Below are 144,179 nucleotides of genomic sequence, written 5' to 3'. Positions count from 1 at the left end.
TTCCAATTTCAGTTTCATCTTGCTGGCAGAAAAATAACTAGGGGATTTACAAAAGATCAGAAAACTGGTAGGGAGGTTAAAAGTCATGATTTAATCAGAAAGATGTTTAAAAAACCACCCAAACATGAAATTGTTACTGATTATCCTAATTAGCAACCTCTGGAGGAGTGGCGTGGAGTTAGTAAACTCCCTAAGGTTTGTATCCCAAGGTTTGACATGTGCTTGCAGTTTCAGGGACTAAAATTGTCAGCAGAAGAAGGGAATATCGATCATGTTATTGCAGTTCCAGGTTATCCCATTCCCAAAACTTGCCACATACTTCTACATGCCACATGCTTCTGCTGCTTTAAATATTCCAGACTGATGTACAATTGAAATATATAAGCTAAGCAAGCCTTACTGCATCAGGAAGGGATCTAGAGGGAACTCATTAAACAAAATGAAAGGATTTATATGAAATTTTAAAATACAAGATTCAGGCTAATTATTAGCAAACATTTAGTTACTGATGTCTACATGGCAGCATAAAGCATTCCTTTGAACATCTAAACTAGATAGGAAGAGACATGGAAAAATCAGTGATTAATTTTGTATTGGTTGAGTGTATTAGGATGACTAATAGAATCAGGCTTTAATATCTAAAATCTGTACTTCATCCTTCTGAAACTGCATATACAGGCATGCAAGGCATAGAGGAATTTGACCCTGTAACTGGTAAAATCCAATGACTTCAATTTGTCAAGACAACCCCAAAGCACTCTCTGCTGCATGAGAATGAAGACTATAAATAAGTAATGTATTTATTTTTAAATAAATGGGAATGAGTAAATTTCCCCATATACCTAAATGCTCATAAATCATTGTGATTTACTCTGTCAGTCTCTTCAGTTCTGCCATCTATTTCAGTTCACTTTAAAGACTGTACATATGGGGAGATTGTCTACAAGATTTTCAATCTCTGGAAATCCAAATCTGCCAGAAAAAAAATGTCTGGAGGCCGAGCTTACCCCTTTACCTCCGGGAGGAAGTGGCAGCACTTTTATTCAGTCACTGTTCCCAATCAGAGGCACATTCTGTTTGTTCCCCCAGGGCCTGTGGGATGCTGCCCTGCCTGTGTATAAAGATGTGTGTTGAGGATTTACTGGAAGGAAGGTAAATAACAGGGCTCAGTAGAAACATTTGGGGGTTTTGATGCTGCGGACGTGGTAGCTCAGTTGGCGCAGCTGCAAGAAGTGCTCAAGCAGGACATCAGTCAGTGCTCCTGCTGACCAGAGTGCTGGGAGTGACCAGGGACACTGGAGCAGAACTTCTGCCTGCTGTTCCCAGATGGCCAAGGAGGCCAAGGGCACCTGGCCTGTGTCACCAGTGGTGTGGCCAGCAGGACCAGGGCAGTGATTGCCCTCTGCTCAGAGCACTGGAGAGGCCACACGTCAAATCCTGGGGGTCCAGTTCTGGGCCCCTCAGTTCAGGAAGGACATTGAGGTGCTGGAGCATGTCCAGAGAATGGGACTAGAGCTGGAAAAGGGCCTGAAGCACAAGAAAAGGAGGCTCAGGGGGGACTTTATCGCTCTCTACAACTCCCTGACAACAGGGTGTAGCCAGGTGGGGCTTGGTCTCTTCTGGGCAAACAGCAACAGGATGAGAGGATACAGTCTAAAGCTGTGCCAGGGGAGGTTTAGGCTGGACATAAGGAGGAATTTTTTTCACAGAAAGGCTGATTACACATCAGAGTGGGCTGCCCAGGGAGGCAGCGGAGTCACCACCCCTGGAGGTGCTCAAGGAAAACTGGACGTGGCACTCAGTGCCATGGTCTGGGTGACACGGTGGTGATCGGTCACAGGCTGGACTCCATGATCTCAGAGGTCTTTTACAACCTAATTGATTCTGTGATTCTGATTCAGCTTTACAGAGTGTTTTCTATAAAAAGCTCCTTTTGATGTCTCAGTTTCATTCTGCTCATTTTTCACATCAAAGCCAAAACTTTCTTTCCCAGCAACTCTTTCATTTCACATCAGTTTGCAGCACAGTGAATTAACTCTTCCAAACCAGGAGTCGATAACGTCTTGCTTCAGGAGGTGCCTAATCATTGTGATGAATTATCCTAAAAAAATGAGAGACCTTTACAGATGACATTTTCATTTGCAGTGAATTGAAGATGGATTTAGCAAACAGCTGCTTTCCACAACAGCCAGGATTTGTCATCTTACCCTTACATCAAGCATAAAGTAGTTATTTTATATAGGGAATTATGAAAGAGACAAGTAATTCTGGATTATTGATCTATTCATCTGCTGGGAGGTTATGAGTGAAAAATCTTTTGCTCTGTTGTTTTTAATTCAAATGTCATTAGAATAGAGCTTGCTCTAGGATCACTATGAAAGAAATTGATATAATGCCCAGAGTGCTGCAGAATATGTTTCTTTCCCAAATTAAAAAAAAAATGGAAGTTAACAAAAAAAAACCTCAAAACCAAAACAACAATAACGACAAAAAGGGTGTGGTAGCTTAGAAACCAGAATGTTACAGTAGCAAGAGCAATCAAATGCTGGCCTAAGACATTGAAGAATTGTACTTAATACTTTAGACATAAACAGCCTAACTAGAGTGTAAATATTAATTATTACCCCTGCCTTCCAAAGGATCTATTTGCACTTATTTTCTTTGACTCTCATCATAAAAACACTCAGTTTTATGTGTAGTATAAATATACTTTTTTTGATTTCACAGTAGTTGCCTGTGGCCATTTAATATTTTGCTGTGATTGAGACCTTTCCTCATTTGCACTTCCAAAGTCCTATTGACTCAATGGAACAGTAGCATGTTGTGTAACTGTGAAAATTAGCACAGGGTCTGATGCTGTAAATAGCATTTGCACTGAAAAGTGGAACATGACTTGCTTTATTTATACCCAAGTAATCGAGGGCGCTTTGTAGTAATTTCTACTGTATGTTTTTCTGTATTTAGATAAACAACTCCATGTCTCTTATAATAATGAGTAAGAAACTGTAGAGCAGGTGCTTTCAGGTTTTTGCCTCTCTGCTGATTTACAGGGTGCCAGTGTGGTCAGAGGCTGAGTCCCCTTCCAGCACCCACCATCCCCAGGTACCCAGCTGAAGCCCTTGGGTGCTCCTGCCTCCCTGGATCACATCACATTCCCATTCCATCCCCTTTCCTGTTCCTCTACTGGACTTTGCCGCCTGCTTTAATTTTTTTCATCTGAAGAGCAGGAACATTTCAGCTTTCTAATTTCACTACTTTCTTAAATAATTCCTTCTTTTCCTCTTTATGGTTGAGTTGTTCTTAATGTCTATTTCAACCCAGGCTAGATGATATTTTGGCCTGATCAGAGGAGCTGGATGTAGGGTCAAGTTCAAAGGAGAATTCCCATTCATTCTTCCAGTATTGTTATTCCTTTAACAACTTTAATCACTGCCAAGTGCTAGACACAGACACTGTCCAGGAATCTCAGTGTAAGTAAAGAATTTAAGGAAGCTCTATGAAATGTTATTCTGATTCTTCTAATGTCAGCATACATTACTATGCAGAAGTGAAAATGGTGGTATTATGTGTTAAACGGAGTTTGTACAAGGAAGCCCTTTAGTGAACACAGCTACTCAGAGCAAACTGTGGCCACTCTATGTGCAAGGTAAGGCCCCAGAGGACTTTTTTGTGGACTTAGCTGGAAAGAAATAAAAATCCATATATAATTGTTTCTTTATTCAGCAGAAGATGCAATTTACTTTGTAAACAGAAAGCAGCTGTTTGCAGCACTAGACACTGAACTAGGAACACTGTTAACTAAGAGTGTTTAATAAATTCACAGTGTGAGTGCTAATGAATGAGTTGATTTTAATACATATCATATTTCACTGCAGAAACCTCCTTATGTTTTATCTACCCACAGTTTCATTTTATCCTCACTTGACATTCCCAGTAGGCAAGACCAAAAGCAAACTGGGCTATCCAGTAGTACCGATACAGATAAATTAAAAAAAAAAAAAAAAGAGAAGCCTGGGATAAATCTGAACCAACTGAAAGGACAGAGAGGGCCCTGAACCCAAAGCAGGACTCCCCAGCAGGTGAGGATGAAGCCTCCTGGGCTTCCTGTACCCCACCCCAAAAGCATGACAGAGTGGCAAGGCAGGGACTCACTGGAAACAAGCAAGAGTGAATTTCAGGCTTAAAAAGGGAAATGTGGGAGTGAAAAACAAGAATGGAGAATAAGGATCAGTTTTTCATCAGATTGTCTGGCCTCTTGCATTTGCCAGTCCTCATCCTTGCCAAGATGGGAAGTCCCCTGTTCCCTGCTTCTTTATGCTCGTTCCCAGCCTGGCTTTGTGTGGTGAGGCAGTGACGTTGTTCACTGAGGGACAAATTTGAATTCTTTGATCTTACTATGCTAACTTCACATTTTCTGGGTAATTAAAAACAGACCAACATGCATGCACACGTTAAAATACAGCAATGTATTTGTAAGTATAATTGAGCTGTGATTAATTCCTCACATTTCATTACAAACCAATAAAATCCCATTAATTGGCAATGAATGAATCCTGCCAGGAGCAGGCCCATATTCCCTCTGTTCTGTGTAATCCGTAGCCACACACAATTTCGCAAAGCACGGGCAAATGCTCCCAGGACAATGTGGCAATATTTCATATTTGTGTTGCAAATGTGAAAGTGACAGTGCAAGCTGTGAGAACATTCAGCATCAGAAGACCAGCAGACCTTTCAGCTCGTGTGTACACCCCTGCCTCTATAGATGATAATGGCATTTCTTCTGTTCCCAAGACAAAGAGGAACTTGATTTTCTCTTCTTTCCTTCATAACAGACACTACAGGAACAGAGGGATGTTATCTCCCTGCCAGTGGCATGAAGGCAACATCTCAGATATGGATTAGCTCCGAATTATCCCTCTTGACAAATTGGTTGCGAAACCATCACTCTGTCTCTTGGCAGTCCCAGCCCTGCCTTTGCCCAGGAGCCCTGAGCAGCTGCTGCCTTCTCACTGCCACTGGACAGATTTCCCTTTGTCACCCCTTCATTTCAGGGCTTTAGTCCACCTGAGGCACAGACTGCACCTGCACAGAGCAGGCACAGTCAGAGGGTTCCCTCTGCCACGTGTTCGGTGGGCTCAGTTAAAACTCAGGAGCACCTGTCAGCTCTTCCACCCCAGCCACAAGCCATCTGCAAGGAACTCTAGCTAAGAAGTTCTTCAAAAACAACCCTCCTGTGCTAAATATACTGATTCCCTGATGGCGTCTTGCACCATTTGCTCCTGCCTCCAAATTTGTGCAATAGTAGCATCCAGTTTTCCTCCTCTAACATCTGGGGAGGCAGGGAAAGGCACAAGGAGGGAAGAAAAATGTAATTTGAGTTCCTTTTATTGCCTTTCAGCATGATCGCTTTCTGGTTTCAAAGGAAATGTAACTGAAACCCAATGTGGTTTTGGAATAAGGAAAATGTTAGATAAAAATTAGCATTTTAAATCAGGGAAATTATTTGTGAATTAAAATACTTGCTTCTTGTGGCTTTGCAGAATCACCTTCCCTTTGCCTTCAGGGTAGCCAGAACAATTTTCAGGCCAAACCAACATTTGAATTCCTGTCCTTCCCAAAGAAAACTGGTGGGTGGGTTTCTGTCTAGGAGCTAAAACAGAAGTTGGCCCTAGGGTTTGGCTGCAACTCAGTTTTGGGGAAGCCACTATTCCATCCATCTTGTTAGCTTCCACCCACAGTGGGGACGTGGAGCCAGACAGCAAACTCAGGGGTAGCGTTATATCAAAGTTGCTGCAATACTGCTTTCCCACTGGTTGTGGTACAAACACAGCAAATAGAAAATAGTATTTTCCTTTATGGAAACGCTCTATTTTCATAAGGAATGATCCACTGCTTTAGATTAACAACGCTCAGCAGTGTCCCAAGTTGGCTGGTCTGGCTACTCAGCCCCAAAGAAAACACAAGGAATATTCAACAAGAAAATCTGCAATGAGCTCAATATTGGTTTTTTTTCTCTTCAGTGTTGCTTGTCTTTGTGCTATGGCACAGCCAATTAGGGAGAGGTTTCTGCTCTTTGGTTTCTTTAACAAATATGAGTAACACTGTTAGAGCTGGCAGCTAGAAATGCCAGTGTACCCCATACCAAGGTGAGCAACGAAGGGGTTTAAGATATGCCTGGTGGGAAAAAAAAAAAAAAGAGAAAAACCTAGTTCTCAGTCCTCCTCTCAATCTCCTGTGCTGTGTCTGTCCGTGTGCTTGTAACCTACAGTCTCCATAACGGCATTTATTCCCATAACTTCAGGGTAAGTTTGAGTTAATCCATTTTTCATTGAACTCTAAAAAAGGGAATAATTTTTACCAGAATTTCCAAAGCAAAATAATAATTCTGAATTGAACCATCCCACACTGTGAACAATGTGAACCAGGGAAAATATGCTGGAAGAGTCCAGGCTGTGAGTGTGTTGGTTGTAGCCCATGTGCAGAGGCAGTGTTGGGCTGTCCTTGCTCACGCCACTGGCTGAGGGGTCTGAGAAATTCCAGAAACTGCAAATCTAAGGCACAGGAATGGGTCTGTGTCTTTTCCTGTTGTGTTTCCCTGCACTACAGAGGGTTTGAGGGCAGAATGGATTTTAGCTAGCAGAGTGGCAATGCAAGAGGCAGCTCTGACACGAGGAAGTGGCAGGAGGTTCCAGAGAAGTGTTGGAAGCAAGTGGCTGCTCCAGAGGTTCAGGCACCACATAGGGTGCACCTCAATGAGGCTGAACCCATCCCCCTGGCAGCACAGAGACCTGTGGCTCTGCTGCTCTGGAGATTTTTCCATCAGATGTCTGCAGTGGCCTCAGGTGATGAGAGAATGCCCCGACGTGGCCTGATTCATTTCTTAAAGGCTGCTGCACTTTACCATGATGAACTTGGATCAAAAGCAAAGAAAGGCCAGCAACACAACTTCCTACTCTTCAGTAAAGAACTGTGACAGAGTTTTCATTCACATCACCTTCCAGACCCCCAGGATCTCCTGATCATGTTATACTAAAAGTCAATGATCAGCACAAGATATTTCTGGAGGCTAAGAAACGTGGAACAGGAATTTCCGTAAAGGAATCCTTCACAAAAAATTACCAATTACTATTTTCATAAAACTATAGAATGTTCTGGGTCAAAAGGGACCTTAAAAACCATCTAATTCTAACCCTCTGCCAGTTAGTCCATCTAAGATATCCAGCTAGCCCTGATCACTATGGATTTGAGGTTAAATATTACTTACCCTCTAAAACAATGGGTCTAAGCATGTAAGTCATAAAAACCCCACCTAAGACAATGTAGAAAGTCTGAGACAAAATAACACCTGAACAGCTTTGACCACTGGGCCAACTTCCTCTGTAATTTTGCTGAATAATGGAGAAAAATAAACAGTTCATTTCACCAATAATATCTAATAATACAGATTTTACATTAGATTTAGATACAGATATAGATGATATACACAGATATATATAGACAGACAAAAAATTGAAGTTCATTTATTTCAGGTAATATTTATAATCTAATGGCATTTATATTATAATACATGCATGTTTTATGTAACATTTAAGTTTCATATACACAGATATGTTTTCAAAGTGCATTAGCATGACACTTAGCAAAGTATATTGTCCCTCACTGCAGACTTAGTACTTCCTACTTTCCTCCCTTGTTAGTTTTTCCTTGCAACCCACAAGAAATCAGCTTCATCAGTAACTGATTTTGGCTGCTGTGCACCTATAACTGAGTAGCATTTATTTGCCACATTGCTTCTCTCAAAACGTGGCCACACGACTGTGCTGCTTTGTTTAAAGTTCTCCTCTAAAAGGTTCTCTGCAAGGGCTGTGTAGGAGGCTCTGCAGCAGGGAGGTTTGATATTGTTTTTTTGAAAACTGTTTGAAGAGTCTGTCCTTTTCAAAGTCTTGACCAGCTGCACAGCTATTTTCATATCTTAATTTTCTTTATTCCTGCAGCACTGAATAACAGTTGCTATTTAATATTTTAGATATAAAATTTATGGGTGAATCTCTATCATACACTTCCCTCTTTTGCAGTCTGTACTGGCCACTGAAGCACTTCCAGAGATTCTCCTTCTGCCAGGATGAGTCCCTTACAGACCAGCCAATTTAGGGATAATTTTTACTGCAATTACACTCATGGTGCATTCCTTGTACTTTATGGAGTCCCCTAGGTGTCAGTGGGAATCTCATATTTGTGGAGAAGACTGACACCACCCATGTCAGGACCTTGTGTTCTGCTCATCAGTGACACTGAACAGTCTCACAAGGTGTTTCCAGGAGCACTGACCAGATGGCATCAGCACAGGCACCAGTCTCCCAGCAGAAAATTCCCTCCACTTTTGATCACAGTAATGAAAAGGGTAACCCAACCCCCAGCACTGGATATGATGGGGCACAATAAATTTCACATCAAGACACAGGCAGCCTTAAAGTTTTTTACATACATTGAGATGTACATGAAAAATTGGATACTTTCCCTTGCTCCAAGGGACTATGAACAATAAAGAACTTCCAGAAATATAACTTTCTTAGTATGTTAAAAAGTTCAGACTGTGGAAAGGAGACATTTCTGAGAAACAGATTTTAGTCTTTGAAATAATTAGACTGAGCTGAACAGATTTTTGGCATTATTTGTAAGCCAGTCATTGTTCAGCCTTTGTACTTAGAAGAGCAATTATGACTCCTTTGGAAACATCCTTAGCTGAACTCTTAAAATAATAAAAACACTCCCCCATAAGACCACATCAACATATGGTTTTCGTAATGACAGCACAAACAAATCACCCACTCATCAAACATTTAGGAAGAAGACAGGAACAAATAGAACAAACAAATTTTCTAAAGGTTACTTACTGGTCCTGATCAATCAGAAGAGAAAAAAAAGCTGAACTGAATGCAGAAATTGCCTATGGGATATAGAATGCACATAAAATATGCAAAATATAAATAAGCAAAACCATAAAACAAACACTGCAAAACAAAGTTTATAGACAATGTGCTGTGCAGTTGTATTTCACAAATATTGAGCTGCTGATGCCCAGCTTTATGATCCTCTCACTAGTTTACTTTTTAACTTCAGTGATATGTCATGAGTAAGCAAGAAAGAGATAAAGTACATCTACACTAGTGATCATTATCAGAACATCTTTCCTGGTTTCACCACCTTCCTGGTAACTCCAGGGTGAGGCCCCTGTGGATCACAGAATCAATGAGATTGGAAAACACCTCTGAGATCATTGACTCCAACCTTTGACCAATCACCACCTTGGCACCCATTCCAGAGCACTGGCAGCCACATCCAGTTGTTTCTTGAACACCTGCAGGGATGGGAACTCTACCACCTCCCTGGCTGGCCCTTTCAGAGAAGAAATTCTTCCTGTTTCCTTGATGTTCATCTCTGCTGCAGTTCCCTCTGAAGGATGTTGTGAGTGGTGATTACACGAGTGTGAACAACTTTGAGATTCAGGGACCACTGTTCCTTTCTTGGCACAGCTCTGTGGTCACACTGATGAGTTAGCACCACCTCAGAGAGGCAGAGACCCAAAGCACACCTGTCTAGGCCTCTGGAGCTTAATGCTGATACAGAAAATACCCTGGCAACAAAAGCATCCATGCTTTCTCATCATGAAAGCTTTCTAACCTGAAAGCATCCATGTCTTTAGAAATGGCAAAGTTGAGGTAAATGGACACAGAAAGGTTTGGAGTTGTGTCACTCCTGATCTTACCCCACATAACGTATAGGAATGTATATAAACAGAAGGACTCCCCTTCTCCTTTGGATCAGGATGTCACTGTCTCTGCTTCCTACATCTTTTTATGCAGGTGCTGGAGACTGTGTCTAAGAACTACTTCATAACCCCCTCCCCTGCCAGGCGACCGCAGGTCAGTCCTCCTGCATGACCTGTGCCTGTTCAGCTCACGTGTGGCTGAGCACTGGAAGCTGTCGGCAGCTGGCTGTCAGCAGCTGCCGGTACAGCCTCCACACAACTCCCTGGAAAACACCAGGCAAACCTTGGCGTACTATAAAAAGGGAGCAGACAAGTTCCATGTTCAAAATGGGGCTTGCCATACAATCACAGAATGGTTTGGGTTCGAAGAGACCTTAAAGATCACCCAGTTCCAAACCACTGCCATGGGCAGGGACACCTTCCACTAGACCAGGTTGCTCAGAGCTCCATCCATCAGCTTCATCAGAGCTGTCCTTGAGCACTCCCAGGGATGAGGCATCCACAACTTCTCTGAGCAACCTGTACCAGTGCCCCATCAGCCTCATAGTAAAGAATTTATTCTGCATATCTAACCCAAATTTTGTCTGTTTCAACTTGAACCCGTTACTCCTTGTCCTATCACTACATTTTCTGATGTTCCATCTGAGAAATACCCAGAAAGAGCTCTCAGTATGAACCAATTTAAAAAATGAACATGGAGAGATTCCTCTGAAAAGTCATGATGGCTGTACTTAGGTCTGTTGGTTTTTCTTGCCCTCTCGTGAGTGAATCTGTGGTTTGTGGCTACAAGAGCAGACTAGAGAACTCTTAGTGCTTGTGTAGATTCCAGCTGGACACTGGACCAATCCTACACTTCTCCTCTGAGGAATTCTGGATGAGACTCAATGAGAACACCAATGGCTGGACTGGAGCCACTGCTACATTTCTGTCACTGCAGCCTGTGGGATTGGGCATATGGTGTCAGTGCCAGGATATGTATGGCACAAAAACTTCTGTACATACAGCCCGTATGTCTTGCTCATTGAATTAATGACAGGGACACAAAATAGAGTTATCCTCTAATCCCTACCCATACAATTTTCAGATTCAATCAGAGTCAAGATTGCTGCTTCTACAGATGTTTAACTCCAAACTATGTCCCAAACAGCTTCAGTAGATGGCACAGCCTCAGTCTTGCTGTATGCTGAAAGCTCTGCAGAGCAGGGCTTGGTCTTTAGGGGAGTGCAGCTCTCACTCTGCAAAAATCCTTATCGAGTCCTTGTAGAGACTGTAAGTGCTGAAGGTGGTCAGTGGCAATGAGTCACGGAGGGTACAATATTTCCACAGAAACAAATATTGGAGAAAACCAGGAGTGAACATCTGTCCTCGAACAGTGTTATCAGGGGCGATGGCTGCCTTCAGTTTTTGTCAAACTGCATCAGTATTTTATTTAAAACCTGGAAAAATTAACAGTGCTACTGGAAACAATGCTATGATACAGTTATTTCATTATTATTGAGCTTTGAAAAGTAACTGAATGAGAGTCTGATTCTTTGGGCAATCTTTCAAGCCAAGCTTTGTTATAAAGAAATTATTTAACTTTTACTTGGCATTGCTTTGTAAAGTTAGGGAAAGTCTTGGTGATGAAGTACAGTTACTGCACACAAATACAATAAGGAATGCCTCTCTAGCTTGTCAGGCTGTCTCCCAGTTGCCAGGGGCCGCAATCTTTGCAGGAGAATTACCTTGGAAACAAATCCAGTTCCCCTGATCTCAAGGTCACAAAAGCAAGCCAGTCCTTTGGCCAGAGAGATGTTATTTCAAGATCTCCATCTAGGAAGGGGATACAGCTGCTGGGAACGGGGCAGTTGGAGGCAGCCCTGTACGCTGGGAGTCTCATGTTTGACTGTCTTGGCAAGTTTTCAGTTATCCAGGGGAAATGTGTTGAGTTTTATTCCAGCCAAAACCAGGCAGCACGGAAGAAGAAGCTGTAGGAGGGCTCTTCATTAGCTTGAGGTGACCTGAGAGCAGCCAGGTGTTTCAGTGAAGGCTACCTGTGACCAGCACAGCAGCATCTGATCAAAGGTTTTCCTTGGCAGCAGCGATGACTCACAGTAATTATCCTTTCTCTTTGTGTACTGTCTAGTGTTTACTCATTATGGTTCTGTATTGGTTTTTGTCTCTTGCAAGAAAATGAAAAACATTATTACCATGTTTCCCTTCAGTTTAGGATTTTTAACGTTTTCTTGGTGCAGGGCTTCAGGAACAGAAAAATCTGAAATTCTTTGGGCTCTTCACCTCTTAGATGGTATTTCTGGAGGGTCTTCAACTTTTTCAGTGTGGATTTTTTCTAAATCTGCCCTGCCCATTTATTACCCTGTTACCCTTAACATTGTAAAAAGCCACGCAAAGAAGTTTTATTTTTCTCTTCATTGTTTACGTGCACTTATGCTACAGAAAATAGGAACATCTGTTAGCTGTGGAAGTGGTGTGTATGATTGATTCGTCCTCTCCTCTAAAAAGTAATTCCTTACATTTGCTTGGCAAGACAGACTGCCAGACTGTCAGTCTGTTCTCACTCTCTCCGTTGGTTTGTCCGAGTACTTGAGTGACAGTAGCAGGGAACTCCAGAATACCTACAGGATTTACCAAGGGAATTGGATATTTATCTCTGAAGGACAACTTAAAACCAAAATACGTCATTACATTTATGATCTCAGCTAAAAGATGTTTCAAGAACTTCTCAAAAATAATGCAGTACTGCAGTCAGCACACTTTTCTGAAATTTTTTAATATGGATCTACAGTAAACAAAAGGTCACTTCCAGGTAATTAAAAATTTTTTATGTTTTACTTACAAGAAAACAGAAAATTAGAAACAAAAATTTGGCAGACCCCTTTCATTAGGAAAAAAAAAAGGCATTTTGCATGTGAGAAAAGTTTTAAACAAGAATATAACAACAGAGAGAGAGAGACTGAAGACAACCTTCCAGAGCCTTGAAGACTTTCCAAGATTCAGTTCCTTTCGCTGCCCTTTATTTGCCTGGACAATACAAGAAGCCTCAAATTTAGCTGAACACTCCAGTTTTTATTAAGCATTTTGACTGTGCAAGATGAACCTTCATGAGTCACTGCAGTCACCTCCTCCTGCATTCTGCACCCACCGCTGAAGCCCTGGCTGCCTCCAGGGGAGATCCTAAAGAAATGATGAGCTCACCTCCACTCCATACAGAAGTGTTCTGCTGTGGCTCCCCTGGCTCCCCTCTGGCCATGATCCCAGCGATTTTCCACAGGCACGGCACACAGACATCCCAGCGCATGCATGGGATACGTGCAATAGCAGGAGGTCACAGTCAGAGCTCTGTGCTGCAGTCCAAGCCTGGTAACTCATCAGAGCTGAGATCAAAAGATTAATGGATAATCAGCTTGCATTATTAACAATATGGTAAACAAAACGAACAGGAAAGATCAATTCCCCCCTTAACTTTTTATTTCCTTACTTTTCCAGGCTAGGGTCATGGGAAGGTGTCCTGCTGCAGCCTGACCTGACACTAATCATCAGTTTTGTTTAATAAGTAAAGCACAGGAGCTGTGGATCCAGTGCATCTTACTTGGGTGATGTCTTTGGTTGTTACCTGTTTAAACACCCTACACAGCACACTAAACTTGTTTTTTCTTTTTGTATCAGCTGAATTCTTCAAGAGACAATTTAAACTCCTGTTAGTTAATGGAGACAACAGACATATCTTTCTCTGCCCCTTTCTCCTCCACCCATAGATGGATTGTGGTGGGGATTTATAGCTTAAATTTCATTAGGACAAATGAATTAAGATTTATGGTTGGGCTTGATCATGTTAAAGCTCTCTTCCAACCAAAATTATTGTGTGATTCTAAGATAAAGGAGGCTGTTATCAAGTTAGAGTACTACAAAACTGAAAAGCAGAATTTAATAATGTTCACAAACAAGAAAAAAAATTCTCATAGTTAAATTCTGTTAAACCTCACAATAAACATTGTACAAAGAAAACTGACAAAGGAAGGTTGAAGACAAGTAATACAAGCAAGCCATCCAAAAATCTCACATGGAGATGTCAGGAGACACAAGGATGTGTATTGGTTAACATCATAATTACAGGGAGGATTATCTTCATTTTAACATGATATATGGAATATCCTGAGTTGGAAGGGGACCCACAAGGATCATCCAGGTCCAGCTCCTGGCCCATCCACAAGAATCCAACCATGTACCTGAGAATGTTGTTCAAACGCTCCTTGAACTCTGTCAGGCTGGTGCTGTGAGCCCTGCCCTGGGGAGCTTGTGCCAGTGCCCAAACACCCTCTGGGGGAAGAACCTTTTCCTGAGATCCAAATTAAATCTCCCCTGACACAACTTCATGGCATTCCCTCAGGTCCTGTCATTGTCTCCACAGAGCAGAGATCAGTGCCTGCTCCTGCACTGCTCTTTTTCAGGAAGTCCTGGAACTTCCTACTGTATTAACAGTTCAGGTTATGGCCCCACAACAGCCCTTGCCCAGGATCTTGATAGACTTAGAACCCAAATTCCTTCCCAGACATTTCTCTGTCATTTTCTAGCCAACTGAGCTTTGAATAACAGCTTGTCCAGTCAGGTTTTAAAAAAAGAATCATCCATTCAGTCCAATACCTTTATTGCAGGTTATTCCCACTGCATTTACTAGGTTAAACCTGTGGAGAAGATAAGTTTCACTCACAAGTAAGGACTAGTGGAGATGGCTGGCAATGTGTTGTTGCCTTCAGTTTTCATAATTAATTATGCAAGATGGTAAAACATTAAAGGATGTGTGTCCCAGTTTGGAATTCTGGTCAGCAGCACAAAGAAGCTGCTAGGATTAGAGTCACACAGGCATTTGAAGATTGGGATGCTCTTTTCTGCTTTTTGGGGTTTGGGGGCTTTTTGGTTGCTTATTGTGGCGTTTTTTAGTATTTGTAAGGTACGTGTGTGCAATGTATGCTCCCCTGCAAGTTGTGACAGCCAACCTGCTTGTCACAGGTACAAGGACAGAGGGTGGCTGCACAGCCTGAACTTGTAGGCAGGGCTTCTAGAGCAAAGACAGTAAGTTTTCTGTGCAGTCCTCCTGATGTTACAGGAAAATATTTTGTTCCTGAAGAACCTTTAACGGTGAAGCCAAAACGTGGCCTGAGTTTAAATTGCCTACACTTCCTTGGAAAATTTGTCAGAATCTGCCATGAATAGCTTGAAGGAGGCATCAGTGTGCATGATATTTGAATGGGCTTGGGAAATTTTATACATCACAATGGGGCTGGTAAAAGCTCTCCCAGTTATTCTTGGTCTCCAGAACCATGAGGTTTGCTGTCTCTGCACAGGATATGGATTTTGCTGAAAGCAAGAACAATCCTGATGCCATTTTCTATGCAGGCTTTGAGCCAGTCCCCCAGGCAGTCCCTGCAGATCCTGGGCAGACACTGGGCTCATTCACAGCACCCAGGGCTGAGCACCACAGCTGGGAGCACCACTGCATCCTACACAACTGCAACCCACTGGGAAATGTCTTGTGTTGGGCAAGAGGTGCATCCTGATCCCAGAACAAACCACAAGCCCAAAACCTGCCAAAAGGGCTTTCCCTGGGTCTTTTCTAAACTCCCTCCTTGCACTTCTCACACCGCCCTGACTTGGCAGGAGGGATGCAAAAGGAAGCAAACAGAAGTTGCATGTAGAACACAATGCAGCTTCTAATGTTAATCTTTTAGAAGTGCTAATTATATAAACCTCCCTGTTCTGAAAGGAAACTAATATAATTTTTTTACAGACACGGGAAAAGTCATCTGAGAAGTGCTGCCATTTTAAACTGATCATAGTTAAAAATAGGGAAGTCAAATATTAAGATTTCGAGCAACAAAAGGTACAAAACCAGCCAGGCTCACACAGCCTGAGCAAAATTTTCTGGTCACCTCCCTTACCTTACTGGCACAGGACTGGGAAAAGTCAACACTTTGTTACTGATTGGAAAGTGAATACCAAACCCACCAATTTTACGCTTAAACAAGAAAACTCCCAAGAAGCACAGAGACAAATATGTGTTCCATACAGGAATGTATCTGTTGAAAATCTTAAAGAAAGCAATATATTCCTAGTTCTGTCTGGCATGCTGTCACCTGCTTATCACTATGGCAAATGCTTGTAATAAAAATCCTTTAATAAGCAAACAACCACTTTATACATTAACTTCTAGTTTTATATGCTAATTTCAGTTTCAGAGCGGATTAAAGAAGGACCTTCTTGTGGAATATTGTTCTCCCCTTTTTTGTATGTCTGTAAAGGCTGGTGTAATTAAGGGGTTTAATTAAAATCCTAAATGCTTTTTCCATAAAAATAGCTTTATGACATGGAGAAAAGTGGATTTTTTTTCCCATTAATTACCTGTCTTGTGTATTGGCAGTGTAAGAGTCCAAGTGAGAGGCTGTAAGCAGTTTTAAATAATTTGTTTTCAATTTTATTATTTAAAAATTATGTTCATTGATGCTTTCTTGATTCATATTGTGACAACACTCCTGAAGTTGCACTTACTGTGTCAGCCACCTTTATGTTATGGTTGCACACAATTAAAAAAAAGAGTAATAAAATACAATTATGTGTCTTTTAGCCCATTGAAACCCCACCAATGCGTTGAAGGAGGGAACACACCAGGGGTCAAATTTAATTTTTGCCAATGTTTCACAGCTCACGTTGGCTTTAACCTTTGTACTTGGAGGGGCCTTGTGTTTGTTTTTTTCTGGTTATTAATTTTTATGGGGCTCATGCCATGTAGCAGCTATCCAGCCATGCCTGCAGCCACTGCTCTGTTCCTCATGCACAGCTGGAGATACTGGGAAGGCTTTGAGGTTCTTACCCCCATCACTGGGGTCAATGAGCCCCTCACGGCACAGGCTTCAGTACTGTGTGCAGCTCTAGGCAGCACAATACAAGAGCGATATCGAACTATTGGAGAGAGACCAAAGGGAGGCAACGAGGATGGAGAAGGGCCTTGAGGGGAAGCCGTGTGAGGAGGGGCTGAGGGCACTTGGTCTGTTCAGCCTGGAGGAGACTGAGGGGAGAGCTCAGCGCAGCCACAACTTCCTCGTGAGGGGAACAGGAGGGACAGGCACTGATCTCTGCTCTGTGGGGACAGTGACAGGACCGAGGGAATGGCCTGGAGCTGTGTCAGGGGAGGTTTAGGTTGGGTATTAGGAAAAGGTTCTTCCCCCAGAGGGTGGCTGGGCATTCAACAGACTCCCCATGGCAGGGGTCACAGCACCAGCCTGAAAGAACTCAAGAAGCGTTTGGAAAACTCTTAGGCACATGGTGGGATTCCTGCGGTATCCTGCGCAGGGCAGGGATCTGCATTCGACGATCCTTGCGGGTCCCTTCCAGGCCGGGATATTCCGCGTTTCCCAAAGGCGGAGCCCGCGCCCCGTCCCCTCACGTCTCTCCTCAGGGACACACAGGGAACTGGGGGGGGGGGGGGGGGGGGGAAGCGGAAGGCGCATGCGCGGAGCGGCCGCGAGGGGGCGGCACCGTGGCGGGGCGGGGCGGGGCGCGAGCGGGGCCGCGCGCCGCCTCAGCACCGGCCAACATGGCGGCGCGGCGGCCCCGCTCCGCCTCAGGTCAGTGCTGGCCCCTTCCTGACGGCAGCGGGGAGGAGGCGGCGCGGCGGGCGTCCTTCCTCCTCTCGGGGGCGGTGGGCAGCCCTCTCCCGCTGCCCGCGCTGCGTCCCGGGGTCGGGGAGGGATGGCCCGGGCTCTGCGCCTCCCCAATCCGGTCGTGTACCCCCTGCACCGCGCGGCCCGGCGCACCGGCCCCGGCATCCCCAGCATCACCCGGGCTAAAGCTCCTTCCCGGGCCGCGACCACCGAAACCCCTTCTAGGCAGGCCCGCCGACAGAATGAGTGCTGGCCTAGCCCTCACGGAGCAGCCGGGGTGCCGGGGGGATGCGGGACGGGAGCCAGGAGCCTCCAGCCCCCATGGCCGCCGCATCTTTCACCGTTGGGGGCTCTCAGGGCATCGCTGTGGCCTCGTCGTGCGGCGCCTTTCGGCACTGGAACAGTTCGATGTGCTTGGCTTGGGGAATGTCCAGAACATCATTTGCCGCATGCAGGGATTATTTTTCATCAGTAGAAAACGCTCTGGTGGTGTTGTTTGCCACAAAATGTGTTATACTTGTGTTCACGCGTTTTGGTTTAAATAATAATAGTTTAAGGGCAGAATTAGCATAACTGTTCATGACAGTGTTTTAATAGTCTCCATCTAAAGAAGTTAAACAGATTGTCCTCGATACCTCAAAGAAAGAACATTCAGTAGCAGCTTTTTAGCATTATGGATCTTGCTATTTATTTTTTCGTACTTCAGAACACTTATGTGGTAATAAAGGGAAATAAGGCACATCTACATGTGTACTTATTGCATCTTTGAAGTTTTTACCCCTGCTAGTGCAAGTTAAAAAGCTGTCAAAATTCTAATAAAATGTTTTCATCTACAGTCTCGATAATAATTCTAGGTAATAATTTAACTGCTGCCCTTTTCTGGAATGTCCCACCTGTTTTGCTGAATTTAGATTTAACCTCAAATATATTTAAACAAAAGTGTACTTCAGTTCATGTGTGTACATCACAGAATGTGATACACTTTTAAAATATTTTTCATTACAAATCTAGACCCATCTCTTTCCTCTGATGTTCAGCTATACATGGTGTTGAGGATCTCCTAATTTGAAGTAATAGGATGCCTGTTTCAAAAGCATTGACAAAACTGTCCTGCAAACATGGAACTTAACTGAAGTCCCAGCATCATCTGTTTCATATGTTGTGGAAAAGGAACAGAAGTCACTTCCTGGCTTTGGGGCAAATGCTGATGTCTGGTCCTCTGAGGAGAGCACTGGGCCAGAAGTTCCTAATCTTTCCTAGTGTTGGTCTATCCCTTTGGTTTTTGTTCGTGTTAGTTTTTTTTCTTGTTTGTGTTGAATGAGGTAGCTGGTAATTTCATCTGATGCCTCTTGGTTCCTATACTTGAACAGGTAGGGTATTCTTGTTCACCTTTGTAGTGGCAGTCATGGATTTTATAGATTATACCACCTCTATAGCCTTCTACACCTTACCTTAATGATGGCATAGAGTCCCAAAATCTTTTGTTCTGAGAGCTGCTGGGCCATTGGTAGCTTGTACGCTACAATTTAAACTATTGCATTGCCCAGTGAATGCCCAAACTGGGTCTGGAGTTTTCACATAAATTTTTAATTTATAACTGAGAAAATAAATTTTTTAAAATTGCTTTTTCTTTTCCAGACCACGACAGTGATGATGATTCCTACGAAGTGCTGGATTTAACAGAATATGCTCGACGTCACCACTGGTGGAATCGCGTCTTTGGCCGGAATTCAGGACCAATTGTTGAAAAATACTCTGTAGCCACACAGATTGTGATGGGAGGTGTGACTGGCTGGTGAGGGAGCTTCCCTTTCCATAACTGACCTAGACCTTTTACTCTGTTAGAAGAAGATAAATATATCTTTAATGGGATTTCCTTTAGTGTTGATCAAGATTATTCATGTGTGAACTATTTTAGCTTGTTACTCTGACTCATCATAATGAAGTGTTTTTTAATATTGGTCAAACACCAATTATCCAAGGGAACTTGCTCTAGTTACTGTGGGAAGGATTTGGGAAAATGTCAGAGCTCCAAAATTACAATAAATAAATGGAAAATTACTGCATATAGCTTTTCTTTTGTATGGAAAAGCTTATTTCCTTACTAGTCTAGTTTTAGAAACTTAGTTATATTATGGCTGAGAGATATTTTTCAGGTAAAAGAAATGAAGGGGAAAAAAAGGATCGAAAAATACACTTTTAATGAAGAGCCCCATTTCATAGAGACCCATCCTTTCCTCTAAATTGAGCTGCAGCCATTTTGAGCAAATTTACAGTTTGCTCTGATGTTATCTAAAGGGAGATACCATAGCCTAATTATACTGGAATAATTCATGGTGAAAGCTAGACAGTAAAGATGAGAACTTAAATTGTAAAATGTAGTCACAGCCTGAGCAGCTGTTGTCAAGGTATTTGTTACTTCTCAGAAGTATTTGAATGGTATTTGTCTATTCCAGTGCACAAAAAACCTGTAAATTCATTGAAAAACACCATTATGGTAGTACAGTGACTTTTGAAGAGGGATTGTGCAAGAATTGGAAGATGAAATAGACTAAAAATGAAATAGTTGTACGCAGTACAGCTTTGTGGAGTGGGTTTGGCTTTCAGTCTGAATTTTGTATTTGCTTCTGTAGCCTTAAAATTATTTTTAAAAGTTACATGTGTACATGTAAACTCAGAAGTTTCTAGGGAATAGTTCATCTGGCATCCATAAAAACTGGCTTATGGAATGATCTGGAAAATTCACATTTCAGTGTCTGTAGATGCACATCTCTCTGGGTGCTTTCTGATGTTTATAAATAAGAATTCACTATTTATGCGCAGGGGGAAAAATTCCCCTCTGTGTGTGGGCCAGTGTTTAGACACACTGGAATTGCCCAGGGAAGCTGTGGAACCATCAGCCTTGGAAACTCTTGGCTGAGTCAGGGCACTTGGCAGCCTGATTGAGCTTTGAGATTGCAGAGGGCTCTGCAGCAGTTTTGGGAAGGTGACTGGCCCAGGTGACCTCCAGTGGCCCATTCCTTTCTTATCACTCCTCTGTAATATCAGTGTCTGTGCTGTTCTCCATTTTTGAGGGAGCATTTGGAGACTGAGAGCAAGGTAGTTTTCTGGTTGCCTTGATCCATTAAAAATATCCTGGCAGAGAGGCCTCACTGAGTTTAACTCTTGTGGTTGGGATGTGCTGCTTTTTACTGAGACCCTTCAGTTATGAGTTGTGTAGTTAATATAAATTATGGTATAATGCATTTACATCCCACTTGGGAACAGTTATAGTAGCACTGTTATATAATTATGTTGTGCTTTATTAAAATGCTGCATTTAATAGCAGTAAGATCTAGAGATCTCAAGCTTACTTTAAAGGAGCATCAGAGAGCCAGGAACAAGAAACCGTTAATCACATGGTCTTGTATTAGACACTGTTAATTTAATATTGCTTGCATTAAATAGCCTTGATTTTTAAATTTGTAACTATGAAATGATACATTTTCTTTTTTTAAATGAAATAATAGTAGTAGTTGCAGTCAGGAATTGTGTAGTGTGGCATTGTTCAGCAGAAAACTTCATTGGACTGGGTTTTTTTTGTTCTGTTTTGTTCCCCTAAGGTGTGCGGGATTTTTGTTCCAGAAAGTCGGAAAGCTTGCAGCAACTGCAGTAGGTGGTGGCTTTCTTCTGCTTCAAGTATGTAGCATTTCATGCTTTATGAGTTGGCAAATGTTATTTACTGAACAATAGGAAAAACACAGCTGTTGGGTAACATTTAATTAGGAAGGCTTCTTATCTACTTCATCTTTTTAGTCTTATCAGTCAAAACATTACATTTGAGGTGGAATATTGTGTACAAATGTACAAAAGAGACATTTCTAAAAATCATTGGTAAATCAGACTCTGCTCTGTCCTGTAAAATCATTTGTTGTAAGACAAGAGAACTTCTGTGCAAAAGCTGAGGTACTGTGCATCATTCAGTGTTGCCAGATGAGAGGAAGCCCTGTAAACGTATGGTTAGGGAGAATTTAAAATGTGTTTGTTTTACATTGGTTTGAGAATTTTATCAGAGCTTTAGACTGCTCTGACAGTTGCCTGCAAGGCTTCTTCTGGTCCCAGTATGAGCCATGTTTTTCTGTTTTCTCCCCTTGCCATGTTTTATCTATTGAACCTCTAAAGCCTGGGTGAATTTTGACAGCTTCATTGCATTCCTCTCTCTGCTATATTTGAGGTTCAGAAGTTTTTAATTATGTTATCTGGTATGATAATTTAAATTTTTCATCAGATACTGTGATTAGGGGAGGATATATTTCCAGAAAAACCTTTAAATTGGATGAAATTTTAGGTGAAGGAGAATTTCATGTAAGATGCCAGGATTTAACTGGCATTTTTCATGTCATAATACTTGTGAGCTTCTCATTTTTCCTCAAATTGTTCTAGGGGATAGAGATTGATGCCTATTTAGGCTCAATGATACACAGTTTCTTGAGAGGGGAGATTAAAGATCTATTTATTCTTTCCAGTATCACCCTAGAGGGTTTCTGAAAGGCATATCCTGCTTTTATTTCTTTTGATGGTAGTGGCTGGTGCAGTCAAGCACTGATCAGGAAGGGTGGGGTAGTAACTGCTGCTGTGTTATACATTGAAATATCGTTGTTGTGTGAAGTACACACACTTCATAATCGTGGTCCCTACTGGTTCAGGGGATAGTTTGTTTTTTTCCTCTTCCCATGTTTTGCATGCTATTGGTTTTAATTCTTTTAATGATAATTCTTTTATCAATGTGACTGAAGAGCTGCCAGAATGGAAGCACCCAAGGTGGAGGCAGTAGGTGCTGCAGGTGCCTTCTTCAGGGCTCCTGACTACAGGAAGCTGAAAAGTTAAAGCTGAGACCTGTAGGCAAAAGAGAATGGAAATTGAATAAAACACATCACTAGTGCAGGATTTTTGCTTGTTAAGCTGGGAAGTTTGAGGAGCTTTCCTGTACATGGAATGGATCTTCCACGTGGTTGAGTGTCTGATTTCTTGGTTGATCTCATTTACACTGAATCCAAAAAGGAATATTTTCCAAGAGGAAATAGGAGTTAAGTATTTTGATTGGATTGTCTCTATCTTAAGTAAGATCAGAGTCTCTTGAAAGGAAATGAAATAAATTCCTTGGTCTCTCTTTTAATTCAAAACATTTTGCATTTTAAGGCTGAGTCATAAATTCTATGGTGTAATTACATTTCTGTAGTCTTTAATTTTTCCATTTAAAGATCACACATCCTGATTCTATGAATATGTGTTCAGTGCTTCCCCTGAGTGGGCAGAAGAGTATTTTAGCACATTACTAGAAAGTTCCTTTTTATCTGTAAATTTCTCTGAAGTTGCAGATTTCATTTCAACTGCTGATTGCAATATTGACATTATAATTACATGCTAGAACAAGAATAATAACTACAGAAGGCAAGATTCTTGGCTAAAGCCCATTCAGTGAAACATTTCAGTCTTAAAATCAAAAAAACCTTTTTTTTTTCTTCAGTGGGTGATGACTTCATCTCAAGAAATGTAGTAGGAAACTGAAAACAATACATTTTTCAGTGTCAGTTTGTACAGGAAGCAAAAAAGATTTTTCATGTTTTTGTAGTTGATCTAGAACTTCAAACTTAATACAGATTATATGAAAAGTAATTGGAGAAAAAGAATGAAAATTATGTGAAATTTGCGTAGCTTTTCAAAATCATGATCTGTTATCACATTTTTGTGGTGAATGCTTCCACACCTTAATTTGATTAATTATTTGATTATTAAGTATGCTTTTTTTTTTGTGAAACAGATGTAGTTCTTCAAATATGCTGGTATAAGAGCAGTATCTAGGCACTATATTAAGGAAAATATAATTGCATTTCTCATAACAAGTAAGAGATTTTCCTTGTGGAACTTCTCATTTATACAGCACTGTTTGGTAAAATCCTGAAGAGTAAGGAAGTATGATTTCATGTACTCTTGGTTCTCCTGTAATGAATTGGTTAAAAACAATTGCTGTTAATGAGCACCTAACATCTCTTTATTTTTAAAATCCTATATCCTCAAGAGCAGTTTAATTGTTTTTTGCTCTGCAGTGAGCATACAAATTACAGGTTTTTCTATTTTGTGTTGCCTATTGTTTAATAATGAAATTGGATTTTTATTCAGTTATTTGTGCTTTCACTAATACATTTTTCCTCAGCCCATTAATGCACCATTGGTGAATTAAATTGAATTCTTCATTAAATTTTGTTCTAATTTAGGAAAGGTAAATATGTGAAAACAACACAAGAAACAAAAGCAGCTCCAAGATAACCTGGGCTTTATCTTGTACAGGGGTTTGTTGATGGTGCACTATGATGATCATGGAATCATGGCATGGGTTGGGGTGGAAGGGACCTTAAGGACCATGTAATGTCATCCCAGTGATGTTCCCAGGGAGGGACCAACCTGCTTCTGCTTGGGGCTGGGGGCTTCATGAGGAGTTGGATTCAGTTTTATGTTGAATATCCCACCTGACAGTTGATGTGTGCACACTTAGAGGGAATATTCAGTGGAACAGTCAAAGCAAGTTGGAGTTGGAAGTTGGCCTGATAAAGAAATGCCAAGTTTCTGGCAGGTTCTGGCATGAAGTGGGAGGGACAGAGCATCTGTGCCTCGGTAACCTGCAGTGGGGACAGCGGAGCTGTGCCTGCAGATGGTGGCTGAGGGTCCAACCTCTGCAGTTCAGCTCTTACACAAGGTGTTGTGGCATTTCTCAGTCAGTCCTTCCTTGTCAGTGTGTGCTGAGCTTAGAGACTTGTCAGATCTCCCAGAAACTGGGGGTTGTTCCCTTCCTGAGCAGCAGAAAATACCTCTAAGTGCCTCTGGGTTCTGTGCACTGCAGCTGAGCTCTCCTGTGCCCTCTGGCCTCGCTTGGGCTCTTTCACTGTGAGATTTTGCCTTAAGGAAATTAAACTCTCTGTCCCATCTTTCTGTACAGATTTTTTGCTCAGAAACATTTTTCTGCTTGTTATTTGTGATAATATTTCACAATAACAAAGTGTGTGTTAGTACTTTGATACTGCCTCTCCAGTATCACCCCCAAAATGAGCTCTGCCCTTGAGGATTCTCAGTTTTCCTTGATTAGTGTCGAGAAAGATAACACATTTTTGGTGTGTCTGCACTGATGCATTTGTTCAATTGCCTTTTTGAAAAAAAGTCTGTTATTTTTTTCAAGACTTTTGGAAGGTCTTGAACAAATGATGAGCTATGAGATACATAGATAATATTCCATTATCATATACAGAGAGATTCCTGTATAACCCAAAATCCATTCCCCACAGGTCTCTTTAATAATATATGCAATTAATATGTATAGAGCTATATGACACCTTAATATATCCAAGCATGGATATGATAATGGGATACTGTAATTTTACTTGGTTATCATAGGGCCTGAATTGAAAAATACTAGTAAATTTTGAGATTTTGCATTTATGTAAATTTACTATTATAAGCAAATAGTTTTTTTATGATATATTGGAGTGTCTAATGTTTTTTCAGCATTTGAGTTCAGGGGTATTTTTTCTGCACTTATATATTAAATTATGTAATTATTGGGGTTGCAGCCAAAGTACATATGACACAGACTCTGTCACTGCCAAATTACAGGGTTTTTTCTTCTCAGTTAAAAATTTTATATTCAAAACATTACTCTCTGTTGCCTATTTTATAAATATGCAAAAAGTAGAATTTGGAATCTCTTATTTCAGGGCTACAGAGTTCAGGGAGAAAAGATATCTGGTTTTGGTACAAGCGTAAGCTCTGAAGCAGTTACAAGCAGATCTTAATTAAAAACTCCTGCCTCATCTTTGTGCTGTCTGGATAACTGAGCTAATTAAAGTTGTCTTAATGAAATGTTTCTTCTAGGATCCATTTGCATATTACAAGCAAGCAGATGCATTAGCATTTCTTACATTGTGTTGGACTGAGAGATCAGTCACATTTAATTTTCAGTTGTATGAGTGAGAAGGCACCAGTTCAATGCTGGGGCCTTTTTGAAATTCTTGTGGTTATATTAGGTTCATAAAATAACAATTACCACAATGTTCAGCTATTTTTCTTTTCCTGGTATGTCATCCAGTGACTGGATGTGCAACCAGCACAGCTTTCAAACTGGTTTCCTTTTTTGATACTGTACAGACAGCTCTTAATGAGCTGTCCCTGCCTGGCACTAGTGCCCAAGTGGTCTTACAGTAGACAGGCAAAGTCAATTAATTTGTTATTAATTACATTCTGAGGCATGAAGTAAAAGAGAGTTTAAAATATAGAGTTTACAAAAGAGTTTAAAAAGTGAGTTCATTTTGCATTTGTTCAGTGAATTAGTTTTTTTAATTATGCAAAGATGGAAACTGAAGTTGACTTTCTTCGAGAGGTGATCTTCTAGAAGCTTTGTTTTGAATTCAGGAAAAATCTGTCTGACACTTGTTTCATTTTATTTTTCTTGGATTGTGAAGTCCTCAGTTTGTGGTGAAATAAGTTGCTTAGTTACTGTGGCAGTTGTAGAACCTAGATGGTCTAATTTCAGTTATTTGGTGTGGAAGATCCATGTGAAAGTCAGACTTCAGAGCCTGTAAGTAATGTGAAACTAAACCTAATAAATTGTGTATTTAGTCTACACCTAATAAATTGCATATTTAAATAGCAAAACTGTTCCACAACAGTTCAATATCTGTGATTTGTGTTTACCAGTTGGACAGTTTGCATGGAAGGCTGTTAGGTAAATTGGGTGAACTTCCCACCCACATATGACCTTAAGAAGTAGCTGAGAAATCTCACTCTTTACCAAGAATTTTTATATGACAATCATTTACATGTAAGTTTAGTGGTTTATATATATTTGTTTATATCTGTCTATATAGATATATCTATCTATAACCTAACAGTTAAAATAAGCAGTAATCCTTAATTTTGATTTTTTCTCTTTTTTTCCCCCCGAAATAAATGGTTGTTTAACTGTTCTCTAGAACATGCAGCAATCAAATATTAGTAATAGAAATAAGGCAAAGGTTTGGGATGATGGTTAGACTTGCTAAAAAACTTGGAAGTTTGTAAATTTGGAATTTGTAAATTGGTATGAACCGATCTCCTCAAACTTACTCATTTTTCTAATTTTACAGAACTTGTGCTGTTCTCACGCTGTGTTATTTTTCTGCTTAATGGTTTTGTTTTGTAAGAAGTGTGAGAATTCTCTTTTAATGAGTACTTTTTTTTTTTGTTGGACAGTTTAAATTGCGTAGGATAAAATAAAGAGTTTTCATTATTTCTAATGGTGCTTTGATTAGCCCTGGATGCTCTATCACAAATCAGAATTCTACAATTCTGAAAGAAGCTGAAACAAAAGAGTTTTTTCATTGTTGTCCTATCAATGCGTTTTCTTATAAGTAAAGTTTCAGTAAGTGCTGAAGGAAAAACATTGCAAAGCTTTTATAACTAAAAAGCAGAGAACTGGTAAAATGATCTAGAGTATACTGAACTTTGGTTGTTCTGATTTGAACTGCTTGCATTGAGGAAAGGTTTGAAGCAGAGAACCTACTGGAACAAAGTAAAAATAAGAAAAAACTATTTTATAGGCACCAAGACAATGTATTTTGACTTATGAAATGTGAATTGCAGCTGTACTAACTGCCTTTATTTCCCTAGATTGCCAGTCATAGTGGATATGTACAAGTTGACTGGAAGAGAGTTGAAAAAGATGTAAACAAAGCAAAAAAGCAGTTAAAAAAACGTGCAAATAAGGCAGCTCCTGAAATCAACACTCTAATTGAGGAGGTGAGTGTAAGGTGATAAACTCCTTTTTACCAGTCAGCTTTTCTTACCTTCCACTGCAGGTGATAATGAGTTGAAAAGGCAGATGCAAAACTGGAACGCGTAAAAAATAGTTTGGTTTAGTAATAGTGTATTTAAATAGTAATAATAATTTATGAAAAGTTAGCAGACTGTGCTGTCTTTTATTCATTCAGCTTTCTGGTTTGGCCGCTGTTAAAAATGACACACGAACTTGTTCTTGGCAGGTGACAAAGCCAATAAGGCCATGAGATGGTAAAAAGTTCAGGATGGTGTGGATAAAACATGGTAACTACAAAGACAAAACCCAAATCTTCATAGACTGCTGATAATAAAATTACTTGTCTTGACAAGAATGACATTTCTGCAGAAAAGCTGTAGCTGTTTTGTAACAGGAGTTGTGATTTTATCTCATTTTTATACATTTTGGAGAATATCTGTCTGCAGAATCTGCCACTTGTCTACTGTGTTGAGAAGAGGTAGCTGTGATGCTGATCAGTGTCACTGGGGCTATTTCACCCTGTTATTTGAAGACTTCCATTTAATCAATTTTGTGGTTGTTTGGGTTTTTTTAAAGCCTGTTCTTACATATTCTCACATTCCATACGTGCAATCTAAGTTTCATTCTGAGTAACTGAGAATCCTGATTTGGAATGTGCTGCAGACAGTGAAACAGCAGCCACACTGGTGTTCTGTAATTAATGAGTTTTGACATCTCAGGTTTAACATGTATGGAGTTGCATGTAGATTGATAAGAATTACCTTAAATTCTAATGTGAATATGAATTGAAAGTTCAGGACTTGCTTCTTCTGTACTTCAAATAGCTTAACCTCTCCTTCTCCATTGCCCTGTAGAAATGGGTGGGATAGGATGGGGTTTTTTGGTTTTCCTTTGTTTTTTTTACTGTCAGATTACGTGAATATCTTGTAACTGTGTGTTAGTTGCCAATCTGAAGTGTTTGAAGCAGGGGATTTATAAAATGGCACATTTGATAAAAGATGTTATACTCTGTGCTGCTACTTCATTAAATACTCCACACCCATGTCACCATACATAAGTGTTTTTTTCTAGGATTAAGTTGTTAGGAAACTGGCTCATAATGGAGTATATTTCTTTTCCAGTGATCTTCCAAAAAGCTGTATTTTTTTAAACAATTGTCATATGATTGCAATTAAAGTCATGGTGGTACTCATGCTTTTTTTTGACAAGGTAGTTTGTAAAACATCTGTCTTGTTTTAATCAAAACAAGAGTGGTATTGGCATGAAACTGTTACAACAGTTCCTCTGTATTTTGACTTTTAAAAGCTTCACTGTATTTTAAACAAATTGCTAAAGACAGCTGAGAGTCAGTTTGCACCACCTTGGTCCCACCTATTTTTATATGGTTTTAGACACATCACTTCCCCCTGCACCCTTTTCCACAAGTTTAGTGTCCTTGTTTCCAGGAAGTTGTGATAAGTATTAAATAATAAAGTCAGACACAATTAACTTTTTGAATATCATTTTTCTTTCCAGTCCACAGAATTTATCAAACAGAACATCGTGGTATCCAGTGGGTTTGTTGGAGGCTTTTTGTTGGGTCTGGCATCGTAAGGACCCGAACGTCTCTTCCTGATGGGATCCATGTTGGCCAAGATCAGAAGTGGTGACGCGCTGTCTGCAAGCAGTGTAGGTCACTGGGCCTGCCAGAGCAAGACAAGTGGACTAGCTAGACAACTTGGGAGCTTTTACATTTCAGGCTTTTGCCTCTTGAAGCTTGGCAAAACTAGGATTTGCTGAAAAACTGTGCAGTGTGCTCATTTTATAGCATTTCTGGGCAAAACTGGTTCATCCTCATCATGACCCTTTGTATCTCTGGCCTTTCAAGATCTAGCATTTTTTAAAATGTTATTCTTGGAATACAGCTATGTAACCATACTATAAGAATGAAAGCTCCATTTCTATGTTTTCAGTTAAATACTGTTTATTTAAAAAGTATTTTTCTTCATGCTGTAGTAGGTAGTATCAATGACTACATACTGTATATGATGTTGTAGTTTCAGCCTCATGGCTGTCCATCTTCTTTAAAAGTCACTGCAATAATCTGTAATACCTTTTTACAGAGTATTAAATAACAAAGAATCATGGGCTTATTAAAGGTGACAATTAACTTAGACTGGCCTTTGTGTACATAAAAAATAAGAAAGTCTCTCAATTATAACCTGCAGGGACCTGATGCCAGTGTTTGCCCAGACAGGTTTTTAAGGTGATTTTAGTGATTTGTTAGCAAGTTATTCTAAAGAAGCTGAGAATCCAAACAAACACTCAATGCATTTTTCTGCACTTCAAACTTGTGAACCTTTCAGAGATTTCTACACAAGGAAGAGTTTGCTCTGCCCTGATTTCTCTGGTTTTTACTGTAGCAGCAGATGAATGTGAACTGGAATCTCTCCCAACACGGTTCTCTTGGGTTCCTGTTCCTGTCTCTGAACAGCAGTAGTGGTTCAGTAGCATTAGATGAATGGATGGATGGGTGTGAGCTTGGAATGCACGGGACATGGGATATTACAAATATTTAGATTTGTGCATCCCTGGGCTCTGAAGGTTTGTATTACATGTTGACCTTATGTTTGTGGTGTGCTTGTGGCCAAGGTGAGTAAGGTATGAAGCATGTCCTGCATACCTCTGAGCTTTAAGGGTTGTCAAGCCTAGTTAAGACTTTGGAAAACAAATCTTAACACACACACACCCCCAGACCTGAAGTACATGAATGACCATGGATCCTAAATGTTTTAAAGTGAGTATCTGAAGTTATATAAGCACAGTTGCAGTTTATTGGAAATGGGAAGCCCAAGGAGGAATGTGTCTACTGGATTATCTGGGATTTAGAGTAAAACAAAGATGAAAGTGTTAAAATGTGAAAGCCTTTGCTGTGATGTTCAGCCCAAAGAATAATGGGAAGGTAACCAACCAGTCAGCTTTTTTCTGGTGGTGAAGCTCATGGGTTTTTGGCACATCCAAAGGGTACTGAGGCCAGCTGACATGAGTCATCCACCCTGACTGGAATGAGCTGGTATCCTGAAGGGGATTAAGTGACCACCTCAGTACCATGGACCTTAATGTGGAAATGTGCATTTTTAGTGTACTTTGTGAAAGGATTTCAAAGGAACATCCTTTGGTGAGCTTGTTAAAAAGGCTGCTCATGTGACCAAGGAATTTACTTCATTGTTAGAGTTAAAACCAAAAGTATTAGGGTGCAAGACTGATTTCTGCAGAGGAAAGTTGTTCTGCTATTCTGTTGCCACCATATGAGATTTTCAGTCAGTGGATCAAGAATTCATTGAAATACATTTGAGGCTTCTATAGGTTTTTTTGGTTTTTGGTTTGTTTTTTTTTTTTTTAATTTTTTTTTGTTTGTTTGTTTTTGTTAGGTTTTTTTTTGAGTTAGATTTTATTTTTTTAAGCCTTTTGAATAAGAGACATAATTTACATGTACAACTGCCTGGGGTACTAAAAAGGCAAGGAGAAATGGTGTTATTGAACAGGTGAACACTGGTGACTTGTACTGGGATTGGCTTCATGTCCTGGACTCTTGACTGGAAAAGGAGAATGGCTGCTGGCACAGCAGGAGTTGCTGATGCAGTTCCTTGGGCTGTTGAGGCAGAGGGGATGATGGCAGCAGCTCCAGGTACAGCTGGCAGGGTGAGGTGGTGATGGAATGGCAGCTGTGGTAAGGACCAAGTGCAGCTTTTCTTGCAAATACTGGGATTTTTGTATGTGCCAGCTCAGACCACTCACCTATCTGAGGGACTGCTCTGTAAAGGTACAGTCAAGAAAAGGGGTTGGGAACAGAATGGAATATTTGGTTTCTGGGGGTAAGGTCTTCTCTGGGACGATTTCAGAGTTACTGTTGCCCCTCTCTGACAAAAAATAATCCAGGCTAAGACAATTCAGAGGAGAAAGGCTGGTGACACCCTGGCACAGGTTGTCCAGAGAAGCTGTGGCTGCCCTGGATCCCTGAAAGTGTCCAAGGCCAGGTTGGACAGGGCTTGGAGCAGCCTGGGATAGTGGAAAGTTTCCCTGCTCATGGCAGGGCGGTTGGAGCTGGATGATCTTCAAGGTCTCTTCCAACCTAAATCATTCTATGATTCCATGATTTTAAAGAAAAAACATGGAATAAAAATATTTGAAGAGCATTTTTTTTTTTTGAGGAGGAGGAAAAAATCAGTTTTAGAAAGCTGATTAAGAAAGAAGATGTTAGAAATACTTAAATTGAAGAAAGGGTGACCCAGCATTTCTATGGTTTTTATTGTAAAGCTGAAGAACCTAAAAGGTGGAAAACATGGACCTGAAAGTGGGAAATGGTTTTCCATAATGCCCAGTGGGTCTGTGGAATTAATTTCTGCTGTGTGGTACTGAGACCAAGGAAGAACCCTTCATTCAGAGAAAGATGGGGCAACATTGCAAGAGTCAGTTATATCTAAAGGTGGGGGGAAAAAATCAACTTCAGGTTTGTCTGACCATAGTTAATATTGTTTGTTGCAGTTCATGATAAAATCCCAGCTGATCCTACCTTTTCCCTCTACAGGCTTGTGTAAATTTCTCCCCTCAAGTAGTTGTTAGCAGCTACTTTTCAAAGTTGAATGATAATATAATGATTGAGGAAGGCATAGCATATATCCCTCTAGTGAACAGCTTTTGAAAGCTTACTAGCTAGTGCATTTGGGGAAAGATTGCTAATAAATCATCTATTTGTCTTCTGTTATCTTAATGGGATAATCTATTTCCTGAAATTATTTCTTTCTAGTTAAAGAAGCATTGTGCAGTACATTTTAATTTAAAGTGATATGTCAGTGTGATCTTATTACTGAATTTTAAGAGGCCAGAATTTGGCTAAAACTTTGAAGGCTGTTTCTGCTTCAGCAGCCAGACTGAGAATTAAAATCTTGTAGTTGAAAGATAGAGCTGCCTGCCAGATTCAAATGCATTTGTCATGAGGGCTTAAGAAGGGGAGAGGCAAACAGTAAAATGTAGGAGTCAGGACTATAATTCAGTAATTCTGCCTGTGCAGACTCCATAAATTACAGTGAATTCAGTAATGTGAAAAAGCATCTGTAATACCTCCCCCTAACCTTTTGAAAATTGTTGGAAATCTCAAAGAATCGCTTTAAAAATCAAACTTTTATGGTATGCAGCTCCCTGGGGTCTATAGGTGATAATGGAAAAAGATAATGTTCACCCAAACTAGAACAACATGACATTTTGGAAGGGAAATTGGGCACTAAAAGAAAAGTTTTATTCACCCTAGGACTGGACATGGGCTGCGTGGGTGGTGGGGGAGAAAAAGAGTCAAATCTACCAGGAGAAGGAGGTGCCATCCTCCCTAGTTGGAATGGGTAGCAGGTCTGATGCAGTGTGGTGATGTCCCCATTCTGGGACATGTGGAAGAGCTGGCGTTTCTTATTTTGGGGCACTTTGGGAAGTGAGTCAGCTGACATTCATCAGGACTTGTAAGACTGGAAGCCAGTTTTAATTAAGATAATTGTGGAGTCAGTGTGCACAAAACATCTGGTGCTGATACAGCACAGCCTGCACCCTTGATGGTGTTTGGTCCCACATTCAAGCTTGGAGGCATCTAAATCTTGGAGTGCTGCGGGACGTGACACAGAGGTGTGATATGGGTTTTTGTGTTCACAGACTGGGCTGGACACAGCACAGCCAACTCCAGCACAACTGGTGCCAAGACTGGACTAGGAAATCTTGCTGGACCTAGGCTGACTCCAATTCATAGTTTGAGTAAACTAGTGCAGTGGTACAAATTTGCATAGTTCATGGATTCCACACTCAGAGGTTTTCTGCCTCCCTCACCTTCTCCCCTTTTCCCAGTTCCTTGGAGCAGTCTGTTCCTGCTTCCCTGCTGTAGTTTTGCCTGCCTTCTGTTTTTTTTTTTTCACAGCTCCCTGGAGCAGAGCACCACATCATACACAGAGCTGTGAAAAAGAGGAAATGCAGTGCTTCAGAATGAGGTGCAGTTGGGAATAAATCCCACAAGTCAGCTCAGCTGTGGGACTTCCTGACAACTAATGCCTCTGGCTTACCTCAGGGAAGCTGGAGGCCACATTCCATTACCTTTTCCTGGGAAACCTCTCCTGCTTCCTAGACCAGTGCCCCACCTTCCAATCCAGAAGGTATTTTGGCATGAGATAACCTTGGTCTCTGCTGCTGCCCCTTTCCAGGGCGTGGATGTATCTCAATGTTCATATGGAGCATGGACAGGAACTTGGGTCTGGTCACCTCAAAGTTTACCTGGAGTCATTTGTGAACAGTTGAATGAGCTGCTTGAGGTGGGAATGCTCCAACAGGAAGAAAGGAAAGCAGGTTGCACCCGGGATATTTTGCTGCCCATTTGGTAGGGTGCTTACCTGGGAACTGGAATATATTGTTATACATTCAGTCCTTGATAAAGCCTTTTTGGTTTCACTATCAAACCACACAAAATCAAGTCCTCATAGCACTAATCTGTAAAAAAAAATATTTCTGCACATGTGGACTGTATATTAAAAAACCCAAAAACTTAATAGAAGATGCTGATCCACAAAGATAATTGAGTATCAAGCTATATGATTCCCATTTAATATGGATAATTTGAACTTTTGTCACAACAAGAGGCTCTCAAACACTTGCCATACACACTCATGGGACCTGGAGAATTAGGACCAATATATATAGCATTATTTGTAGTTGAACATCTTATTTTCTTCAAGTATTAATGGTAAAGTAGAGGTTATTTTCTTATATTGTGTGCTTAACAGACACGAAATTCATACTGCAGCCAAATTACAGATTTTTATTTACAGATTTCAAATCCTCTCCAGTGAGGCAATCAAAATGCCTTGATAGCCTACATGTTGCTGAGACAGAAATCTAAGCCAAAATAAATCTGAATTAATCTGTAAATGTAAGAAAACCCTACAGATGTGTGAAAGAAATGTTTGAAAATCAAGAGTTGCCAAATATTTCAAAATCCATTTGGGCCAATAAAGAGGATGAAGGAAAATTAACAGCAATCAGGGAGTCTATATTCTTAATGCTCTTAGTGTATGATTGTTAAAAACATTTGAGAAAATGCCTTTCTACAATATTAATAATATTTTTTCTATTTATATGGAATATAAATGTATCATATGACATATGATATCTAGTTTTCAAACTTAAAAGCCGAATTGTATGCTGGCTTCTTTTGAAGATTTGTTTTGAGGCTACATGTGCAAGTACAGCCAAGCACGTGCTTCAGTGACTCAGGGTTTGCACCTGACAACAAAGGTAGAACAAACCAGGGAAAAGATGCACACGTTTTTCCTCTTTTTATGTTATTACAGTTATCTCTGATTTGGCTTTGAGACCCTACACAGAATCAGGAAACCAGGGAGTGCTCACTGTGGGGGATTTAAGGGTAAGGCACAAGAAGAGGAATTTGTCTGTCTGAACGTGGGTGTCAAATTGGGTGCCCTGTATGCTGCTTATCTCAATGTTCTGTGGCAAATCTGCCTTACTGGAAATCACAGACTCACAGAATGGTTTGGAGTGGAGGGGATCTTAAAGATCATCTTGTTCCAGCCTCCTGCCATGGGCAGGGACACCTTCCACCAAACCAGCTTGCTCAGAGCTCCATCCAACCTGGCTTTGAACACTTCCAGGGGTGGAACATCCGTAACTTCTCTGGGCAGCCTGTGCCAGGGCCTCACCACCCTCACAGGGAAGAATCCCCCTAACATCTGAACTAAACCTGCTCTCTGTCACTTTGAAGCCATTCCCTCTTGTCCTGCCACTCCATGCCCTTCCAGTCTCTCTCAAACTTTTCCATAGGCCTCTTTCAGGTACTAGGAGGCCACAATTAGGTCACCCCAAAGCCTTCTTTTTCTCAAGCTAAACAATCTCAATTTTTCCTCGGCCTTTTGCACCCCACAGGCAGAGGCTGCAGGAGTAGAAGCTCTGCTGAGGAAGGCCTGGGGGTTATGGTGGACCTTGAATTTGAAGGAACCCTGCAGTCACTGCACATGGCAGAAAACACAGGCTGAGGTGCCTTAGGAGGAAAGCAGTCAGCAATTATGGAACTTTGTTATCTGCATGTCTGTACTTGGCCCTAGGGGACCTCAACTGGAATACCAGGACTACTTTTGAGCCCTCCAGTTCAAGAGAGGTGTTGAGAAAGAGGAAAGGGTCCAGAGAAAAACACCTAAGCTGAGGAGTGGTCTAAAGCATCAGGGTGCCAGGGGAGCTGAGGTTGTTCAGCCTGGGGAAGAGAATGCTGAGGGGAACCTAAGGCAGCTACAGCCACCTGAAGGGGAGTCACAAAGGTGATGGAGCCAAACCCTTCCCAGCAAGGGGCAGCAGCCACAGGAGTTGTGGCTTGGGAAGGTCACACGGGACATTAGGGAAAGATCTTGCAGCAGGAGGGTGGTGCAGCAGTGGGACAGGTCACCTGGGGTGGCTGTAGGTGCTCCCTCCTCAGGAATTTACAGGATTTGGCTGAACAAACCTGACCTGACACAGCACTGGTTGCTGCCCAACCATCCTGCTGTGAGCAGCAAACTGCAGTGTTCCCCTTCTGTGAACATCAGGTGTTTTTATCCCACTCGGCCCCTCCATCCTTCTCCTGGGTTCAGCCTTGTGCTCCTTCATATCTGAACATGCAACAGAAATGCTTTCTGTGGCTGCTCTGTTCTTACTGTTCACACAGAGCAGGAAAAATAGATCTGGGGGGGGGGGGAGGGGGGTGTGGCATTGCAATTAATTCCAGTTTTTCACTTAAAAAAGAAAAAAAAGAAAATTTATTTAGCAGCATTGGAAAGGTTAGAGACCTGCCAGGTGGGTTTTTTTGTTGTTGTTGTTGTTTGTTTGTTTGTTTGTTTGATTGATTTGTTGGGGTTTTTTTGGTGGTGGTGGTGGGTTTTTTGATTTTTTTTGTGATATTAGATTTGCTTTTAGAAAATTAAGATCCTCTGGGAGCTGACATACAGGAATTTGTGTATGTGTGTGTGGTTTGCTTGGAGCTGTTGCAGCAAATTCTTAAATATGGAACAGCCGGAAAACACTCCTACACTAATTTAAAAATAGTAAACTGGGGCAAGGTAAGTATCAGAGAGCCTGATGTGAAAAAAAATACATTGATAGAAAATAAGGAATAGAATATGTGATGAAGATTGGCACTGTAAGTAAAAAAGGAAGAGGTGAAAAAAATAACACAGACTAGTGGAAGATGCAAAGTGATTAGGGAGCACCAAGAGACATGGGAATGGAAAGTTGGTGACAGATGAGGCTGAAAAGGCAAAGGGCCTAAAGGAATTCCTCGCCCCAGTAATCACAAAGGGAGCAGAAGGCAATATCCCAGGAACTGGGATTTGTTTTCCTCAGGGAAGGAAGGAAAATGTCAAAAGGTTTTACTCTCGCACTGGAGTGGATAATAAGGTAATTAGTACTATTAAAAAGTTTTCAGAGCACCCAGACTGGAGTAATAAATCACATCCTAGGATTGTAAAGGGAGTGGGAGATGCTGGAAAGCTTTTGTGGGACATTTGTGATAACTTACTAGAATAGGAATTACTGAGGACTGGTGAGTGTTTAATGAAGTTTGGGCATTTACAGATCTCTAAGCTTGACTGCACTTGACCTCAGGAGAAATGACACTGGTGAGTCATGGCTGTGTAGATTGTAAGTGGCAACATGAATATATTATCAAAAATACACAAATTTAACATACATGTCACAGGACAAGTATATGATACAAATTACTTGGAGTCCTCTGCACAAAAGATTTATGCAAATAATATCTATTAATAGGATTTCTCAATGCAGATCCTTTCTTGTCAATAGAAGAGCAATGGTATACTTATGATTTACTTTTGCAAAAGGTTTCTGATGTTTCTACAATTTCAAATGGTGTTTTTCCCTACATTAGGGGTATTAGAGAGGAAGTAACTGGTAACCTTTTGCAAAGCTCTGTAAATATGTGAACTATGAAGTTTCTCATCCACATGTTGAATAAAAAGGGAGAGGAATACAAATCCTTCATATGCTATACCTACACACACCTTCTTTTGGTCTCCACACCTTTGTATTGCTTGATGGATTTTAGAAAGAAACATGATTCCTTTACAATATGGTTTAACTGTTGCCAATTTAAAAAAAAATAATAATAAAAATTAAAATTAAAATAGCAGGCAAACTTCTCTGCTTGATATTGTGGGCTGGTTGAATCCTGTGTTGCGCAGAGGAGCAAGATCTTGTTATCCCCATCCATCCCAGGGATTGGAGCTGTGGTGGGGGTGACAGGGTATGGACTGACAGCCCAGGTTCATCCTACTCCCAGCCTGGAGCAGCCTGAGATGAAAAAGAGCTGAAGGAATGAGACCAGGCAGGGGAAGGTCACAAGCTGCAGAGGGTGTTTCATTTACCTTTTCCTACAGCTGCATTCAGTTCCTTCCTTGGGGAGCACTGCAAGGACCTCAGTTCAAGGGAAAAATAAGGAAATGGGATGGAAAAATCTGAACCTCTTGAGGGAAGCAGTCTCTGCAGAAAGCATTTGGATAAACCAGTCCCTCTCCAGCTGGCAGGAGGAGTCAGCTGCCAGAAGATGCCAACAAAAGGGTGGAAAAGATGCTTCCCAGAGTGCTTCCACAGTGCCCAGCACCAGCAGCACACCCCTGATGGGGCTGGCTGGAGGAAACCAGGACCTGTGGGAGCAACAGCCCATGTGGAATAATCACCACTGGGAAAATGAGAGGAGAGTTCGGGGACACAAAGGTCTTCTCCACTTATTAGTGGTTATTTTCTTCTTTCTTTCATATTCAGTCAGAGTTGGGATTGAAGCATGAGAGACGGATTTTTGTGTTCAGACTCAGTTGTTTGTTAATTCTTATCTATAGCACAGAGAGTGCTATAGCACTTCTAGCTAACGAGCTAAAAATGACAAAATGGAGCTGTATCTCTCTTGTTACAAGGTCTTTTAAGGTCTAACTATCCAATTAAAAACTAACATTTGTATTATTTATACTTTTGACTCAATGACCAAACACCTGTGACCCACAGTGCTTTCTATTTAACCAAAAACTACTACTCAAAACCAAGCAGAAGAAGGAACAAGAAGGAACAAGAAGGAAGAAAAGCCACCGCCCCAGAATGTCCATCTTGTCCCATACCTATTCCTATATTCTATAACTCTAAATTCAAAACCCTTCACCATGTGAAAGCACACACTTCTATTCAAACTACACACTAGTGGTCCCAACTCCATCACGCAATTTTGGAAGCCTTCTCCAAGACCTCAAGTCAAAAGCAGTGTTCTTTTGGGGGCCCGTGTCAGAAAGCTCAGAAAGTTCAAAACTCTCAGGCTTGTGGGTTCCAACACCCACCTACAGCAGCCACCCTGCCCAGAGCACTGACACAGCACCTGCCTGAGGGGCTTCTTCTCCAGGGCTTGTGCAGGCCCAGATCCCAGACAGGGGTCAGTGGGACATGAGCATCACTGCGGGGTGGCTGACAGACCCTCACAGATCCTGCAACTCTCCTGTGGTTCCAGCTCAACCTCTAACACAGCCTCTGCTCTGCTCGGCACCTGCTGTGCCAGTTTGGATGTCCAAGCTCATTTTCGGTTGAATTTTAGTGCTCAGGAAAAATAAAGGCACAGCTGAATCCAGCTGGAATTAACCTGCTGAGGGCCAGAAGGTCTGGCAGGGAGCCAGCAGTGGCTGTGTGTGCCCATGTGTGTGTCCAAGCAGGCACCACCCCCTGGGGTTTGTGCACTGTGACCCACCTGAGTCCTTGCTTCACCCCGAGGTGTCAAAGCTAATTCCTGCTTTTCCACGCCGTGGAACATGGGCAGGACACAGCCATACCCCTGATGTTCTGCAGCAGCTTCTCTCCATGTGTGGGACAAAATCCCTGAGGCTGGCAGGGACATCAGGAGCTCAAAGCAGCTTTACCTCAAGGGACAGCAGGCAACCCAAAAAAGCAGTTTATGCCTGTGCATAGAGTTTATGCCTGTACCCGGGAGGTAACATCAAAAACATGACCTGATCATCCCTAATTTCTAACCAGCCCCCAAACTGCCTTAGCTTTTTAATGTTGTTTTTGTTATTTTAAAGGATTCAATATGTTTCCCTGCAGGTGTTCTCCCTCTTGAATTCTTGAGCTCTACCCCAAACTGTTCTCAGCTTTCTCACCTGTGTCTGTAATTGTAATACCTCTCTAATCTGTGCAGAGACTTTCTGGGGGCTTCCTCAGAGCCTGACTCGAGGTTACACAGCTGTGCTGTGCCAGAGCTTGGCCTTGGGTCCTTGGTACACAGGCAGCTGATCTTCCTGGGGAGGCTGCAGAGCCTGGGAGAGCAGCACTGCACTGCCTGTGTTATGGTGAGATTGTGTTACATGTGTTATGGTGGGATTTTGGTAAAGACAACCAAGCCTATAAAACCATTCTTTTCTCCTCAGGTCACACAGATGGGCACTGCCTCAATTCTTATTGACTTGGGGGTGACAAGGCAATGCCCACAGCTGTTACCCATCATTTTTGCTGCTCCTGAGAAGCTATATGACATTCAAAACTGGTGTTTGCTGAGTGAAATTTGAGCATGAGTATTTCTTCAAAAGTGATAAGAGTGATACCATTCCTGTGCAACATGTATTATTCTCAGTTTTGAGGTTTTCCAGCCTGCTCAGCATCAGGAGGCACACACAGTCTTGTTTTCTCCTTGCTTCTACCCTGATCCTCTTCAAGACCAAGAGCAGTGATGGATTTGATCTCCCCAGAGCCATTATCTAAACTGGAATGGTGGCATGAGGCATCCACAGGTGTTGCATGGCTTTTCAAAGCCTGTCAGCATTTCTCAAGGATGAGTAGCAGTGATGACTGATTCTGGATTTCAGAGAGGGCTCCTGTTCCTTGAAAAACAGGCTCCATTTTTCGAAGAAGGCAAAAGGTGTTTTGTGCAAGAAGTTTCTTTCTGAAGAGAGAAGACACACCCAGAGCCAGACACAGACAGGTGAAGTGTCAGCATCAGTCCCATCCCAATGAGAATATGCTCCTGAGTGACTTCTAAAATCAGTGTGTTTTGGTTTTGTTGTATCTGCACCTCTTTGCCTAATTTCCAGCACTGGAAGAAGTAGGAAGTTTATTGTGCTGTTACCTAGATTACCTAATGTAGCTTTCCTTGGCTCAGCAGTGACTTAGGCCATTGCAAGTTCAATAGGAGATCAGAGGCACCCGCCAAAATCTTCAAACATTTTTGTTGGAACAAAATTGCAAACCTCACTAAAAGAATTTACAGATTGCACACCGCACTGGTAAATAAGTGTATCAATTTAATGTCTGACAGGTCACCACCCAAAGGACTAAACCTGTGGTGCAGAGGGATAGAGATGGTTTTCAAATAGTCATTCCTGCCTCTTTCTTTTACGAAAACTGCCTATTTTGTGGCCAAGTGGTACAAAAGCAAAATAATTTAGAAGAATTCTTTTACAGCTGAAATCAGCTTAATTTTTTTTCTCAGAAAATCTGTGTCCCACTCTTCCAGTAGGTACAAGGTTGTTATAAAGAGGATTAACATCACCTGCTCATCATGTCCATCAAAACAAGAACAAGAACAAATCAGCTTTGAAGTAAAGAAGATTTAGGATAGGGAATACAGAAAACTTCCTAATGATGGGAGTCACACTGTGCTGGAAGACATAACTCAGGAATGCCCTTATATACCTTATATGCCCTTATATGACTAAAATCTGAATTGTTGCACAGAGGGATTTAAATCACTAAATCACAATTACATAAGAACCTTTAATCCTGGCATCTGCTATATATGTAATTGGAATGTTTTTTCAGTTTGTTTTTGGTTTTTTGGTGTTTTTGTTGCTTTTTTGTTTGTTTGTTTGTTTTGATTTTTTTAGATCCTGTATTAATATGCCAGTGAATTGTATAAAACAATGAGTGGCATTTGCAGCATCTCACTGTGATCTAGAAGAGGTGGGGAATCAACATTTGAAGGTGACACAAAGTTATCTAGGTTAGGCTAAGTCAGTGGAGAGAAAAGAATTCCCAGAAGTTCTGTCCAGTCTGAGCATGAAGGCAGTGGGCCAATAAATCTGTGTTGGTTCTCATATATGCAAAATCATGTCCAGCAGATGGAGTGACCTGAAGCCCTGTGCACAGTGCTTGGTCCTAAATCACAGCCAGCAAAGTCAGGGAAAGACTGGGAAATTCACCTGGAAGCTTAATATAAAACCAGTGGTCAAATCACAAACAGGATATTGGGGGATATTTGGAGTGGAATAGAAAATAGGTTCAATATTATGACATTTCAGTGCCTTTAAGGTTTAGTGATTCCCCTGGAATACTGGATCTGGCTCTGGTCAGCCTAATGCTCTGCAGAGACCTGCTCAGAAGAGCTGATTTAGCTTAAGGAGCTTACTCAGATCTCTCTGCAGACAGGAATGAGCTCTGTCTCTCTCCTAGGAGATATTTCAAGGGTCTCATGGTAGGTGACTGTTCTGCAGCAGCCTTCAGAGCAACCAGGTTTTCTTCCTTAAAACAGAGGCAACCCTTTCTCTATCAAGACATAGAAATGTAAGGCATGATTAATGAAAATTGTGAGAGAAGTTGGGAAAAAAAAAACCAAACAAACAAAAAAAAAGAAAACTGAGGAAACTGATTTGCACAGGGAGCAATCAGAACAGTACAAGCTAGAAAACCAAGAGCAGGTAGACCTGGTCACTCCTGACTTTCTAAAAGTAAGACAGCAAAAGCCCCCAGTGACACAGAGAGGCAGGAGATAAGAGAGGAAGGCTGTTCCACACAATGAAGGGGTGAAGCTTCACTGCCTTGACAGCCTTGCAAGATTAAAGAAAATGTCATCCTCTCCTCAGCTGATGGGACAACCAGCAGCTGTGCTGGAAGGGCTAAAACACAAGCAGCCCCAGGGCTTGGGTTGCTGCATGTCAGATTGCAACTTCACTTAATGTTGAAGCTGGATTCTCTTATTTACCCTTCTTTCTCTAACAAGCAGTTTAATCACTGGTTACCCCCTCACACAGCTTCTGTGTTTCTTCCCAGCATGTCTGGCCCAGCTACCTTCAAAGACAAAATATCTCACCCTCTGGATCAGTCCCAGTGATCTCCTCAGCCATTTCTGAGTGAGAACACAGCTGCCAGATGTACAGAAGGAAAAGGGGCCACAGGGACAAGCCTGAAGGTACACCTTGGAGCAAATGATGAGCCAGATTGCCAGGAGGGAAAGGCCATTCATCCCCTCACCTTTCCAGGTTCCTGCCAGGCCATAACTGCAGAGACACACCAAGATATCCTGGGTGACAAACAGTGCACATACTCATTTGCAGCCTCCCACTGACCCTACTGTTTCTAATTCCCTGGCTTCACAATTCCCTGGTTTGGCTTTTAACAGAAGCACTTTATTTGTCCCCTTCTAGTCTTCTTTAAAACAGGCACTAAGCTTTCTGAGCTTCTCAGCATCATCTGCTGATTTTCCTACCCATGGAGTAATTTGTCCCTTGTTTTCCCTTTCTGTTACTAAAAAAATACCCTTAAAATGCCTTATTAGTATAAGCAAAGAGTAGGAAGAGTATTTTATTTTCTGCTTTAGACTTTCTGTTTTTGTCTCTGCATGGTCATGCTGAGCTTTTTTTTATATTCATTTTTAGATATTTGACCTAGTTTCTATGTTCTGTACTCTCCCTTCTTGCACTTGAGTTCATAGAGGAGCTTGTGATTTCAGATATCTCCTACTGCATTTCCTATCCTTTCTACTCACTGGGACATTTTGTGTTTCTGCTGCTACAGTCTTTTGTTTATTTATTTATTTATTTATTTATTTTTAATGAACCATCAACTTATTCTGGAACTCCTTTCTTCGTAGATTTGATTCCCAAAGGTATTTATCCTCTGTATTAAATCTGCTGCCTGCAAGTCGTTTGCCTTGAGGTTGGTGTTATCCTCCCCTCACTCCCTGAGGCTTACAAATCCTGTAACTCTCTCACCAGCACTGTCCTCCGCCTTCACATTCCCAAGTTATTCCTTTCCCGTGGTAGGAACTCCAGGATTCCCACCTGGGAAGCTGCTTTCTGTACTGCTGCCTGGCAAAATGCTGGTGACACTCACCAAGGGCTGTGCCCTACTTTATCATGTCTCTCAGAGCTATGAGGGTGTTAAAGACCCCCTCAAACCAATTAGCTCTGTTTCTTTGTTGAGGGTTTGTTTTTTTTTTTTATTTCCAAATGTCTCTGCTATATGCTCAAGAGTGAGTCTCCTCTCTCTGAATTTCTTAGTTAAGGGTAGGAGGCAGAATGCAATGGATGTGATTTTTTACTGCATTATTTCCTGCTATTATTTAGAGATCAGGTTTATCGCGCTCCACGCTCTCTGTCTGAGAAGGGATGTGTGTCTCTGCTTTTCCCTCACCACTTCCTATTTCTCCAGTTCAGTTCACTGCTTCCCATTTCTCTCTGCTGCCCACAGCCTCATGCAGACCCTGCAGAGCATCCTGGTGGGAGGGGAGGGCAGAGCCCCGGCAGCCCCTGACCCTCCCTTGCCTGAGAGTTGCACAGAGCAGTGTGTGCCTCTTCACAGGCAAGACCTCAAAGGGAGGTTACTTCACCCTTCCAAAAAGTCACATAAATTAGGCAGTAAATTTTTTCCCAAACCAGCAGCTATGACTCGACTATCAGGACCACTTTATTTCCCATTTCTTTAATAGGCAGCTTTTCTTCTTGAACACAGACAGCTTAAAATTTGATGCTGAGATCACTCAGTTCAGTCTGATTCGATCTTGTCATCTTCGCTATGAACTATCCCTACAATTTGAAACAGAAACATCACAGCTACATTAAATACCAATAAAATTATGTGCAAATACAAAGATTAACTCATTCTAACTTGATATTTCACAGCATGATCCTGTCCTCCTCATCCACATAAAAATTATTCAGCCGCAAAAGGCCCTTGAGCATAGCATGACATTTACAGCATCTCTGAGTGTTTCTTGTTTGTTTCTCATAAATTTCCTTTGGTAATAACTTAGTCACTCAGCAGCACTCTACAGTACACACATACATTACATGATTATCTCATATTTTATACAACACACGTTAAAGTAATTAATTTTCCCTGGCAAATGTCATACCAGTTAGTTCATCGTTAGGAGCCAAATATTTGTGCAACCGTTTGTTACAAATATATGCACAACCACAGAACACTTTAGCTCCCTGGTATTTATTAAATGAAATTTAAAGGGACACTGTCAAGGTTTTACAGTCTCGACTTTCATGGTAGTTTTTGTTCCAGTTGAAATTCTATTAAATGAAATTTATTTATTAAATGAAATTTAAAGGGACACTGTCAAGGTTTTACAGTCTCAACTTTCATGGTAGTTTTTGTTCCAGTTGAAGTTCCCTTAAATACTGAACCACATTTATTTATTTATTTGTTTGTGTACTAACCTTGCTACAGCATTTAGCACACAGAAATAAACATGGCCTTGCTGTGGTGTGGAATGTGCTAGTGGCCAGCAAATATCTGGCATGGCAGAAGGGTTTCTTCTCTCATGTAAACCTTCTTTATCCTTACATTGACAAGATCTGGAGTTTGCCCCATCTTGAAGGTAGAACCATAGCAAAATAGGTACCTTGTTAATAAAAAGAACTGATTTTAATCACAAGCTCAAAATGAACTCCAGGTGAAGACCTTGCTTTCTGTGCTATCACAGGTTCCCTCCAAACAAAGAGACAAAACCCCACCAGGACAGCAGCTCTGATTTCAGTGGATGGAAGCCAAGTTAGCCATGAAGCATCAGGATCAGTTGCCTTGAAAAATGTATTATAAGGCCATGAAACCACCTCTGACATATACTGAAGTCTGCTTCTCCCATCCCTGAAATTAGGTCTTACCCATACTCCTCACACACTGATACAAAAGCAAAGCCCTTCAAAGTGCATTTAGAGAGAGGAAGAGCAGCAGTGGAGCCGTGCAGAGAGAAATTGTGCTCAGAGACTCTGCAGGCTGAGCCAGACATCTCCATTCAAGCTAACAGCCCAATAATTCCTATTCCCTGTAGATCACTTATTCTTCAGCATGTTCAATCAACAGGTTTGGAACGGAGGACCCAACACTTATTTTGGCCTTCTATGAGAAAAGCAGCACTGAAGAAAAGAAGCAGAAAAGGTGGGAATGAGAAGGGCCAGGAGGAAGCACAAACCTAAGAAAGCAGGAAGGCAGGGGAAAGAAATATTGAAAAGAAATATTGAGAAGACATTGCAGAGGAAAGCAGAGATGAGAGTAACTGGAACAGTGCAGCACACTGGTGAGATAGAGTTATTTTAGGTTACTGTGCATTGCTGCTTTTTAGTCAAGGAAGATGCACTCAGACTGGAACAGGCAGAGAAAAAAGCAGAGCTGGAAGTTCAGGCGAAATACGAACTATCACATGGGCAGTGTGCCAAAAGTCTGGTTCAGTAAACCTGGCCCAAAGCTGAAAGGAGACGTGATTGCTATCTACAATTATGTAAAGAGAAGGCATTGGATCGCAAAAAAGATACATTATTCAAAGGACAATGCCAAAACAAGGATCAAAAGGATCTGTTTCCCAAGAGTGCCCTTAGGCTGGAAATTAGAAAAAAGTCCTAATCAGCAAAGGAATTAGGTTTGGGTAAACGTCAATTCCTAACCTATTCATAACTGACCAATGGCAGCCACTTTTGAGAAGCTGGTATTGACCAAGACTTTTGATCCATACAGATGACCCAGCTATCATTAAGAGAGAGCTTGACTAAGAAACGATTTCTGGTGTAGTGCCTGCAATTGCCAATGTCTTGGTCTCTGTGACAGAGGGAATTACTGTCACTCCTGTTCTGCTATTACCCTGGCAGGCTTCACCAATTTGAGACCACTTCTTGGAAACCTAAAATCCACTTGTTGCTTTGATAACTTATGCTGCCTTAATGTTTTTCCTATGGACGTTGCACTATCATATTTGAAGCAGAATAGATGAATTCTCAAAGCAGCTTTGATCTGTCCTAGATCCTCAAAGCAGCCTGCAAGAATAGCTTGAAAGCTTTTTATTTAATGTAAGTGTCATTTCCTTTCCTCTCATTTTGATTGAAGTAGATGATGAATGCAGGGCAAATTGTACTGTAAGCTTGATCATGAAAGCAAGTTTAATTCTAAACCAGCCTTGATCAATAGCAGTTTCTGGAAATTGACTGTAATCTATCTATCTATCTATCTATCTATCTATCTATCTATCTATCTATCTATCTATCTACTGCCATGGGAATTTAAAATATGGTTGGTGGGGGTTTTTGTTTTTCTATCCATCAGCTACAAAGCTTGAAAATGGAGGATGGGAGAAGAGGGAGGAATTTATCAGTCATGTAGCCTCATCTGATGGCATATCCTCATGGCAACTTGCAAGACTTGGGGAAATGCTGACAGAATTTTCCTAGGCAGAAGGGAGCAGACTGGTAAGTCTGGCTGAACAGAGCCAGGGCTGGGGTTTCTTAAGGGCTTGTAGTGCCTCCATGGCTGGATGAGAGAGCTTTGATAATGGCCATGGAGAGTCAGACTACTGGCAAGTTACACCTCTGGTGGAAAGGAGGGAAGGTGTATTAACACTTCTACTGAGCCATACCCCTCGTTTTTGTCAGTAAGGCAGCATGAGAGGAAAGTCAGGAAATGTCCAACCTGCATAAGTTCAGTCCCATTGACATCCCAAACAGGTCAGGAGTGAAGGAAGGAAAATAAGTACAATCAGGAGGGTAACTGCTGCCTCCCTCCTTTATTGTCCCCACGAGAGCAGCTCCCCATTTGTTCTGCAGTGTCTGACAGGGCTCTGGGTGCTGCACTGGAGTGACAGCAGCATTTCCCTGACTTTGATGGGACTGTCTGGGCTGTGAGAGTCACTCTGCCTCTCTGCCTCGGGGGCTTTGTGTTCCCAAGTGATTTGTCCTCACTCTAAAAGTGATGTTATCTGGAGGGAGGAAGGTGCTTGGCTCTTGCAGAGGTGACACACAACTGGGAGGCCTCAGCTGCACTTTGTGGTGTGGTTACATCGCTGCCAAGCTCCATGTTCATACTTCATTCCCACCACTGTTAGGTGTCTTACAAGTTTTTCCCAACTGTTCCCAGCAACTACTGCATGCTGTATTAAATGCATGTCTATAGCTTAATTGAGAAGAAAGAAATCTGCATTCTGCTCTGAATTAAATTAGAGGCTTTTCTGTCAGGTTCATTTTACCAGTGTGCCTGCATCTCAAATCAGCCCACATAAGGAGGGTGAAGAGGAACTGAACTGCTACTCCCTGATGCAGATCTCACTGAATATATGCAGCGGGGGCAAGTCAAAGTTATCTACCAGGCCCAGAATATTTCTCTTTTCATGTACTTTCAGAAGTGTGGGGGACTTAGGGAAGCGGCCCCTCATAGTCACCCTGACTTCCATGACACAGAAGTCAGGCTGATCGCAAATATCCCCTGAGAAGCTCACACCTTATGTAAAAGAGCTAGTATCAGATGAGCAGGAACTTCAAAACACTTCAAACAGGCACAGCAAAGTGAAACTTGCCCACCGAGCTTGTTCTGTGAGACAGAGCACTTCCTCCATCAAGTTTCCAGAGGCTGAGGAGTTTGTGGGATGGGGTGATGGGGTGGGGACACAAGGACAGGAAAACCATCCTGTTGCAGGGCCCCTCACCCACAGCCTGTGCCAGGCAGGCAGCACCTGTGGGGATGCTGTGCCTCCATCCCCCATCCCTGCCCAATAGCTCTGTCCCCAAAAGGCATGGCACATCTCATTGAGTGGCTCATGTGCAAATGTGCCTCGGTGGAGCGGGCTGAGCGTGAGCAATTGGCCATGGAAAGGTCATTCCAGCTAAGGAAACCTTCCAGTGAGACCCAAATGGCTGTAACTGTTTTTCTGTTCTCCTCTCCCCACTGGCATTGCCAGGAGGAAAAGGTTACAGGCCATGAGATGTGGAAATTCACTCTTTCCACTTTGTTTTCCTGGTGGGGCAGGAGGCAGCTGCAGGAATGATGCACCAAGTATCCATGTGGTACATGGCCAGCACAGACCCATGGCTACAAAGGTGCCAGATTTTCCTTGTTTTGGTTGTCTGGAGCACTCCACAGCTGCAGCCCAATACCTCAGCATTGTTTTCTGGCCACAGAAGAATTATCTTCGTGGGCTACATGATCAATGACTGGTAAAACCAAAATGAATGAGGTAATAAAAGACACAGGAAGACATAAGGAATCAATATTTCTAGGACTGTTCACCTAAGGTAGCAGCTGACCCACAGTGCACCACACTGAACAGCCACACTGGGGTTTGCCCTCCTTCCCCCAACATGAGCTGGCCACAGGCAAGGCTGTGTTTGATTTCCCTAATCCAATCCCCTCTGTGACTTCTGCAATATCTCTTACAGCATTCAATATTTCTCTAAGACAGGCCTAAGGAAGAGAGTATTAATAGGTAGTAATTTTCCATTCTTAATTCCTGGTACCTTATTAAGTGTATGCCACAGTTCAATTTTGGTTCAGGTTTTAGTGCGCTGCATGACGATCCATGTAGGGTCATGATTCACTTTAAACTGGGAAGCCTGGGAACAATCTGATTTTGGGCAGCCCAGCCTTAACATGGCCTGTAAAACCAGTCCCAGGAAGAGGATAAGTCACACATGTGACAGAAACAGAGACGTGTCTTCACAGATAAGAAACACTAAATTATGCTGATTTTAGTCAAACCTTCCTGGTCTCCTCTACTTTCTAAATTTTCCTATTCTAAACTGACAAAACTTGGTCAGACCTGGCCTTCCACTCAGACAGATGGATAAGCCTGGAGTCTGCAGCATTTGGTCAGAGTGAAAGGCAGGTGGGAATTTTTTTTGTTTGTTTGTTGTTGTTGTTGTTTTTGTTGTTGTTTTGTTTGTTTTTTAATTAGCCTCTTTGGAAAGTTTTGGGTGGCTCACTTTACAATTTGTACTTCCCTACTCATTTCAAGTTTGCCAGTAAAACTCAATCCCAACACAAAGAGATTAGAATAGCTGTCTTTTTATCACAAAAACAGCATTTCCCATGTTTTTCCAGCTTTAGCTTCCCTCCTGCTTTCTCCTTCCTTTGAACTGTACAACTAATGCAGTCCTATGTACATCCACCACTATCATCTGCAGAGTAGTCAGAACACACAGTTAATTTACTACTGCCAACTGCTTACTGTTGTTGTCATTAACAATCTTCATTTAATAAAAAGCTTTTATCAAAATTGGTTTTCCTGGAGTACTTTCATTTTTTCCCAGAAAAGGCATTAAAATTAATTTGTTTTCACTCAGTCTGTACTACTGAGTGAATACAGCAAGGAACAAAAAAGATAAACATGTGAGAGAAATCCCAAAGAGAAAGTAATGTAGAAAGAAGCAATTGTGTTCTAAAGTAGATTATACTTTTTTTTTTTTTTCATTTGGAAGAAAACAAAATGATTGAAGACTGGTGGAAAACATCAAATTGCACTGGTGGTTTGGTGAACAAAGAAGATGCTCCCCTTCTCCACAGCCCCCTGTAGCTTCTTTCCTGGGGGAGGCAGAGGTGCAGAAAATTTGACCTGAGGGTTTAGGGACAATTCACAGGATTTTCTGCTGGAAATGCACTGGACTCTAATGATACTCTGCATTTCGGTGACCTTCCTCCAGCAGGGCTGCTGTTTCCTTTGCATGTTTTTCACATGCAGCCTCTGCCTGTCCTGCCTGAAACCTTGGAGCAGCAGTTTATTATTGATGTCAGAGGGGATATTAAGATATTTCAACCACCCAATTATGCAATGAGCCACAAAAACGAAACAGGAGATACCAATTCCTTCCTTCCTTCCTTCCTTCCTTCCTTCCTTCCTTCCTTCCTTCCTTCCTTCCTTCCTTCCTTCCTTCCTTCCTTCCTTCTCAAACATCTGGCAAAAACAAAAACAAACAACCAACAAAACAAACCTCAAAATATTTTTCCCATAAATGACAGTTTTGGAAATTGAAACATTTTTGGCAAAATTCCAATTCAGAGAGTGAATTCTGCACAAATGCTCCCTGAGGACTGGACAGAGTCTCACCCAGGCTTGCTCAGACTGAACACATCTCCCATGCTGTTCCATGAGCCTCTGTTTGGGGGAGGAGGGATGACACATTATGGGAATTTCATGGTCTGATGCATCATAGAGTATGAAATATGGCAGGGGAGATCCTCTCCATCCATGAAAATAAGGACATTCAGCAGCTGAAGTACAGCTCCTCTGAGACAGGGTTATGGCAGATCAGAAGTGGAATATTTCGGTTTAAGCTATTTTATCCATAAACTAATTTTTCTGTAAAACGCAGTCAAATTTAAAAAAAACATGTTAATGAACAGCTTTACATAAAATGGAGGAACATAACATAGCATGATTGCTGTTCTCTGGAACTGGCTTTGGAAGTGATCTGGAATGAATCCTCCCTTATTAACAAGGAAAATGTTACTTCCATTAAAGAAAGAAACAACCCTTCCCCCCACCAGCCATCCGTGAGAAACTCTCACTGTATTTTCTGTTTGAAATTTAAATTTTTGCGTAATACCACCCACTGTACAAAATGAATGTGATTAAAATGATGGTTTCTCTAATTTTCAATTAAAATATATTTTAAATGTTTACCTTTCCACTCAGAATGCAAATGCAGATGTGTAGTACAGCGCTGGGAAACCAGAAGGTGGAAACCCACTGACCCAGTTTCCCCATCCCAGTGGACTAAATGCAAAAAAAAAAAAAAAAAAAAAAACAGACAAAAAGCTGTAAAAGCATCCCATCTTCCCCTCCCCCAAGCCTGATGGGGCCCCAGAGTAAAATGTGCTCTGTAAAAGTCACAAAACGAAAAACATTAAAAATTAATTGGTGCAGAAAATGGCAAACGCTGTGGGATTTGCCCCATCTGTGACTCCAGGTACAGAGGTATTTGGGGGGCACCATGTCCAGTGAGGTCAATGCTCCTCACCAGCGGGGAGAGAGCAAGGGCACAAGGCAAAGCTTTGGGCCTGAGGTAAATTTTCACGGAATCAGTGAGGTTGGAAAAGACCTCTGAGATCATTGACTCTGACTTCTGACCTAACACAACCGTGTCACCCAGACCATGGCACTCAGTGCCACATCCAGCCTGTCCTTAAACACCTCCAGGGACAGTGACTCCACCTCCCTGGGCAGCCATTCCAATGTCTTATCACCCTTCCTGTGAAAAAATTCCTTCTGATGTCCAGCCTAAACCTCCCCTGGCACTGCTTTAGACCATGTTCTCTCCTCCTGCCACGTGTTCCCTGGGAGAGGAGCCTGATCCCCACCTGGCCACAGCATCCTGTCAGGGAATTGTAGAGAGCCACCTCTTCTCCAAATTTTGAGAGATTCATGATGAAAATGGCCATTAATCCTGAAAAATGGAAGAAATTGATTTAGCATGTGCTAGTGTTGGATTTAATAGGTATTTAGCACTCAGTAAACAATGATCTGTAATAAATATTATATAAATATATTTATATATTTTTTCAATATATTATGATATATTTATATAGGTTTTTATATTAGAATAAAATGATATTAATTATATGCACATATCTAATTAAATATATTTCTATAATCATATATTGATTAATTATATATCTAAAAGTAAGGATGAATTTATTTCTACTTTGCTACTGCTGACTCTGGGATGGAGTGGTTTGGGATGGAGACTTTGGAATGGAGAGGTTCTGGATGGAGCAGTTCTGGATGAAGTGGTTCTGGATGGAGTGGATCTAGATGGAGCAGATCTAGATGGAGCGGTTCGGGATGGAGCTGTTTGGGACGGAGCTGTTCTGGATGGAGCTGTTCGGGATTGAGCAGTTCTGGATTGAGTGGTTCTGGATGGAGCGGTTCTGGATGAAGCGGTTCGGGATGGAGCTATTGATTTTGGGATTGAGCAGTTCGGGATGGAGCAGTTCTGGATGAAGCGGTTCTGGATGAAGCGGTTCGGGATGGAGCTGTTGATTTTGGGATTGAGCAGTTCTGGATTGAGCGGTTCTGGACGGAGCGGTTCTGGATGAAGCGGTTCGGGATGGAGCTGTTGATTTTGGGATTGAACAGTTCGGGATGGAGCGGTTCGGGATGGAGTGGTTCAGGATGGAGCGGTTCTGGATGGAGCGGTTCGGGATGGAGCGGTTCGGGGTGGAGCGGTTCGGGATGGAGCTGTTGATTTTGGGATTGAACAGTTCGGGATGGAGCGGTTCGGGATGGAGTGGTTCAGGATGGAGCGGTTCTGGATGGAGCGGTTCGGGATGGAGCGGTTCCGGGTGGAGCGGTTCGGGATGGAGCTGTTGATTTCGGGATTGAGCAGTTCGGGATGGAGCGGCTCTGGATGGAGCGGTTCGGGATTGAGCGGTTCTGGATGAAGCGGTTTGGGGTGGAGCAGTTCGGGATGGAGCAGTTCGGGATGGAGCGGTTCGGGATTGAGCGGTTCTGGATGAAGCGGTTTGGGGTGGAGCAGTTCGGGATGGAGCAGTTCGGGATGGAGCGGTTCGGGATTGAGCGGTTCTGGATGAAGCGGTTTGGGGTGGAGCAGTTCGGGATGGAGCAGTTCGGGATGGAGCGGTTCGGGATTGAGCGGTTCTGGATGAAGCGGTTTGGGGTGGAGCAGTTCGGGATGGAGCAGTTCGGGATGGAGCGGTTCGGGATTGAGCGGTTCTGGATGAAGCGGTTTGGGGTGGAGCAGTTCGGGATGGAACGGTTCGGGATGGAGCGGTTCTGGATTGAGCGGTTCTGGACGAGTCCCCGCGGTCCCCGCGCGCCTCTCCCCGCCCCGTGACGTCACGGCAGCATGACGTCACGCCGCGCGGTCTCCGGGCAGCAGCGGCAGTTGAGGGGCGGCCATGGCGCTGCCCGGCTTCTCCCGCCGCCGCAACGTGAGTGCCCGCCCGGGAGCCTCCTGCCCGCCCTCCTGCCCGCCCTCCTGCCCTGCCCCGGAGCTGCGGGGCCGCGCGGGCCGGGCCGGGGGCGGTCCCGGGCGGGGCGGGGCCGCTGTTAGGGCCCGGTGCCCCTGGGTGCGCTGAGCTCCCCCGGCCTCGGCCCCGGGGTGAACGGGCTGTGCGGCAGGACGGGAGGAGATGGGGATAAAGCTGCCCCAGGGGAGGTTTAGGCTGGACGCCAGGAGGAGTTCCTTCGCAGAAAGGCTGATTAGACATCGGAACGGGCTGCCCAGGGACGCGGTGCAGTCGCTGCTCCTCGAGGTGTTTAAGGAAAGGCTGGATGTGGCACGCAGTGCCACGGTCTGGGTGACACGGTGGTGATCGCTCACGGGTTGGACTCGATGAGCTCAGAGGTCTTTTCCAGCCTCACTGGTTCTGTGGTCTGGCAACTGCTTTGGGGCAGTTTGAGCTGTTGTTGCAGCTCTAACAGAGCAAAACAAGGATACAGATACGCCCTACATAAACCAAAAAGGCTTTGCCAGGAAAGGCAATGACAGGGATGCTGATGTGCTGTTTCAGGGTTTGCCAATACTATTAATGCAAGCTAAATAGACAAGATGGTAATTTTATCACAGCAAACAGAAGAGAAGACTGCCATCACTATTTCCAAAATTTTTATCAAGGATAGCTAGGAATTCGCTGAACACACTCTGTATTATGAAGCAGTGTGGGGGGGTAAGGCAGAATTGGTGCACAGCACTCTAGCTGATGCATTCAGAAGGCAAATGAAACAGTGCATTTTAACATCCTTAATGATGTTAATCTGGAAGAGAATCTGTCATTTTCACACTACAAACATGTTGTGTTCAAGGTTGCTCATAGAACATGTCAATACCTCATTGCTGGAAGTGTTCAAGGCTGGGTTGGGAGAAGCTCTCAGCAACCTGGTCTAGTGGAAAGTGTCTCTACCCATGAAAAGGGGGTTGGAACTGAATGATCTTTAAGGTCTCTTACAGCACAGGCCATTCTATGATTCTATGAGAGACACAAGACAGGTAGACACAAAGCTGCCCAGGTACAGGGAGCACGAAATTGTGTAGAAATATGTGGACTCCCAGCCTCACTCTGTGTCAGCACTGCTTAGGTGTGTGCAAAACACAGGACCTCTTCCAAGCCCAGCCTAGAGTGAGGATCTTTCAGCCATCTTATTCCCTGGAAACAGCTAGATGCTGTTGTTTTGGAAGGGGTAAAAAAAGCGGTCTGGTGGTGAATGCTCAGTCTCTTGCTGAATTGAGATTTGTTTTGTTAAGGATTGGTTATGTGTATAACACTGGAGGTGGCTGCTGAGTGGACGTATCAGCAGCACTGGAATAGGTGCATGCTGTTGGTACCTGCTGGGTGGAAGCAGAATAACTCAGCTCAGGGGTATCTGTGGCTTTATTGTTCTCCAAATTTTAATTGATTTAACTTAACTTCAAGTAGAGCTTGGGTAGAGTTACTGACAGAAAGTGTTGAACGCCTCATGCTGAAGTGCCTACAGTGAGTATGTTATGAGAATTGAAGGTGTGAAAGCTGTCACAAAGTGCCACAAGACATTATAAAACCATGGTTAGACCCTTGTCAGGGCTCCAGATTGCTCTTTTTGTCAGTCCTTGAGACAGTGGAGTTAATAATGACAACTCACCTCCACAAATGAGAGGCTGAGAATAGCATATTTAAAGGGAAAAAATGGTGTCACTGCTATAGATAAATTGAAAAGGAAGTGTTTCCACCTGTCAGGACTGTGAGCATCACCATCAACACCTCATATTGCACAGAAACAACAGTGGCAAAGCATTCCCTGAAGAACGATGCACAGGGGACAGGGGATTGTTGTTCCTATCAGCCCTTGGTTTATAATTATGGGTATTAATTCCACTCATTATTGTTCAAGCTCCTAGTGAAATTCTCTTGTCTCTGCTCCTGATACTTCCACCTGCCTCATCTGTAGACTCACTAAAGCCATGGAAGGGGAGTACATGTGTGTTCTGTCTACCTTGGATGTGTTTAATAAGGTGGCAGGGCTGCCTCCAGAAAATCAGTGCTTTAAGATAGTGTTGAAAATCAAAATTACAGTATTTTGTGTACACAGAAGTCCATTCATCCAAAATAAACCAACCAACCAAAAAAAAAAAAAAAACAATAACAACAACAAACCCCTTCACTCTTTTAAAACCGAAGTCCAAAGATCAGCTGCTTATTAACAGTTCTTGTGTTTTTTGTTTGTGGGTGAAGAGGAGATCTAACAATAGAGGTATTTTGAGCACGTGGTGGAAACACAGCATATAAAAGGTTTGCTCTATTACTGCAAGAAAAAGTTTGTGCATTTGGAGCCTGGACTGTGTCAGAGATGGCACTGGTTACAACACAATTTCTCCCTTTATTAGTATTCCTTGTCTGCCTCCTGTTCTCAAAATATTCTTCTGATATTGGATTGATGTCCTTGCCTATGTCAGCAGCTAAGGAGGAGGGTGAGAAACACGTATTCATATGGGTCAGATTTGCCAAATGCTGGCTGACCAATGTATTTTCTTGCCTGATGTTTAAAATCCCTCTCAGAAAATTCTGTGCAACAATTCTCCAATGGCATTTCTTAGGGAATAGGGTAATAAGTTTATAGATCTCAGAGGGGAACTACATCCTTGAAAAACTGCCAAAAATTCTGTTGCAAACTTTAGTGGCACAGCAGAAATTCCACACCTTCCTTGTTTATTGCAGAAGCTTGGAATTGCCCTCCGCTCTGCTACTGTGGCTGTCTCTGTGTTTCCTGCCTGAAATATTTTCTGCTGCTCTGTAACCCACAAAACAGGAAATTAGTTTCTCTTGACCAAGAACATTCACCAACCTCTTTATAAGTAAGTGTGCCTGTTGTCCTTTCTTCTTTCCCTGGCCATCTTTCTCTGAACTGCTTCCACTACCTCCTGCCCCTCAGCCCTGCTCTCCCAGATCTCTGCTCCAAAGCCCCAAACCTAAATCTTCCTGTAGCTGCCTCTTGTGGCTGCATTTTGGGGCCTTTTTTTCATCTGTTGTCTTCTCCCGGACAGTGAGAGCAAGCCAGAATCACAGAATGGTTTGGGCTGGAAGGGACCTTTGAAGGTCATCCAGGCCAATCCCCCTGCCATGAGCAGATCACCTTCTGCTAGATCAGGTTACTCAGGGCACCCTGACCTTGAATGTTTCCAGGAATGGGCATGCACCACCTCTCTGGGCAACCTGTCCCCATATTTCCTCATCTTCATTGTAAAAAATTTCCTCCTTACACCTAGCCTGCATCAGTTCTCTTTTCACTTAAAACTATAACCACTGTCCTGTCGCAACAGGCTCTGCTAAAACATCTGTCCCCATTATTCTTAAACTCCCCCCTTAAAGAAAGGCCACAACAAGGTCTCGCTGGATTCTCCTCTTCTCTTCTCTGGGCTGAATAACCCCAACTGTCTCAGCCTGTCTTTGTAGGAGAGGTGCTCCAGCCCCCTGCTAATTTTTCTGGCCCTCCTCTGGCCGGCTGCAGTAGATCCATGCCTTTCCTATACTGATCCACACTATTGGTGCTGATGTACCTTGCTTTGTGATGTTTTTAGAGTGGCATCAGAATTTCTGTCAGCAATGTCTTTGGTGTTTCACCTTTACCAAGACCACTTAACCCCTGAACATCCTGAGACCTCTGCAGCAAGCAGGGGGTGATAAAAAGTTGGAAATTGGTCACATGAATTTGATTGGCACAGTGTGTAGCGTTTGCATTTATTTCTATCACTTAGCTGAAGCAGCCAGGAGGCTTTATCAGCAGCCTAGAACAGTTCAGAAATGCCACAGTTCATCCTGATACAGGGTTTGAGCAGGAGATCCATGGTGCAGAGGCTGTTCTCAAGGTGGGAATTACAGATGGAAACTGGGTACAGAACTGTGCTGCCACTCCTGCCACAGCTCCCTGTAGGACTGACTTAAAAATGCGGCTTCTGAGAGCACACTGAGGGCTCTCCCATCACTCCAGCTGCTGGCCTGGGAGATTTCCAGCTGTTTATGGTTCAGCTGGAATGTGCAACTTCCTGGGGAGTTTGCTGTGACTCTCTATTACAAAGTAAGATGGAGTGAGCGTGGAGCAGCATTCCCCAAGGACTGCAGGGGCTGAGTTTGCAAAGCCAAGAGTTGCAGTCAGAGAACCCTGACCTTTGTATTAGTCACTACTGAGTGGATCCTCAATATTTTTCAGGCTCACCGCACAGAAAATGTCCAGCTTTGTTCAGCAGATCAGTTGAGCTGCATTAGCACAGCAGACACATGCAAGCTCCTTCCCTGCTCTCTAAAAAATTTCTATTAGAAATCATTCAATGTGGAGGTAGCATGATGTTCTGTCACTATTTTAGGCTGGATGTGGTCTGAATTCATTAGCTGAAGTTTCTCAAATGTGATTTTTCTCTTTTGTGATCCTCAATTATAGCTAATAATTTTCTTAAACTTTCTATTTTTGTTGTTGTTCTGGGTTTTTTTAATATCTTTTTTTTTTTTTTTAAGAAATAACTGTACAGATTTTGAGAAGAGATTTTTTGTCTGTGGATCTAGGTGCTTTTTGGAAGAAGGGTATATGTAATTATGTGATTAGGAATCTAAAATAGTCACTTTGTCAAACCCTAAAAAGTTACAGGAATGACACAAAAGATTCTTAACAGAATTGAAGCTGTTCTGTCGTGTATTTTTCATATCAAATTTTAAGGATGTTTTGATTTTAGCCCTAAATTCTGGAAATTCCAGTAGGGTCAGACCTGGATTACTTTGATGAACATTTTGCCATACTTTTGCTGCTAAACCCCAAAAACATATGAACAGCAAATGCTTCTAGAAGTTTTGAGGGCATGAAAAGCTTTCTTTTACTCAGGAAAACTGCCACCCTCCCTGTGCTTCACTAACTGTGCCTTTCTCCCTAACACATGCTTTGGTAATAGAGGGAAAATAATTAAATACTTACTGTGCCAGAAAGTGGATCTGTTCTGTAGCACCTTCAGTATAAATCAGATGTTTCTGCCTAGAAAATCCCCTTTTAAAATTCAGCTTGACTGTAGTTACTGTACATTTGAACTGATAAAGGCAGAAAGCTCTCTTCCTTTCTGACTTCTCCCCAGCTCTTTCTCAGCTTACAGAGGAACAAAATTATTTTAAAAAGAAATGAAGAAAGGGAAGTTCAGTAGCACCCAAAGGAGATAGAAGAAACCATCCCAAATGCAGATGTGTTGCAAAGGTGCCAGCCCCTGTCAGTGCTTGGCTGTTCCAGATTCCAGGAGAGCACCTGTCCTCACTTCTTGTGGGAGAGGTGGGATGACCACGTGAAGCTCTGCTCCTGATGCCTAAGTGTCAGTGCTCACACTGAAGCATGATATTTTATATCACAGCTAGCTCACAAAGCTGTGCTGATATGAAATATTTAATTTTGGGCATCATTCCTGCAAATGTGTCTGGTTAAATTCCTGGCTTGAGCAATGCTCTGTGATAGGAGGACCCATGAGCTCCTAGTCTGCATACAGACAAAAGCATTTCCTTTCATTTATTTTTTCTTTTATTCAGTAACTCTTGTTCTTGAGTTATATCTTGAGGAGTAATTTTCTGTTTCCTTTGTATTACTCTTTAAATTATGATACTTTCTGCATGCTCTTTTATCCACCCTTGTTCAAAATACTGCTTACCTTTAAAGTATCTGCTTTGGGAATGTGCTTCCATAGCTCTGATTGTTTCTGACCCCAGTATGTGAACCTTATTCCTTTGCAATAACTGTTTCAAAGGGTAATGGCTAGCTCAGCTTTTTTTTAACTTAAGCAAGGGTATAGCCATTGATTATCATGGCATTAAAAATAATGATTTGTAAAAAATAGTAAATATTGTTTTTCATACTGCTGTCCTTGCAAAAGTGGTGTGCAAAAGAATTTTAAGCAAGGTTAAGCTGAAGCAGTGATTGGGCTATTTGTATCAGCAGCTCTCTGTCTTGTGCCATTGGATTGGGAGCACCTGGAGGCAGGTAAACTGTTCAGACTGTGACCTCTGAAGTGCAGGAGTTCCTACAGACTGATGTTGATAGTTCTGTGCCATGAGGCTGGTTCCCTGCCTTCCAGAGTCCTGACTTTCATACTGGCAGAATGAAATAACTGCCTGAGTACTTCCAGGTGTTTCAGCTTCACTGCTTGCACTTGTTCCCAGAGCTGCTCTGCTGGGCATGTGTTATGTTATCTTGGAGCACTTGAATGTTGCCATCATGAAAAAGGATTATTTGTACCATTTTTTTGATTTATGATACCAACTTAAACCTGTCTACAGCTTTTGGGAGCGTAGTGACTTACACATATGCATGTGATAATCAGTGATGCCCAGTCTTACAAATGGAGTGGGGAGGCAATTTTGTCCCCTTGCTACTTTACTGACATCCTGTTGTAGTGCTGCTGTGAAAAATTTTGCTGTCCAGCCTTTTTCTCTACCTTTACTTTTCTCACCCATAACATCAGTTCCTCTCACTTCAGCCTCATCTTCCCTCATGTTCCCCTAGTCCTAGGTCAAGGGAGGACACAGCTCTGATGGCCTCTCTCCCCCTTAATGGGTGTGCCAGAGTGCAGTGGCCTCTCTGTTTTCCCAGATAAAATATTTTGAGGATTTGAGAGGGCAAGAAAGGGAAGAATAGCAGAGTGAGAGGAGCTAACAATTCAGAGTTGCTGCTCATGGAAGGAAGTCCAGTTTTCCATTGGCATTTCCTATTCCCCTGTCCTCTCCTATGGGACTGATGTGTGGGATCATTAGGGGATTGCTGCCCCAGCCCAGCTCACACCAGCTGCCTCCATTGGAGGGACATTGCCAGACACAGGAGTGATATTTCTGTGAGCCCAGAAGCTTTTCTGTGTCACTTGAAGACTGGCTTCAGCCCCAGCCAAGAAATTTGAGTGGGCTAGTTCGTTTCCTTTGCTGTTGGTTGTTCCTATATTTTTTAAGCACTCCATCTTTAATTGCCTGAAAAATTAGTAATCATATAGAGGAATCACTACAGAGACTTTATTTTGAAATACTCCCACATGGAATGAATGTCTGCCTTTTGATTCAGGTCCAGCCTCCCAAAATTCAAGTGTATTCAGTAGTACAGAGGAATTTTTCTTGCACTCAGGGATGCAAGTGTAAATAAGATCTTTGACATGAATAACTAGAGCAGGTTGTCCTCTGAGTGCTGCTCAACTGTTCCCATTTGTGCTCTGGAGAGCTGTAGGAAAGGCCTTTCCCCTTTACCTTTTATAACAGTTCTTGGGGTGATGATTCTTTCTCTACCACATACCTCAATTCTTATTGCAGGAAGGAGTGTGGGGACTGGTACTGTCCAGTCTCTCAGCCTAGGTAAATTACTGGAATATTATTCCATTTTTTGTCCATAAGACTGGCAAGCTGACCACTGAAAAATATCACTTCACTTGCAGCATTCCAGCTGTTGTAGGTTTTTAGAGTCTGTATTAAAAATAAATATAAAGACACATTTGCATGATTAATCCTCCTTGCCTGGATGGTCAGCTAGTATGGATTTAAAAACAAACATGCAGAAATTTTTTTTCTCTTTTCCTTCCACACTTTTGACAGACTGGAGAAGAGAAGTTCCACAGATCACAGATCTGCAGTTACTCAAATAATGTTCCTATGCTGTTTGATGATAAGCCTGGAATAGGAGGTGAAGTGCTGTCTGGTCAGACCCTGAAACCTACCAACAGTGTATTTCCTGAAGCAATAGGAAGTAGTCCTCCTTCTTGGATAGCTTTTGACAAGCAGGTATGTAGAAATTCTAGAATTTTTTTTTTTTTAATAAATAGCTGCAATATGACTGAATACAACAATGAAATTCCATTAGTCAGATATTTCAGAAGATTATTTTGTGCGTGCAAATACAAAAAAAGCTCCTAGATATACAAAAAGAGTGGTAGTGAGTATTTTTCTAATTATATTAATATATTGGACAATAAATATAAACATATGTCATGCCATACAACAATGTTTCTGTTTTGGGATGCATCTCCTACAGGATTTAGCAAAAATAAGGGAGTGGGCAGCATATTCCTGTTTAGTGAAAATTATGACAGTAAGGGAATTATTTGGTGACCTTGTAAGAATGAATGTGAGGTAAACCCCAGTCTGGGAGGAAGTGTGCATGGGCATTTGGGAGTCATTAAGCTCAGTGGAGTGCTACATGTTTGGGATTCACTCATGCCATCATACCTGTATGCTCTGTTGAGTTCTAGACTTCTGTACAATTTGTTATTGTGTAATTGAGTATGTCTGATACAGACACGGGAATTTAAAATTACGGTGGGTTTGTTTGGTTTTGCCTGTTTTTGTTTTTTGTTTGTTTGTGTTTTTTTGGTTTGGGGTTTTTTTTGCAAGAATGTAGTGACACCTGTAAAGTTAGAGAGTTACCAAATAACTGTAACCTGTGATGACAGGAATTTTGTAGCACATTGTTGTTACTTGCCATTTTTAAATGCACATTAAATTCTACTTAGAGATGTTTTATTTCTAAAGCAAAAAGCCTACAATCAGGGAGGGAAAATGATCCAGAAAAAGGAATCATTCAGCAGATCACAGAAATATTGCATGACTAAATGATTATGGTATTTAAATATTGGGAAGAAAGGCAAATCTCATAATTTTTGCTTGAAAAGAGAAGCCATGCAGGTAATTGGGGTATAATTACATATTCATCTTTGACAGAGCAGAACTACAACAAGAAAATGTAAGGTTTGAACAACTCATGTGTCCTTGGTTGGCTTTGCCTCAGCTCCCTGGTGTTGCTCACAGAGCAACATGCTCGGGTATGACCTGGCCCAGTGTGCGCAGGTGTTAAGGTTTCAGCCAGACCTGGACTTGCTTTTCCTACTCCCTTCCTAGAACAAGGAGGGATGTATTGCCTCCTCAGGCCTTGGATCCAAGTCTGTGGAATCAAAGGGTTCAGGAGGAGGCAGAGGAACCTTCCAGTGAACAGGTCCTGGCCTTGGCTGGTGAGAGGAGCTTGCTGGCCTTTGGCCATTCCTAATCTAATCCATGTGTGCATCCACAGGGCAGTCCAGGACAGGAGTTTGCAGGTTCAGAATTGGCCTCTGGAGGGCTCATGTGTTTGTATTAATGGCAGATTGTTACAGTACTTACTATCCAACTAATTTAGCCTCCCCAGTTAGGAGCCTTGAATGCAGCGCTGTCTGCCATTGCTGCAGTTTGGGACTCAGCAGAATGCACTTAATGAAAAATGGTTTGAGTAGGTGTTTATCTTTTGAAATGTAAGCTGCTTTCTTACCACTTTGGTTGCTAATTTTCCATAGTACTGTAGTAATTGGAAGAAGGACAGGCATAACACTTCATTATTAAGTAGGCTGAGAAATAATCTTTTTAATTTCACTTGCCTAATAGGAAGCAGGTGTAAATTTAAGTTCTTCTACGATTAAGTACACACACAAGGCCTCCTGGGCTCAAAATGTTGTTTATAATTTGACTGCCACAGGTGCCAGGGAAACTTTGTGGCACTTTGCAAAGTGCTACAGAGTTTATTCAATATTTTTCATTTTTGGTTTTTGTAGGTAACCTTTAATTTTTTAAGGAGTGGGGTGGGAACTTTGTATTCTGTACTGCAGATGAGACTCCTGTTAGGAAGTGTTACAGTTTGAGTATTTTTGAGACTAACTTTTCTCCAAAATGAAAAGTAAGTCATCTTCTTTTCTGTTCCTTCCCCTCCTCACACTTCCCAATCATCTCCTTTGATCTGCAAAATTATAGTTGGCTGCTGCATATATTTCAGTCACACACTAGCTTGTTGATAAGGGTATAAAGAGAATAAAGTGTGAGTGCAAAAAAAACCTGTACAACTCCTCAAATGGGATAAACCAGAAATAAAGAATAATATAAAATAATAAAATAAAATAAAGAAATAAATCCAATGTATTAAGGATGTGATTGAGCTTGGAGTTTTGTGCAGACTGCTTTGCCTGGCTGGTGTCTCATGAGACAACTGTTCTCAGACAAGATCACTGACAAAATTAAGAACAATTAGTAATGAAAGAGCTCTTGAACAGTATGTTCATCAAATGTTCCTATTCTAGGGGGACTGGCAGAACAGGGACAAGAGGGTGCAGAAATTTCCATGTTTCCAGTGATTTCATGGCTTATCAGCAGCTGGGCGAGGGATGAAATTCGGATCCTTGTCAGTTGAAGCCCAGAATTTTCAGACTGGGTTACAGTGGTTCCACCATAGTACCTTTGAAGTCCCTTGGAGGGTTAAAGAGATTTATACAGAGCTCCTGGTCATTGCAGAACAGTAGCTGGAGGCCAGGAAATATTGTTTGGTCACCAAAAATGGCTCTTTACACCAGTGTTTAGACAACTGGAAGGAGGAAGAGATGTTCACAGTTGATAGTTATGTTGTCTCAGTTGTATGTCAGGTGTTTGTCCAGTGTTTGTGTGTTTGATACATGAAACAGTTAAATCCACAGTTTAAAAAATGTGGACAAGTGTTAATTTCAAAATTTCTTTTCAAGTCTGTACACTGTTCAGAAACTTGCATGTTGCATTAATTAAATAAATTATAACTGAGTTTTCTGGATTCCTTTGTGTGAAGATCTGGTGACATTTGGTTTAACAGGTATTGGTTATGTCATTTTGTTATAATTTAAATTTTATTTCTCTAGTGGTGGAGGATCACAGTGCAGGAAAGTTGATGTGAAAAAATGTGTCTGTCATACTGTTCAATGGTTGCTGAAAATCAGTGGGATCTGACCCTTTGAAATATTTTCTGGAAACAGAATTATTCTCATCTTGCACTTAACCTGCCTGAGAGAAGGGAATGTGACTGAGAAGTCTGAGCAGGACACAGGGTGGCTGTTGTCCTCCTCGGCAAGCTGCTACTTCTCTCTTCCCAGATGTAGAAAAGGAGGTTGTTCTTTTCTATGAGGTGTTGTAAAGTCATCAGCACTCATGGAGGTACTCTGAGATTCCCAAAGGCACATGTAAGAGGAGTGCAGACTATTAACCAGAGTGTTCTGCCATGCAGGGAACTCAGCTTACTAGATTTCAAACATTTCCAACTCATGATGCTTGTTGAAACATAGGGATCAGCTAAATTGTCTTATTTTCAATGCTTCAGGTTGTCTGATGAATCATCAGTAAAGATTAAAAAAAATAATAATTGCATTTATTAAATATAACCAGTATGGAAAATAATGTATATATTAACACTGATTTGACCCAAATGTGTTGGGAGGACAGGATGGAAACCTGTATTAAATAATGTCTTCCTGCACACACTTACCAAAGCATGCATCCTGCTAGATAATGCATAGGAAGTAGATACTCTCTCACGTTCCCTTAACGTTAGTGTTGTTGGTTAAAAACTGATACCAAGAAGTGGAAAATTTGTGTAATGGTGTCTGAGTTTGAGCTGAGATCTCCAGATATGAGGGCCAGTGAGCACCCACCCTGTGAAGGCATTTTATTTTGTATTGTTGCTGTTACAAGAGACGGTGAAGAGAAGTTGCTACACTCTGTGAGATTTCTCACTGAACTGCAGAACCAGAGAAGTTTTGAAATGCCAATATTGCACAGCTGTAAGCGCCTCCTGAAAAATGTCATTTCTCTCTGATAGTCTTCAGTACCATTCATTTGAACACTTGCAGGATCTGCTTAAAAAGAAATCTTTCCACTTACCTTGATGGTAAAGCCATTGCTGTCATCATGCACTGTATTTTCTAGTAATTCATAGAATAGCAGTCTAAAATTTGCTTCAGTACCTAGGCAGCTCATTGTGTTATCAGAAGTGCTTTGTTTGGAAGATTTTCCAAGCAACCTGCTGATGGTTTTGTATTTGATTTATTTCTTTACTTTAGAGATCCATCTCTGCTTAGATGTTGTGAAAATAAAAATCCCAAGCAAAGAATGTTAAATTTATGTGCTTTAATGTGAATTTCTGTTCTTACCTTTCTGAGAAATAAATCTACCTCCTGAAATCCGTGCATTTAGTTACTTATAACCAATACAAGTTTGACATATTTTTCAAAAGTGTTGGGGATTTTGCTGCTTTATATTTATTGTTTTTAATAGGTGTTGAATTTTGATGCCTATTTTGAAGAAGAAGTGCCTGAAAAAAATCAAGAGCTGTATAGAATCAGACACTGTAAAATATATTTCTACCCTGAAGATGATACAATTCAAGTGACTGAGCCCATAGTGAAAAATAGTGGCTTAAATCAAGGTATCTGTTTTTATTGGCACCCTTTTTTCTCCCCTTTATATCTAATTACAGTACAGTCTTTGTCCATTCCAAAGGATATATAATGTGAGCTCTTATAGCTATAATGGGGTGTAAATGCATAGGTTTAATTGTCTTTTCTTGTTACAGATCACGATGTGAAGCTTTTTATTGTCTTGGTTTTTCAAGATGTGGATTTTGTAAGGCTGAATCCTCTCCCCTACTCAAACATACAAATTTTTCTCTAATATAGCAGTATGAAATCATATGGTGGTAAGGTCTTTGTCACTCCTGCTAAAACAATTTGTGTTCTAGATCTCCATTCCTGAGCCTGACTCCTCCCATCTTGGCACTGACAGGGTGTTCTGTGGCAGCAGTTCTGTAATTGTTCATGAACTACTGCAGTGTCTCTGCTATTGTTGACGACAAAAGTCTTTTGTGCCTCTGGCTTTTGGCTCTTTTATGACTAAAGTGCTCTTGGCACAGTAATTCTTCCTTGATGCCTCTTGAGAAGCTGCTTTGCCTCAGTGTCACATCCATGCACTGGGACCAGCCTGAGGACTTCAGGAGGAGGGTTTACTGTGCTGATTTACTGGGGTATTATTTGACTGGGTTTATATTAAGAAAATGTGATCTAGCAGTCAACATCCTGTTGCAGAGGGGGAACACAGCTGTTGCTTCTTGGTGTTTATGGGTCACTGCCAGAATTAAAAGTTTTCAAGGGATATCATCCAGAGAAGCAGGATGTCTTGGGATGACTGCATCTCCCAGTCCCCAAAGATGTTTTGTACATTTTATACATTCTTAGCCCAGCAATTTTAAAAAATAAGTTAACCATTTAAGTACCCTATTCTTTTCCCAGATCAGCAGATGCAATCAATTTCTCTCTCTACAGAGTAAGATAATATTTAAAGGTATTATGTGCATCATTACTGTTAGGACTGGGATAAAATTGCCTGCGAATCTCTTAAACTGCTACTTCAGGTGCTGCTGTCCCTGTGTTGAGTAGTTCTTGCCAGAAGTTTTGTAGGCTTATTAACAGGGACTGATTTTTAATGCAATGAAACCTCATCCTACTCCTAACTGGGCAAGTGGGTTTTTATGTGAAGAAAAGCATGTTGGGGCTCTTTCTCTTTCCCCCACCCTGCACCCACGTGTAAGACGTGGGAGACATCATCGGGTTTAGGTTTTCCTTGACTTGTGTGCTCCAAGAGTGGGAGCAGCTGCTTCTGGAGTTTGTGGCTTAGAGGAAATGTCCACTGAAAAGGGGAGTACAGAGAGTCAGAGGTGATGCCTTTGAGAGAGAAGGTGGAAGCCAGATTCTTTAGAGCATGATAAAGCAAATTCAAAGCTGATTCCTTTGAAGGAGTTATTTTCATTGTCTTTGTACTATGGGATGTGCAGGCTGCCTCTTCAGCCCTAATGTTCCTGGCAGTCTAGTCCTGCTCCTTTGGTGACAGGAAGGCTACAATTTCCTCTTTTTTCCTTGGTTGTATCTTATGTTAATGATTGCTGGAGTCGTCTCTGATACTGGACCTAAAATGAAGTGAATTGTATTAAAGAGAAACAAGAATTTTCTCAGTCTTCCATACAAAGATGTTTCGAAAGTGTTTATGAGATTGTCTGAGTACTTCATGTGGGATATATATATATATATATATATATATATATGCAACATATTTACATGGGCTGGTAAGGAAGCTCTGCGTATTGGTTGTGTTTAGGAAGAAAAACTGTAGATTGAAAGGCCCAAGGACTATTTGGAATGTGTTTGATCTTCACAGTTGATGCATAGATATGGGGCCTATACTTTATCATAAACATCTACATAAATAAATAGAAATAAATTAGAAATTTATTTACATTTAGAAATAAATGTGATGCAGAGTGACAGAGGTGATAGAGACACCCATCAGAGGATTCTCTACTCACATGCACTTGGAGTTTGACTTCATGCTCCATAACTGAAGACCATTGACAAAATTATTATGTTAAAGGCTCTAAGTATTTGCTGTTGAATACATGCAAAACAATGTTTCTTAAAAATATGTACTAAATCATTAACTACTAATCTTACCATTTTCAATAATGAATTGTCCCATTTCCTCTTATCTATCTATCTATCTATCTATCTATCTTACATTGTTCAAATTTTTTATCCTGACTGGGAATTTTTAAGCCCAAGAAAAACAGAGTTTAGCTGTCTGCATTGCGAAGCTGGTAAACTGAAGCACAAAGGAATAAAAATTTTAGCCGTGACCAGATAGAAAAGGTCATAACAGGGTGAAGAGCTGAACTGAACTGAAGTTCAGGATCTTGACCATTATGCTGCTCTCTGCACATCTGCTGAAATACCACTTCTCAGTTAATTAAAATTCCAGAGATTTGTAGAGGAGAGTTCAGCTGTAGGAGAATTTGGGCTGCTAAAAGGCAAATTACACTGAACAAAAGAGCACAGGTGCATGAAGAAAAAGGTGGGGAGACATCAGGAGGAGGATGGGCTCAGTCTGTGTGAAGAACTGAAGAGCTGCAGTGGCAAGAAAGGGGTTGTGTAAAGGAGGAACAGGAAAAACCAATGATGGATACAATAGAATTGAATTGTTGAAGGCAGAGGGTGCTGGTCACCTTAACTTGGATGTTTGCCCTGTCAAAAAAGATGTAAACCAAACATCTGGGATGGCTGTTTACAGGATGCTTCTTGGAGAGAAGGTAGAGCTGTTACAGGGTAGATCAAAGGTAGATCTTAGATCAAGATCGAGGCTTAGATCAAGGCTGGGTAATGCCTTGATGTTGTAGGGTTACCAGTGCTTGTGCCGTAACCCACAAATGAGACTCTGATGGTCTGAATGTGTGTCCAGGAATGGAGAGATTGGAAAAATGCAGTAGTTCCTCATTGTACTCTTGTAGTGCTTGTGATTTTGTGGAAAGAAATTTGGAGAGGCTTACAGGAAGATCTGGTGAAGGAACAGGGGTCAAAAAAGAAGAATTTCTAAGTTCAATTATGATTTTACAAAACTAAAGCAAATCGTCTTCAGAGAAAAAAAGCCCAAAAATGTGCTTTTACCATTGATGAAGATATAAAAACAATGAAGTAAATGATCTGTGGGAAATATTTCAGTGACTTTAAAAACTGCTCTATGAAACTGGTTGCTGTACTTGGACATGAATTTGGACTTACAAAGTGCTACTAAATAACTGAAATTTAAACATAATTTAATTTTGGGTACTGCCTTGGTATTTGGCAAATATTGGAAACATTAGAAGAAAGATGTACTGAGGAAGGAATGCAGAAGCGTTGAACTTGAGAAACTAGAATCAAAGCAAGAAACAGCAGGACAATCACAGTGCACAAAGCCTATGTTGAGATAAGGAGAAAAGGATGGTAAACTTGACCACGTAACAAACTCCAAATGCTGCTTCCACAGCCAGAATGATAATTATTCTTTCAGTAAAAAAAAATTTCTCCCATAGAGAGCCAGGCTAGATATGGCAGTTGCAAGTGTTTTGTACATGTAATTCCCAGTTAACCGGACTGTGACTTGCTGATACTGTCTTATCAAAAGGTCATTTCTGTTCCTGTGGGGTTGACTATAGCTTCCAGTGCAATCCAGACCCTGCAAGCCAGAGCAGAGTGGAGCAGCTGGCTGGTTTCCCCAAGGTCAGCCAGCTGAAAAATAGTGGAGCTGCTTCCTGGCTGGGTTCCCAAGGCTGGCTGGCTGAAGAGGAAAGTACAAGTGGGAAAGTGAAGTTGCATCAGCTCCTCCAATAAAACAGATTATCTAAGAGTTTAAGCCTTCCCCAAGGCCTTGAAGTAATTGTGATTTTGCCATATTTGATGGTGGCCAAATCATGACCTTGCTATGTTCTGGAAGGGTGAATAAGTGAATGTAAGAAGCCTCCTTGTTTATTGGGATGAACTCTCTGTGTTGCAGGAATAATAGTGGTAACTTCTCCTCCTTTCTGTGCAAGCAAAGCGTGTACAAACTCCAGGTATTACTCATTCCTCTCCTCTGTCTAATGCACTCTTGAGCTGCGCAGAGTCAGGGAGCTGTGCTGAGGAAGTCTGGATACCATTTAAATTTCTTCTGCAGAGAAGAGAAGCAGCAGAGACCGAATCATTTGCTGCCCAGCTTTGTTGTCAAAAGGCCTTCACTACTAGTGAGATCTCCTTAAGCAGCTGCTGGGATCACCAAATAATCCAAAGCCCCAAGAGAAAAGAAGATAGGCCACAAATTATGATGTGGGAGCTCAGTACCACCACCACTGTCAGAGAAAAGAAGTACCTCAACTCCCTTTCCAAGAGCACAGTAGAGCAGAGCTTTCATCTGACCAGATGCAAATATTTAAATCAATATTTAAATATTTAAATCAGTGCTTAGTAGTGCAGTAGAGCGTCCTGCTCAATAAACTGATGACTAAAGAACCTTCAGGAATAGCAATCCATCCTGGGCAACCTGCAAACTGCACATTCAGATGCTTCTTTAACAGCTTGCAACAAATTTCTAGATGAAATTTATTATTTTCCAGAAGGAAGAACAATTTTAAAATGATGAGACCTAACCCCAGCTGATCAGGTTTTATTAAATTTCAAATTAAACGTTATGAAATGTACCCTCTACATGTGTACATTGGGCACAGTGTTACCTAATAAAAGCGAAGGATTGCCAGAGATATTATCTTTACAAGACATTTTCCATTAGGAAAGAAATTCTTCTCTCTCAGAACAAAATGAGTATGTGTGTTTCACCCTTAAAAGTGATATGAAAAACAATCTGAGGCTTATTCACCAAATCTGAGATGAATATAATCTCCAAAACCACCTCATATTAGAAAATAATCAACCATTACATTTTAATTAAAATGATGATTGAACAGGATTTGCATGGTCTGACTTACCCCATTATCTGTTGATTGACCTAAGAATTAGCCAAAATCAGGTAAAATATTTTAAAGTATATGGTTTTGTTAAAGCTAATGCAATGCAGTTTTACATCCCATTACAATGTGCTACTTTCCATATTTTCTAACATCTTTCATGAGCATACATCCTAAATAGGTGTATAACATGCTTAAGCAGATAGAGGTTAAAGTTTCTTTTACAGTCAAAGGTCAGAATCCAGAATGTTTGATTTGGTACATGTGCAATATCAGGATGATTAATGGGTCTTAAATAATTATTTTAATGGAAACATGAAGTAAATCTGCTTTGTTGCTTTATTCCCCTGAAAAATTAAGGATATGTTTTCATTGTAAGAATTAGAACTTAACAAACAACTCTGATAACGTAGTAAAGAAAGGTATTTCATACAAATTAGTCCATAGAGAAATAAAGTGAACAATAAAGAATTTCCATGGTCTAACTTAGGAACAAGGCCCTTCAAACACCAAACAAAGCACACAGTGGTATATTTCTCCCTTCTGCTCTGCCTTTCTTTATTCCCTCTCTCCCCAGGCCCTCTTAAGGTGGTTCTAAAATTCCTGTAAGTTATTTCTAAAATATCTGTGGTATCCTTAAATCGCTGAGGTTGGAAGGGATACCTTAAGATTGTCTAGTCCATGCCCTTGCCCCAAGCAGAATCAGCTGGAGCCAGATGCCCAGGGCCAAGTCCTTTTGGGTTTCAAGTATCTCTGAGAATGGAGACTTTGTAACCCTTTTGAAAAGCCTGTTCCAGTATTTGATCACTTTCACAGTAAAAAAGTGGCTTTGTGTGCTCAGTTGGAATTTTGTATCTTTTAATTTTCTCTCATCCTCTCAGTGGGCACCATGGAGAAGAGCATGGCTCCATCTTCTTCATTCTCTCCCATCAGGTGTCTATAAACTTTGATAGGTTTTCCCCACCTCTGTCATCTCTGTTCCAGACTGAACAGACCCAGGTCTCTCAACCTTTCCTCATATGAGAGATGTTCCAGTCTCTTGCTCACATGCAGTGAGTACTTTTGAAGCATCACCCGATTCATCAATGTATTTGAGAGTTTTCAGCTGATAGGCCAATAGCAGTTTCCTTGTCTTTTAATGTCTTTTAATTTTCAAAAGGTAATAAAATTCAATGTTGTCAAGATAACAGTCCTTTCATTTAAAGAGTATGAATAAGAAAATTGAAGTATGTGATTACTTTAAGTAGTTAAAGTATTTGTCTTTTTTTCTTCTCTCTCCTTCTGTCCTTTCTTTCTCTTTTGGATAATGTTCTTCTTATACTGTGGGTTGTGAGGTCCTGGCTCTGTATTTTTGAGATGGATTCTTTGCTTCAGACCAGCAATCAGCCCAACTCACCTCTCTCCTCCCTACTTTCCATGTGCTCCTTAAGGAAACTCAGTTCAATGTCCCTGCCTCCATGCTTGATAAATCATACTTTTTCCCTGCTAAGGCAGGTTTTTCTTCTCTAAACTTACTTCTATTGGGTTCCTTAGAACAAATGTTATTTGCTCCACAATTTTTTTCTGTTTTACAGGAACTATTGTTCGACGGCACCAGATTCCACTTCCACCTCCTCATGAAGATCGGTTCTATACTATGTATGATTTCAATATCAACACAGAAATAACCCTTTATGGCCGAAAATATAAGATTATAGACTGTGACGAGTATACAAAAAATTTCCTGAGGAAGATAGGAATCAGAGTAAATCCTCCTGCAAGCTGCCCAGATGACCCATACACCAAAGAGCGGCAACAGGTCAGGAGAGGCAGCAATAGTGGAAACTTGATTTGAATAAAACTTGATTTGAATGCATATTGGTTATATGCATTACATACATTATTTCTTTAATATCAAATAGAAAGTAGCTATTTCAACATAGTAAATCCCAAGAGAAAACTTGGATTTAAAAATTTTGGTATGTGGCTCATTGTACTATATAAATAATTTTCTCTTGATGTGTTCACACACCTTTTAAAACAGAATAAAATTAATCAGGAAAGGTAAGATAAACCTTTCAGTATTAAACTGAAAAGAAAAAAAAGGTGTACCTATTAATGTTCTACTGAAATGTACATGTTCTATTTATGATTTTGCTTGAGCTAATCTAATGATAATAAACACTTTTAAAGGGTTTAAAGGAAGATTTATTTGGAATTGTGGTTCCAGGCCACCTATGGCTTCCTGCAGACTCCTTTCTTCTATTGATATGTTATCTTCCATCTCTACCCCTACATGTTTTTAACACCTCTTTGCATGTGAAACAAATTATTCTACCATACAGAAACCAGTGTTCTGCATTTTTAAGACTTTCAAGGTTTTATTTGCCTCCCTCTTTTGTAAGTGTGTGGGAACACATATACAGAAACATACACTTCCAGAAGTCTCACACACAACTCCTACATTCTATGTGCATTCCCCTTTGCAGGACTTGTTGTTTAGGTTCTTTTTCTTTTGGTTTTTTTTTTCCTCTGGGAGTAGTAATGCGAGTGATGTTTCATGTTGGGAATAATGACAAGTTTCTTTCAGTTCTGTTTTTCTTGATTAATATGAGTGCAAATGGCACTTGACATGACTCTTAAGAATGTTGGCCTACAGTCTGCAGGCTGTTGTGACAGATCCAGCCTGGTTCCTCTGAAAGCAGCAAATACTCTCTGTGTCTGTGGCATCCTTAGCACTCCAAGTAAGAAAACTGCAGGTCTCAGCAGCAGTAATGGAAGAGATGTGAGACGTGGAGGACAATTTCCATTCCATTCCCCAGTCTCTGAGGCACTCTCCGGCCAACAAGTTGGTTTCTCTTCATTCATGATGCCAGGATTGTGCAGTTCCCCTGTGAAAAGCAGTATTTGTAATACATCTGGTTCTGTGTTGTGGTGACTCAGCCTGGCCATGGGTTTCTTTTCCCTTACTCAGCCCCTGTAGGTAACAGCTGTGTATATAAACACATGCTGAGTTGTCTTGATACTGTCAGACTGTGTCAACATTATGTATGGTACTGCATAACCCACTTTTGTCTTAATTTTTTTAACAACAAACAAAGCATTCAAGAATTGAGCATATCAGTTGCTAAAGAGAATGGAGGGGGGGAAAAGGTTGGAAAAATAAGAGCTTCAGAGGACAAAAAAATTACTAAAATCTATGTCTTCATGTTCTCAGTTCTTGAGGAATTCCAGAAAAGTTGTTTGGCAGATTCTAGCTGCCTTACACTTTCATTTCTCTATGCCTAATTTGTGGAAGGTAATTTTTTTTTTTATTGCTCTGGACTACTTTGAGCAAAATTAAATTGGCTTTCACTGGACTCCTAGTACGTGGCCAGAAAATGAAGGTATGAAGGAAGGTAAGAAATGGGATGGGATAGAAAATGAGGCCGGTGGAAAGTGCAGTAAACCATTTAGACTCATATTTCACAGAATTACAGAATCATTTAGGTTAGAAAAGACCTCTGAGACCATCAAGTCTACCCTGTGACCAATCCCTACCTTGTCAACCAGACGAGAGCACTGAGTGTTACATCCAGGTGTTCCTTGAACACCTCCAGGGATGGAGTCCCCACTTCCCTGGGCATCCCCTTCCAATGCTTAAGAACCCTTTCCATTAAGAAATTCCTCCTGTATCGTTGGAGATGGTATTCCATGGATGACAATGGCATTACCTGGTTCTGTGGCTGTGTTTGATTGTCTGATGCATCTTCAAGGGTCAGAAAGGAGGAAAGAGAGCACTGGGAAGGTAAATTACTTGGTTCTGCTCTGAAAGAATAGGCCTTTTCCCTCTCAGATTTTTAAGGCCAGAAGGTGTGTTAGTGGATAAAGAGAAATTTAGACAGTGATATAAACTGTCCACAGTCAACATTGTTTTCTGTTCAGACAGTTTGGCTTACATTGTTTCATCACTGTCTGTCACCATTCTTCTTTGGAATCAATTTTGTAGATGAGAAGGATTATCCTGCCCCTTTTAATGCACTTTGGACATGTGGATTTTGACTTAGGAAAAAATGCTGTTCAGATCACTGTTTATATATGTGAACTAACAGTATAGAAATGCAGTCCTTGGACTGAATCATCACCTGGGGACCCAATTTAACCCAGTGCTACTGGTTTTGCAGCAACCATGACTGCAGGAAGCACCTTGTCATAGGTCACATCAGCTGGAAAGTATCTCTAGTTGAACATTTGCTGTTCCTTATCAGACCCATGGGTATGTTTTGAGAGATGAACAAACATACCCAGTACCTGCCAACTGGGTAACATGAATCAAAAGTTAAAAATCTATATTTTAAAGTTGAATGACACAAAATACTAAAGGGAAAATAATGAATTGATTCTTTACACACATTATCTATAAGGAGTAATTTTTAAGGAAGTCAATCAGAAAGAGTGATGCTATTTGGCATTTTAGTCAACTGATTACCGCAGGCAGTTTCTTGAAAATATGAGCTGTAGTGTAAATAATTTAGCAGTTCTCTGATCTAGAGGACCTTGTTGCAAGAAAAAACAAGGATTAAAACTAATCCAAAATTGTTTTCATGTTTTTTTTTCTGAGGGCACAGCAACCCTGTAAATACTTCTCTGATAATGGCATAAATCATGTTTCATGTATTGTAATGGTGTGGTTTTCATTAGAAAATCTTAAACCCATGTTCCAAGGTTAGACAGCACCATGCAGTTGTGATTTAGTTTTTTAGGAGTAAATAATTAAAAATATGTTTCTCTTATTTCTCCTTTACCAGAGACATCTGGCAAGCACAAATCCCTTTCACCCTTATGAGCGCTTTGACACTTTGAAACAATTTCTGGAGTTTGATGGACAAGTTTTAGGGTTTTCTTGTGTGTGGAATGACCCAGAATCACAGCTTACTGGTCCACGGGAACTTGTTCTTCGATATTATTTGTCTGATGATACTATTGATATAAGAGAAGTTTTACCAGAAAACTCAGGACGAGATGTAGTTCCGTATTTCCTCAAAAGAGATAAGCTTCCAAAGGTGAGGAATGAAAATTTCAAATTCTTTCAAGAATTAAGAAATATTGAATGCTTTGTTTTGAAAATCCTGTATTAGGACGTAATGATATTTAGAAAGTGTTTTCAGAGTATTAATCATAATTGCACGATTTGGGTTTTGCGCACACACTCATGTAGTAGATTAATAAGTGATAGAAAATTATCTTTAAGTTTGTCATGCTTAAACTAAAAGGAGCATTAAGTCACAGACATATCCTATGATTTTCTTTCTCATATATTAAAGTAACTGTATTAACAGAAGTCTGCAATAATGGAAGACAAGAAAATTAGTTAATATTGATAAGCTTATGTAAAACTGAGGTGAATTAAGATTTGATCTATGACTTATATTTGAAGCCTTTGGAAAAGTCAGGTTTAGTATTCTATAACATTACCTCTTTGTAGCAAATGTGGTGTGATTTCTTAAAATTGAATTTCATGGTTTGGGATCTTAAGCAAAACCAATTAAAATCAATAGGAATCCATCAATAAGCTTTGTTGGGCATTAATCATGAGAAAGGCTCCACTCAGAGAAATCTGCAAAGGTTTTATATCCTCTGTAACCTGTTATGATTATAAAATTACTGATCTGGATGCACTTCTGTATCACTCCTGACAGATCCTGATGACAGAATAACATCAGCCAACAGAGAGAATAAAATACTGGGAGTCTTTTCCTCCTTTCCTTCTAACATTGATAATCTATTTGTGATGCCATAGATGTACATGAGAGTTTTTAATAAGAACCTATCAGCAAAATATTACACTCTTCTCACCTTGTACATCCTGTGTTCTGAGATGCTGATTTAGCAGTGGCTCTGTAATAACAGACTCTGACCACTGAGGTGCATGTTGCAATTTTAAGCACTGGCTTTTTCCTCTGGAAATTTTGAGAATGGCAGCAGAGGAATCCAAACCTGAGGGGTCAGGAGAGGTGGTAAGACAAAATAACTCATTTTGATTACCCTGCATCAGCAGTTTATTCATAATTTTAAAAAATGTGACAGAAATATATACTAAGTTTGATATTGCTGGGATAAATTACTACTGTAATTTTAAAACAAAACCACATCTTTGCCAACAGAATCATGCTGATTTGAATCTCCTGTGTTTGTGCAGTGAATAGGACAACCCTGGATGGTTCTTTGCATGTTTTTGTAATTATTACCAATCAAAATAATAGCCTTTAGAGCAGATGTTGACAACGTTGTGGTCCTTTGGGTATGCTGACCTTTGCTTTCTGTTTGCTTCCAAGAGAAAGGAGACTTCACCCTTGGAGAGAGAGTAAGGTTCTCAATACTGCTTCTGGCATATGTACAGGCTTTTGGAATATACGCTTTTGGCTTTTAGGTTTGGCGGTAGAATCTTAGAATTTAATAAAAATTCTCACAGAAAATACTGCAATAACAACCAGTGTACAAAAACCTGCTGGTTCTAAGGTATCAGAGTTCTCTTTCTTCACTGTCACTTGTATTTTGAAGAATTGGTCTCTTTCCTTGCAGAATGCTCCTGCTCCTCCATATCATCCAGGCACCATCACCAATTACACTCTGCTTAATGTGTTGGGAAAGCCAGAAAGAAACAAAGGCTATTACATTCGGGACATTTTGCAGGTCAGAAATTATTGAGTGCCTCGAGCTGTTGAATATCTTTATCTTAGTTTTTGTAATTTCTATGGTTGTTATCCTCTTCAACAAAGAGAGTTATTTACAGAATTGTGCTTCCACTGGAAAATAGCTCAAATGAGAACTACTGAGATTTACTGTATGTAAATCCCACATTTGTAAAAGTGAAGGAGCTTACCATTAGGTTAAATATACTTGCCAATGGACTTAGAAGGTTATGTATTAAATCACACACACTAAATGACCAGGGTTTTAAGAAAGGTTGTGTGATTCTGAGATTTATGGAACGGCTATATAAATGTTCCTTCTTTTATTAGACAGGAGCAGTGCATCGAGAATTTTACAAAGACAGTGACTTGAAAATAGGGGCAGTAATTAATGTTTGGGGAAGGCAAATATTACTCTGTGATTGTGATGAATTCACTAAAGAACATTACAGGAAAAAGTATGGTATTGGTAAGTAGTGATAATTATCCTTTCCTTAAGAGTATTTTTATACTTCCAAATTTAACAGAGCTGTCTCCAAATTTTATTACTGACAAAACATGTTCATTAAAACCTTTAGCAATAACAATCTGTTGTAGGCTGTTAGCAGCAAAGCAGTAATTTTGCATGTAATCCAGAAGGGCTTTCTTATACATTGCTCCATTGAAAACTTGCATATAATGTATATGTTCTGCTCCTAATGCCTCTATTTGAAAACTACAGTGACAAAATAGTCATATGGATAGACTTCCATTTCTTCTTCTCTCCTTCCCCCACCCCTTCCAATAGCTGTGCTTGCAGTCAGAAAATAATAAAGAGCGTGTAGTAAGTGGATAAGTAGAATGAGCTCAATTATTCCCTTTTATACTATATTTCATTTTATATGGATGTCAGAATCCTCACATAATAAGATTTTCCTACGTGACAGTTTTAGTCTATCACATTGTTGGTTTCTACAATGCAGTTTTGTGTATTCTGGACCATTAGAGTGTGTATCTTGTGAAGTTTCAGTACTAAATTCTGGACACATTTAACAGCTATAGCCATTATGGAAAAGTATTTTGGAAATTAATAACAGTAGTGGTTTTCATTTATCTGTCTTTGAATGTCCCCAGTCAGACTTACTAGTGGTTCTATCATGGACATCTTCCTGCAAAAATGTCTTAGATATTTTCTCACAGTTTATTAATTTAATAAATATAGCTGAGCATCTGACTATTCAGAGATGGTTGGAGGAATCCTACTATGGCCTTTCCCTGCCACTGTGAGGTAAAACACCTGAGCAGACTATTTCTCTAACCTTGTGATCTGATAGTGTGTGTGTGTGCATCAGAGCTTGTCAGGGATTAAATGGTGCAGCATTATCATTCAAACACTAAATTTCTTATGTGGCAAAGTATTTCTCATTAGGACTTTTTCAATAGTACCTTGGCATGTCTGTACCAAAGTAAACTTGATCTTGCCAGTGTGTGAGGAAGCCATGTTCAATAACCATGGTATTACCTGTAATAATAGCAAATTTAACTCTAAAGAAGCAAAACAGGGTGTTCTGCTCTGGGAATTTCTTCAGGCAAGACCACTGCTGCTTTTTTTGGCATCAATATCCTCTGTCTGAACAAATTATCCTGAACAGAGAATGGGGATTTCTTACTCAGGGCAGGCAATAAATGAAATGCAGCTGACCATCCTGGATCAAACAAGCAGCACAATCAAGTGATAGGCAAATGCAAAGGCCTTTCCCCTCCTCTAATGCTGGCTCAGTAATTACTGTTTATGTCTCTGGATGTTAAAAGTTAGGTGGTTTGCAAGTTAGAGGTATTCAGAAGTTGCTGATGTGCAGAATTCTACAAAACTGGGACTGTAGGTGGTCTAGTCTGTTCCTGTTCTGCAGTAAAGGAGATTTCTTTGCCTCCTGAGGTATCTTGTCCTAGTCTCATAATTAAAAATGCTGCTTAAAAGCTACTCTGAAGCTGGTTTGTGTAAACTGAGAGAGTAAATTTATTCTTTTATCTCTGTTGGACTTGGGGAACAACTGCTCAGTATCCTCTTTTAATAACTTCGTACATATCTGAACACTATTCCAATACAAAACCTTATTCCCCTGCCCCATCCCAGGCCATTTGCTGCTAAGGAAAAAACCTTTCAGTCTTTCTCCATAGTCCATTCTTTTCTACCTGTGATAATTTTTCTCAGTGCTCTCTGCAGTTTCTCTGCCTTGTTGACACCAAACACACAAAGATGTGCTCTAGCTGAGACCTTTGGGAAACTGGGAAGTGTTTTACACATACCTTTAAGGATATATGATGGCAGAGACTCTGGCTGACATGGAAAACCATCCATCTTGGTGCAATCTATCTTGTTCACAGACTTTCTTAGAGCAAAGGGATTCACACACTTTGCTGTAAAATTCTTTTCTGCTTTCCCCACAAGGATTAAAAAAATGTAGGTATGACTTTTCAACTTGAAGGGACCAGGAGTAGAATTGGAGTAGGTTTTGTCTTAAAAGCCAGTTTCTAGAGAGAACTAGTGAGTATTCACCTTTTACTCTTAGTGATTTACACATTTTGTGTGTGTCTGTGGATGTACAAGGTACTCTCAGTGGGCTCAGTCCCACAAAGTGCTCAGAATTCCACTCCAATCCAATTAAACACTGGAACGGACTTAATTGCAGTTCCAGTCCAGGGAGACCATTTACTTGAGCAAGAGTAAGCAAGTGGATAAATTAGTTCTTACATCAAGGCATAGTCCTCAGCACCTCATGGCATCAGTCCAGCTGTTTCGTTACTGTGTTTTTACATTACTCCCCTTCAATTTATACTCTTCTGCCAAAGCCATTAAAGAAGCTGACATTTATTTTTGGGTCTGCAGTTCCAGCACACGTTGCTTACCACAGGATTTGCCTTTTAGTAGGAGAAGCAAGAGTAGTTTAGATTTCTCTTGAAGAACATGATATATTTCTAATGTGGGGTTTGCCTATTTTTCCATGGATGAACGTAGCTAATATTCTTCTGTAGGAAGCTGATTGCATTACTGTCACCAAGAAGTAATATGAATGCAAGAGAAAATGCATTAATATATGAAGTTAACTGTCCAGGCTTGCTTGCGCAGCCTCAGAGAAGGAGAAAAAGACTCTGCAGCCATGTAGGTGCTGTGGTCACCCTGATGAAATGGGAAATAGGCTGATGTGCAGAGGGGGGAACCTGGTACTTGTCCTTCTCACTTAATACAGTATCTTAGCACAGAGTAGAAAGTATTCTTTCTTAAATAACAGATTACTCAAGATGGAAGGAAACCAGGAAAATCTGGTTTCCTACTGCTTTTCTTCCCTGTCCCAGCACCTCCCAGGCCCGGCTGTCGAGGCTTTTCCCAGCACCCTGCAATCGCTCTCCTGTCCCGGCCCTCCACCCCTGCCACCCCCTCATTTCTCAGGCTCCGGCCCTGACCCGCTGTGGGGTGGGCTGTGTGCTGCTGGCCAGGCAGCTGCTCCTGGAGGACAGGGAGAACAGCTGACTCCTTGCTTTCCCCTCAGCGGGGCACTAAAGCCCGCTGCCAATTTTCACTAGGCTCATCAGTGTCTCTGGTTTTAACCTCTCCGCTACACGTGCTGGAGACTGAGCAGCAGCTTCTAAATATACTTGTGTACATACAGATGCCTTTTATTTTTTTTTTCCCCGGGGTAACTGTAATAATCATTAAGAAGTAAGACTGTAAATGGAGATTTTCTTTGAATCAGGATAAACACGGTCATGTTTCAGCTGTGTGGACAGTTCTGTGAGCACTAGGTTTTCTTTATTCCTGCATGTAGAAATTGCGGACTTGTTGTTGTTTTGTTGTTTTTATTTTGTACCTCAGTTGTGAATCACACTAGAAGGTCTCAGCTGTTTGTCATGCATCTCCTCTGATGTATGGAGAACACCATCTCCCCAGGTTATCACCCCCTCTTTATATTGTCCGGGTCCAGTGGGATTTCTCTTTCCTGTTCCTGGTTTAATGCTTAGAGGTGCCTGTCATCTTCCTCTGAAGGTAGAACTTTTCTCCTGCTACTATACCCTGATATTCAGTATAATTATCATTCTAATCCAACATATGTAGCACTTGCCTCTTTGAAATACAGTTTTATCTAATACATGAGGGTTTTCCTGCAGTTCTTCAATGAGGGCAGAAGGTAATCTCACACTCTATACCAAAATCTTAGAATGTATATTGAAACTGAAAGCTCATTCAACCTGGTTTAATGCTGCTTCTCTGGCAACAAATTCTTCTTGAGGAATTTAGTTTTTCTTGCTAAGAAGGCTCTGCTATCTTCAAATTGTTTATATGCTGAAGATGTGGCTGGAGCTGTTTTGTTTCTTGCTGTTCCCAGTGCTTGTTCCAATCTCACTCAGATTTTGATGTTGTTAGAAATCTGCAAGTATGAGGTCCGTGTTTGATAAATGAGGTGAAATAATCCCCCAAGTTACTGCAGTGACAAGAGATGAAACTATACATGGCAAAAATACCTGTGCTATTCTTTATGGAAGTAGAAATTTGTAATCCCAGACTTTCACTTTCCTCTCTACCCACTGTAAATTTACACTGAAAATGTTATAGCCTGGAAGAAGTGAGAACTGATTCCTTTTCCAGACTGCACAGAGGTAATTTTCTTAAACTCCAGTGATCACCTTGAGAAGAGTGCATTTTGTATGTAAGTGCCAGCTGTCTGTCTGATTCTGCCCTAATGCTGTGTGGCAGAGCAAAGATGAAATGAGTTTTGAGCTTGGGTAACTGACTCTTCACAAGTTCCAGAAATGAGTTTTTGACCAGTTTTGTAATCTGTATTTCTCCATGGCAATTTCTTTCTGAATTTCCTCATTCACAGGAGAGAATATGAGTTTATAATCCTTTAAAATCCTGGAAAATATTGGTGACACGAGGCTGGATGTTTGCATTTTTTCTCTTTAGTGAACCTAGTCAAGTGAGGGTTGGTCTCTTATCTCAGGACAAGATGGAACAGCCCCAGAGGAGGTTTATATTGGATATTAGGAACCATTTATTGATTTTAAGGGTTGTCAGGCTAGAACAGACTGTCCAGGGAAGGAGTGGAGTGGAGTCACAATCACTGGAAGGATTAAAAAAATGTGTATTTGAGGCACTTAGGGACATGGTTTAGTGGTAGACCTGACAGTGCTGGGTTAATGGTTCGACTTGGTGATCTCAGAGGTATTTTCTAAAATTAGTGATTCTATGATTCTATGAATGACACAAGATCATTTTACTTCAGGGATGAGATGGGAACCAAAGGGCTGAACTTCTCTTTGGATTTCACTTACTCCAAGCTTCACTTATGAGAGATTCAACATATCCCCCAGGGGTAAAACATCATTCTTCTTAATTTATAATTTCCTTCTACTTTACAAATCTAATTTTCATCCACATGTGCTAAAGTTTAAGAGCGGGAAATGCTTTAGTGTCTCTTAATGAATGCCTTATGCATGGGTGTGAACACGCCGACTGTGACCAGCATGTAAACGCAGGAGCTTCTTGTCCTCTGCGGCCAGGGTGCCCTGGTACCCCGAGCGCTTCTGGCAGGACCTGTGACACCTGACCAAAGAGACGGCGCTTGTCTCTGCCAGAATACACTGTTCCTAATTCATTGCCTAATCCAACAATTAGCGTTCGGGTTGACGAGCAGATCAGCCCGCCGCCGCCTGCGCCGGGCTGCCACCGGGTGGCGCTGTGGGAGCGCGGAGCCACCGCTCCCGGTGCCGCTCCCGGCGCGGGAATCGGGAATCCAGCGGGAATTCAGTGGAAATCCAGCGGGAATTCAGTGGGAATCCAGCGGGGAACCCAGCGGGAATTCAGTGGGAATCCAGCCGGGAACCCAGCGGGAATCTCGCCGGGGGATCCTGTGTGCTACCTGCGGTGTTCAGCCCCTGGAGGCATCAGAGTTTACTTTCCCGTTCCATCTATGCCGATTTACAGGCTCCATGTTTATGGTATCAGGAATTGCCTGTATCAAGCACACGCTGTGGAGCTGAGAAAATGGGGTGTTTTGATCACAAACTCATAACGTTTAACAGGAATCTCATGAGGTTTAATAAGAAGTTCAAGGTGCTGCTCCTGGGCTGGGGCAGCCCCCGGTATCAATCCAGGCTGCGGGAGGAGCAGAGCCAGAGTATCCAGGCAGAGAAGGACTTGGGGGTGCTGATGGGTGAGGGGCTGGACATGCCCTGGCCATGTGTCCTCTCAGCCCAGGGGTCAAGGGTGTGCTGGGCTGGATCCAAAGCACCGTGGGCAGCGGGTGAGGGGAGGATTCTGCCTCTCTGCTCCATTCTTCTGAGACACCAGCTGCAGTGCTGCATCCTGTCCTGGGGTCCCTGGACATGGATTCATTGGAGAGAGTCTAGAGGAGGCACCAAGCTGATTAGAGGGAAGGGACACCTCTCCTATGGGCAATAGCTTGGAGAATTGGGCAGTTCAGCCTGGAGAAGAGAAGGCTTTGGGGTGACCTAAATGTAGCCTTCCAGTACCTGAAAAGAATGGACAAGAAAAATGGAGAGAGGCTATAGAAGGGCCCGGAGTGACAGAACAAAGGGGAATGGCTTCACACTGAAAGAGAGCTTGCTGAGATTAGGTATTAAGAGGAAGTTCTGTACTGTGAGGGTGGTGAGGCACTGGAACAGACTGTTCTGAGAAATCTCAGATGCCCCATCCAGAGCAGGTCCAGAGAAAGGCAATGGAGCTGGGGCAGGGTCTGGGGCACAAGTCCTGTGAGGAGTGACTGAGAGAGCTGGGAGTTTTCAGGGGAGAAAAAAGGAGGCTCTGGGATGACCTTATCACTCCCTACAACTCCCTGAAAGGAGGTTGGAACCAGGTGAGGCTTGGGCTCTTCTCCCAGGCAACCAGTGACACGTTGAGAGGACACGGTCTAAAGCTGCTCCAGTGGAGGTTTGGGTTGGACATTAGGAAGCCGTTCTTCACAGAAATGGTGCTTACACATGGGAATAGGCTGCCCAGGGAGGCAGTGGAGTAACCACCAGGTTTCTAAGGAAAGACAGGACATGGCATTCAGTGCCATGGTCTGATTTACAAGGTGGTGTTTGGTCTTAGGTTGGACTCGATGATCTCAGATTACCTAATCGATTCTGTGATTCCTGGGGGTGTTCAAGGCCAGGCTGGATGGAGCTCTGAGCAACCTTGTCTAGTGGAAGGTGTCCGTGCCCATGATAGGGGGATTGGAATGAGGTGATCTTTAAGGTCCCTTCCAGCCCAAACCATTTTATGATTCTATAAGTCTGTGATTTTTGTGCATTTTTGCACACACATACTCTTTCATGGTGAAAATTACTTTGAAGATTTCTGAATGATCTTTCTTTGGGCTTGGCCTTTTTGCTTCTGAGTCCAAGAAATGGCACATGTAGTTTTTATGGAGAAGAATGTTGGTGTGGTATTGCAAAACCCCTTTTTGATTGATTCAGGTGAAAGTATCACCTTTTTGAGTCAGACCATATTCTTCTGAAAGGTAAAGACTAAAGGAGAGCACAGAGTTTTTTCAGGCTAAATTAAAACTCGGACATCTGAATGCTTGCTTTATTTTTTAATTCACACTACAAGTCAGATTTTAGGAGTGTTGTGCTTTGATCTTCTGATATAGCCATTTAAAAAACATTTTAATCACAAACCAGCTCAGTGTTCCAAGTGACAGTAGTTTTGTCATCCTCCTCTATTTGCACTGAAACCCATGCTACAAGTTTAGGTTATCCATCTCTCTTCAGTTCTGGATAGAAAAGTTGAGTTTTAAAGGAAAAAAAAAATCCTTTATTTAATGGGATCCACTTTTATACAGTGTTCTCATATCTCTTATAATCGTCTGACCTGAGGCTGACTCTGTGCTGGGCAGAAGAGCTCCTGAGGTCCTGTCCATCCTGAGTTATCCTGTGTTCCTGTCGCTCATGCCTTCATTTGCTTCAGATCTGCCCACTTGCTTTCTCCCAAATGCAAGTTCCTTGTTTTCCTCTCACCCTTTCCATTTCCCATTAACCTCTTTTAAGCAGCAGGCTGAGCTCCTCTGTTAAGTTTTGTGTGAAAGCACTGGAAACTGTCCTGCTGCAGCAGGGCAATGCAGGGGCCAGGTGGGACAAGATTTTCACCAAGAGAGAAGCAATGAGAATCAGAGCAGCAGAACTTTTGGGAGGTTCCTCTGTGGGAATTGAGTGCAGATCTTTGACCAGATGTGCCTCTGCTGAGTCAGAACAGTTCCTGCTGTGTGTGTACCTGGGGTAGTGAGGATCACTGATCACTGCAGGATAAAACTTGAGTCTGGGGAAAATAAGGAAAGACAAAGCTTCCCAAAACTCTGAATATAGTGAGTTGTGGGCTGAAATTATTTGCTTTAGTGTACCAAAGATTTTTATATATGTATTTAAAATAATGAATACAATTTTATTTATTTATGTAGTTTTTTCCTCTGGCCAAAAGCATGGGACAGGAAACTCATAAGACAGTTATTTACTTAATCATGTTGTCTCAAGGATGAAACTGAAAAATTAATTTAGAATTTTTAATTTACTATTTTATCCCAATTTGAAACTGTATTTCTCTTTTCTTTTGCCTATGTATCTTAATGATATTTTTCAAACATTTTAAGATTATAGAGGAAATCCTGAAACCCTTGAAGAAATAATTTTGCTGCTGGCTTTTGGAGTCTTTTTCTACTCTGTAACAGTAGGAGGGATCCTGGTTTGACTTTGATCAGTGGTCTGTTACAGACATAGGCTAATAACTATTCATATTGGAAGTTTAAATCCTTGGTAAAATGCCTTCATCACAGCAGTAACAAATAAGTCTTGCTCTCTTTGCTGCAGTGGATTTTACCCCAATTCAGTATAAGACTCCACCACCTCCAAAACCAGAAAAAATTGTTCCTCCTTATAATGGATTTGGTTCTGAAGAAGATTCTTTGAGCTCCTGTAGGGGTGTGGTTGTCAAGGCTCCCCATAAGGATTACAGGCAATTCCTGGTGAAAGACAGGTATTTTGTGTGAAAAATAATTTCAGGTTTTTTTAATTATATATTTTTCTGAAGGAGATAAGTCTTTTGTGGGGACATCATTTTTCTCAGCAAAACACACAGCTCATCAGACTTTTAAGGGACAGGTACATGAGGCCTGGGTCAGTGACATGATAATCAAATTTTCTGAAAACTCTGCAAAATTTCTCTTTGGAGATGGCAAATATTCTATCTTCTACCTCCTTCCCTCTGCTGTTGTCAGTGGGAGTTTGACAGAAATCTTCATCCAGGCATTAGTCAGGAATTTTGGATGATCCAGCAGACCAACAAAGATTTGTTTTTGTTTAACTTTCTGATAATTACTTTTTTTTTGTCTGCTGAATTTAATGCAGTTTACTGTAGCACTACTAAAGCTTTAACACTTTACTTTCCATTATGAAATTGTTTATTAGGCAGCAGTTGTTGAAGCCAAAGCAAAAAAACGAAGTCTCCTGTTAGATTCAACTGGAGAAACTTTGTAAAAGAGGAAAGTTACTAGAAAAGGCTTGGGAATGTATTGATAGTGTGTATACAGATGCTGCAAATTATTTAAAACAAAATCACTTAATAAATATCTAGCTAGTAAGATCACCTGGCGGACATGAATCTGTGGGAAAAAATCCTGGTATGAATTGCTATTCAGAATTTGGTTTGAAAATATACATTACATACCTAAATGTGTTCTTTCTTTACAAATTTTCTGAAAAGAAGCTTGAGGATTGATTTGCAGCTCAATCTGAATAAAAATTAATCCCACACCTGTGGCAGAGAAGTAATTTTCCCCTGAAAAGTATTCCTTTCTGTCTGACCGACTCTATCTGGTTCTGTTAATTTAAGCTGAAAGTGGTTTTTGACAAAGTAGTGAATCTTACGCCATTTTCCTTCTTGGTGCAGTAATAACACAATTAATGTATGTTACAAAAGTCAGAAGAGGGCATCTCTTAGGGGCAGAGCCATCTCTTAGGGGTGAAAACTTTTCTCACACTCAGTTTTTGATTTCTTACCTGTTCCTTTGCTTTTTTAGATATGGCATGGACAGTAACATACTGCGCTATGCGGCAAAACTCGCCACGGACAGTACTATCGACAAGGATCGTAAATTCATTATTTCCTTCTTCCTGTGTGATGACACCATTTCCATTTTTGAATATGCAGAGAGAAACTCAGGTAAGATGTAGCAATGTCTCTAATCAGCCCCAGTTCCCCTGCCCATTTGGTTAGACTTTACAGTGAACATTGTGGCCAGACTCAGCAGTAGCAGAAGCAAGGATGTGGATTTTTAAATGCAATGGGAATTACATCACCAGGCCTGCTGCATTATCTTGCATAGTTGGATGTCATAGTAATTAATGATCTTCCTCAGTCAGAATTACATTTTTCATTGCATGATGGTACTTCACAATATCCTTTGTGGGATACTGAAAGTGTAATGCCTTAGAACTTTTATTACATTTTAATTTGAAAATCTGACCTTTAAACATTTGCTTTTATTGTGGATAGCATACAGGAATAGTATTGTAACTGATGATGAATAGGGACAGGAAATATAAGACTTCAGGAGTGAAAGACTAAATCCTTTGTTTTACAAAATTGTGTTATGGAACCTATACAGCATCCATTGTATAGAAGCAGCTCATGAAAGCAAAACATCTGTGACACTTTCTAACATACTTTACCATTAATCATGGAGTGCTGAGCATTTAAAGAGGGAAGATTGCTCTGTGCTAGAGTCTGGATGTGTGTTTGTGTACAATACTGAACTGTATTCCAAGAACCAGACTGACAGTGTCTAACTGACAAGTAAATGCTTTGTTACCTCTCGGTTACTTGACCACATTTTATCCTCTTGCTGGAGCATGGTCACCAAATGTTGTCATGTTTAAATTCTGTTGGCCTCTGTTCTCTGTTTTAAGCTGCCTCCAGCTGAGGATATGAAAGGTTTTGTGACTTTCAAGAGTATTTTTATTTTCCTGAACTGTCTTGTGCATGGATGGAAGGACACAGCAGCGGGAATGATGTCAGGAAGTTATTCTGTAGTTCAGAGGGATGGGGGAGCTTTGGCTAGCATGACCCTGTTAGAGAGATTAGTATTTTCTGTGAAGCCCACTGAACATCTTCAGCAACAGTTTCAGAGCTGTTAACATCCAGAAGTGCCTTTTCAATCCAGAGAATCTCTGATGGCATCTCTGCTTGTATCCAACTACATTATGAGTGGATAAATAGGGACCTCAACCCCAACTAAAATACCAACAATTCTCTGATAAATGTTTTAATAAGGTGTATATCACCTGCTTAGGACTTCAATGAGCATTCCCAGTTAATCCTGCTCCACTACAGCATTTTATGGCAGCAGTGTCTTGTTATCAATATTTTACTCACTTCCGGGCATCCAGTGGCCTGAAATTTATGCAACTTCTTTTGTTGCAGCTAAATATACACACACACTTCTGTATATATTTAATATATAATGCTGCTGTGAGGCTCAAGAGCAGCTGAGTTCTTCACCACTGAATGACACATTTGATTGGCATTTTTTGTGTCCAGAGACATAAAGGGTGCTAAAGGTGTACAGGTGCAGTGTTAAATTGAAGAAGTCCAGGTAACAGTTTGAATCTTGGACACCAAGCATGAGTACTGTTTGTTCAGTCACTTCTAGCTCTCCTTTGTATCATTTCACCTAGACAAGGCCCCAGAGAGCCTTGAACACACAGCAATAATAGCAGGGACCTGAGACTCCAGATTTATCCCACAGCACCCAGAGAAGAGTCAAAGCCACACTCTGCAGAGCAGATGTGGTCAGCTGGTCAAGCCATCAGCAGCGTGAGTGGCAGGCCAAAGATTGCTGCCTGCCTTCCTCTTATTTTGGAATGAGAATATATGCTGGGATTTTGTCTGGGAGCCCACTGAACACTGCTGGTCAAATAGAATGTGAAACAAATGGGAAAATTTGGCCACTAATTGTAACAAATGCTTCAAGGCATATATGAAAGGCACGTGCCTATAAGTGGACTTTTAACTTCTCTGGGTTGTTAAAATGGAAGGAATAGCTGACATTTAGCGATAGTAAAAAGGTGAAATGGAAGGATGTGGCTGAAAACTGGCCATTGGAGAGTTTAGTGAGAACAGCATTGAAGAGGCAAGAAATGTGGTGGAGGAGGTAGAGCAGCAGTTGGAGAGGCCTGGGTCTGCACAAGTTTGTTCCCACCTCCCTTTTCTTTCTACTTCTTTTCTCTCACTATTCCTCCCTCATTTTAGTCATGCCTGAAGGAAAAGTGAATTAATTTCTTCAGTATTAAAAATGAGAAGGCTTTGTAGAGGTCAGGTAATTGTGGCTAAGGAAAAGAAGTAAGGCATCCCAAATGACAACCTAGCCATCCTTTTTGAGTACAGGTTCAGAGGGCTAATTTTAATTATTTATTTACATGGACTGGTACAAATTGGCAAGTAATGCTTCAAATCCCAATCAAAAAATGGAAGTAATAAGTTGGTCTTAGTTCTCTCTGTTCAGCAACCTGAAGGTTTCAGAGAAGTACTTCACTCTAATATTAGTAACACTGAAACTCCATGAAAATCACAGGGCTGGACATCTTGAAGTACTTCTTGAGATGGGGATAAAAGCATGAGAACTTTGGCTCCCCATGAAGAAGATCACAACCCCTTTTTGACTCAGTGTAAGACCCAGCCAACAGCTGTACAAACACCTGCAAACTCTGATCTGATCTTAATGGAGGAGGGTCTTTCATGGTGGTGTTTATTTTGTGCTTTGAGCCTGGATTTTGTAGATTTCCATCAAAACTCCTTATCAAGTTTCAGTGTAAAATCTCTAACTTAATGAGATATTTTCAGTCATTTTTCTTTATACCACTTGTACTGTATTAACCTGTAACATTCAAAAAACCGTTATGGGACAGAAGTAGGTTTCCAATGCAAGTGCACAATTGAAGGGACATAGAGAGGCAAGAGTGAACTTCCAATCTTACAGAGACATATTAAATATTAAAAACAATTGCCAGGCTTATATAACCTAAAAATTTCTTATTTGTTTTTTTAGCTGGGTGAAAAGGAATGTGTTAACATTAGAGTCACATTAATGATTTGAATTGTTTTATGATTCAAGCAAGCTCTGATGATTACCATAGTGGAGGGGTTTTTTTGTCTTTTATGGTGCTTATAAAGCAATTAAGACAGACATCTGCTCCAAATTCTGGTTTAATAAGTAGTTTGAGTTTCACATTCATTTATAATTTTGACTATAAAAGGCATTTGATTACACTGTTCATCAGCCTTTTATTGGACTTGCATCAGTACCTGATATAAGGGCATCATTAAATGTTACTAAAGTAAGCTTTTGGCTTTTGTCTTGGAAGCTGAAATATCAACAGGAAGCAAACCCAAGAGCTGTTGTAGGGCACATAACCCAGTGAAACTAAACATGTGACAGAAGGTTTTCCAGAAAGCTAGGTACATGTAATGCAGTCCTGTGGTACACCAGAAGTTAATACAGGAAAGTGAAATACAGCCTTTAGCATCTTACCCACCTGTAAGTACCTCATGCAGTTTCTAGGACACAAATAAAATCATTATACTGTGAAAAGGAACATGTCACATACCCACCTCACAAAGCAAAGAGCAGATCACAGTTAAATTGCACTGACAGAACAATGTGTGGAAGACAGTATCATGTCACTCCTACGTTTTTTAAAAAATTCAAAAGCCCTTTAAAAAAAGTTAGAATTACAGTGAATCAGAATTCACAATCTTCATAGGACAGCACTCTATTAAGCTGTGATTTTTATTTTCCTTTTTCTGCTTTTAACAGTTTAAGGATAATTGCCTGCATCTTAGTGTTTGGATCTAAGGTTTCTCAGGGGCCAGTTCCAAGGCTGGCAGCAGGGTTGTGGGAACGATTTGAAGAGGCACATTTCTGTCCTGTTTTAAAGAAAAGCAAAGCAGGGAAGGTGTTTGGCAGGCATTCAAATGAGACATGTCACAGAATGTGCACAATGTCCCTGTTGCTGTGGACACTGGCAGAGACAATCCTTTTAGCAGTGAGAGGGAGGGGACGAGAGTGTTCTGAGACAGGAAACTGGAGTGCAAAATGTGGTATTTAAATAAAAATAATCTGTTTTGGGGTGTCTTTTTATTGATGGCTTGGAGGGTTTTTGTGTGTATGTGTGTGTTTTTTTCCAAGTAAAGCTGTAATTAATTATTTTTAATTCTGTTCCCATAGGGATAGCTGGTGGGAAGTTCCTGGAAAGAGGTCGCATTAGGAAGCCTGGGCAGGAACTCTTTAAGAGTGAGCCATCTGAATACTACAAGGCTCAGGATCTGTTTGTTGGAGCCAGAGTTTGTTTCCATAGTCACAACTTTCTTTTGGTGGATGCTGATGAATACACGTTCAACTACATGGAGAAGAATGCAAATGAGGTGAAGCAAGCTCTTGTTAATTTCTATTATCTCTCAGGACTGGTTTATCCATATATTTTTTGGAATTACTTATACTCGAAGCTCACAGCCCTGTGCTGTCTTGTCTAGCAATGGATTTAGGAGGTGCCAGCTGGGTGTGCATGTAAGTCTGGCCACTCTTTACTGTCCATTCCCTTTTCCTTTCTCAGAAACCACTCAGTCTGCATTAAGGGTTGTTCATAAGCCTCTTTTCCCTGAGTTGATCAAACCCTTGCTGAACCTACAGATACTGTCAGCTTCCACAACATTCTGTGGCAGTAGAATGAAAAACAAATATCTGATAAAAGAAATATCTAGTTCTAGTGTTCTGAAGTTTGGGGAAGATCCCATTCACCTAATGCACCACCTTCATAATTTTGTAAATTTAAGACATTCTTCCCCCTCAGCCTAATCATGTGCAGCTATGAGTCTCACCCTTTTTAGTCTGTCCTTGCAAAGTAACTGTGAGATGTGGAGACTGGAACAGTGTTCAGTACTCATGATGTGGACACATGCAATTTAGTCTTACTGATGAGGCTATTTTATGTGTTTCATACACATTTTTCTACCAAAACATTTCTCTTGTAATGTTAAAAATTTATATCACAGTCAGAAATTCAAGCTTACAGTGTTTATTTAGTTTTACTGTCTTTTCTTGTTGCCTTCAGAGGGGAGAGCAACAATAAATTGCAAGCTGGCGTTGCTCTGCTGCTGCTTTCTACTTTAGTAGAATGGTGCAATATTTTGTAAATTAATGTGGATTAGCACCATCTGCCTTCCTTGGAACAATGAGAAAGATTTGCAAGATGCTTGTGGATGTAAAATGCTAAGGCTGTTAAATGCTTAAAGCAGTAAAATGCAAAGCTGAAACCTCAAAAATACAATCCAGTGTTTCCTCCCTGCTGGATGGTTTCTCCTGGTAGAATCAAAATGAAACCTTTTCTCCAAAATGCAGAGCTCATCTTTAGATTGTAAATGTTCTTTGGAATGTTGTTTGCATTGATTGTCCTGGGTCAAATGGATGAGACCTTAGTTCTCCAGACTGAATGATCGTATAGTATCAAAATAAAGCCTGCAAAATGGGAAGAGGCAACATTGAAAATATGTTCTTAAAGTGAAAAGTATCAAAATAAAATCTGCAAAATGGGAAGACGCAACATTGAAAATATGTTCTTAAAGTGAATTTTCAAAGTTTCATCACTCAACTGAGGTTTTAATGCAGCTGGTAGAAAAAAAAGGTTGATTCTCCCAGAAGTAGGTGCTTCACTCACATCCTTTGACTAGAGCTCCAGAAGCTTGCCTCAGTTCATCAGGGGATCATAGACTGAAATCACAGCAACTTCTGCAATTACTGGAGAAGATCAGAGCTGGAAGATAGTTTGGAAAAAGGGGAAACAATATAAAGATGGCTATTTGTTTCTACAATTAGAAAACAGATAATTTTCTTTCTGAATAGATTTCCTTCCAGCAGAACATATCAGTGTGTTTTCTGAAAACTGGTGAAAGAAATCTGTATGAAATGTTCTTTCATGGAAATTGCCATTTTGACCACAGTTCTATAGGCATATAATGATTTAGATGAAATTTTGGTTGGTAATCATGGTACAGGTGACTATTGAAAATTTGTTTGACACCACCTAAGATAGTTATGAAGTTTTCATTTTCTGTTTCAAAATTATACTTACTGTATTGTTTTTATGCTAAAGGGAGAGAAAAATCACAGAGTCTTGTCATTTTGATTGCCAACTTTACTGAAAGTAACTACAAGGACCTACTTCAATACTTTTCAGACGTCTGGTTTCTTTTTCAATTTGAGGGAATAATATTTATTTAGAAAGTGTAGATTTGCTTGCAAAGCAGAACAGGTGATGTGCACAGTCCTACTGGTATTATCCAGGTTTGGAGAGGACTGTTTCAAACAAGGCATCACTGGAAGGGAATTCAGCATCTCTGAACTGTATCAGTTGTTCTATGCTGTGTGCTGCAGCACAAATATGGAAAAGGATTTTACTTCCATTGAATTCAGCATAATAATCTCTGAGTTAAGCAAGACAATCAAACCAAACTAGACTGTGACTAGAAACATGTTAGAAGTTACATGAAAAGGGGGAAAGCTGGTGAAATTATTGCCATACTGCTCAGATACTCACTGCCTATGTAGGTGTTTGGAATATGTAAGTTAATATGTAAGTTAAGCGAAAAAGATGTAAAAATAGCTGTTTTGGTAATGTAGAGACGACAGGCTCTTAAATATTCAGAACACTTTGTCCATCCTGAAATACTCTGCTCTCTGAATCCTTCTGCTCAGTCTTTCCTCCCCGTTCCTTGCTTGATCAGCAGAAGGCTGTGTGCTTATGCCTCAAACAGTAACATCTTGGAGAGGGGCCTGGAAAAGCTGCTGCCTCTGAAACTCTTTGATTGCTGGTCCAGCTGCTCCAAGCTGCTGCCTTGCAGGGCACTGCCTGCCAGGGCTGCACCTGGGGTTTTGGCATAGGCAGAAATTGTCTTCTCCAATTCTGAGAAAAACCTGCAAGAACTGATGTATTGATTAAACTTGGATCAATTTGCACTGCTCTGGCAGTGCCATAGGGATTTTAAATACCCTTTTCTAGATCACTTTGAAGTGATACAAAGATGTAGACACACTTCAGCACAGCTAGGACTGAGGCTCAATTTTTATGTCCTGGTCCTTAATACCAGTCATACAAAATTTCAAATAATTGCTATTGGGAGAAATGGGAGAAAAATATTTTCAGGAAGTTCATTGTGTTTTTAAGCTAGATAGAGCATGAAAGATATAAAGACATAGTAGATAATCATACTTGAAGTCACCCCCAATTGAATGACTAAATACTTTTATGTTTTATATTAAAAATTAGTATAGAGAATAAATCTTTGGTCAAGCACTAACACAACAATCTGAATATAGATTGAAAGCCTTAGTGCTTCAGTTCTCTTTAATCTGAGTTCAAATTTATTTTAATGGTCTATTTAGGAAGAAATAAACATTTAAACATTTTTATACACAACAGCCAAAATTGGTTCCTAAAAAATTTCCAGTGTGCTATTTCTGAGTATGTAAGACAATGTAGCCCAAAATGAATGAGACTATTTGTTGGAACATTTCACTGGAGCCAATGGTGAAAAATTAGCTTTAACATGGTGAAACATATGACCTGAGAATTCAGTGAGGTCTACCAGTATAAAATGAGGACCAAGTTATTAGAACTGTACTTTAAATGTTTCGACTTCTGCTTTAAAAATGCAAAGTTTCAAGCAACAGTGGATATTCTTTTCTGTAGCTGTGCTAAACTTTCTGAGAATGCATGGTCTGATGATTTCTGTTAAATTCTTTATATTCTTGATAGTCTTACTGATATTCCAGTGGGCCCATTTCTCCAGACAGGTCCCTCTGGATGGCATCCCATCCTTCAGGTCTTTGTAATCTATAGCTTACTTTCCTCTTTTAAGTTCCCCATGGCTGATTTTTGTGTTGTCCTCAACAAACTGAAGAGTATGACTGAATCTCGTGCCAAAGAAATCAGAAAGACATTTGCTACTACTGACCCTGAGCATACCAATGTGATTGGGTATGACACCTTCAGGTAAGACAGTGGGTTTGGGGTTTTAATATTTAATAAAGGCACATTCCCCAAAAATGTATAAAGCATGACAGGGTTTTGATACTTTCTGCCCAGTAGCTGACAAGTGGCATAGATTTGTTTTGCATTTACTTGGAGATTATGTATGAAAAAGAAAGTAAATCCATGGTCCAGAAAAAAAAGGTGATAGTTTGAAGTAAGTTGAAAAGCACAACAGAAATCTGTCTACTTTTTATGGAGCTGACACAGAGTGTTGTGAAGAAGGGCACAAGTCAGCAGTAATATATGTGCTGAAAAATAAAGAAAAGTCCATCCTGAGAGTCGAACAGTAGTTTTGAAATTCAAGTAAGAATGTTCAAGTTGCCTCCTGAAAATGATGTTTGGGTTTTCAACCATTGGAAAGAAGACAGTCTTTACAGAACTAATGTGTGTTGAAATTGTAGAAGGCAGTGCTAAGCACGTTTTAAAAAGATTGGAAACAATAGTGAGAACAATAATTAATACTTGGATAGTAATTTAAGCATAGATAAAGGGAGCAGAAATCTGGATTCTGGCAATGATTCAGATATGGCAACGGGCAGATGAAGAGGAAAGAAGAAATAATGTTCAAAGAGGAAATAATGTTCAAATACAAACTGATTTCAGTTTATGCCACAGCCAGAATACTTGAGTGCATGAACTGTGTTGGGCACAGTACTGGTAAGGTTAATGATGTGAAACAGAGGAGAAAACTTAGAAGCATTTGGTTTTCACAGAAGTGGTACACTGTCTATTTAGAAGCTGTCATAATAACTAAGGCATGTAAGTAGATGAACATTGCATGGAATGTCATCTCTATAGAATGCTAACCTAAGGCAGGAGTAGCTTCTGAAATATCTCAGAAGATAAATAGATCAGCAGAAAGTTCTTTCAGCAATTCAAAGTAAAAGTCGGGAGAAATTAAAACTAGCTGGTATTCACAACTGAAAAATAAGTGATTTAAAGGTAGGATTTAAACAAAAAGAGGCCACAGATTTTGGCAGCTTTTGGTAAAAATATTTCTGAACTCAGATATTTTACTCAGCAGAAGCAAGATTTTGAATTGCTAATTGCATTAAGAGGGAAGAGGTTATTACTTGAATAAGAAGGGAGAAAATTGAAAGTTCATGTTTAATGGGAGAAAATTTCTGGCACCTGAAAAGGTTTAAAATTAATGTACAAGGTAACTATTTTTTTAAAAAAGGTTTTAGTTCAATTATGAAATAATTATCTGCAAAACTTTGTGCATGCACTAAGAGCAACTCAAAGGTTTGGAACATTTGTATGGTAGAATTAGGGAAGGGAACTTTTAGAAGGGATGATTGTGCTTTTAAATGGCAGAGAAAGGTTTTTATTTTATCCAGAAGAGGCTCAGTTGGGTGTAAATTTAATCATGGACATAATCTGTGCAGCTGTGAACAGCTCAACTGTTTAATTTAGGGTGGTGCTATTCTGTGACATGGAGAGAGATATGTCTGTTCATGTGGTATTGAGGGACTTGGTTTCAGCTACAAAAAATGCAGGAGCCCTCTCCATGAGCAGAAAATCTGGGGAACCCAAATAATCAGAGTTTTCAGGGCCTCAGAGCTCACCTGGGCCATTCTCAACACCCTTTAAGGGTCCCCATCCCTCCTATGGGGGAAGGCCTGCAGTCTAATAGAGGATATTCACACTGCCAGAGAAAGAATTTCCCTCTAAGGAACCTTGAACATTTGTGCTCTATAGTGATAGTAGGTCTTGTTTCTGATAGTTTGCATTACATGCAGTAATCGAAAGGCTTTCATTATTATTATCCATGTATTTTATTTTATAATGAAAGGAGCATTTTTAATAACAAAAACAAGAGTACTTCTTTACATCTATGAAAATTCCAAGATACTTTGATGTGAATACGATATTTTTTTTCTTTCAGTTTCTTATAGTCCACATCTCTGTTTATTTTTAATCTGCCATGACATTTGATGACTATAACTAACAACAAATGATTATTTTTAGTACAGGCAATTATCTGTATGACAGCTTCAATGATAATCCTATTTTCTTATCTTAAATACAACTGAGGCTTTACTGTGCTATGAATTTGGCTGCTCAGATTTCTTCCTTTCTACCTATTTAATTTTATATAATCTGCATATGAAACCACATCTTTAAGTACGATGTAAAAAAGCAAATTGTAATTATACTGTTTACTTTCACTGCTTTCAGAACCCAAATCTTCAGTACTTCATCTAGGAAATAAATGCGTGATGTATACTGAAGGTATCCCCTAAGCTATCATTAGAACTACTGGAAGCTTTGTTTAAAAGAAAAATAAAAAATAACTAAAACTTAGATGCCTGTGCATCACACAGGTCTCTCCAGTCTGTTTTTTCTCATGGGCTACTGGCCAGACTGTTTAGAGACAAAGAACTATGTAGGTCTAACAAAGATGCCTATCTTCAATTCAGCTTGAGAAGCAGCTCTCAATTAATTATGACTTCTTTCTCTAAAAATTTAGATTGCAATCTGTCTTATTCTTCTAAAGAAAAAAAAAAAGAAAAAAAGTAAAACAAGAGATAGCTAAGCTGTGGGAACAATTACTGAAGCTTGTTTTTTTTTTTTTTTCATCAGGGAGAGTTTAGATATCGTTCTGTTTGTGAGTCTTGTGTCTTATTAGTCCCTCACAATCACTAAAATATTCCTGAATTCCCACGTGAAATAATTTTATCTGCGGGTTTTGGTGATTTGATTGTCACTGACTGGACTGAGAAAAGACTTTTAAAATCCTGACACTGGAAAAATCTGTGCCATGTATGGAAATCCACTCTGTGGAAATGGCTGATGTCACCTACAGCCCCCAGCTGTGCCAGCCCAAGCACTGGAGTGCCAGGCTTATCAGGCAGCACTGTCCTCTTTGTGTGTGCAGTGGTGTTTATTGCAGGCTGCAGGAAGGAGGCTCCAGCTTTGACTGGATCTCTGAATGCTGCTGCAATATAAACAATAATAATATCCAGCAAGTGGAAAAATAATACTGACAAGATAATTAATGGTATTAGTAGATGGACCAGGACTTGGTCCATTGTGTAATGTCAAATAAAGTTTGCTACTGTCAACAGCTTGTCACTTCCTTATATTTATTTCCTGCCACTGCAAATAAAAGATCATTCTCATTTATTTAATATTAAAAAAGAAGCAATTGAATCAAAGTAGATACTCTACAGTATTTAACCTTTCTTTAATAGTTGTGTAAGTGCAATCATATTACTTGAAGTGATCCCTTCATTTGAACAGGACCACACAAGCCTCTGAGAGGAAACAAGTCAAGAACCGTAATCGTTGCTAAAAGTTTGGAAGGGTCCTAAGTTTCTGTGCTTTCAGTTCACATGTGGATGTTAAAAAGTTCCCTTCCCTCATCACATTAATTCAACAATTCAAGTATTCTCCAGGCAGCCGTTTAGGTCTTGTGTCAGAACTTTGTGCATCACTACTAATTTCTTCCATTTGTTTTCAAGGATTGGTGTTTAATCACAGTGATTCAGTGTCCTCATGGGTATCACAAGGTGCAGCACTAATTGCACCAGCAATTACGGTGAAGTTTATTGTTAGTGCAGTTTATCCAGAATATTATATATAATTAATCTAATTTTGACTGAGACACATAGGCCTGTGCTGATGTTTGCTTGTAAAAAAGCCTGGTTGAATGTGAGTGTACCAGAGGCAGATGTTTGGGGTCATAGAGCCAGATTTGACAAGAGGTTTTGTAACAGCTGAGGGAGCTGATACTGACCCATAAGATGGATCTCAGGAAAATTTCCTCTTCCTTGGGCTGGGCTGATTTGCCTGAGCAGTACCCACAGGCTTGGAGGAGGACATCTCAGGCTCGTCCCTCCATGGGATCTGATTCTGCACTTACAGCATCCAAGTGTGAGCTGCTCTTGCTGCTGCCTCCTGTCTTACATTCTTGACAGGGGATCTTGTGATTTGGTGTAATTCTCTGTATGGCATCTCTGGTAAAACACTTCAGTTGTGGTTAGGATGTATTTTTTGTATGTATAGACAGCTACTGTGGAAATTTGGACATCCCCCACCAAAATTAGTTATTATTAATTGGTTTTAGCTTATTTATTTAAACCTAATGTAGGCTATTGTTTATGTGAACAGAAACTGGGTAGTCAGTGTCGCTGGTGGAGGATTTTCAGAACACGAAATTATGACTCTTGGGCGTAGCTATGGCAAGAGAGATGAGAGTCCAACAGACCTGTACCTTCTTCTTTCTGTGGCTCAAGAAAAACTAAAGAAAAATACCTTTGAAAATTTTGAACAACTGATTGCAGTATTTTTGTACAACGACCAAGAAAAGTAAGTTTGCTCTCATTATCCCAAGCCGTTATTTGAGAAGCTCTTCTTGTAAACCCACCTACTTTGTATTTGTTGCTGAATAAATGACATATTGTGGCCAAAGAATATTATGTGTAATGTTAACCCTCTCTCAGCACTTGGCAATAGACAGAAAGAAGACAACCTTTTTGTCTATTTTACATTTTGTATGTGGACTTTTTATTGTAGGTGCTGTACTGAACATTCTGTGACATCAGATACCAGTTTCATGGGCAAAACACAGGATTTTAAATCAAAGAGGAGAAATAGTGATATAAGGGGGGGAAAGGAAAGAATTTGGATTCTTTATGTGACTCATTTGCCCTTTTTGTTCTCTGATGTCACAGATAAAGAATCACAGAGAATCACTGAGGATCTCAGTATGAGAAAGGCTACAATGTGAACTTCAAGTATCTCAGCTTTGTAATAGCAAAATTTCGTAAAACTTTTTGCTATGTACAGAAACATTCACTTGAAGTAAATCTGAAAAATACCTAATGTATATTTCTACCCCTCTCTATCTGATGTGCAGGTGTGGATTGTTGCCCTATGAGACCTGCAGGACTATTTTCAAATCCTTTAAGTTGCCACTTCCTGATGATCTTCTAGAAATTTTACTGACCAGGTAACTTAAGGGCAGATAGTATGACCTGCATGCATGGGTGGAAATGAATGCCAAATATCTACTGCATACACAAATCTTCAGAACTTGTCATTTATCTAATATAAATAATTTCATCATGTAGATTTTGTCCCTACACACACACAGGCTATCCTATTTATAGAATATTTATAATCAACTGAAATGCATAAAGCTTAGCAACTTCTCTTCATTTTACCTGGCAGGGTAAATCATCTGGAGTTTGGCAGAATTCTATGGAATTAATCTTTCCAGAGTCAGTTACTGATACTTATACTTTCAATGAGATTAACTTTTTTTTTTGCTTTAGCTTTTCCTGTGTGTAGATGTGAGGCAAAACCAATAATCTTATGAAGGCACATTGTGTTAGTTTCAAGGAACACACTAACATGAATACAATGAATTGTCTTTATCAAGTAGACAGCATCAGTAGTAGACAAAATTGATTTGCTACTCCTATTAATCTCACCTGGAATGTATTTTATTGTCATTTTTAAAAAGGAAAAGGAGTGTTGGCATGGCTTTGGTATTTTTCCATAGCACATTTAGCTTTTTTGAGACAAATTGCTTTGCTAGCTGTATTAATGGGAATAGAAGGGAGAAGAACTACTATTTAGTGCATTGTATTAAAGACTAGAGTTCAGAGCAAGCTGTGGTGCTCTGAACACTCATGTTTTGTTGAGTTTGGTTTTCTTGGCCAGATTTTCTGGTAATCAATTTAAATGCATACTTACTGGTTTCTTCTTTCCCTTGAGGGAAATCCTCAAATCATGTTTTGTCTGTGCTTTCATACTGCATTAAAAACAGGAACAGGTCTTGTGTTCTGTCATTTTTAGATGCTTTCAGGTAAATATACTTCTTGATATCAGGAAGAGTTGCAAATTAAATATCTGGGTTTAGTAAATAATGAAAAGACCCTTGTCAGGCAGAAATGTGGAATCCATTTTGATAAAGCTTCTTCATACTGCTGTTCATCACTTCTGACATTGAGTTATAAGCATTAGTCTTCAGAAATGTCTGAATTTTAACAGTAATCTACAACTGATATTTTAGACCTCCCACCAAACTGCCCAACACAATTGTTGAAGGACAATCGACATCTCATATTAGACAAGGGGTTCTTACAGATTCCACTTCTTAAGGGCTGAGCTTGAATAGATGCACTGGAACAAGGCACTGGAAGCTCTCCTTTAGGTACTAGCTCATTCTGATAAGAAGCAAGCAAGCCTGACACATCCTGGGCTCTAGGGACAGGTTTATTCTTTGTGAATTTATACCAGGGAAAGCTTTTGTGCCCTGAACCTCTACTTTCCTAAGGAGTGAGTGTAGGCAGTTAAAAAGAAAAAGCCCAGTACACTGTAATAAAAATTAGAGATAAGCTCAGAACACAGGGAGGAAATCAAGGGCTGGATTTCACCCAATGTTAGCAAGGTACCCATGACAGCTGGATGAGGTTTCAGCTGCGGTAGGTTCTTTCTGTAGGAGCTGGAGGAGAGAGTTATCTCCTCAGCCTGCATCAGAGCTGCATTTCTAAATTCCCATCCATTTTCCTTAGTTTCTAAAGGGGCTGAGGGCAGCCTGTGTTACAGATTTCTGTATCAGAAAGGTAAATGAGAATGGTGTGAAGCTGGGCCTCAGAAATCAGTGTGGGAAGTGCTTCATTTGACAGAGAGCCTTGTGTAAGGTGCTTCTAAGTTACAGCATCAGCTGCTTCAAAGGTGACAGTTTAGGTGGTATCACAGCACTGCAGGTAACGAGGAGGACGGTCACATTCTTTATCATGTATGCACTTGACACTGCTTGGGAAGTTTGTTTTATGAGGGTACAGAGCCAGAGAAATATTTATTTTAAACTCTATTTAATAGGACTTAATTTCCAGTCTGTTAATTGAAGAGTTGAGTCATCTTAATGAGATTTAAACTTTTCCTTTCTTTCCGTTTCTTGTAGTTTGCTTCAACACTGAATAATCATGAAACAGGCAGGTTAATTGTTAATGAAGAACAATTTCATTCCTGGGGAGTTTGCAATTCAGCGTGGACCAAGTTTGTTAACTCCTCTCCTCTCCTCTCCTCTCCTCTCCTCTCCTCTCCTCTCCTCTCCTCTCCTCTCCTCTCCTCTCCTCTCCTCTCCTCTCCTCTCCTCTCCTCTCCTCTCCTCTCCTCTCCTCTCCTCTCCTCTCCTCTCCTCTCCTCTCCTCTCCTCTCCTCTCCTCTCCTCTCCTCTCCTCTCCTCTCCTCTCCTCTCCTCTCCTCTCCTCTCCTCTCCTCTCCTCTCCTCTCCTCTTCTCTCCTTTCATGAGGAGCCCTGAAGTTTTGTGTCCACTGATATTTCAAAAAGAAGTGGTGGTCCTACTTTGTGTATCTGTGTTTATGAAGGAAGAAAGTGGTACAATGAAAGTTGCTGGACTGATTCCCACAAAATCAGTATATATAGCTAATGCACTGGCTGGACCCTATTCAGCTATAAAATGATGCTGGACAATGTGATCAGATAATAGTTGAAGGCTGAAGCTCTGTGTTTATTCAGCTTTGCTATCTGAGATTAGGTGGCAAAGACTTTCTCCAGGACTTAATGACTCTATTTTTTCATTCTGAAAGGTAGTACTCTAGAAGTATTTATTATTTACATTTGTAAATTAGACTGCAATGATCTGTCACTTATTAAAAGCATGGGATGGGACTAGAAATTTCTGTCTCATTTTGTGGTCACCTCGAAATGACCCAGGACTTTGTTTACTGTACCCAAAGGCCACTCAGTTGCCATGGAGTGAAGGGAGAGTTAGCACAAAAACTGGGGTTTCAGAAGACCTTTTTGTATTGTCCATCCATTGTAAATTTACATTTTTAATTGTAGGATGTTGAAATAGTAGGATTTAGTTACCCAACAATGCAAACATTTTTCCAATTTACCTAGCATGTTAAAAAGTATTTGCTTTCTCCATCAGCATTTTATCACTTACTTTTTTAATCACAGAAAAGTACAGAATTTAATCACATTGTATTAAGCAATGCAGACAGTGCACAGTTGTTTCTACCAGAAAACTACAGTAGTCATTATAAACATGTCTCTAAATTCATACAGGCATAATTAACAATTACACTTTGTTTAATAAATAAACTTTGTGAAGTCCTTAAGTAATGAGTTTAGGATTTTTCTTTTATTTTTATTTACTGCAATGCTAAGTTGATGCTAACAAGGACTTAAAAAGAAGCAGTCTTTCCCTGGAGGATATAGAAACAGCTGTAGATAAGGAAGGAAAAAATTGAGAAGAGAAAGAATGGATGACAAGTTTAGAAGCACTACATGTTGATTATTCTGCGTTAATTTAGTTGTTAATTGTAGGTCCCTAGTGTTTTTAATTATGTTTTAAAATTTCTATTAAAATCAGCTGTGTAGCTTTTCACCTGTCCACACTTCTGGGGTGAGTCTGTTTGAAGGGTTCTTGTTTTGGAAAGGTGAATCTCCAGTCCCTCAGGTAGCAGTGCCTGATGTCAGAGGGCCTCCTACATGGTTATCCCAGTTCTCAAATCACTTTCAAGTCAGGCCAGGCCATACCTACCTGCTCAGTTTTTCCCAGGATTGTGGCTGGGTAATAGTTTTTTACCTGGTTTCCTACCTATAATGATTTTTTTAGGGCTGACCTTTTTCTTTCAGGAAGCAAATCCTCTTTTCCTGCTACAGTAAGTGTCCAGTAGCAGGAGCAGCTGTGGAAATGATCACAAGATTACCTTTGGTGCCTGCAACTTCCTATGCCATTTGTGATTAAAAGGCTCTCTAGAATTCATATTTGAATCTCTTAAGACAAATTATTCCTGTTACTCAGTTTGCTGAGGAGCTGATGGTTCAATTCATGGTTGTTCAAGACATGAGTAAATGTAGTATAAATATAAATTTAAAAAAGGAGATGTTAGCCATTATTATTTAATCATGACTTGTGCTTGCTGGTATAAGTCCTTTAATATGAGGAGTTTCTGACAATTTAGGTGCACACCTGTGATAATTTAGTCCCTGTAGAACTGTGTTATGCAAAGAGTATCAAACAGTCTGAAGAATCTCAACATTTTCTCTAAGGTAAAAGCAGCAGATGCTTCTGCTTTGTTATGATCAGATTAACTTGTTAATAAATGTTGTTTGAAACAAAGGAGTTAAAAAAACTCTGCATGTACATTAAACTTCCACATAAATATTTGGGGTATAAATTTCTTGATGGGAAAGAAAAACGTATTAGTAAGTAATCTTTACTCTCCAAAGCATGATAAAGAAAATAAAAAGCTCTGCAAACTGGGATCGGGATGGAGGAGTGACTTTCATAGTCTAAAATCCCATGCATTGGTGAAGTATCAGGGCAAAACTGAAGAGGATGGTGGTTTAAAACTATCTTTGGTGCATCTTCTTGATAAGAAAAATCTAATATCCTTTTCTGAAGAGCACTGTCTTTCTCAGCATTATTTACACCAGCCACTGAAATGTATGACATCTCTGTCCTAATAATGCACAAATTGATAACATCTCCTCAGTCCATCTGGGTGCTCTGTGCCAAATCTCTAGTGTGTGCTTTTAGTAGGTTGATACAATAAGTCACAGCAGTAAAGTGATCTAAAGAGTAGATGTTTTTTTCTTTCTTTGTTATTCTAGAGTATTATTTTAAGATGCTTTCTGTAGCTATTTAATTATGGGATTTAGGAATCCCATTTCCTATGCCCATGTTAAAATTCATGGTTATAGATAATTTCAAACCCACATTGTCAGCTCACTAGTGCTGTCACATCAAAGGACCTTTCTCCTTGTAAATGTTTGCAAAAGCAAAAGCAATGCTTTCCTCAACTTTGGTGCATCAACAGAAAGTTTAAGTAGTTACACACCTTCACTTATTCTTTGTTTAGAAATCCTGCTTATACAGCTCAGCATCTTGGTGGTAGAATTAATCTTTTGACTTTTCACAATGAGCAAAGGGGTAACTACATAATAGTAGAAGGAAAAATATTTTTTCCTGATAGTTCTGAAATTCCAATTTGTGTGCCATTATTTTTCCAAGAGGTATAAGCTTTTTGATTGTCTTATTACATCTCATGCAAAACTTATTTCTTTTCCCTTTTGCCACCTGCAAAAAAACCCTGAAACTAAGAACCCAATGGAAGTGGGAATGGTAATTTTCTTGTATATTGGATATATTCCCCAAAAGTAAGGCTTTATGGAAGTGTTAACTTGCATGTGAACTCTGAGAAAGAAGCAGGCTGTCATAGGAGGGTTCCTCATGGCAGTGTTTCAGGCTCCATTTAAGGCTGGTAGCAGTAGCATTCTTTTCTGTCTTGGCTTTCATCTTCAGCATAACTCACTCTACTTAACATTCCAGTTTATCACTTCCATCTCTGTTTATGGCTCTCAGTATATTTTATTATTATCTTTCTTGCTGACTATTAAATGAAAGGTGTGGGGGAAGAAGGAAAGGATGAGTTGCAGCTTATTGCAGTTTATTTTTGTCACCAGATCTATTTCTCCTTTGGTGTTGTTTTCCAAGTTTGTGCTGTAAATTCTCCCTTAGAGTACCTTCATGCTAAATTTTTGTTAGAGCCCTCTGTAGTGATTGAAGGGTTTTGAGGCATGTGCTTTGTGCACTTCTATTTCATTAAGGACAAAGCAAATTGATTTTCTGAAATACTTGTTTCCTGTGAAGTAGTTTTTGTCTCACCAGATGGCAGAGCAGAATTGTTCAGCCTGGTGTCTCCCACCAGATAAGAGGTATTGAGTCTTGCTGAGTGTCTGTGTCTCTCCATTGACCCCAGTGAAGCACAGACTCTTCCAGGCTATGTTTTTGTGCCCAAACTGGGTCTCTTTTGCAGGTGGGTGGTGTTGGGTGAGACAGGTGTCCTTAGGAAGCTACCAGTGCTGTATTTATCACAGAGCATTCCAGCTGCTCTTTCCAAAGGTATCTTTCAACATTTGGCTGGTGACACTGAAGGAACAGTGGTTCTCAAGGGCCTGGATCACCTCAGCATTCTGCTGAATTGAGGACTTTTATTTCTGAAGCTGCTTCATCCAAATCAATGGCAGAAGGATGAAGTGACTTATAAATCTATTGCTTATTAGTGCAGGGTGAGGATTTTAAAAATCTGAGGGAGGGAAATCTGAGTGTTTTCCACGTGTACCTGCAAACCTTAACTGGCAGCGTATATATCTTCATGCATTTAGGGGAGAACCACAACTGATACAAATATATCTATTTATCCACAGAATTAAAGAACAATGCCGTATACCTGTTGCCAAATGATTTTAAAATCTAGCTGTTATTTGACACATTAGCGGGCTGTGTGTCCGTCAGTTGCAAATTGCTCCCAAGGTGTGAGCAAACATAATTTTTGAAGGATTACTTATTTTCGGGAGATGATTGTAGAAGTCATAATAAGGCAGGTCAGTTGTGTTACAGCACAGGTCTCCTGTACAATTCTGTTTCTTTTCTACACAAAGGAATCATACACTGATAATCCCAACTCTGTGTTTGTCAAAAGCTCTGCGATCAGTGTTGGAAAAGGTTGGGCAGTGCTTCAAAACTAAAATGAAAATAGTTGAAATGAAGTAAAACTTGAAGAAGTTGAATTTTACTCTAAGACACAATAATAAGGTGTAAGACTATGGCAAAGGCTGTATAGTATAGGAGTTCCTGACATTCTGTACTGTTTTTTCACTCCTGCCAGTGTTTGGTAATAAAGTAGCATAAAAATTATTACCCCAATGGCAATGATTAGTATGCTGTAGATAACATGATATAACTTTGTTAAAAATACCCTTTAATCTTGAGTCATATTATGTATATTCTGTTCAGGTTTGAAGATAACCAAAAGCAAGTAGACTATAGAAAGTTTGTTCATGCACTGAACTGGAGAGTGAATCAAGTCTGTGTTTTCAAGGAGATAAAGGAGCCACCCAAGGTAAAACCAGTGTCTCAGTATAATTTCTCCAACTTTAACAAGACTGTTTTAGCCAACACACACTACAACATTTTTTCATATTTTTACCTGTTTTCTTCAAGTAAATTTTTTTAATAGGTTTAATAGAGGAGATTTAGGATGAAGCAGACAAGTCAAACAGGTACGAAGAGGTGCCTAGTAGGTATCACATCTCTGGGACATTTTATAGAAGAGAAAAGAAAAAGAGAGGGGGAAGCAGGTGTATTTATCTATGGACAATGGGTATGAGTACTGATTCTCCCACAAATATTGTCACATGCCAAATGATCTGTTCACTTGCTGAGGTAGTCAGAAAATACTTTAAACTCCACTGACACATATGCAGAAAATAGCTCTGGATTTTTTGTAACTCCTCAGGAACTTGTACACAAGTAGGCGTGCACAGAGAGAAGAACTGATGGATCAACTTTGTACATCATTGTATATCTTCAGCCTGCTACTTAGAGTAAATAAAAATGTAGTATCAACAAACTGCAGATACTAATCTGATCTTCCCATCTTGTGCTGAGTGGAACATTTTAAAATAGATGGTCCAGAATGCAATTATGCTGAATTTTAAATACTTTGTTACAGATAAATCCAAAGGCTTTCTGCCAACACATCATTTTGCTGTTCTGGCCTGGCCAATGTATTGTACAGAATGTGTTTGATTGTGTTCTGACCATTTAGAAACACAGCATTCATTTACATTCAAGTTCACTCATGGCATAGCTTAAACCAGTATTCCTCAGGCACTGTGCTCCTGACTCCTCACTCCTGCCTGACTTACCAAGACTTTCTTCTGTAGCACCTCAGACTGTTGGTGGTGTTTAAAGAGGGCCCAGGGCTGTTGGTTTGCTCTGCTTTACATGGTTGATTATTTTTGCTTTGTCTTTGTGAAGAATTTTTCTGTCTTCTACAGATAAAGCTCTTCCATGTGTTTTATACAGCAGTCCTGAAGATCATGGTGTTTATTAAGCTTTGTTGAGTGGGTATTCTTTGTTTTGACAGATTAATTCTATGCTTAAGCAATAATTAAATACTTAATATTTAATATTTTAAGGGAGGTAACTACAAAATAAAAAAAGTCAAAGATACAAAAAATTTTAAATCTTGTTCAGCTTAAAATTCAATTATCATTCTGTGCATGACTTACCATGAATTAATAGCAGTGTTTTGAGGCCACAGTATCTGTATTTGATAGATAGATTTCAGCAGCAGAGCGTGCTAGTTTAGTTGGCTTTTTTTTTATTCTTTCTCTTTATCTCGTTATTTTGTATGATTTTTGGTGTTGAGACATAGATGACTTCCAAGAATTTGAAGTATAAGCATTTTAATAAAGAAAATATAGCATTATTTAATTTTAAAGTGTCTGCAAAAAGGTTAATGATAGAAAATATTTTAAATCAAATATTTTGCAACATTCATAGGTATGTGCATGTTGTAATCTTTTAAGAAGTTGTGCTATATAAAAACCCAATCTTTCACAGATTTGTCTGTGGAATTGAAGCAGCTCATTCAATGTTATGTTGACCAGCTTGCAATATTTTTTTCTTATTTCATTATTATATACTAAAATATTCTCTGGGTTACTAATTTCAGAGGGAAGATATCTGGAACCAGCTACCACGATCCCCTCCTGTGACTGAGATCAGATACCCTCCTCTTCTGGATGATCTGTTTGGCAAGGAAGAATAATCTCATCTGTGCAAGGCACTGATTTAAGATTGGTGCTTCAGCTCTGATGATTACTTGGAGAAATACAGAACACATTTCTTGTAAAATAAGAAAAGACTAGATACAGGTTTTATTGCATTGAATTTCTTGTTCTGACAGAGATGTATACTTGTGTGGTTTTGGAACCCTTTCTAAATCAACAGCACCCTGTCATACAAGCATAATTAAAACTAGATCCTCTAATCTCTGTTTAGTTGCATGGAGAATTTGGAAGTATTGAGAAATCTTTGAGTCAAACAGTGCAAAATCTGACTGACCCGGCTTTGTTCTGCAAACAAAGGTTGTTGGATGACCTCTTAAAATTGGGTCGGACTGCATTAGCACAATAATGCCATTCCATTCACGTTTCCTCCCTTGCTCTTCAGCTCTTATACTTGGTTTTGCTCTATCCCCCTGGTGATGCTCGAGTGCTGTTAGTGTCAAAGTTGATTATTTTGTGGAGGAAACGCCAGCAAGCTCTTTGCATACTGTAAAGCTGCTCTGGTATCAGAGATAATTATAGTCTTCCAAAGTGCAAGCAAATGCTTTGCAGGCAGGGCACAGAAGTTGTCAGTTCTTGCTTTTTGTTTTAGATGTGACTCAGGTTTGTCCCACCCCGCTTTATTTGGGTGGGACATGTCAGAAGAGAAGGGATTTCAGTGCAATTTTCAGTGCAATTTCAGCGTGCAACATTCTTGCCCTTTGAAGATTCGTTGACCCTCTTTTCTTTCTCCATGGCTTAATGAAGTTCCTGTTAGCATTTCTATATCTTTTTAAGCTCAAAGCCATGATTAGATCTGGATTTACTTTGTGCTTTTGCGAGAGGAGCAACTAGCCCACTATGAAGAATTGAAGAGCTGAGGTGAAGGTGGAGCTGATTCATCCATGAGATTCCACTGGTGGAGGGGAAGAGGTATGAGCCAGTACACCTTTTCTGGTGCCTGGGAAGACTTAGAACCCTGTTTTCTCTTTAATCTGAAATTACAGTTTTGGGAAGAAATTGTTTGATTTAAAAAGATGAGAATTCAACGTATCTAAATCCCCAAACCAAGGGAAAGACAATGGTAATTTTTTTGAAACTTGGAGATCCCTCTTACAATTATGATTCTATATAGAAATACCTTCCTACACTTTTGCATGATAATGTGAATGGAATCCTTATTCTTTGTGCACTATATGGCAAAAAATATGAAGCTTTGACAGCTCTTTGCCTTTTTTGAAGTGAAAAAGGTCTTGAGACAAGGCATAATTATGTTGCTGCTGCTGAGGAGGAGTAGCAATAAAATGGGCAAGAAGTGTCTGTGTCCAGAGGCTCAAAATGAAAAAGGCAAAAGCCTAAAGTGCTCCAAGTTGTAGACAAGACCATGAATTGCTTTTTGATCCAAAAGAGGAAAATGGTTCCTTGTATGACAAGAAATATCTGACCACAGGGACAGTGTCAGGATCCAAAACAACAATTTGTGTTTGAAGCCAATTTGGTGACAGCTGGATATTTTTATAACCTGCCACCAAGATTGATACTAAATGAATGCAGTTTTCCTCATAATTTTTTAATGCTCCCAAGACTTCAGAAGGATTTTTTTCAGTTATGGAAATCTTGTGCAGCTGAGGGCTTCTAAGAAAAGGGGACTCTGAGAACCTCTCAAGTAGATTCTAGGAAAGATAAATTCACTTTAGTTTGTTTCTCTTTATGTGTATGAGACAAATAAAGCAATTTTTAAAGAAAAAGTTAGTTCAAGAAATATAATATTTTATAATTTCATGTGGAACCATGTGCATAGCTCAATTCAGTCATGGTCTGGTCTTGTCTGATCATGGTCAGGAAAGGGACTATAAACTAGATCAGAGAAGAGAAGATCTGGAAAGATGACCAAGAAAATGAAGATAAGAAAGGTGACTGAAGAAGCATGACTTATTTAATGTAATAAAAATGAAGGCTCAAATTGAATGAATATCTTTTCTCTCTGTAAATACATTGTTGCCAGGTGAGGAAAATTACCTGGTTCAGGTAAAAACATTGGTAGTCTTAAGGAAAAAAAATGGGTATAATTTGCCATGAAAAAGTTAAACCTGGACAACAAAAGGTGGTTTCTCACTTCTAAAACAATAAGCATCTCAAACTGCCCTCCAAGACTGAGGCGCTCAGTTTTAAGGTTGAGATGGGTTCATCTGATGATAGTACTTTTAGGAGGTTTATAATACCATTCTGAATTATTAGTCTCACTTCTGGTTTTCCTTTTTTCCCATGCATCTTGCATAACCCTGACAAACACAAAACAATCTCCTAGGAGAGGGCAGACAGGGCCTGAAAAATATTTTCATTGCTTGTCACTGTGCTCAGTGTGTCATACTGTGCTCCAACGTGCTATAAACACTTTTCACCAGGTTTTCTCTCCTACAAACAGCAGTGCTTCCAGAATGGAAAGCCCTGGCCAATGAGCCACCCAGTAATCCTCTTTGTATAATGTGACTTACAGCATATGCTGCCCAGAATATTTCAACCTCTCCTCTAATCCTGCCACCAGCTTCTTCTCTGTTTTCACATTGCTGCTGAGGGGCCTGAATGAAGACAATACCACAGGGTTATGTTTCAAGATGGCAGGAGGCCACGGCTTTAAAGCACGCATGGCACAGAGGGGAAGGCAGCCCCCACAGTTGCCATTAATCTCAGCTCTGGATCTCTGCAGGGCAGCCAAGGGTATCTCCTTTCCACAAGTGTCTGCACTGGCCCGGCAGGAGTGGAGGGATTCACGTTACAGCACCGGCTCCCCGTCCCACGGCTGGGCTCTACTGTGTGCTCAGTGTTAATGTTTGCTTCCTCAGCCTGGCATTTGGGAAGAAGAGGCTCCTGGTTCTCTGGAATAGCTGCTGCTGCTGCTGGCAAGGAGAGGCTGCAAACAAGTTGTCTCAGAGTGCCTGGGCTGTCACCTGCAGTTGGGCCCCCTTAGACATGGGCAGCCGCGGATATCTACTGTGGGCAAAACATGGGTGTTCCTCGCCAGGCAACATTTTCTTCATCATACAGGTCATGAAAACTTCTTCAGCTACTGTATTTTTCCAGGCACAGCCATTTGCACCAACATCAGGCAGATGTTCTTATGCATAAATGAAAGGATGAAAGTCGTCCTGTATTTGTTCCTCATGTGCTGGTGTGAGTTCATCCTACTCCATGGAAAAACTTTGGGCTCAGTTGGCTCCTATGTCTGCTCTCTCTGTTATGTCCTTTTAGCCCAAGGGACGTTGCTGGCTCCCAAAGGAAAACTTGCTGTGGGAAAGTTGCAGGGATCCTAATTTCACAATAACCAAAATATTGGATGTTTTCAGTCACTTGACTGCATTCAGAGAACAGCAGTCCATGTTTCATCAGCAGCAATTCACCAGGTGTGTGCTTGCTGGGCCCTTCTGAGCGTTCTGTGGTTTGAGACATGGAACTAATAGAATAATTTTTCAGTTTTTAATATTTTGTAATTCAATGTCATGGAAAGAAACATTAGTTCTTTAAGCAATAATGTCCTGTACCTACGTAACTGTACCTGTTAACTGAACTACTGCATGTTTACAAAATTTTTTCCTCCTCAAGACTGTTTAGCCATCAAGCTGCAGTACAAGGAGAAAGACAGAATAGTGGCTTGTTTGTGAAGAATTTACAGTATCAGGGGGAAAAAATACCACAATTTGAGCTCAGTCAGATTTTTAAAGTTATTTTTAGGTTTTAGAGGGCAGTATTGATAACACTTGAGAGAAAACTATCTGGAAAAAAGACTTTTTTGAAGCTACTGTTTGCTCTAAATCAATTTCATCTTGTAGTTTGGGGGAGTGACTCAGACCTAGTGAAAAGCAGCACTCCTGATTTGGGCAATGGTCAGAGAAGCTGGAGAGAGGTGTGGGGACAGGTCCATGCCCCTGCCAGTTTCCAGTGTAAAGTTTAAAACTAGGAAGCATAACCCAAGATTAGAAAGTTAATATAACTATAATATATTCAGGTTATGTATTGATTAAATGGACTCTTCCTCTGCACATTTCTCCGGTCATTTCTGAATCATCTGGAAGTTTCTTCTGGTATGTATTACACACAAATGAACAAGCTATCCTCATCTGCCCTTCACCCCAGCCATCTGTCCCTCTCTGCTCTCCCCTTTCATCAGGATAGTTTCATATTTAGCACTACGAACAAAGAGAAGTAAAGGAGCTGATTCACAAACCTACCCGAAATCTGATGCAGATCCCTGGCAAGCAGCATGGTGGGATGATCTGTAACAGCACAAAATTCACTGTATCACTTGACAGGACTTGAGAGAACTCCCACTTCCAAAGCAAATCTCTCAGGATGTCATTGCCTTGGAAGATGAGAGGAAGACCCTTTGCAGAGCTGCCATGCTGCAGGTGGGACAAGGCCACCTCCAAATTAGAACGTCTCTGGGTCATACTCATGTCCCCTGCTCTCAGATGTCAGCAGTGCATGTGTCTGCACCTGCACTTGCTCTCTGGATCCCTTACTGCTGATGGAAGGGTGATCAGTGCCTCTAGGGAGTGACCAGCCGACAGGAATATTTAGAAGATGCCTGATATCCCTGCCCATCCCTCTGCATTGACTGAAGGGATTGGAAACAACCAGTTAATATATGCATTATCTTTGCATTGCTGCTGGGGGAGAGGAGTCCCACCCTTGGGGTCCACTGGCATTGTGAAAAGAGCTCTGAGGCCAAGCAGGGTGTCCTTGGCTGCTCCCCACCTGTGGGCAGGTTGTGGCTGATGTGTAGAATGGGCCAGCTGTGGATGGTCTGGGCTGAGCTGGGTGGAATGGGCAGAGTCCATGAAACCACAAGTCCATGAGACCAGGAGTCCACACTGAACATGCACAGGATCCCTCTCCTAGGATATTTGGGAGCTCAGGATGAGCAGATTCAGCACGGTGATTATCAAGTAGACCTGACTGTGCTTGAGCTTGACTCTACCTCGTGACTCTTGCTCAAAGTTGACCCCAGTTGGGTAAACAGGAATATATGAGTTTACTTAAATGGATCTATGATTTCTTTTGTTACAGCTCTCTAAGAATCTAATTTAGCAAAGTATTTAAGCACATACATAAGGCTGTCCTGTTTGTTCAAAGCCGCCTGAGTGTGTGCAGGCAGCTCACTAAAATCTGTCGCACAAAGCGCTGCTGGAAATGCTTCCCTAACAAAGAGAAATCCCGAATTTGAGGCATTTAGGAATTAAATCATTGTAATAACTGCCCTCCATATACGAAGGTAGCAGTGAAAGGAGGTGATATAGAACTGTCTGGACATGTTTATAGGCTATATATTGTTTGTTGTTATTGCAGTTCTTCTACAATATAAGCCAGCAATTAGCAATTAAATTCCCATTATGGGATCATGTTGGTAATTGAGATAAACTGTGTGTAACTGTTTTGAACCTTTCTTTTAACTAACCCAAATACTATAGTACTTCTATAATTTAGAGATAATATTCCCATTAGTAGAGTTTATGACTCAATAAACAGCTTCCCCAAGTTCATAAAAGCCCAAACTGTAAACACCAGTACTATTAATGCAATAGAAGTTCTGTGCCTCCCTCTTCTCTTGGTGGTCTGGATAGAGTAAAGGGAAATTGCTATCACAGAAGAAAAAAGAAAAAAAACCCCAACAACATTTATTTTGGCTATATAAATATAAATGAATTGTCTTAAAACCCATCTGGAAATTTTCTCTCCTCCCCATGTCCCAGGTGGTCTGGCAACAGTGATGCATTCTGCTTTTGTCTGCAGGCAAGGACAGGAGCTCCCCTTGGAAATCATTTACATGAAGGGATTGCATGGGAAAGCCTGGTGGTATCCTCACCCTGCCTCTCCCTTGGGAGGAATAGGAACAAAATCTTCTCTAGAGCTGGGTTTCAGTGTACTTTTCTATTATTATTATTACATTTATTGTTGTTTTTAAAGGAAAATCCTCACTGAAGTGCCTAAAGTCCACAGATTTTGACTCTCTCTACTGCTGGCATTTTTTTTTTTTTTTGACACCTAAATGAATTTTAGGGAAGTGCATCTACTTTCCTGGACATTAATACGAGCAGAGCTTTTGTAACTCAAGCCTCTTTCTATTTGGGGCTGGGGGTACTGAGTAATTTAAGTATTTTCAAAAGGAGAGAGCACATATCTTTGTCCAAAAGAACTTCATCTTGCAGTGTGGTAAGACACTGTTCTGCTTAGCAAATCCTTGTGCAAGGAACCACCTCTATCCAGTGTTTTGCTTTGCTGCTGAAGGATATTTCTTCCTGTGTTGTTAAAATCATATTGCTCAAGTTCTTATAAACGCAGGAAGTTTTTTTCCTTGCTCACCATCTGGGTTCAAGTGGTTGTGAAAAGCTGGAGGAACACACAGAGCCACTGCTCCCACACTCCCTCTCCCAGCAGGTAACTCACCCCGGGATGGAATACACGGTTTTCATCTGTTTTGCCATTGCATCAGGTCTCCTGTTCTTGCCACTTTTGTTGTGAGAGTTTGTTTCCAGAGTAAGCATCTCAAGTGACTGCTGTCATTCGTGTCCATCACCTCGCTGCTGCTGGATTCCTGACCTTTACGCCTACGAGGGAGTTAGGCTTTCAGATCCCCGGGAAAACTCACACAAGGCAGAAACTCAGACATTTTATTCAGCAGAAGCAGGGTAAGGAGTCTCTCTTAGGCTTCCCGGCATTTCCTTTTCACTGGCCTTCCTAATGTTTCAAGTTTCCATAACAATGGTATCAAACAGGGAGGCACTCCATCGGGAATGTGCCTGCCACTTCCTCTCACCCCACTATAACACTCTCCAGTAAAGTTTCAGGGCCTCGCAGCAGGTTCAGAGATGCCCCTTTTGATTCCCTGTTGGCCTCTTTTGATTCCCAGTTGGCTCCTTTTGATTCCCTGTTGTCAGGCACGGAATGAAGACAACACAAAACCCGAAACAAATCAAATATGTGAATTAGAAAGACTTAGCATCCTAATGAAGCAAAATTCCTTTTTGAAGGCAAACACTCATGAAGGACCTGAGCTGTCACTCCTGAGGCCCCCACAGTTTCACCATTGATTTCTGTGAGATGGGGAAACAGCGTTTCCTGTGGGAGCAGGGTTTGGCTTTACTTTCTGGGAAAGGGAGATGTCTTTGCTGCATTCCTACCCTTGCACACAAAATCCCTGACTGGTCTCAGGATAGCCCATATGCTTCAGCTGCAACAGCCAGGTCCCAGGACTGGGTCAGATCCCGGCAGATCGCACCTCAAAATTCAGTATTACAGATATTTAGGTGTGGGGGTTTGTGACAGATGCACTTGTCCCCTTAACCAAACTGGAGGTTTGTGCCAGAGGACATAAAGCCATAACTGGGCCAAGAACTCCTCCAATTCCAACTTGTCCCCTGAAAAGCCATGAAGAAGCAGGGTTAGAAGCTTGTCCTTTGAAGTCTGCAGGTGACTGGGTCTCGCGGGCTGCTCGGGTCCCCGCGTGCAGCTCAGGAACCGATGGGTGACGGTTTTCCCAAAGCAAGCCCAGCAATTGTAGGATTGCCTCCTCACCAAGGAGGGGCTTCAGCTTTTTGATCATTCTTTTCCCTCCTGGGTTGCTCCTCTCAGTGGCACAAACCTCCCACTTTCCCTGGGTAAGAGGCAATGCTGCCTTTCTTGGGGGTAAGGGTGAATGCACTGTCTTCCTCCTGCTTCATCAGCTGAGGTTTTCAGATACTCTAGGCCTGTTGAGCCCTGCCCTGCAAAGCCCCAGGCTGAGCTTTTCCTGGCACATGGCACTGGTGGCACATGGAGAGCTATGGAAAGCACGAATGTCATGAGTATTAACACGCAGCAAGCAGGAGGAAAAGCTGCACCACTGATGCGTGGATGCTGATGAACACTTCCCTCCCATCATAATCTTTTTATAAAATTGTTCCACTGGTGGCATTTGAGGCATCTCTGGCTCAGTGTGCCAAAGGCCTCTCCTCTTGCAGGAGGCAAGCTATAAATCATAGTGCAAGGGATATTTTTTTGGATTTAATATTGCTAATTTAATACATGTTAGTGATGTTGAACATGCATCAACTAAAGAAAGCAATCAGATGGACATGTCTGGGGAGCATTTTCAGAATGTTTAAGGTCCAAAAACTGGAACCCAATTTGATGGAAAAGGAGGTTTTCAGTACAGGTGAACAAAAATAATTTCCAAGATGATGCGGTATAATGTTTCATTTATCTCAGGAATATAACTAATAAATAATGTACCATTGCAAATAGATTTTAAAGGATGATGTTGTAGCAGCCTTTCGTCTGTGTGCCTAAATATTCAAACCATCCTTGAGTGAAATGGTCAGCATCTTTCTGAAGGAAATGCAGGATTCAGAATCAAAAGTTTGCCCTGTTCTGGACTACATTAATTAATATGATGGTGGTAAACAGAAGAGAGGTATGTTTATTAGGGTATTAATGGGATTGTTGCCTCTTCCCTCCTGCTTGCATCACTTGCTGTGTCTGCTATGGGTGATGTAGGGAAAATGGGGACCTGTGTGTCTGCCAGGAAAGCAAGGGTGGGTTGCAGCAGGACATGTTGTTTCCAAGAGCTGGTTTTAAGAATGATGAGAAAGGACTGGGAAGGACTGGCTGCACAGAGATGATTACAGTTGGGTGAGTAAGCCTTGGATCACCCTCTGGGAACTCACAGCCACTGCTTCAAGAAAATCCGATGGCCAAAGGTGACTCATTAGACAGTGTGTGCTGAAATTGCACTGATGTAGTGGTGAGAAGGATTAGGAATGGAAAGTGAAAGAGACAATCAATTATTTTAACAATACTGAAATGAAGTTGGTTTGGTTTTTTATTGTTTTCATGAGGTTGCTATGCTCCTTGAACCTCTGTTCACAGCTGTTGCTGTTCCTTATCCAGACTGGTTTTCAACATAAGGTGAAAGCCACATTATGAGCTGTACACTGGCTGGTGTGACCAAGGAAGGATCAGTATCTGCCAGGCTGCACTTGCCATTCAAGTGGTAAAGATTTCAGTCTGGCTTTTTTTTCAGTTTGTGAGTGTGATGCTGTAATGTTGGCCTGGTGGAAACACTGCTGCACACAGTTGCTAGGGAAACATCTTCATTTTATTTTGAGTTTTGTCATTCAACTCACAGCATTGCTGTAATTATTCTTTTAAAAGTGGGACTTGTGAGCCATGAAAGGGTGCCAGTCACTGATGTAAGAGCTGGCATTGACCAAACATTCTGGCTTGAATCTCACCAAGGGTCTCAAGGTCAGCAGAGAGGTTTCTGCAGGTGCTGGAGGGGTGTGGGAAGCAAAACAGCTTCAACATGAATTTGAATAGTGTGTTGAGAAACCCCTCCAACATGCCTGCAGCAATGAGTCAAATTCAAGCTTATATGAGTGAGATGTTTGGCTAGACTTTGTATTTACATTTCAGTAGCCTTTTCTTCTGACAGTGATGCCCCTTGTCTTGTTAATGAGTCTGCTAACAGTGTATTGCTGTGCTCCTTCATGAAAGGAAATGTGACAGGATTTATTGACACAATACCCAAACTGATCAGAAAATTCTCCTCTCAAGAGGAAAGGAAAAGACAAGCCTTTTTCAATTATTCTATTTTAAGTGTTATTAAAATGACCCTTCCTCAGATGCCACAGAGGTGGTGATGCATGTTCTAAACACAAACCTTTGTGGAAGAAGAGGCCTCTCAAAATAAGTGCATCTCCCAAACATTTGTATGCCTACACTCTACCTGGAAGAGATAATCAGGCACAAAATCACTCATCTCTCTGTGGGGAATGAGCTGGGGACTAATTTTCTGATGGACAGTTCTAGGAATTGCTTTGTGAACAGAGGCAAAGCAGAGATTTTGGACAAAAAGCTACACTTTTGTCATCACCCCTCTGTATTGCCTGTTTGTCAGCAAAACTGCCCCCCCAGCCTTGTTGTCTCTGCACAGACACTGCAGGAGCTCGGTTGTGATCCAGGTACTGCCCTGTAAGTACATCCAACAAAAGCCAGGAAAGGATCCCGAGCTGTGACATGAAGTGGCACATCTGGGAACAGCACAGCAACCCAAGGCAAAATCCTGACCCTCTGAAGCCCTGAGCAGCTCCTTCTCCAGTGTCTTTATCTTTTTCCTTTTGGGTCTACAGCTCAGGTAATGTCTTCAGAGGCTGGATGCTCTTCTTCAGGACTTGCCAGCTGAACCAGCTGGGCTGTTCTGTGGGTTTTGTCTTCCCTAGGGGCCCAGTGTCCTGCACTGGGTGATGATGTGCAGAGAGGGGACACAAGGAAGGGGACACATCTCCCAGGGCTGTGCAGGAGGGTGACAAACTCTGGGCCACAAGCTGCTCCTGGCAGGCTCGACCACTTCTCCTGCTCCTGTCCTTGGTATCCTGCACAGCTACAGGCTGCCAAGCCCAGGGAGGCTTTTTTGGAGTGAGGTGGGATCCTGGGCTTCAGGAGAGAAGAAGAATGATCCCCTACCAGTCTCTCATCCCCCACCCCCACTCTGATGGAAAGTTGGGTCAGTGTTGTTTTTGTTTCTGCTTCTTTCTCCCTTGCCAAAGAAATCATTGTGACTAACTCCTCATCATACGTGTTCAACAGTGTTTCTGGGATCAGGTCCTCCTCAAGAAAACAAAAATAATCCCTCTTGTTTCTCCTCCCAGCTATCCCGTAACATACGTAAGTGTTCAAGGGAGCCAGGAATGTATTTTAATTCAGATCATTATTAATAAGTTCAGGAGCTATGAGTTTTCCTTTCTTCATTCAAAATGAATTATGGCTTGCAGAAAAATATATCCATCTTGCAAAGTTTTAATCCAAAGGGGCACATCTTAATTAAATTAACCAGCAAAAAGGAAATACTTTTAATAAGGGTGCAAGATAAATATTTTTTATCGTACACATTCTAATTTATCACAGCCTTAAAGGAGTCCATAAGGTTTGTTTTTCTTCACTGAAATGTGATGCATTCAGATATCATTCTCATTTATAAATTAGTGTGTGTCACATGGGACACCCCCCCATGTGTTGGGGTACTGGCCTGCCAGTGATATATTGCAGCTGGGAGAGCTGAGAGGTGAAGACGAGTAGTCCTCAAACTCAGGCCCTAAATTTAACATTACCCAGAGACAAACAGAGCCCTGAACTGACTCAAGGCTAGAGAAAAATTTGCACAGCCCTGATGTGTAGTCTTGTGGGATTGCATGGTGCAGTGGTGCTGCCAATTTTGAGGGAGCAAAGGGAAAGCACCTACAACTCCTCCATTAATCTGCTTTTATTTACCTGGGTGGTGCCATGGTGATACTCACTGTAGCCTTGGGTGGGCAAAATATTTAAGTGGGAGCTTATTTTTAAGGCAGCTGATAAATTGTATTAATTTCACAGGCAGTCTCTCATATTTGTAGTTGTGTTCGTGATTAAATACTTGATGCTATTGCTGCTATAGGTAACTTTAACATATTTGGGGTTTATTTAGCAGTTTTCAGAAAAAAAACAAAACAAAACCAAAACCAAACCACAACTCCTGTATATATGCATTTGTTTGTACATTTATCCTCTCCAATGTCTGCATGAAAGCTGATTAAGTATTTTGCACACAGGTGCTCAGGTATACAGGACACACAGACACATAAAATATAGACTTTCATGTTTTTACCCAGTCTTATACATCTGGCTACATTTAAAAGTATGTAAATTTCTGGTTTGCAAAACTGGGAATAATCAGGCTGAAGGAAAATATGCTAAAATATCAATAAATATGCACAATTATTCCAGGAATTGAGTGTGCACAGGGAAAGGTCTGATTTAGGCTAGACTAGACTGGAATATTTTCAATTGGAAGGGACCTACAAAAATCCTCTACTCCAACTGCCTGACCACCTCAAGGCTGACCAAAAGTTAAATCGTGTTGTTGAGGGCATTGTCCAAAAGTATCTTGGACACTGTCAGGCTTGGGGCATCAACCACTGCCCCAGTATATCTGAAATTTTAGAGGCAAGACAACGCTAGTGCATTTCCCAGTGTAGGAGGGTTCTAATTATGAACTCAGATCACAGCATTAATTGCAGATGCCAAACAATGTGACAATGTCTGGATGTTCAGTTGGTATCTTATGTTGTGTTTGACCCATGAAAGGTTATAGGAGTGAAAGTTGTCAATACAAAATTGGAGTTTATAAGGGAAAATTTTTCATGCCTTTTGTGGAAATCAATGTTTTATTCAAGGAAAAAGGAAACATTTCTAAGTATTTTAATTGTGAATATACTTTGGCCCAGTTCATGAAAGAAGCTGCAATTTTAACAGGAAAATTAGCACAGATGACTAACTGAACTTTTCTACAGTGAATATTTGTTGTCCTTTTAATTATTATTAAAACCTCATGTTTGAACATTTTATTCCAGATGTATTAATCATAACTAGAAATAATTCAAGAACGAACCTAAGAACTTCAAACTAATGTGCAGATGTTCTATACCAGTCAGGGAATTGAAAATTCTATCACATATTATAACTGGCAGACATGGATGGATCCTGTGTGCATGAGAGAGATGGTGGGAAGAAAGAAATGTTGGTTTTACTGGGGAGATCCAGGCTTTCCAAATCTGTTGGCAGGTTTTGCAGAAGCTAGTGAGGATGTGCCTCAGCAAGGCATCACTGACAAAGCACGTCCAGCTTCCTAAAAATGGCACTTTGCCCCAGGCACACTGGGGAGCCAAACTGGATGAAAAAGGGCTGAAGTTCTCTCATGGAGCTGCTCCAGTCTGGAAAACAGTGTAGATGTGTGTAGTGTCCTCCAATGGGTTAATCAAATGTCTGTAAGATGGGATAATGAGTGAGTTAATCACATTTGTGGATGGTTTCATCTCTTCAGAACTGCCAACAGAAAAGAATTGCAGGAGGATCTCCCTCACTCCCAGCTGAGTGTCTGGGAGATGAAACGCCAGCAGAAAGCCAGAGCTGGGAAGAGCAAAGTAATGAAACAGAGGGGAAGTGACCAAATGACCACTGCTCAGCCAGCAGCTGGCAGTCAGCACGCTGCTGCCTTTCAGAAAAGGTTTTGGAATATTGATGGAACATTTTCCTGAGAGTTATGATATTCAGCAATGGAAGGAAAAAATAGTCAAATGAAGTACTGAATACTACTAGGAGAGGAAGTTGTCATATGAATCATAAGCCCAAGCCATGCCACGCTTCAACCACCCTAAAATGAATATGGGGGAGCCAGAGGTAGAGAGAGAATTAAATCAAGAACAAGGAGGCTGTGACCAAGCTTGCATGAGAGGGGTGATGGAACATCTTATGAAAAAGGTCTGTTCAGGGAAAAAAAGTCTATTCAGTGTTTCTTGTAGTATAAGAATGAAGAGTCTCCCAAGGACATGACCAGGTTTAAAAAGGGGGTGAGGATTTGCTGATTTCACAACATAGCTGCCTCATGCCTGTGCCCTCACCACAAGATTCTGCAGAGGCCAAGGGGCAGAGGGGCTTCAAACTGGACAGGGTCAGAGAGGACCAGGCTGTTGGTGACTGTCAAACACAGCATTCCAGTTCCACCTCAGGAATCCAGTGATCATGGAGTGGTGGGAGCACAGCAGAGACACCAGGAAAGGCCCTGGGCACAGTCCTGTTTCCTCTTTGCTATGGTCTGAGCATCTGCTACCAGTCATGGTCAGAAACAGGACCCAGGGTTGGACCAACCCTTGTTCTGACTTCACAGAGCAGCTCTTGTGTCCCTTTGTCTCACCAAGAAGTACAGATGTGCTGTGCTGATTTCTGAATAAAATAAAATAAAATAGTCTAACTCTAAATAAACGGAATGTTCTCATTGAACTCAAAAAACAAAACAACAAAAAGCCCCAAAATAAAACCAAGACAATGTTTATACTGGGAAATGTGCATTTTTTTCTTCCTGGATAACTAAAAAACAGCTGTAGGGGTTTTATTCAGACTCCCCCACTCCAAAGTTCACTTTTAGGTTGAGACAAATGTTTTCAGTGCCAAAGAAGACATTTGAAGATGACCGCAAATGAGAGAAAACAGAGTTAAGATGCAAAAGGAGTTTTGCTGCAACCTTAACCAGAAATCTCATGATTTACAGTCATTTCACTAACATTTGCTTATCTTCAAGGAGAAAAGGGCTCTGGTTTAGAGGAAGCTGTGTTTTACCAGGAGGATAAACAACGGTCTTACTGGCTAACCAGCATTTCCCAATGTTGTCTCGTGAAGATTTCAGGAAAAATCTCCTCAGAATAATGCTCTTGGAGCTAGGGCAGAGAGATTTGAAAGCGAGCATTAGACCTGATAGCACTTAAGCAGTGCTGGGACAAGCCCTGTGCATGTCACAAGAACCTAAGGAAATCTGGAACTAATCTTGGTGGCAGGCCCAGCGGGGGATTTTGCCTTCAGTAAAGACAGGATTGCCCAACATTTCCCATTATAATCTCTTGCTTATGCTTTCTCATAACATTGGCAAGCTTTACCTCTTCAGGCTAGTATTATGTACACTGGATATCTTTCCCTAGCTTAGAAGTTTGGGAAAATGTCAGTGCAAATGGAAACTTCTGAGGAGGAGGAGAGAAAGGAAGCAGAAATGGGGGTTTACAGCCCACCTGCCAGCTTGTTCCTATAAAAGTTATGAAGTCCCTGTGGAGGTGTGGAAGCGATTTGAAACCTGGGAAGAGTTTTCTTGCTGCCACCACAAAGACTAGTTGTCATTTAGATACACTATCCTCTAAAATCCCATTTTTACATGGTCAGAGATGAGCAGAGAGGCTGCCAATGCATCAGCAGAACCAGCAATGCCCCCACCCCTTTATAGCATTCCTGGGTGGTGGGCACTGTGCTGGAGAGGAGGAATTATCCTGAGCAGTGTTTTGGGGGGGTAGGATGAACCATATGTGTTCTTGGTTTGGCTCTTCCCCTTGCAGATACCTGGAAGGTGATTTTGTGAGAGCAACAGTGGTGTCATTTCAGGCCCTGCTGCATGAGGGAGTGCTGGAACAGAATGTGCACCCTTGACAAGGCTGGATTTCAAGGACAAGCCCCCCGAATTTCAAGAAGTCCCAACACTCTTCCATCTTCCAGGTGGGGTCAGCCTGCTTCTCCAGTGTCCAAGGCAAGACTGTGTGTTAGCAGGCATGGTCCTCCCCCTCTGAAGGGGAGATGAGAAATGACCAAAGGTGAAAAGTACCAAAAAGCTGTTGACATGCATTCAGGTCTCTGGGAGAGAATGTAGGAAATCTGCATTTCCTGTTCTGCCAGAGACACATTTGATGAAACAACCATAATATATATGTGCAGAAGGTTTGAATGAAGGGTCATTATATGTTAAATTAACTGTATTGCAAGGACATTAAAGAAAACAAGAACAGGATAAACTCTTCAATCCATGAGAGGATTTGTGTGATGCCTCAGAAAAACAGATCTTCGTGTTAGCAGGAGGCCTGTGATTCTTGCGGGGTCATTGGAAGAGACCCAAGGCCTTTTGCACTCTGCATGTGCAGTGTAAAATAGCTTTGCATTTGCTTGATCTTTTCCATTATATTATACAACCTTGAAGAAAGAAAAGCAAGCATCGAATTTGTGATTTATGGCTTGATATTTACTTGCTGTATCCGGGTGCAAGACCTAGTCCAAGAAACAAAAAGAGACCGTGAGCCCAGAACGAAAAATACACGCTTAAGGACTAAATGTATTTTTCTTGGAGTGCAGTCCCAGCGAGCTCTGCTTGGAAAGCCAACTGCCTGCTCACCCTGCCAGGGTTTCCAAGTTCAACTTCCACACTGAAGTCTCTCTCTCTCAACACTCTTTGCACTGGGCTCAGCAGACCTTAACCCCCATCCTCACTGCTCCTTGTGGAGGAGATCCCTGCACCCCTCGGCTGGGCTGAGAAAACCCCTTTTTAATAAATTAACACAGTGTGATGGGATGCGGGAGCATCTGGTGCTCCCAGTCCTGATTTATTTCTGCAGGAGCACACAAAGCATTGAGTGATAAATTATTGAGAGTCAATGGGCCCTTGGAGAACAGGGCTGTGATGAATAGTGAGGAGTTGGCATCCCACATAACCATGGGTCCCAGAGGGCTACCTAGGGAGAGGGTAAGGGGAAAGAAAAGGCCAAAGCCTTTGAAGGATACAGCTGTTGGGAAAGTCTTCCTTTCAGTGAGACATTACTTTTATTTTTAACGCCTTTTTCAGCAGTGAGGAAATGGGGTTAGGAATCCTCTGGGGATAAACAGTAACTACTAAACCCATGTTACCTACAGACTGGTCTGATATAGGACAACAATAAACCTGAGTATTGATTCACCTAAGTGAATTTTTCATTAAGAACATCAAGGGTTCATTTAAAAGATGTTGCATTTACCAGAGCTGTCTTGCAACTTCCAAGGCAGAGAAATCCACAGTCTGTCTCACCAGTAAAGAGGCCACAATGTGCTTGCTTGGTATGGAAAACAATTACTTTGGAGTCAGTGTTTGAAGACACAAGAACAAAGGCCAGAGAATGTAAACACCACCTGATTGCCTTGCTTGTCTGGCACTTTCACAAGGCAGTGGAAAAACCACTGAGAAATACCTTTCCTTAATGACCCTGGATATTGTGATCATAGGGAAAAATTCCCCAGGCGTGGGGAGATGGTGACTGGGATCACTGCAGGGGACTGCTGGGTGGCACTGGGGCAGGAAATCAGTCCCTGCGCCTCCATCCCATCACCTGGGAGCTGCGTGCAGAAAAAACATCACTGATCATACAAGACCAGTTGGCAGAAGGTTTGTTGTACATCAGGTTGTGAGAACAGCCTTTTCCAAGCCTGTACATATCATGAGCTTCACTATGCCCTCTGAAGCAAAATACACCCATATCTGGCATGCAGGGGCGTGAGAGTTAAAATGAGCCTTGTGCCCAGAAGTGAGAGGATTGATCCAGAACGAGAGCTAAAGAGGGCAGTGCACTGGACACTGACCTCCCCTGCCTGACTCCAACTTCCCACACTGGATTTCCCTTCAGGAGGGCATGAAAGAGCTTGCTCATGGACATCTGGAGCATCCTTGTGGAAGCACTTTAAAAATCTTAAGCTGCTTCAGCCTGTCATACTTTCTGAGTTATCTGTATTATAATTATTTATATCCCACACTCACCTGGCCATTAGTGACCACTTGACTTTGGCTTGAAAATTTTCATTTTAGTTGCAATAGAAGTCATCAAATGCTACATCTTCCTGGCTGCTTCTGCTTCAGACAGCTCTGCTTTCACATACTTGAATTTGGGGGAGTTTTTCACATGCACAGCTACCACAGTGAGAAAAAAAAATGGGTACGACATTTTGGTATTTGTTTTCTCTTGTTTGCATCTGCAGCTGGTCTCATGTGACAGTATGTTGGCTGATAAAATTTAGCTTTGACTGTCCTAACCTAACTGGGTCTTCTGTGGAGTCTGGAGTAGACAAACTTGTGCAACTCCTCTGAAGGTCTTCATAACCCAGGCTGGGCTCTGGGCTGGCAGGGGTCAGTTCAGACTGCCTACAGTGTTTCAGGCTTTAACCATTTCTATTTGCAGCCTTAGCACCATTGTACTGCAGCTATCACAAGGGAGTGGCTTCTGAGCTGCCCTTAGAAAGGTGTTTATAACACACCCATGTCAGGACATTTTGGTGTCCTCGGGGTGTCCACCAGGAGGTACCTATTCTGCTCATTCAGAACTTCATTTTTATCAGAATTTAACTAGTGGTTTTCATTAGTGCACTGCATGAAAGAAAAACACTGCGCAGATGTCATTGATTGTATTAATTAGAATAAATTCACTACTAATGTTACCAATAGTATCTTTCTTAGAACATGAAAACAAAACATTTGTTTTTTTAATGGAGCATTTTCCCCCTCTGCTTCCCAAGTGAACAGGGGTTTACTATCATTGTTCCCACTCCTGTATTCCATATGTGACTCCAAATCAGACCCTGAGGTATTTCATCTCTTACCTGGCAGGGTCAGTTTAACTGTATCGAAATCAGCCTGACTTCCATCTGCTTTGCAGATCATCACTGGCATACTTAAAACTTGTTGTAAGTCTATAATGATACTTTTTTCCCCTCCCCCAGTGCTCCAGTAATGTCAAGATTTATTGAATCTGAAGGTCCAGTTGTGACCTTGGCTCCCACTCACTAAATCTGAACCTCTGGGGTCCATAAATCTTTGTGTGCTGTTCAATTTATAGAAGTGAACATCTGCTTATCATACAATATTTAAGTTGCAGGTGTATTGCAGCAGTAAAATAAACACATGGGCTCAGTTGCCTAGGCTATAGGACATTAGACAGATGTTGAGGGGATGGTGATGGTTTTGCCTGTTGGGAGAACCCTCACCATTGGCAGAGCTGCTGTGTAGTGAGGTGGCTCTCAGGATTCCACCCTTGAGAAGTGAGGATGGCACAACTTTAACCCCAAAACTTAGCCTAATTCTGCTTGAGAGCAATGCCTGAGATGCACACAAATCAAACAAGAGAAAAACCCCTGTCTTCCTGCCTCTCCTACGTCTGGTGGGAAAGGCATCAGCCCACGTGAGGATGGCTCTGCACAACGTGGGGAGTGAGAGGCAGAGCAGTGGTTCTGTTTCTTCATTCACATGACGAAAAATACAGTGCACAAGAGAACCCTGTCTCAGAGAGGGAGAGGCCTACAAACACCTGAATATGTTGAGAAAGGATGAAAACTCCTGCTCCACATTTTAAGCAAAGCACTGCTGACCTCAAATCATTGGAAAGAGAGAACAAAAGCAGCAGAAAATATCCACTGTGAGTGAAAAGGAGTGAAGAGATAGTGACCAAGTAAATATAATTAGAGGGTCAGCGGTGGCTGAGCTGGGAAACAGAAAGACAGCAGAAAATCAAGGTGCCTTTGTATGACCCACAGGAGATGACAGGACACAGGATTTTTGACAACTGAAGAAGCCAGAGGAGACAGCAGTTCCACAACAAAAAGAGGGAGATGGGACAGTGAGATCACCCAACTCCACTGCTCTCCCCCTGAGTTGTACACTCACACTGTACACAGAGTGCCACTCCAGCAGTGCCTGGTGAGTAACTGAGCACAGAGTGTTGTAGGCATACACAGAGGCTGGAACAACATTTCTGGTTGCCTTCCATCCCAATAGCTGGCAGGGAGAGAGCCTTTCTCCTGTTTTGCCCAAGAGTCTCCTCCTAAAGGGCTGTGGCTCAGTGCAGGGTGACAATTGCAGGCAGGTAGTAAAAGTGCCTTTGGGCATGAAGTATTTTAAAAAATGCTCAGGCTCCCTTGGGGAGAGAAAAAGACCCTCTGCCAGAAGCCCAGCTCCCATTCTGGAGACTGGGGCTCTCTTCTCCCTCTGAGCAGCTGCCTGGGGAGAGAACTGGCTGGAATGGAAGCGGCTCCACAGCACGGCATGTTCTGGGTGAGGAATTGGGCAGGGGGTCCCACAGGCCACGGGGCTGTGCCAGCAGTGAGATGGCACCCAGCTCAGTGGCCCTGTTTTGCAGGAGCATAAAGGAGGAGCAGCCCTGCAGTATTTCCAAGGCAGACCCTATTCTGTTCAGGCACATGGTTGGATGTTGTCCTTCTTCCTGCTCACTCCTCCCTTAATGTTCCAGGGTGTCCACATGACCCGGAGCAGTCTGTGACACTGCTGGAGATACTTGGCACAGCCTTGCACTGAAAATGGGAATTTTCTAACTGGATGTGAGTTGCAGTGGTGCAAGATGTATTTTCCATTAGTTTTGTGCCTGTCCCTGCTGCCAGAGCTGTCCTTGTGAGCCCATTGTACACATGTTGGAGGGTGAGCAGCTCAGATCATTGTTGCCCACAAAGAAGGGCAAGAGAGCATCTAGTTAACAATAACAAAGCACCTGAAGAAAAAATATTATGAAATATTGTAGCTCTACTTTAATAAAACATCTATTAATATATTTCAAGACCTTCCACAGTTGTTTTCTCCTCCCTCCAGGGTAGTCTAACCCCAGCCATAATTTAGCGTGAGGCACGAATATCTTCACTTATTGTACCCATAAAAGAAGAAAATTGGGAATTTGCTCAGACTGCCAGGAATCTGGAATTTGTTGATGAATGGATATTTGGCTGAACACAATGAATTCCCAGCTAATTGAAAGCAGATAATGAAATAATGCATTTACCTTGAAAAACATAATTTTCTTAATAAATAATTGAAATGGCATTCTTCTGACACATGAAATAAGAAAAAAAAAAGAAAAATTCAGGATTAATTCCTGTCCTATATATAATAGCGTACTTCAGTCATACCTTATGAGGAGATTAAAAACCATAAATCTTTTTTCAGCACAGTGCCAGAGAATGCTTTGGTTTAGAAAATGCAAGGGCCATCCTGTTCAGGGGAATGTGGTTTTAGTCATCATCAGCCTATGCTTCTGTCTCCAAATATCATACCTAGGGAGAAAAATGTAGAGGCCAGGGGCAAAAAAACCAAAAAAAAACCCCAAACCTTGGGAAAATGTAGGGGGTATGCAGCATGAACACAAATACTTGAATTAGCATATCTGTATGTGTTCACCCTTCTCATCTCCTTCTAGTCCTTGGGGTGGGCCAGCAAACCTGTTTCACATTGTGCTGGTGGGAATCTGTGGCTAGGAGTTACCCTTCAGTCAAGGAGAATGATTTTCAGCTGAAGGGAGGCTAATGGCTGAAAACATGTCAGCTTGAAACACTTGCAGATGATATGATCACACCCTCCATTTTAAGGAAAAGATTAGCAAAGGTTCCAAGTAAGAGCATATGGGTTCAAATACCCCAGTCTGGGTAGGGCTATGACTTGGAAACCCTTCTGGATCTAGAAGTAGGTTCCTCCCATATTTATGCAACAGGACAAGATTAAACTGCAGAATTGAACTGTAAAGTGTGGAGCTTACAAAATGCAAAGGTGGATATTTTATTTTTGTAATAGCTTTAGTTTGACAGTAATAATTTCTTGTCAAATTGTGGTTTGAGTGGAACACAATGTTCCCAAAGAGACACGAAACCTGACAAATTTTAATCTGCTAAACTGCAAAACTTGGCTCTCCTAATTGGAAGTGTTATTAATCTGGGTTAAATTTGGAATTATTTTTCAATGAATTTGCAGCAGGTTGTGGTTTTGGGCAAAAGCCATGGAAAACTTGGTAGTTACACAGATTTTTAATGGGAATAAGGGGAAAACCACAAAGATTTTGCTTGAGTTGTGATTTAGATCTTTAGACTTGGTCAGATTGACGGGCTGTGAGGCCATGTGAAATTAAACAAGTCTTGGAAATGGAAACTGCCCCACCAAGTGCAGCAGATCTGCACAGAGGTGCTTCCTCTCAAACTCAGCTTGAGTTTTAAGCACAAAGACATGCCAAGTTTCTTCCTAAAATCAGTGGGCAAGAAGTCCTACAAGGTGACAGAAGGAGCTGAAGAGTATGAAGAAATGGGATAAATAGTTTTGAACCTCTGCCTTCATTGCTGCTCAATGTTCACTGATTTGCATGACCTTTTAAGTCCTCTGCCTTGAGGAAATTTCAGTGTGCTCAAGACAAAATTAAAATAACAACTGCTGAAAAGCTTAACTGACTAAACATGGTTGCACTAGCTAAGGCATTTTATTTTGTTTGTCTGTAAGAGCATCCATCTGGTAAAAGCAGTAAGTAACTGAGAATGTTTGAGTACTCTGAGTTGTAGAACAGGGTCTTCCCAGTTGTCTCAGTGAGAGATAGTTTGATGGTTGAAAGGCTCACTGAAAGAAAGTATGTGTCACCATTGCCACTCTATTTTCTCAGATTTTTGGGGAGTTAGAATAGACCTTAGGTACTTCTTGAATGATCTTCATTGTAATACAGCCCATGGAACCTATGTCAGTTTCTTCAAAGTCAGCTTTAAATTCCCAATATCAATGTTTATAATTGTTTATCAATGTTTATCAATTTTTATAATTTTTAGCTTTACTTTTTTTTTTGTTTGTTTGTTTGGGGTTTTTTGTTTTGTCTTTTTTTTTTAATTTAGGAAATACTCCAGGCTTTATTAGAAACTGATTAATAACAAGTACTGGCAAGTAATTCTGGCAGTTAATTATTTTCCCCTCTGAAGAACAATACCTTATTTCCATCAGAATGAATCTATCCATCATCAGACCATGAGATTTGTTAAGCCTTTGTCCAAAAAGTGAAGGACTTTGGGCAAGTTCTGCTGTCTGTGCAGCCGTAACTCATTAGCATCATGTAATCCCTGAGCCTTCCTTTGGACATGTCACATAAATTGAGCTCTTGAATCTCTCAGAATAAGGCATGATTTCCTATCTTTAATCAAGTTAGTGTGGTTTTTTGTTTGAATCCATTCTTTTTTTCTGAACACCAAAACAACTGTAGGAGCCATCACCATTGTGAACATGAACCATTGTGAAACACAGCAGATACCTACCTGCTCTATGGTAGACTCAGGTTTGCACAGCCAAAAGCTGTCTTGGCCCTTTCAGACCCTGAGCTGAAGTTTGTCTGACTTTCTACCAGGACCTGAAGGTCCCTGCAGAATCACCAATCTCCTCACTTGGAAAGTCTGGCCTGCTTTGCTGTCCCTGATAGTGCTCTGCCACAGTTGAGAGCAAAACAGGCTCTGCCATTCACCAGTTCCTCAGTCTCTCTCTTCTTTGCCTTCAGCAGGGAACAGTTAAACAGTGATGAACCAAGACCCCTGCTCATGAAATTGGACAATTCCCCAAAGACAATTTTGTCTGAGGTTAAATGGTCCAGCTGGTAAAACAGTCCAACAGTATAATTTGTATCAGCTCTACCACCTTTACTGATTAAACATGTTCATGTTCCAACATTATAAAGTATTTTGATAGGGTCTGTTTTTTGATAAGCTCAGGATAATTTCAATGTAATTCTATTTTTCCCCTGTAATTCTTAAGAGAGTTCCCAAATATCCATTCTATTATTTTGTTCAGATTGGTGTCAGGATGACGAGTCTATATTTATTCACATCATCCTAGTTACTGTGTTTAAATGCTGGCACAACTTTATCTTTGCTTCACATCTGTAACTTCTCTAGTGTTCCAAGACCTATTCAAAATCAGCAGCAGGGGTTCAGTGAATATCTTTCCCTTTTGGATGCTAATTATTCAGGAACTGCCAATTAAAATTTTCCAACTTTAGAAAGCATTGTTATAAAAGAAAGGCTTGTTTTTCTTACATAAGATGCAGTGCATTATCTGGCTTTTTCCCAAACAGAAGCGGGAAATGTTTACTCCTCATTTGTACTGCTTTGGGTTTATTATTTGCAGTTTTAGCCAATAGACTTTGTCTATTTAGAAGCAATCTGGTACATTTCTAGTGATGCCATTTGTAGCTAACATACTTTTAAACGCCTGCAAACCATAGATGTCTACATTTGTCCTTTTCTTACCATGATGCTATAGTTTATAGCCTGTAATTCATAGTCATTACCACCAATTTAGTCATTTTTTTTATTTTTTATTAGTGACTTCTTTGGACTTAGGTCTTTAGTATAGGGTCTCAGCTGATTAGGCATCAGAGAACCCGCTCCAGAATGTTTGCTCTCAAGTTGCTAGAGATCTGGAAGCAGGCCAAAACCCTTCTCACCAACAGTACAAGTCCTCCTCAGATGGTGCTCAGCTGATCTCCTGAAATACCCAATAAAGATTGATTGAAACATTCCAGCCATGGGAATCTTCCTGACAGATTTCAGCCATGGTGACCACATCTAACTTGTGTTTCTAAAGGAGTAAAAATCATTCCCAATTCACTCTACGAGCAATTACAAGATTATTTTTTTTTGCTGGACTTTCTGATTTGATGCCAAATGAATGGTTGGATCTTCTCTTGCTTGTCACCCCTCTGCTCCAGTGAAGTCAGTCCCTTCCTGAGACAGGCTCCCCATCCCATCACAGCCCCTGCACCAGAGAACAGAACCAGCCAAACCACAATGTCATGACAGCTGCTCTTGGTATTTTAAAATGGCCAGTGGTGGTTTTGTTTATGAAATAAAGTTTCTTGCTGTTTCTCACGTAACACAGGAGACAGCCTGTCTCAGTGCAGATTGAATTATTATAATGAAGCAATCATCCTTTTATTGCAAGTCTACCCAAGTGATAAACAGAAACAATACACAGCTAAAATATTGGCTGGCTCCCTCCAAGAAGTCCCCTCAGGTCTTTACAGAGTTGTGAAAAAATAGTCTAGGTTAGGCCAATGTTCTGCAATAATTAGGATAAAGAAGGGAAACATGAAGTCGTTCTTCTTTGAATGTCTCATTCATCCTATTCATTAGGATTATCTGGTTGCTTTTCCTGTTGATTTAACCAAAATGTAACACTTCTTAAAATTCTCAACTTTATTTCCTTGTTGATATTCAGTGTTGCATGAAAAACACAGAAAGAATAATACAACTTGAAGCAAACTAGTCATCTATTAGCAAATACTTATTCTGCATTTGTATATACGAAAGTTGTATGGTAGTGGTGAGGCTGAGCCCAGTCATCTTAAGAATCATTTTCTAGAATAAATCCACTTGGGGTTCATGGCTTGCTCAGGTAGATTCAGGTGGAATCTACCTGGAGCAGGTATGCACTCAGGATTCAAATAAACCCAGGGCAGGATTCATCTCACCTGGAAGGAGCTGGAAGGAAGCTTTTATGTCATCAGTGGAGAATGGCAGGTTTGTCAGGAGTGTCAGCTCTCCTTTCCTGTAACAGGTGTCCACACACAGCAGAGCCTTCAGTTTTAATTAACCATTATTGTTTATTCTCAACAGCCCCAAGCTCTGTGGGGCAGTGCTGGTCCCCTCAACAGGGCTGTCCCAGGAGCAGAGTCCTGCCCAAGCTGGGTGAGGTGAGCAGGGAGCATGTCTAAGACAGCTCGTCATTGTGTGCTGAAAATGTGATTTGATCTTCTTACATTTCAGTGTTTGAGAGATAACAATTGAATTCCCACAGCTCTTCTGTTCCAAATGTCCTGACAGATTTGGAATGCTCTTCAGCCATTTGGGAAGGTAGTAGACTTGCAAATCAATTTATTACTTTGACTTTAGCATGCTCCTTAGGGCCCTGGCTGTGCATCTGAACAGTTACCCTGGCTCAGTTTACCTTCCTGCAAACTTTGCTGATATGTGAAGTGTTGGATGGGTCCTTCCTAAAACATGTTGTCCTATTAAAACACATTTAAAGAGTCTTGTAAACCCTGGAGATTAACCCCAATGTTTATGGAGAGTTATAGATGCTAATTCTTGCATATTTGTCATTCCAAAGCATGGCCTGGTGGCAAACATTCTTCCTATACCCACAGCATTTGCATCAGTGGGATTTGTCCATGCTCTGATTCCTTAGGACAGAGAAAAGAAATGGTGGGAAAGTGAGGAATATGGGCATATACCATCCTAGACTACATTAGCTGCTCATAAAATCTTAGGGCTAGCTCATAGCAGGAGACTAGGAAATAGAAGGATCATCACCAGAGGATGGTTTTGATTAAAACATAGAGATAAGAGACGGTCTCACCCTGATGAAGAAGCAGAATTTTCTCTTTCAGAGTTTGTTAATGTTCCTGTTTTGGAGCACCCGTGTTTATGTTCTCTTCCCCTTGTCTTGTTGTACACAATGAGTTGGCACCAGCAACGCCACAAACCTTCATCTTCCTCACCAGTTGTGGGTAACTTAATCTGCTCAGAACTCATCAGTTTCTTCTCTCCTAGGGATGGAAGATTTTTAACATCTGCAAACTTCTCTCTGGTGGTAAAATTGTAGATAAAACAGTGACAGACTCAACTGCTTGAGGTATATGGGTGTAACTGTAGGGAAATATGCCCTGTGTGATCATAAAAATATGTACATGTATTGGTTTTGTGAGTATGTATAAGAAATACATATATACATGCATATATATATATATAATACACTTGTACACACTCACGAAGAGTTTGGCACATATTTGTATGGCCAACACAAATCTGAGCAAATGCAATTTGTCTGAGTTAAACCTTTACTGTATCTCCATAAAGCTAATCCTGTCAATTTTTTTTTTTTTTAGTAACAGAAAGCACATTTCAGGTTATGTAATTTCTTTAGGATGTATGATATATCAATTATGACACTCAGAGGAGTCACAACTAGCTCAAGAATGTAAACCTTATGGATAGATGGGCTTTATGGGGAGAACTGACATTGGAAAGAGAGACCATGATAGAAGGAGACGATGATGATGATGATGATGACGATGACGATGACGATGATGATGATGATGGAGGAAAGGTAATGCAACTCTGACCAAGCACTTTGTGAGCAGCTGCTGTTCATAAATGTTGTGAGAGGTACCCACAAAGAGCTCCATTCCTGATGCTGATTATCCCTACCTTCAGGAGAGCAGGTCTTTAGAGTTTCGGTGGTTTTTTCTTCATGCTTAATTTGTTAGATAAACAGATGCCTTCATTCTTCTGGATCCCAAATTTTGGCTGACCACTGTGACTAGGATGAGTGAAGTAGATGGAAATTAATCATCCTCAGGCTAGCCAACTCAAATCCATTTTTTTCTTTTTGATGGAAGATTCTTTTAAACTCAAGCAAAGAGAAAAATTCTCTATGCAACTTGGAATCCAAGAGGCACTTACAGGACAATTACAGGAAAGTAGCTCATACAGTTCTCTGTTGCTACTTGAAAAAGCTGTGTTAATAATTTGTCAGCAAAAATTAATCTGATAAGTTTCATATATTTTTTTTCATTTTTAATGCATTTCCATGAGAGCTCATTATTTTGAAAACTCATTCATCAACAATATTTTCTGGAAAACTTTTCAAAAATATTTCTTACTCCTGGCCTAGAGATTGAGTAGTAGATACAATGCCTTGGTGGTGTGTTTCATTATGTTTCACACTTCTGCTCTCTGCCTAAGGAAGTGCAGCTCAAAAAGTTAGGTTTCTAGTGACCAGATCTCTTACCCAGAAATGTCTGTGATGTAACTCAAAGAAAGGTGAGCTCCCCTGTCTAAACAAATGTTATGTGCAACATAGATGGTAAAAAAAATTTGTAATTTTGTATTTTGGAGCATTCTAGGGCTCTGGGTTTCTAGTAACAGTTAAATCTTTGGAAGGTCTTTCCCTTAATCCCTTTGCTGTGTACAGCCTCAATAAACAGATATGACTAAGAGATGGCAGCCTGTGAGCAACAATGCAAACTCCAGCATGCTTTTCTATCTGTTTATTTGGTTGTACTTTACAATAATTATGTTCTCCTGTTAACAGCTGTGTGGGCACTGCATGGAAATTTTACTGATAATGCTTGAATTTCACTTCTTGCCCTCCCTCAACATCTCATTCAGGAAACTTGCCTCATGTGGGAGCAGCTTCTGTGTCCTGCTAATCCAAGAGCACAGGTCAGAGTGAAAATGAAGCCATAACATAAAGACAGTTTGGCCTTAGGATGACTAAAGAATTTGAGTTTGTTATCTCAAATAGCTAGAACTCAGGAAGCCAAAATTACCTCATCTTGGAGCAGTGTAGAGTTGGATGAAGACAGCTCCTCCAGAGGCAGAGAAGAGGGAAGGCTCTCCTTCCCAATAATTTATTAATTTCACGCCTGACACAGGATGGGTGATAGCTTCAAATAACAAACCCAGTCATTGCATTTCCTTATGGGAGCAGTTTGCAGCAGCTGATCCTGTGGCAGGCTGTGGACCAGGGAGCTGCCTGCCATTCCCAGGGCTGTGCAGGATCCTTCCAGGCACCACAGCTTGGCCCCTGGGGCTGCCCACACACCCTTGAACACCTTGAAGGGTGTTCTGAGTGTGCTGCACCCTGACTAGGTACAGCCTCTCCACCCAAAGAGAGGAAAGCTTTTTAACTGGTGCAGGGCTCAGTAACAAAAGCCTAGCAAGTTTTGCTCATATTCTAGGAGTCATAGTGGTCCCCTCAGGGTTTGTGTTTCCACTTTCTCTCGGTAGAATAAATTTACACCTTTGTTTTGCAGGCTCCTTATGCTCTGCCTGAGGTGGAATTCCTTCCATGGTCACAGCAGGTCTTTGTGTGGGCAAGGGTGATTGTGGAAGTGATTTCAGTCTCACTCCTTGAACATGTCCACAGGGAAGGGAAAAACCTCCAAGCTGCTTTGTGGTCTCCCTCTGCAAGAACCTCGGGATAAGGTGTTGGGCAGCAGGAATCAGGCTCTCAGCATCACAAGGAGAGCTTGAAAATTCAGGATTTCACAGTCACTAACAAATGTACCTTGACTGTGTAAAGGTAGTATTTGCACCACTTAATTAGTGGCTTGTCTGAAGTTTCTTCTGTCTTCACTCAGAGCCAGGATTAAAAAACATGAAGGAGACGACTTTGTCTTGTTCAGGCTTGGTTGTTTATTAAATCTTATCTAAGTACAGAGAATTCAGCAACACTTCTAGCTACCACCTAAAAGAGAGCAAAATGGAGGTGAATTCAGCTAGCTACAAGGGCTTTTAAAGCTAGGCAGTCCAATAGAGAGTTAACACCTATATTATTTATACTTTTGACCCAATAACCAAACACCTGTGACCCACAGTGCAGCACTAAATGTCCAACCAAAAACTACTGCCTGAAACCATGGAGAAGAAGAAGTAAGATCACCAAATGGAGAAAACACCCAAAATCCTCCATCTTGTCCTATACCTATTGCTATATTATAAAAACCTCAAATTTAAAACCCTTCACCATGTGAAGTCATCCACTTTTATTCAGCTACACACCTGTGATTTTAACTCCACCACTCAACTTTGGAAGCCTTCACCAAGGCCTTAAATCAAAAGCAGTGTTCTCCAGGAGGTCAGTGTCAGAAAACATAGAAAGCTCAAAAATTCCAGGTTTCTGGGATCCAACATCACTGTACCTAGTGTCTTTCTTCCTTAGTGGAGAAAGAAGATGTGATTGATTGGGTCTACAGTGAAGACTAATGGGGAAGACACCAGAATACTGAGTGCCTAACAAGCTGAAGCAACTTGTAGTTATTGAGCTTGGTCTGGGTGAATGAGCTCTTCTTGTGCAGTTACCTCAAAATATGGTGTGAGTGCCAGTGTAAACAGTTTGTCATGAAACCTTGGGAGACGCTGCATTCCCAATAACCAGAGAATTCTGCCTGTCCTTGAGACCACCAGGAGTCAGGAAAGCCAGATGAGATTCTTGTTGGGATCACAGGCTCTTTGTGGAACCCAAGACTGCAGAACCACCAAGGGAATAAAAAGTGACAGCCTCAGGTGGAAAAAACCTTCTCTGGCTTTCTGCTTGTTGGAGCATTGAGGCAACAAAACCACCACAGAGACAACCACCAGCTCATTGTTTGCAAGGAAGGGTCTGTGTTAATTACTTGCTGTCCCAAGCAATTGATCGTTGCAATTAATCGATGGCTCTTTCTCCCTTACTGGAGCTTGTGATGCAGGGCTTTAGCTGGTTGGGCTGCAACAGGATGACTTCATTTTAGCATTTGTACCACTTTCAGCCTCTCAGGCTCCCATTTAGCACTGAATAGCTGAGCCTGGGCTGCCCACAGTTGCTTCTCCACCTCAGCTCCGCACGGGAACTCCTTTGGATGAGCAGGGCTGGAGGGATGAGTAAGTCAGCTTGTCTGGGCTGACCCCTGGATGGTATTTCCCTGCTTGGATGAGCACAGGGGAAGAAAGAAGGTGCAGTTCATGGGAAAGTGGTGAGAACCACCCTCGATGAGCTAATTACTCAAACTTTCCCCCTTGGATTGTGTCAGGTGCCTCTTTCAAAAGCCTTAACTCACACTGTTAAGAGTTTAATTTTAGGTTCTTGCCTCCCACATATGGCTTTTATACTGTGGGAAGCCTTCAGACATATCACACTTAATCACTGTTTATCCTTACTCATTTTCTTGCCATGCTGGATATTTGTTTTTAATCAAGAACAACTTTTCTGTGTCATGCATTCATCCAGCTAAATGATAATGTGCAGTTTAGCTCCAAGAAGCCACTATGTCTTGCTGTATTGTTTCAAAGCAGGGCTTGCTGAGTTGAGTAACAATATGGCTTTTTCTTCTGCCACCCCGGGATAGCTGGCACAATTCTGAAGCAATAAAATAAATTATTTCTTATTTTTCACCTTGTCCAAAGAAATAGAATATAAATTTCTTGTCTCTGGCTGGCTGTGTGGCATTTTGAGGATGTAGGACTTTTCAGAGGAGAGGAGTAAGGTCAGAAAGATTACTGGTTGAGTGGCAGTGTCTGTCTATTAATTAAAAAAACACAGTGAATGAAAGCTTGGCCCTTCAGAAGCCAGCAAGAGCTTTGCTGAAGACTATCATAAACCCAGGATTAAACTCACCTACATTTAACACTAGTATGGCAAATGTTTCATCCAACACATCTGACACGTTTCTCATTGAATTTACTAGTAGCCCAAGTGGGATATTTGATCTGAGAGATAGTAAACCCAGAGCCATAACCATATTCCACTGGGGAGCCAGTGCTCTCATACCACAACTGAAGTTGCCAAGGCAGAAGTATGTGGAAGACAAATGGAGTTTTAGCTCTATAAACCTTGGATTCAAATTGGAGGAAGAACTGGATTAAAGGACAATACACTCTTGTGTCCCATGCTGTCATTGAAACCATAATGGAGAGAAAGGAGAGTGCTTGGCCACAATATGTGTTAATGCAAACATGAGATTGCAGCGTGTTAGGGGAAATAACTTCTATGAAAACAGCTTTGTAAAAAGGTAAGGAAATGAGGGGGTTTGTTTTTGGTTGTTAAGGTTGTTTTTATTGTTGTTGGTTTAGTTGTTTTGTTTCATTTCATTTTTTTGTTTTTTGTTTTTTCACCCATCACATTTTAATCTGCTTCTCTACTTCCACTGGCTATTTCCAAGAATGTGAGTTATTTGGGAATACCTGACACACACATCACATATTTTTCATGTCAGAATCCCCAGTAGGAGATATCATTATGTTGTTGAGTGTTCATTTTTATCTGTTAGTGAAAGAGATGAGTGGATGAATCTATGTTCCCAGCAGAGCTGCCTGGGTGGGATGGACATCCTGTACACACACCAACACTTTAAAACTGCTTATCTTTCACCTTCCTTTTTGCTTACAAAACACCCTGCAAAAAGTGCATGTTCTGCAGAGATGAAGGCTTGGGTGAGACACAACCATATCTTAATTACTCTTGAGCCCTTCCCCTCTCACAGACACCATCCTCCAAGCCTCAGATTTTCACATCAGCCTTGCTCTGGTTTATAAAGAGTTTCTTTTGTCTGTGTGGCCAAGTTTTACAGCACCTGCATTGATGTTCAACAATTCCTTCTCTGCTCCTGAGAGCATCATTTTTGTGGCCAAGAGGGCAAAACTGGGGTGACAGGGGAGGACAGGGCACATGGGGCTGCTGCTTCACTCAGCCATAGATACAAGGATAAGTTTTAGCTGATCTGTGTCTAACCCTTGGGAGAGCAAAGCCCTGGCCTGAAGCTTTTTATCTTCTTGGGGCCCAAAGCCTTGGCACTGCCTCAGTTCTCATGTGGTTTCTGGAGCTGACGAATGAAAAGAATTGCCCACATCTTGCATTTCTGAATGGTGCTGCATTCATGGGACAGCTGGGAAAGAGGTGGCATTACAAAAACCAAAGTGACCACAGGGCAGCTCTAAGGGAAGAGATGCTCAGTCAGATGGTTTGCTCTTCTTTGGGTCAGAAATGCTCCTCTGCTGAAGGGATGTCCCAGAGTCAATTAAATCTCTTTCCTGTACTGGTAACAGACAGTTTTAATTTTGGTTTCTGTCAATACTCATCTAAGTCAATGGCTACTTCTTTATGGAAATAACCATTAAGGACTCAAACCATCTGACACTTCACAGGCATGTGTAAATAACAAATAAAACAATCCATTATGTCATCAAAACTTCTACTACAAAGATGAGATCTGGTGGGGTTTTTTTCAGACAAAGACAGAAAGCACATCTTTAGATTTTGATCATTGTTAGCTAAAGAAACTATAATGCTAGGTTAAAATAAAATATCCTTCTCAAATCCTTTTTAAGTTAGTCTTGCTTTTCAGTCAGGTACCAGAGAAGCAAAACAAGGCAAAGCAGCTCATAAATCCAAAAGCTTTTCCCATCTTACTAGAGTTTTGTGCCAGAATTTATTTTATAGATAAATGTACACACATGCTCTTTTTGAAACACCCTCAATTGCTAGAAAACTGAGAGGCATTGAAGGATTAAAGCAGAGCATGGGACCTGCAAATAACGATTGGATAATTAGGTTTTTTTTCAATTCACTGACAGCACTGAAAGAATTTAATCACTCTTAGTTTCAGGTTGCCCCAAAATAAGAATATTCAAAATGTTTTAGATGAACCAAAAAGTGAAAAAAAAAGTATTGTGACTGGAAAAAATGACTTTTTGTGCCTGTAATAAAACATTACAAGGGCTTAACTGAAACTGGAACTGTGTTTTCAGACATGAAAGCATAGCATTTAATCCTTAAAATATGAACATTTAATTATTTTTTTCCACTTTGTTAGGGGTTTTTAGGGTCTTATTTATCTGACCAAGTCCAAAGCAACATTGGGCATGAATAAGAACTTATTCTTGTCATTCTGTGCCAACATTTTCCAGGAAAAAAACTATAGCTAAACAACATTCCTCTGTCCAGCCAGAAACCATGATGTTACCTGCTTCTAATTTGTATAAGAAGTGTGATTTACCAATGACATGCAACTGTTTGGAAATGATAATAAATTCTCAGCCTTACAGCAGAACTCTAGTTTTTTTATCCTCCTACAGTAATACTGTACTGAAGACAAGATGGATGACTGGTCTCTGCTACCTCCTTGGGAGATGTTTTTTCCCTGAGCTCCATTTCCCATGCACTTATGTGAATCATGGAATTTGCTAGGGCTGCCTGGCATGATTTAGTTTATAGACCTCAAGTGAAAAAGTTCTTGAATGTTGTAATCAACCAGCATTTTTTAATGCTGGGAAATCTCCAACTCACAATGGTTTCTTATCTAAAATTCTATATATGACAGATTTTACCGTCCACTCCTGAGGTTACACAGAAAGCTTTTGAAAATGCATTATACACGTTATTTTACACAGTCATGTTTTATGTGCAGCACATATTCGAAATTATTTTCTGTGCAAAGACCTGTGGTAACACTGCATTGACTTCAGCAACATTTCCTTAGACCAATGTCCATGGCTGTTGGAGAGCCAGAGCTTCCCTATCCATGACAGCTGCCTTGCATTTGAGAGTCAGGATGGGAACAGAAGGCTCATATAATGGAGAATGAAGGTATCTACCAACATCATTATTTTTATGGCATATTAATGCACATCAGGGGTGCAGAGCCTCAGTTTCTGAATATTGAGCAATTTTTTTTTGCTTTGTGTTTGTTCTGTATAGCGTACTGTGAAGTCCAAAATGTAATACAACAAAGCAAACTGACTGAGCCTGGAGCAACTGCAGAGTTTCATAACCCAGAACATGAACACAACGGGATGTCACCAGGACTCAAAGTAGCTGCCCAGGCTCACAGTTTCTGATGGGTTAAAGGCTGAGCCTCAATCAGTGGAAATGAGGACTTTGTGAGAGTCAGCATTTGTGTTAATTAGAATAACTGATATGCTTCTCTGTTTTTTTTGTTTGATCTCTACCTTCCATGAATATGTGTGCTCAAGCTGAAGAGTATTCCTCAGACTGGGAAGCCCACAATGTTTTTTGTTTCTTGCTATTGTCTCACAGAACTCTCGCTGGACACAGTGGAGAAGGATTTCCAAAGGGTAGCTCAAAAATCTTTTCTTTGCTGGAGACTGTGTACAACCCCAGGAAACAAACTCAGGGGAGAGCTGGGAAAAGCAGCAGACATTAAAAGCACTGTCACACTCTTCTCTTCTGTTCTCAAAAAGCCTGGTTGTATATACTGCTTGCTGTCTGTGAGGAAGAAGTCATGGGGGTGAGGGCAGGGAGGGTATCTTTCAGTTCCCTGAGGAAACAACCTCCCCTGCCCTTCTCCAAGCTGCAATGGGACCCCTCCAAGAGAATCCAAAGGGATGCACAGTCCCAGAAAATGTGCTAGCAGTAAAATACAAGGCTTTGCACAACTTAGCACACATGCATTAAATCACATACTTTGATGGGAAAGACATTTCTACCCTGGGTAAGATCACAGTGCTGCAGATTTACTGCTCGGCTGGGGCGGGCTCATGGAAAGCCCTGAGTATTCTGGTATGAGCTGTTCTGTGGAGGGGGGAAAGGTTTACACCTGCCTAGGGCTGGACCACTGTCAGAGGGTAGAGGAACTCTCTAATGTGATCCAATCCTGGACTACAGAGGACAGCTACTCAGAAAATTCATCTGAAAACAGCAAGTTGATGAAAAATCCAGAAATCAATAAAAAAAGTACTCTTCAATTCCAGAATCCATCCTGCATAATTTATCACTAACCTTATTTCAACAGGAGAGGTGTATGGGTGAGGAAAGACTGAAGGGCAGTGTAAAAGCAGCCAAGGAGCAGCTTGTGAGTAAGAAAGTCCCTGGATATGTTGGTCTTTACATTGCAGCACCAGTCAAATAGTGACAGCATGCTCTTATTGTCATGATCCGCAAAGCAAAGTTCATGGTCACCTTGTGACTTTTCAAAAAGGACCCAAGCAGAGAGGGCTGTCATGTGAAGCACAGGAAAGATGAGGGAGATTTTGGTTTTCCAAAGGCAAGCAAGTCTAATTTTGGCAACTGCCAGGGACATGTGTGACCTGTCCCTTACCCTCCCACCTTAAAATGAGTGGTACTTGGCAGAGATATCCCCAGACTGTATTGCTGGGAGGGAGATACCTTGCCCCCACCCTCCAGACTGATGTCTGTACACAGGAAGACAGTCCTGGATAAGAGCAATAACCTCCAGCTCAACCTCTCAGCTGACTAGCTTACTCATGGAGGTAACCCACCTGCAGCTTCACCTTCACAAATTATTTGCTGTTGTCTTCTTTGTTGGTTTTTGGTGGTGGTGGTTTGGTTTGGTTCACCTCTTTGGGGGTTTGGGGAGTTTTGGGGATATTTTGCTTTTTTTTGGTTGATTGGTTGGTTGGTTGTTTTTTGTTGTTCTTTTTGGTTTGTCTTTGTTTTAGTTGTTTTATTTTTTATGTCTTATTTTTTATTTTGTTTTTTTTGTTGATTCATTGGTTGGTTTTATTTTTTGTTCATTTTTGCTTGCTTCTTTTCAGGACACTATTACTGCTGCACTCCTGCCCAGGCACCCCAGGGTGCCATGTGACAGAAGACAGACTGACAGCAGGGTCCTGTCCTTCCCACCCTGCATGCCCAAAGCCCATCAGGGCATCCTCAGGGGCTCAACATTTCATGGAAGTTATACACTGAAATGAACAGCATGAAACTCACTCCCCTTGGCTCCTTTCACCAGAGTTGTCAGC

General features: G+C 41.0%; 2 protein-coding genes across 3 annotated transcripts; both read left to right on the top strand.

Moving 5' to 3' along the window:
• Positions 1–17,355: 17,355 nt before the first annotated feature.
• FUNDC1 (FUN14 domain containing 1) lies at positions 17,356–29,387 on the top strand. Of its 2 annotated transcripts, none has more exons than XM_062515194.1 (5): positions 17,356–17,388; positions 19,063–19,219; positions 21,027–21,102; positions 27,100–27,228; positions 28,760–29,387. In XM_062515194.1, the coding sequence occupies exons 1-5, from the start codon at positions 17,358–17,360 to the stop codon at positions 28,835–28,837; spliced, it is 471 nt and encodes a 156-aa protein (XP_062371178.1). In that variant the 5' UTR covers positions 17,356–17,357; the 3' UTR covers positions 28,838–29,387. The 2 variants fall into 2 exon arrangements, with proteins under 2 accessions (XP_062371178.1, XP_062371177.1); XM_062515193.1 differs by lacking the exon at positions 17,356–17,388 and adding an exon at positions 18,626–18,683.
• A 23,792-nt stretch (positions 29,388–53,179) lies between these two features.
• Positions 53,180–108,739, top strand: EFHC2 (EF-hand domain containing 2). The gene is made up of 15 exons (XM_062514972.1): positions 53,180–53,212; positions 60,845–61,030; positions 65,339–65,489; positions 71,936–72,159; positions 75,128–75,382; positions 76,902–77,012; positions 77,342–77,480; positions 85,853–86,018; positions 87,061–87,203; positions 91,267–91,463; positions 94,953–95,086; positions 99,242–99,439; positions 99,990–100,082; positions 106,918–107,023; positions 108,644–108,739. The coding sequence occupies exons 1-15, from the start codon at positions 53,180–53,182 to the stop codon at positions 108,737–108,739; spliced, it is 2,232 nt and encodes a 743-aa protein (XP_062370956.1).
• Positions 108,740–144,179: the final 35,440 nt, after the last annotated feature.

This window comes from Cinclus cinclus, chromosome 2 (genome assembly GCF_963662255.1).
Source record: "Cinclus cinclus chromosome 2, bCinCin1.1, whole genome shotgun sequence".
Lineage (NCBI taxonomy): Eukaryota > Metazoa > Chordata > Aves > Passeriformes > Cinclidae > Cinclus > Cinclus cinclus.
Note: the sequence above shows the minus strand (reverse complement) of the source record. Positions and strands in the feature narration are given on the sequence as shown.

Bases quoted from the DNA above. Each gene is read 5' to 3' on its own strand.
- FUNDC1 (XM_062515193.1), top strand. From the start codon at position 18,626: ATGCTGATGTCTGGTCCTCTGAGGAGAGCACTGGGCCAGAAGTTCCTA. The intron at 19,220-21,026 runs GTGAGGGAGCTT...TGTTCCCCTAAG, and splicing joins ATGGGAGGTGTGACTGGCTG to GTGTGCGGGATTTTTGTTCC. The intron at 21,103-27,099 runs GTATGTAGCATT...TTATTTCCCTAG, and splicing joins GTGGCTTTCTTCTGCTTCAA to ATTGCCAGTCATAGTGGATA.
- EFHC2 (XM_062514972.1), top strand. From the start codon at position 53,180: ATGGCGCTGCCCGGCTTCTCCCGCCGCCGCAAC. The intron at 61,031-65,338 runs GTATGTAGAAAT...TGTTTTTAATAG, and splicing joins GGATAGCTTTTGACAAGCAG to GTGTTGAATTTTGATGCCTA. The intron at 77,013-77,341 runs GTCAGAAATTAT...TTCTTTTATTAG, and splicing joins ACATTCGGGACATTTTGCAG to ACAGGAGCAGTGCATCGAGA.